Below are 130,710 nucleotides of genomic sequence, written 5' to 3'. Positions count from 1 at the left end.
AGCAAATCTACTTTACCGAATTACTTAAATCTTGATTGATTAAGTTATGAACTATATCAATAAAGTACTCTAATTTATTTATTAACCTATATTTAGATCTAACAAGTTTATTCGATTAATCTAACTTATTATATATTTGTGAATTAAAATTAGAGAACACATTAAGTACAAGTACTTGAAACATCAAAATATTCATCACAAATATAATCAAATAAATATATACTACAAGAAAACAATTGATTTGCACATGTAGAAAGATTAATAAAATCTGTTTCAAATCAATTGTTTTCTTGTAAAAAGATTGCACATATAATCAAGTGAATGTCTTTCCCCATTAACACATGTTATTTTGTCCAAGAGTTTATTCCTTACTTATCTATATCTAGCATTATCAAAAATCTCAAATCATGTAATTGGTGATCAAGTAACTACAAACATTATGTATAGAACAAAATAAAGATAATCGAAATAACCATTACAACAAAAAATTTAGTAAACTAATAAAGTTTCAATGCATAAGATCTTTAGAAATGTTAGACAATTAATTAGCCACTCATAATGAATAATATATTCCTAAAATCATTTAAGAGTTGCTACATATATAATTGAAATTCCAAATAATAAAAGAAAAACATAATTTAAAAGTTAAAACCAATTTTTTTTAATGTTGCCTTGATGACTCTCTTGATGAAGCACCAATCTTTGTTGAACCTCTAGCCTCCAAAACCTTGCTTTTGATCTATCTAAGGCTGTTGTAAAAGTTGGGAATAAGGAGACAAGTGGTTGGAACAAAAAATTCAAAAGAAGAAGAAAGAAAGCAAAACGATCTCCATGAATGAAAATCTATTTTCCCTCTCAAAAACTACCCTTTTCCCCTTCTTTTTTTAGGATTTTTTTTTATGTCCAATATTTGTTCTCTAATGTGTTTCCCACGTTTTTAAATAGATGGCTCCTTTAAGAAGTTCAAAACCAATTTGGAAACAGAGATTTCCAAACTAACAGGTCTCCTCTACAATAAGGTTGCCCACATCTAAAAAGTTTGCACTCGTTTTAGAATGCCTTCCCATCAGAAATGGGTTTCATAAAAATTATAAATAATTGTCTTAGCTTTTCTACGCATATAATTAAGAACACCCAAATCCAATATTTGTGAAAGAAGTTATGGCCGGAAAACCAAGTGGAGGTCCAAGTTGGAATTTCAGTCTTTGTGCATGTAGGATTTCAATTCGACCCATCTTCTTTTCTCATGTTAATTAAGAACTTTGACTTCCAATTAGTCATTTAATTCCTCTTCCAACTATACCACATAATAAAATAAATATTAGTGCAATATTAACTCAAAAATAAATTAATTAACACACTAATTATAAAAAATTCACAAAATTGAGCATTTAATTTGTGTAAAAATTTTAGCTCATCAATGCCAATGGAAGTTGAAGTTGAACCTCCTTACTGGATCCCATCTACAACTTAACCTACAAACCAAAGTATTAGCTGTCAAACTTCGACACCTTGAACAAAGAAAAGATTAGCAATCAAGTTAGAGGCTTGGAATCTAACTTGAACAAAAAGAAGCTATTATGGAATCTTGTAATTACGTACTGTGGGAAAATAACCTATTATGGAATTTTGTAATTACTATGGCGGTGATTATTTCGTTGACCCTAATAAGAATCACGTTAAGGATGTATTTGATTGTATTACCTAAAATTAATTTAATTCTAGATAATGATTGGCTAGAAAATAAAAATCACCCCACCCATTTAGAAAATGAATTCTATGGAAAGAAATTTTAAATACTTGTACCATACACATATTTTTCATAAAAATTTAAGAGTGTTTGATTGTTTCCATAAAAAATATATGTAATAATTACACATTTTCTATGATAAGTGTGTGTAATCAAACACACTTTAAAAGTTTGTTGGCACATGTGTTAAAATGCCAAGCAAATCCATACCAATCAACATAAACATAAAAACAATGCGAACGAGATTGAATTTTCAACCACTGGGAGATCAAGGTCATGAAGGGGAAAGGAATCCTATCATGTTAGAAATTCAATCGATAAACTATTAAGAATGTAATAACTCGTATGATCATTGTTAATGAACTACCTTTCAATTTTGTTGAGGGTTCTAGTTTTAAGCTATTTGACGTTAATTTATTGCCTGTTCTGGATTCATGCCTTCACGTATCACCATTGTATGTGATTGTTTTCAACTCTATAACAAAGAATGGACAAAGTTGAAGGAATTTTTGAAAACCTAAAGTCAAAGGGTTTGTTTACTAGTAACACTTAGAACTTCAATTCAAAGGATAAATTATGTCTCAACTGGGTGAGATTATTGACAAAATTGTTGAAGTTGCATTAATGGGCTGGGGACTTAATTGCAAGCAAGATCTTAACCATAACTGTTGACAATCTTAGTTTTAATGATGTTGCTTGTTCATATTTTTGTAGAAAAAAACTTACACCAAAGAAAGGGGAGGGGGTTGTTTAGTTTTAAAAAAAAATAAATTAATTTATTGATCGTGTACATGCAACAGTTGAATATGTAAAACAATCTTCTATTCGATTGTAAATCTTTAAGGATAACACAATAATAGAAAATATTCAAAGTGGGGTTTTGTTATCAATTGATGTGCAGACTAGATGGAATTCTAGCTACATATATAATTCAAAACATTGAAAAAAATATTTGAAAGTTTTGAGAGTTATGGGGAATAAGATCCTTACTTTGAGTTGAAATTGGAAAGCAAAGAGAATCTTGTGGTTAAAACGAGGAAGATAGTTGTTAGGGAATTGACTACTTTGTTATAAATTTTAATAAATTGACTTTGAAAATCATATGTGACATCAAATAAATTCTTTTTGAAAATTTGTTCGATTCAATCTCTCTTGTATAAATGGAAGAATAGTAAAGATTTTAATATTTTTAAATGGTTCAAATTGGAGACAAAAAAAGTAAAATAGGTCATACGAAGAAAATGAACATATTAATTTACATTGCAGTTATTCGTGACTTTAAAAGAAAGTTGAATTTTTTAAATATCGATTTTTTGAAAAATTATGAAAAAAAAAAAGAGTATTGAAAATTTCTAAACAAATGAAAAGAACTCTTTGTAGTTTATTTAAAGACCATACAAAAAGGGATTCTTCTTAAAGTGTACAAATTAAGTAATGGTAGTACAAGTGATCAAGTGACAACTAGTGCTTCTACTTCATTAGTTAGGCAGGCAATTAACTTTGGATATAGTTTTGTGGAAGATTATAAAATGCCAAGACCCAACTATCTAGTGGAAATACAACCACTAAAGAAAATTCAGACAAATATTTAAATGAAAAATTAGAAGATGAAGGATTAATATTTTATATACGTAACGTTTTAGGTGAAAAGTTAACCTCTCATTAGCAGTTAATGATGTGTTGGCTATACTTATCAACAGTTGCTTTTGTGTCTACATTCGAAACTATCCCTTTGGGAGTTTTTTAATTTATATGGTTTTTATAATATGATATTTTCTTATCTTATTATGTTTTTATATTTACACTGATAGTGTAAACTCTCCTCTATATATATATATATATATGCACTCAAAATTGGTTCGGAAGCACCTCATCCAAAGTTAATGCTATGGAAAAAGTTGAGGTTCTTATATTACTAACAATATTTATTAATTATAGTTGATTTAAAATATATATATTTTAAATTAAAGAAAGATATTATTGGATGATGATGTGATTGACGTTTGAAGAGCAAGTCTTTAACATTCAAATACCTACTTCGATCAATGTATAAGTTGATAAGTTGTTAATTATTATTATTATTATTATTATTATTATTATTATTATTATTATTATTATTTTGTATTTTATTAATATTTAATAAAATACAAATTATAAATAAAAAAAATACCAAAGTAAATAGGAGCAATCGGGTCGGGTCTTGATGCCGAAATTCTTTAAAATCTGAGTTGTAAGTGGGATCCAGAATTTGATGCCAAATTCAAATTTGTATGAGTCTTGTAATTAGGGTCTCTCTTTTGAAGTCTTCAGCTTTTAAAATATAAAAATAATAAATAATCTTTATGTTATGTTATGTCACTCCCTCCTCCATACACATGTGACGTGTTGTATTAAAAAATTACTCTTCTCGCCGTATTCCACTCTTCCCCCAAAGTAAGCCTAAAGCTATGCTTTATTGTTTTTGAAGGGATGAGAAATAAAGGATTATAAAAGAAACAAAAGGGAAGGTATATATATATATATATATATATAAGTGTTTTTTGTTTTTTGTTTGAATGCTTAATTTTAATAAAAAAAAATATTTAAAATTATGAAAATGGATTTCCTTCTTATGACTTTCTTCTCTTCTACTTAAATTTTCTTCCCCCAACCCAACCCCACCCCCTGAATCCAACAAACAATGCCCTTTGGAAGGACCTATATATATATGGCTATGGCTATGGCTATGGGTTTTGTTGATTGAAACAAACAAACAAACATGTCATTACAATTGAGAGAGAGGGTGAGAGGTTGGCTGGCTGGCAGAGACAATTATTAATTAATTAATTAATTAATATAACAACATAAAGTCTTTGCATATTTCTTTTCATTGGTACAAGAAAGGATCTATCTAACAAAGGAAGCAAGCAAGCATCCAGACTCAAAACCCATCACTTGCAAATCTTTATCTCTTGGATATGCTTGTCATGAAAACTATTTCTTTACTTTAATTTTTGGAATATTATTGCATTTTCATAGAAATTGTCTCAACGTGCATGTCCCCATTTTAACAAACATTAAGGAAAAATAATTTCTCCAATTCTAAAAATTTGCTCACTCTTATTTAATGTTTATATATATATTAAGAATGAAAATACCAAAATAATATAGCTGTCACGTTTGGACATTTATATTTTTTGTAGCCAGCTTTTTCATTCAATATGTCGTCTCATTTTAATACAAAAATTCTACTGGCAACACCTAGCTAGCAACAAAATAACAACACCACATTATGTCTCGATTAGGTCCAACTTTTTATCTTCAATCGTGTCCGTACATATTAAATTAGTGGTAGATAAGGGTGTTAATATTGAAAAGTAAAGAAAAAAAAAAAAAAAAGAGATTGAGGGGGAGATTTCTTAGAGTTACTTAATGATGATGTCTTAGTGGGATATCGATAGCCCTTAACTACATTATTATCCATCATAATATATTAATTAATATGGCACAGCTTTTCACTTTACGTCAGAGTCGCACTCTTAGTGTTGGGTTTAAAACAATTCAGTGATCATCATCAAGTCTCCAGACAAGACAAGAGCTGTTAATTAAGATATATAGAAGTAGAAAATAAAATTATCTTTTATTATTGAAAGTATTTTTCTACTTACTAAATCAAATAATTTAACTAAATATTAACCTAACATTATTATTATTATTATTGAAATGTTTTTACATAAGTGGGGGCACTTCTCAGTTTGTTAGTTAACTAATTAATTAGCTGTCTGTCCTGTCTTCGCTGCTATTCTGGGCTTGGGTTCTGAGCAGAATTTCCGGCTAACAAGCAATTCCTTCCAGCGGAGAAAAGTTAATAATAATTGAGGGAATAGCTTAATAATAATAATAGAAAGGTCCACTAATTAAGGGAAATGACACCATCAACCCCCAATTCAATTCAGCACAAATCTTGGTTTCGTGCAAGATCGTCCAAGCTTTTTATGACGGCACACCTTCGCCTTCCACGTCACCTCCTCCTCCCAGCTATTCCCCAACAACGCTCCTACCGCCAAACTACAATCCCAACCTCATAATAAGCGCGTCCAAACAACCGCCAATCATGTCCACCGAAAAAATGAAATATTTATTTATTATTTATAAAGAAGACAGTTGTAATAAAAAATTATGCGATTTTTTTTTTTGGTGTGAAAAATAATGGGATTAAATACATGAAAATAGTTGATGTTCTTGTTTTGGTTTCAGCTTTTATATATAAAAAATTCTACAAATTAAGTTAATTTCCCTTAAAACAAACTAAAAAACCCAAGTGCGATTTGGAAGACGAGGGAGCATTCGAGAAGAAAGAGAACCCTCTGGCGGTTTCGGGTGAGTGAGTCCTGAGTAGTTTCCTTTTCTTGGAGAAAACGCCATGGAAGGTGCCCTGCATCTGCAGAGCGTACTGTTAATCAATCATCACAGCACAGGATGGAGAAGAGGCGTTCAAGTTCAACCCATCGAATCAACCAATTTATATATAAATTCGAGAGCCATGTGAAAATGACGAGGAAAGAAATCAATCAAAGCCACGAAGAAGTGAAAACAGATCAGGAAATCTGTCGCTCTCTATATATATATATATATAAATAGGATGTTTATAGTTCCGATGCTCTGATTTCAGCAGGGGTTTTGATCGGGAGGATCAAAAAGCTGGGGCTCGAGCTTGGCCCTGCAAACCGGACAAACGGAGTTCTTGGAGAGCCACGTATCGGCGCATTGTAGATGGAAGCCGTGGTTGCAACCGGGCACCAGCCGAGCCGGCTGGTCGCTCTCGATCTCGTCCAGGCATACGGCGCATTCCGTCCCCATCAGCAGCTCCTTCCCCGTAATCTTGGGCAACTTCTCGAGCTCCGCCGCCGACAGCCCCTTGCCGGCCGCGGGCTTGACCGGCGGCCGGAACTCGGCGCCTTGGGGAGAAGTATTGGCGGCGTACCATAGTAAACATATGTAGACCATGAACACTGCGCTCATGCCGGCACACGGCAGAAACAGCGCAAGAAACACCGAAACCAACATTTTTCCCTTTAAGAAAACAAAGAAATGTTTTTTTTTTAATTTTTATTTTTATGGTAAAATTTGGCGGTTGTTGGCGGAGGAAGGAGGGCCGAGAAAGGGGAATGAACCCTAGGGGGGTTGATAAAGGGGCTGGAGGGTGAGAGGGTCGGGCGCAGTGCACGCCATGGCGCAGGGAAAGGGTTTCTGGGAAAGTGGGGGAAAATATGGAGGGGAGTGGAGGGGGTGGGGAGGTGTTTTAAATGAGGGGAGGGGGGGAGTGTTTGGGAAGGAGAGAATCTGGAAGGGGGTTGGGTGGAGGTGAGGTGGGTGACGTGTATTTATACCAGGAAGGTAACGGCTATATTGGGAAGACAAACAGCAGGAGCAGAGCAGGGGGAATAGGCGCGTTGGAGGCGACACGTTTCGTGTGTGACAAGGAACCGCGCTCCCAACGGTGCTGACAATGCTCCTTTCGTACCCTCTGGTACTTTTTGGGAATTCCCCTCCCCTCCCTCCCCTCCGCTCCGCTCACCAATTCACTACCATTATTATTACATTCTAAATAGTATCAAATATTATCATTATTATTTGTTCTTATTTCATAATATTATATTATATTGTAATTTTATTGCATCAACTGTTCAAAAGATTTTTGCATTAGGTTTAATTAATATATAACAACTAAATTAATGTACAAATATTTTAAAGATTTCATATTAAGTATAAAAAAAATTAATTACTCTTTCTCACCTTTGTTTGTGATTTTTTTTATTTATTGACTATTGTAAGTTTAAAGCTGCTTAATCATCTTTTCTATTTATTTATAATTTTTAATTTAAATTAACTTTGACCATTAATGCATTGTATTTGAGATCGTTCTTATGCAACTTCCGTAGTGTTTTTAATTTTGACAAAAAAAATAAATTATAAATACAAAATTTTACTTCATTGTATAGGAAGAAGATCAAATTGACGATTTATATATTATAGGTACTCGATCTATTATTATTTATTTATTAATTATTATTATTTATGTTAATTTTAAAATAAAATGGTTATTTTATCAAAATGTTAAATGATTCACTTTTTCTTCCTATGCATGTATGTTTGTTTTTTGGTTGTGGATGTGTTTGGATATATACAGCCAGTGAGCTGCAGTAAGGACAGCGGAGAGAGAGACGATATAGTGTCTGGGCATTGCTTATCCGCAACCGGGATTGGGATTGGGATTGGGATTGGCCCGCTGTGTTGTGTGATGATACTCACTCACTCCCTTCAGAATTCAGCTATTTAAATTTAATTCAACCCTTTTCTTTTTTTTGGCAATTGGACTAGAAATGGAAAATAGAATTGTTTGGCTGGCTGGCTGGCTGGTATTGGAAAAGACGTAAAATGTGAAAGCACAACACGAATTGAGAAAGTTATCACGAGCGAACGAGCTTTTCCACCAGACAAAGTGTGAAGTTATCTTGTCCGTTGCCTTTTTGTAATGGGGGCCTTCACCCTGCTCTCTCATATATATGAGTTGACGTATTTAATTTGTGCTTCTTGATGCACTACTCAACGGGTCTTAAATTAACCCAATATTGTTGCCCCAACTACTTACTTGATAGTTTATTGCTATTGCTACTGCTATTGCTGCTGTGTGGTGTACTGTACAGTTTGGTTGATTAGGTCCAGCTTTTCAGACTACTTGTCCTCGCAACCGAAGGCAAAGAAGAACGAAGTGGATCAGAATAATGTATTACGTTGGGCTTCTGCTAGGCCCAGTCCCAGGCCCGCCATGAATTCCTCAATTTTGTCTTTTCAGAGAGCGTACGTAATCTTTTACACCATCCAATTTATTACGTAAAAACACCATAAATGCCGATGGTTTCAAAATATTAATTTTATTATTATGTAGCAATGTATAGTGAAGTAAGACATATGGTTTACGAATTGTATGTAGTATATGTTATGTTGTATAATAAGTACAATATTAAATAAATAGATACGTTATTGTATATTGAGTGAGGTCTCTCTGACAACAGTATAATTTTAATGTTTTAGTTCATTTCTTAGATGCATTTTCTTGTGAGCGTTCCTCTACCGAGACCCCAATCATGTGGAGAGGAGGTAAATTCCAGCACACCCGAATAAGTGGCCGCAGAGGAATTCGAACCTGAACTTTTGGGCTTCCTGAACTTTTGGGCTTTCTCACCCCCATGGAAACTGCTCGGGCGCCCCAGAGGGCAACTTTAGTTCATTTCTTGGTTAATGGTAATGAATGGTTCATTTCCTCATAGTTGGTTTGAGTTGTATAATATCTATCTATTTGTACTGTCATTCACTCAATAGTAACAAATAGAGATTATAGAAATATGACCTAATGTAATGACCTCCCAGTCCCCACCCCCAGGAGAATTAGGGCCTATTTTTTTTTACTATTTTTAGGTCATTTTCACTTTTCAATTTTTTAAAACAATAAAAACGTGTTTACTTTATTATTTTTGAAAATGCATTTTCAGAAACAAGAAAAATTTTGTAAAGAAAACTTAAAACAACAAAAATGGTTATATTTAGCCAAAACATAGAAAAGATGAGACAATTTATTTATTTATTCATATTTTATTTTTGTAATGGAAAAAAATGTTACATGATTCACCAACTGTAAAATGTATATATTTCTTAATAATATATTAGTATTTTATAGTTCTAATTTACTGAATAATCAAATTTATTGAATAAAATGTCATTAAAAAATTACTCTCAAATTTTTAAACAAAATGTGTTTTCTAATTTTCTATTTTGAAAAACAATTTTTTAAAATGACAAACAGAACGTATTTTCTGTTTTTTGAAAATAAACTATTAAAACAGAAAATTAAAAATAAATCCAATAGAACAAAATTCCAAGCAAAAGATCCCCAGCTAGACAAGTAACTCAACAAGGTCAGAGTTCTATTCAAAGCCTTTGAATCTTTTGACATTAAGTACGTTCCAAGGGAGCAAAATTCAAGAACAAACCTGCTCTCAAAACTCGCTAGCACCAAGGCTCTAGGAAATAACCGGTTGATCATACAGGAAACTCTAAATTCACCAATTGTTGACTTAGAAGTACAAGCCATGGAAGTAGACCCCAACTTCTAGGGGGTCCCCATCATCTGGTTCCTCAAGGAATGAGTGTTACCTGACAGTTCGAAGGAAGCTAAGAAGTCAAGAAGGACGACCAGCCTTTATACCATTATCGGGGATCAACCATACAAAATAAGCTTTACCATGATGCTTCTCAAGTGTGTGGATGAAAGATTGCTTATGTGATGGCTAAAGTTCACAAGGGGGTCTGCAGAAGCCACATTGGAGGTTGGTCCTTAGCAACAAAAATACTACGAGTTTGATACTATTGACCAACCATGCACAATGAGTGCCTGGAATATGTGGAAAGATACGAGAGATGCTAGAAGTATGCAAATGCGCATTATTCCCCATCGGAAGAACTATACAACCTCGAGGTATCTTGGCCTTTCTACAAGTGGGGGGATTGATTACTTCACCAATGGATCGAAGCTGAGCCCCTAGCAACAATTATGGCATAAAAGGTTAAAAAAATTGCTTGAAAAAAATGTTATTTGCATATGCGACCTGCCTCGCTTAATGATTTCCGACAACGACACTCAATTTATCGATGCAAAGTTTTAAGAATTTTGTAAGGAGTTTGGCATTCATTAGGCCTTCACCTCAGTCGAGCATTTCCAAGCGAATGGACAAGCTGAAGCTGCCAATAAGGTCATCCTTATTGGGCTCAAGAAATAACTAGACTAGGCAAATGTGGTCTGGACGGAAAAGCTCCATTTGGTGCTATGGTTATACCATACAACAATATAGACATCAACGATGGAGACCCCTTTCAGGCTCACCTATGGGTCAAAAGCACTAATTCCAATGGAAGTCAAGGAGTCGAGCCCCCAAAAGGCATCACTTCCAAGAAGATTCCAATGGTGATGAACAAAGAGTTGATATGGATCTCATGTAGGAAGTGCGAGACTTAGCTCATATCCGAGAACAAATAGCTAAGCAAAGGGTGGCCTGGAAGTACAATTTTGGGGTCAGGCTTCAGAGCTTTCAAGAAGGAAAACTAGTCCTGAGAAAGGTAGAGATTGCAAGGTAGCAACCCGAAGAAGGAAAGCTCGGTGTCAACTAGGAAAGCCCTTACTAGGTGATCGGGTCACTCATAACCTCGACAACAGAGCTTACCACCTCGCCGAACTCTTAGGGTGACCTTTACCAAGAGTGTTGAATGCGGCTAGCATACGGAACTATTACAACTAAGTAACGGTTTCATGATCATCTAAAAAAAAATTTTATGGTTCAAAGAGTACTTGAATTAATTTGTGTTACAATCTGATTTCATATTTTTTACCTAGATTTAATCCATTTTTTCTTCGATTATGCTATTGTTGCTTTAGTTTTGTTACATGGCATACAATCCAGTTCTACATCGAGGTTTTCTTGTCAATGAAACCAGATGTTCTATTCATAACATATTATTCGGTTCTACACCGAGGTCTTCTTACCAATAAAATATGAAGTTTAGTAGTTCAGTTCTTTTACATTACCAAGTCGTACCCTGGCTCAGACAAACTCGATCAGTTCGCCCACCTACACCTAGGCTAGTCCTGGCGGGCGGACTTCGGATCATCCCAGTCTCCTCATCCGTGCCTTGCCCAATCAGGCTCGATTAGTCCACCCACCTACGTTCAGGCCAGTCCCGAATGGCGAACTGCGGGTTATTCGGGTCTCCTCAACTGTGCCCTACCCAATCAGGCTCTGTCAGTCACCCACCTACGCCCAAGTGAGTCCTGGTCGGCCTCTGCAAATCACCTTGAAACAAACACACTTTCCCGACCTAATGTTGGAAGTAAAAATGAGGCAACAACAAATATATCGTGCACAATCAAATTGACATACAAAATCAATTGTGGCTCAACACTAAACAATGTAGAAAACCAAGGAAAGATCATTACTATAATACCTCGAAAGCCCAAAGTTAGGTCCAAGAATGGACTCTAGAAAAACTAGTATATATATATCGAAGATAGTAAGTGTAACATCCCGTATCGAGCGATAGGAAGGACCAGAATAACTTACCCTAACGGGCCTACGCGAACTTCCCAGGGGGGTCACTCATCCCTGGATTACCCCAGGTCAAGCACGCTTAACTTGGGAGTTCTTTGCCAACATTCAGCCCAAAAGGTATCCAGCTAGTGTTGTTTCCTTCCTTACACTATCCTCGATATATACTAACTTCTTTGGGCTCTTGGGGTATTACATTCTCCCTCCCTTGAGCACATGACGTCCTCGTCATGCGACCTTACAACCGGTCCCAGATCTCCCCTCGATGCATGGCCGATGTGGAATTCGCCTAAGGTGCCTACACGCACCCCCCCTCGGGGACTCAGCCTCCTTGCTGAGGTTTGCCCCACCACCGCGCTCAGAGGCTCGGGGGTCGGCTCTGATACCACTTGTAACATCCCGTATCGAGCGATAGGAAGGACCGGAATAACTTACCCTAATGGGCCTATGCGAACTTCCTAGGGGGGTCACCCATCCCTGGATTACCCCAGGTCAAGCACGCTTAACTTGGGAGTTCTTTGCCAACATTCAGCCCAAAAGGTATCCAGCTGGTGTTGTTTCTTTCCTTACACTATCCTCGATATATACTAACTTCTTTAGGCTCTTGGGGTATTACAGTAAGGAAGAAAATAACACCAGCTGGATATCTTTTGGGTTGAATGTGGATAAAAAAAACTCTCAAGTTAAGCGTCCTTGAGCTAGGGTACTTCAAGGATGGGTGACCCCTGGAAAATTCGCGTAGACCCATTAGGGTAAGTTGATCCGGTCCTTCCTATCGCTCGATGCGGAATGTTACAATTACACTTCTCGACTCAAACTTGGAAAGAAAATAGAAAGCAACAAAGCAAATACAATCAACAAACAGACAAGGTAGAAGATTAAGGAAATATTCTTCATTGCATCAAAGCCAAAATTACAAAAAATGCCAACCTATACTACAAGTTTACAAAAAGAAAGAGAATAGAGGAGTTAGGCTCTAGCAGGTCTGGGGGCAAGATAGGCCACGAGCTCGACAACCACTCCCGAAGTGAAGTTAAAGGCAACTGCGAGCTTACCAGGCTGGTCGACGTCCTTCATAGGTAGATCCCCCTCGGTCCTCAGTGCCTCCGCCGAAAGCTTCGATCTGGCCAACTAGATCCGCCAAAGGCAAATCCACAAACTAACCAGCCACCATATCTTTAAAGGCACTACAAGTCGAAAAGTCGGCCTCAGGAAAAAGTACCTGAGCTTAGGACAAGGCCTTCGCAAAACCCTCCAAGAATAGGCCGACGGCCTCATCTTTCAAGCTCTCCACCTCGATTTGCATTGTGGCTACCTAAGTCTTCAACTTGGCAGCCTCAAACTTTGCTTGGTCAGCATAGAGAATGGTAGTGGCAAGGTTGGCTATCAACTTCGCCACTTTTTCGGCTTTTTCCAAAGTAGCAGCCTGAGCCTCCCCCTTTAACACCGCTAGTTCCTCCAAACTGCGCTCTCGTTGCTGAAGATACTTCTTAGAGGAGTCGTTAGCCCAGATAGCCAGTTCTTTCATATGTTCCACCTACTTCTGTAGCTCTTCCATCTCGATGACCACTATTCCCCTTGCCTACTCCATCGCCTCTTTGCAAGCTTGGCTGAGTCGCTTCAATTGGGTCCTAAACTCCAGCTCTAGTGTCCAAACGGGGCTAACAAGATGGAGGGACTGCATCTCGGTCCAATGGCACATCCTCCCAACTCCAAGCCCCAAGTGCCTCTATTTGTTGGACTTGAGGTAAAGGCATTCCTCAACAAAAGGCCCTGGGCTGGAGTTGTCTACTCTAGAGGTTATTCGGGTTGGCCTCGTTGTCATTGCATTCCCACAAGCTGGGCCTCAATAAGGTCTCCCCAGAGCCCGATAGCTGATCGATGGCCGAGCTTAAGGTCATAGAAGACCCAGATTCCTCCTTCTGAGTAGTCCTCAGCCTTTTTCACTGCAACAAGGTCTCTTCGACCTCAGCCTGCTCCTTGGAGCAACGAGAGGTCGCGCATTTCAAAGAAACAACTTGGGAAGCTGACTGAGGAGCCAACATTGGGCCTATGGACAGTCGTACACCCTTCTCCAAAACATGGGCCTTCTCGATTGCCTTGATTGCCGACCCCGAGCTCTACTTAGCCCCTTTCTACGCAGCGTGTGCTGCCTAATCTCCTTAACAGTCATCTTGGGGGCCATCTCATATGAAACAGAAAAAATTATATGAGCTATTAAAGGCCTTTAGTAACTTATTTCTCGGTAACCCATTCAAAGAGACCCATGTGCCTTTGTTGATGCCTTTCGACTAGAAAAAGGAAAAAAAGACCCCCGTGCTCGCTTCTCATCCTAAGAAGTGGATAGCACTTCGAATGCTCTCACGATGGCTTAGCTATTTGGGTGCAGCTGGGTCAAGATGACATTTAACATTGCCAGGGCTGAGTATTGAAAGTTGGTGAACGGGAGTCGAAGGCGAAGACATGTAAAAAACATCTTATACACAAAAATCAACCCCAAGTCCGCGACCATGAAAACCCGCTTTTCTTCCCCTCAACGTTGACACTCAAACAAACCCTCGTATTCTTTAACTACCAACAAATGGATCCGCAACCTTAATATGACGACGTTATCTGGGGAGTTGTACATTGAGGCAATCTTGGACATGTCCTCACTCATCCAGTTATAATCACCACTTGCGCCAGAAAGCAAATTTGAAGATGACCCAGCTATGGATGAAACACTTACACTGTCCCAGGAGAACCAGAAAAAATAGAGCTGCCAAAAGTCGTGCCCCTTTCCTATTTTGATCTATGTTTCAACTACTTCAGTCTACACATCGAATCACTCCCCTACGGTCGACCAGTAAAGCCTGATAACCAAGCGTCATATTCCTCTCCAGAAGCTTTCTATAACGATCACGGAATCACTCCCTTCCCCAGATTCACTCCCCAGACACGTCGCAATACTCGATAAACCAGCAAAAAATAAAAAAACAGAATAGTGAAAAATTGAAAGAATCGATTGTGTGAAATTTGTTGTGGAAATGAGTGAATCTATAGAAGAAGAAGCAAAATGGGAACTTGGCCCAAACACACAAGCGATTTAAGGCATGAAGAATGTGAAAACTCTTGGGAAACTAGGGTTCAAAAATTGGTCACAAACGCAAAAGTGAGAAGCAGGAAAACGGCCTACAGGTGCCTTTATATAGATATCACACGATGTATACAACGGACAGAGATTAAACGTCACTAAACACCTGCAGAGATCATGCCACCTGTCACACCTCCTTACGGGCATTAAACACCTTAGGTTAAAACATCGAGACAACTTCCTATTCGCCCACGACGTCACATCTTCAGAAATTGACTCCTCAAATTTCAAGATCACTTGCATTACTTGTTAAAACCTAGAAAATTTACCCTTGAAACCGCCGAGCACGACCACATGAAGCTCAATCCAGGATCAAGGAAAACTAGAGTGTTACCACCACCTCGGTTACATTTCTAGCTCGAATGCTCGCCCATGCGAGCATCCGACCTAAGGGGCTCTGGATTGTACCGTTCTGTTGGATCGGCCCATTACTTGGCATCTAGCCCAATCTAGGCCAGATCTTAGCCTAAAAGCTCGGATAGTATTTACATTCAAGTCGAGATTCTTACACCAGTGACAGATTCTATCAACCTTGAACAACTTGCACACTGATCCTCATCAGTTTGCAATCTTCATCAATTCCAAGATCCTCGAAGATGATCTCTATCACTACCATACAACTCAGCCCTCTATCCTCCCACGATGGCTTGCGATATGCAAGGTATCTTCACTTCTATATAAGTCAGCCTGATCACAGACCAATATATGTTTTTTTCCAAACCTTACCAACACTTTGAGATTCTAAATCTTCATTGACTTGAGCGTTGAAATGTTTGCAGGTGCCCGCCACCCCACTACGAAGATAGTCAGACCGTGACATTCTGCTGTTGTTGCAGCTAGTCTTACCAATCTCGTTGGGGCTGGAACGAACATTTATAAATTCATTATTATTAAAAATCTTATTTGTACATTTCTTTTTTTGATAAAAATAGAAAAAAGTATCTTTTTAAGATTATCAAAATATAATAAAATTTAAAATATAGTAATACCAAATATGGTATTTACTTATATAATAAAATAAATTGCGCCCACCAACTCTTTCTGCTTTTGCATTGAATAATATTTTCAACATTATTTTGGTTAATATTTTGATTTAATTATTATATTTTTAATTATAAAATGTTGCTATGATATAATTTTTTTTTGCAATACAAGAATATATAAGTCAATGTTTTTTATTTTTAAAATTTATTATATGTTAACTTTTTATTGAGTTATCAAAGATAATATGATAAAATTACTTATTTAATTCTACTTCCATTCTATTCCCCACATAAGAATTGAAATTAAAATTTATTTTAAACAAAATAGTTAGAGCTCTAACTCTAACTTTATTGAAATCAGTAATATCATGAAGTTAAATTCTGATGTTTGAAAAAAATGTCCAAATTGAATTTGTATTGAGATTTGTTATTATTATTATTATTATTATTATTTCTTTGGATGAAAGAAATAATATTTAATTTGTTTCTACTTTTGACCAGAGCCAACTCGACCGTGAAGCGATCTAGGCAGCCGTCTAAGCCTCCTCATTTACGAAGGCCCCAAAATTTTGGGAGTTATATATTTTTTATTTTTTTAATTATTAATATTTTATTAAGAAAAATTTGAACCCAAAATAAAATCCAACTTTCAGTTTAAATTTCCACGGACACCTAACTCAACAATTAATTTACAACGTGTTGTCTTTCTTATTTTTTCTTCTTAATTTTTACGTTATCTCTTTCTATTGTTCCCTATTTTTATCGTTTCTTCTTGAATATCCTTTTTGATTATAAATCTTTTAATTGCAGTCCTAAAAAAATTTTATTATTCTCAATTTTTACTTTTTTTTTTGTTTATTGTAGTAAGTTATTTGGTTTCTTCTGATTTCTCAGACATTATATTTTAGTTGAAAATTCACTATCATTAAAAGATTATCCTATTTTGTAATTGATTAAACTTTATTTTTTTAATTTAATAAAATGATGGAATTTTTCTATAAAACTGTGTATTATTTATTTTTTATAAAAAATTAGTACTCTTGCGAAAGTCTTGACAAATTTTTTTACTAACGCCTCCAAATTAGTTGAGACAGCTCTGCTTTTGACCCGATAATATATATGCCATAAGACCTGGCCCAAGTTCGTTTTGGTTTGGGCCCAATTTCAGCCAACCAGGTTTAGAGTTAGGGCTGTTTACTCAGTGGTACTATAAATACTCCAATCTCCACGGTATGGCGGTTAGGGCGTAAACGAAGAAACGAGCCGAAGAAGAGGGCTTTCCTTCGTGGAGCGTAAAATTCTATCCATATCCGAAGAAGAAGAAGAAGAAGAAGAAGAAGAAGAACAAAGGTATAATCATCAGTCCCAAGTCCTTGCCTTCTTTTCTCACTATGAATTCGTTGTTTTCGAACCCTTAGGCTTCATTCAGCTGCGTCCATTGGTGCTGTTGATTTTTTTGCCTCATTTTTGGAGTTCTCCCATTGATTTGTGTGTGCAAAAGATGGATCGGTACCAGAGAGTGGAGAAGCCAAAGGTGGATACACCAATTGACGAGAATGAGATTCGGATTACGAGCCAGGGCAGGATGCGAAGCTATATCACATATGCCATGAGCCTGCTTCAGGTACTCCTTTTGAGCTTCTTCATATTTTCCCCCCAAGTTGAATTAAATTATGTTTGTTGTCATTCCAAAATTCGTTAGCCACGTGCGTAACTGCTCACTCTGGTTGCGGCGTCGTCATATTGCTGCCAGCTATACGTGTTTACAGGTTCTCATGAACTCGTATTTTGTTTTAATGGGAAAGTTTTTAGTTTTTGGAGCATTTTGGTTTGCAACTCGCCCCTAGTGTGTTCTATCCTAAGGATTTTTGGGAGGAGCTGTCTGGGCTACTATTTTCTGGTGATTTCATTTGAAAGCGTTAAGAGCCTATTATTTGTGGAAGAACAACCCCTCTCCCTGCTGGAAAAAGAAAATAGAAATTGTTTTAGAAGTAAGACTATATGATTTAGGTATGACTAAAAGTTCTGACTGTGCGTCTTGGTGTGAGCGATAGTTTTGCCAAATAATATAGGGATGTTTTGAGTAGAATTGGATGGCACTATTGTGCAGGTATATGATTAAGAACAAACAGGATGTGGAGCAAAAAAGGGATTTTTTAGTCTCTATATCCATGTGTGAAACACAATACTATTTGTTGTTATGTTATGATATTAAAAGACTCAGGTTCCTGATGTTCATACATCAACTTGAGTGAACGAATTGGCAGGCCTCTCTTAAGGAGTTCCTACGCACCTTCTTCAACTGTTGATTTTGGTTATCATACCTGTTTTTTCCCCTCATCAAATCAAAGTAAGAAGTAAGACTTGTATTTGTTGGAATCTGTGTTTCTCTAGGTAGTTCTAGTTCATGATTGAGGGATTCACTGAAGGAGATTTGATTAGCTGAAGTAGAAAGCGGCAAGGTTTTTCTGAGGATTCACTTATATTTCAGCTGTAATGTTTGAGTTGTGTGATTACATTTTAAAGGCGTTTAATAAACACTAAGATGTAAGGGCGCGTGAGACATGTTTTGCACCTGCCTTTTAGATGTGCATCTAGACAGTGCAGTTTGGATGGCGCTGACAGCGCTGTGCCTCAATCTCGAAGAAAGCTCTGTGCACCTCATGCATAGGGGCGCGTTTGACAAATATGCTCTTGTTCCAAAATGAATATGTGGTATCTCTGTTTTGTTATGAAACTGTTCTTTGTGGGTTAGCTGACCTCACAATGGGATTAAGTCATTATATGTTATTGTTGTCGTACTGTTCGATGCTGGTGAATACTCCAGCAGTACCATTATATTACAAGTTTTTTCCTGGAGTCACTTGTAATATGTAAACCTGACACTTATTTTTTGGTTTTTAATTTGCATTCATGCTATCTTCAGTTTGTTTTGTTGCCTGGTAAATGGGCATTATATCATAAATTTTATAGAAAAATAGTTGCAGTCTGTGTTTGGACTATATTTTATGGTAGTTACTGAGGCCCAAATGGAAGAATTGAAAACTGGTGCTTGGTTTTGGAGCTTCTAAATGTGATGTTAACCATTTGCTATATGCCATTGTGTGGGAGTAATTGCTGTTTCTGGAAATATTCTAGCAAGATGGTGAATTTTGCTTATTGATATAAATATTTGCAACAAAAAAGGGGAATCTACCCTACTTTATTGTGGCTTAAAGGCATTAAAAATTTTATTGAAGATGTTGCAATTTACTATGTTGAGTATCAATATTGCCAAGCCTAGCTATCATAAATGTGATTATAAGAGTATTTGGTATCTTTTGTTTCTCTGATTGGTGCAACCTTTTGTAGGAAAAAGGTTCAAATGAAATTGTTTTCAAGGCAATGGGTAGAGCTATCAACAAAACTGTGACAATTGTGGAGTTAATCAAGGTTTTCCTTCCCATGCTTTTCTTTTCTTTGGTTACCTTTCAGTTTGCGTTTCTGTATGCTTTTCAAATTACAAGGTCTATTTGCTGAGGATTATTGAATCTGCTTAATACAACTGTAATACAGAGGAGGATTGTTGGTCTTCATCAAATTACATCAATTGGATCAACTGATATAACTGATACATGGGAGCCCCTGGAAGAAGGCCTCCTTCCGTAAGAGTTCTATACACCTTGTGCTTGACAAAATGTCATCTCGGAAGTTCATTATCAGGCTTGGACTTCCTATTGTGATGAAGTTTATATCTTTGGATTTATCTTATTATGGCCCTTGATGGTCTTTTGTTTCTTTGCAGATTAGAAACCACAAGACATGTCTCAATGATTACGATAACTCTATCAAAAGAGGAGCTGAATAGATCCTCTGTGGGGTGAGTTAGCACTAGAGGTCTCCCAGTTGTTTTTATATATATTTCTTTGCACTTTTTATTTCACAGTGATATAAATTGTTGGGTTCTGAGTGTATATGGTCCCGTAATGATTTCTTTAAGAATCTAGGTTCATGATTCTAATTCTTGGTATTGTAACTATTGTTTCATGCTTTGGACTTAAAAAACAAAATAACATACTAGACCTTTGAAATGAACAGCTTGTTGCTGATAAAGTTTTGGTTTGTTTTCTGAAATCTGTTCCCTCTCCATAGCTGGGACATTTTCTATCTTTGTTTATTCCATTTTATGAAAACAATGATTCCAAGAATTTGTGTTTGTTGATAGATTGTTGACTGATCTTTCTTGATGTTTGTAATCATTAGTCCTAGGTTTAAACTTGAATTGTGGATTCTGTTGGAAGATCTTCAAGAGAAGGTTCCATTTTTTTCTTTTAATTTTCAGGAAAATTTTTATTTGAAGTTTATGCCACAATAAGAAATTTTAATTACTGTAGATATCCAACAATTTGACTTTCCCTTAAATTTTCTTATTCTTTTGCATGAAGCTGATCCTACCTAGTGGGATTATGGCTTGATATGTTATTCTTGATATGTTATATGCAAAGTGATTGGAAGAGTATGAGTTAAGATCTAGTTTAATGGCTGTGAAAAACACTTTTTCCCAAGTTGAATTTTGTGACAAGAAGTACAGAAATTCTGTTCATTCATGTATTTACAGATTCTTGATATCACACACCGCTATCTGCTGCAGGTACCAGCCTCCACTACCAGCTGACCAGGTCAAGGCATGGAACGACTTTGACTATGAAGGAGGCAAGAAACTTAACAAGGGCGTTTATATAAATACATACGTATATTTACATTACTTGTACTGGAATTTGGTGTGACATGTTTTTTTCATGCAGAAGGATCACCTACTGGTCGGGGAAGGGGCCGTGGTGGCAGGGGAAGGGGACGGTCAAGAGGTACAGGCGGGGGATATGGTGCGTTTCGCTGATGTTTATGTATTTTAATTTATCCATGAAATATGGTTTCTGAAGCTTTGCTTGTGCTGTATTTGATGTTGGTTTTGGGTCCTGCTGCATTTGTTTAACGTCCTAGAAACAAATTATAATTCAAACAACTCTTGTGCTAATCAGTGTTTAGAACTTAATACATCCTGTAGTTGCTTGTTAACATGGCCATGACTTGTGTTAGTTTTATTTTTGAATTGGAGAAACGGAGTTATTTTTAATGGTTTTCATGATAGCTGTTGGGTTTTATGCGTGTCACAGTAGCTGTGGTTTATGTATGACATGCCATTCTTGTCATATTTTAGGTAATGGATTTGCTACTGCTGAGTATGACGATGGAGGTTGGGATGGTAATCGTGGCTATATGAGGGGAAGAGGCCGAGGAAGAGGTCGTAACTCTCGTGGTCGTGGTGGAAGAGGGTATAATGGTCCTCGGTTTGACATGCAGCAAGATGTTGGAAATTATAACCAGGAAGGTCCTGCTCGTGGCCGTGGTATGGCCTTCTTACTCTGCTTCCTATTTACCAGATGATGAAGTCATTAATAAGCCCAAGTAGGTTTATTGTTTTGTCTAGACAAGCATGCATATGATTTTTTTTCTTTCTTTTTTTTTTTTTTCCTGGTCTGGGGAGTGGGGTTGATAGCAATTATATGGTTACTCCTTGTGCTTGGAAGGTGAAGGTCTTTTTTCCGTAGTAATTTTGACTAGTGTTATTAAAGGCACGCCTAGGAGCCCACCTAGGCGCGCATGCCTAGGCTCAAGGTGCGCCTGAAATGCTTCCAGGCGAGCGTAGACCAGCAAGGCGTGTTTAGGCGTGCCTAGGCCCAAGGTGCCTTTGGCTTAGGTGCGCCTAAGCTTTTTTAATTGTTTTTTAGGGTTTTTATTTTACTATTATTATTTTATTTTATTTTTTATTTTTTAGGGTTTAAATTTATTGCTTCAACTACAAATTTGACAATGAGTAAAAGGGCTACTACTTCAAGTGTTCCAATTGAATTTGAACTAGATGAAGATGGAGAGGGAGATGATGTGTAAGAAGATATTAGAGACAATGCTTTTAATGATGAAAATATGGAAATCTTTGATTTGATGGTGAGGATGATTTTTAGATTATTTAAAATGCATAATTAGTTAATCTTGATTAAGATTTAAAACCTATAATTGTTTTAAGATTTAATTTAAGTTGATTTCAAGACTTTTAGATTGCATATTTTGACATTGTTTATTGTTCTTTTCATTATTATATGTTAAATTTTTTAATTTCTTGATAAACATACTTGTGAATATGTTGTTAAGAGTTAAGACCTATTTTATACTTTTATTCTTCAACTAGAATATATATTTTTCTTTTTTTTAGTTAGAATGCGCCTAGTTCCATCAGGTGTGCTCCTCGCCTTGTGCCTTAGGCTCCAACACCCTTTTGCACCTTAGTACACATTGGGCTTTTAATAACACTGATTTTGACTAGAAGTTCAGAGGTTTGTTTTTGTGGAAACCACCTCGTTACAGAGTAAGGGTTAGGTTATGTAAGTATGAACTTCGCAAAGTGGAAGAGGACTCTGGTTTTGCTTATTCGGACTTGATTCTGATTGTTTGGCTTTGGTTATGGGGTTTGGTATGGTGAGAACAACATTGCTTGAAGTTAAGTTTTGGTCCTAAATTTGGTTACCTAGAAATAGACCAACCCCAGAGCTGTCTCATGTTTATATTACTGTTCGAAACATGTCCTTAAAAAAGTAATCAGGTAGTCTTTTATTCAGTACGGGATGGATTATGTAGTGCCCAATACTAAGTTTCTATCATTAGTTTACATTAACTACTATTTATGGAGGCATTACATTGTGATAGATTTCTGTACTTGTATTGGAGAAAATCGTTTTTAGCTGATTTTACTTCTGTTGGAGAACAGTGACTTGTACATTCAATATGATACCAATAGCCTGAAGAAGCAAGGGAGGATTCTGTGTGGTTCTCATTTGTCCGGTTATCTCTGCCTCACCAAAATATGCTAGTGGTGCATGTGGCATGGTTGTTTAATTTGTTTCTAAAAGTGGAGACATTTACTCCTGAATTTCTATAGAAACAAATAATTAACAATGCTGATGGGGAAGGCATCTAAGAAAAAGTCTGCATGCGTTTTTTAACTCAAAATAGAACTCCTGTCTCCGATTTACAACTGGCCATTCATTCGGGACAAAAACTCTTTTTGAGCTGGCTTTCACCCCCCTAAAACTGGAATTGCTTGTGAAATTAACTGCCTGTAGACTCTGTAGGTTCATTTGTCAGAGTTTCAAGTGTGAGGTTCGATGTCGCTTACATTTTGTTCCCCATTTTTCGTTGTAGGTCGTGGCCGTGGGAGGGGATACCGTGGAAGGGGTCGTGGGTTTAGATCTAATGGACCAATTAATGCAGCTGCATGAAGGGGTTAACCGGTCTCCATTGGGCGTAATGCAGGGTTTCTGCTGCTTTATGTGTTTGGATGCCTGCTCCGTATCTATATTTGTTCTTCTTCTTGTCCTTACTGATTTTAAGTGTAGGAAGTTAATGTAGACTAATTTATGAGCTTCAAACTAGTGCCGTAGTTGGCAGAATTTTCATTTTTGTTTTGTTTTTATTTTGTTCTCTATTTTTTTTTTTTTTTTTTTTTGGGGGGGGGGGGGGGGGGGGTTTCCTAATTAGGTAGAGTTTGGATGCTTGATTAACTGTAACTGTTCTTTGTTCAGGAGCGGCACATTCTTTTCTCTTTGTCCCGTTTGGGAAATTTTTATCATTTTAATTCAGAAAATTTGTGTTTAATAAAGTAATTGTGTGCACTGGCAAGAGAGAGCCTTCAAATTTGTAGTTAAGAGGGACCGGTGGTAAAATTTTCGGTTCACACTGAAGGGCGGTTGCGAGTTCTAAATCAAAACTTTTGATGGTAGAATTAGAGCTATCTGACATCTCCTATATAACTTGCAAGTGTTCGCCTCTTTGTCATTTGGATTTTAGGTGGCCCGACAATTATTATAGTTCAGTTTTTAGAATGCACATACATACCAATGGGAAGAAAAATAAAAAGTTACATCTTAGGTTTCACGCATTTGGTTAGAAGGATTCTAAATGACGTCAATTTTAGCTTCTTTTATTTCTTGAATATCTAAATTTAAAACAGTTAAAAATAATCTCGTTCAAACACAAACTTATAAAACATTTCGAACAAGCCCAACGCGGCGTCTGGGCCATCATTTCAATAATGCTACATAATTATATAAAATTTGGTATACATATGCACATGCTCTATTGGCTTTGTTTTTGTTTTTTTTATTTCTTTTTATATTAGTTTACCCCGTCGCAAGCAAAGAAGAGCCAAGGGGGGAGGCTGGTACAATGAACCGATGGATCCATAAGATTGCATATGCGCTGATGCATTATTGCGTATGGACTAATTCATTAGGGCTGGTTTGGCTAAGCATTTTAAATTTTAACTTTTAAGCTGTCCAGCTTTTAAGTGGTGTAAAGTTTTCGAGTTAGGTAGTGTTTAAATTGATAATATATTTAAATAAATATGTTTTTAATTTATCAATTGAATAATTATGTATTTTGTTTGAAAGAGTTGATAAATTATTAAAATTTGATAAAAAGATAAAAATAGATATGTTGAATGATGTAAAATTTTATCATTAGATATTAATAAATTATACATAATTATTAAAAAATATATTAATATAATATATATGCATCTTTTTATTTTTTTAAATATATTATCATTAGATTAATATATATATATATATATACACACTGTACAAATATACGAGGAGTTGCCAAGGATAGAGTTGATGATGGAGGCGCGGGCAACGATTGAGACTGGAGGCGGCGACCGATGAGGATGGGTTTGGAGGCAGCGATTACCTGCGACGGTGACCGACAGCGACAGAGGAGCTGGAGGCGATGGTGGGGGTGATTGTGAGGCAAATGGCAACAATGAAAGTGAGAGGACAAAAATTGGTTGTAGAGAGTTGAAAAAGAATGATATAAATTAAAAATTGGTATTTTATTTAAGGATAAATAAGTAATTTACTCGATAAACATAATTTTTATTCTAGTAGCATTTTGCAAAAGCTAAGAGAGAGGAGCTTTGCAAAGCATTATTAAAATAGCGTTTAAGCTATATAATTTTTAAGTTATTTGAGTTTGTTAAACACTTGATTGAAAAAGGCTATATTAATAGGTGATCAAACCGGTTAGCCAAACAAGCCCTATTGCGGAGGCCTGAATGCACTACTTCACGGAAGGCAACTGAAATGGTCACATCAGGAAGACAACTTGAGCAGAATCCTATCTCGCTGCTGCCTATGACGCAGAGGCTGCCCTCACAATTCTCTCTGCTTGTTCCTCGATTCTCCCTCCCATTTGTGTGCCTATATACACACACACACGCAGAAGCGCGCACACACAACATCTTCTTCATCATCTTAACTTCCTTCCTACTGTAATATATCAAGAAATTCAATAGAGTGACAGAGAGGGGCGATGGAGATCACCGAAGATATTGTTATAGTTGGCGGTGGAATAGCTGGACTTACCACCTCTTTGGGTCTTCACAGGTTTGTAAAACCCCCCAAAAAATAAAAGCAACCCCCCCCCCCTCTCTCTCTCTCTCACACACACACACACCAATTCTAGTTAGCTCTATTTGGTTTGCCAAAAAGATAAGAAAAACGAAAAGAAAAGAAGCTGTAAGGGTAATGAATAATTATGCATATGTATATATAATATATGCATATGAATAATTGGTGCAGGTTAGGATTGAAGAGCTTGGTGTTGGAATCATCAGACAAGCTGAGAGTTACTGGGTTCGCTCTGACACTGTGGACTAACGCTTGGAGGGCTTTGGATGCGGTTGGGGTTGCCAATTCCCTTCGCCAACACTATCCTACCCTTCCCAGGTTATCTCTAATTCTCTATCTGCTTTATTTAATTTGTATATGGCTTTTCACTGAAAATTTATCAGTCAAAAACCATGCACTTTTTTAATTATTTAGACAGTCAATTTAAAGCTTACTTTTTTATCCGAATATAATCTCTTTGACAAACAAGATATTAAAATGGATATAAAAATGATGGTTGTTGTATTAATGATTTTATAGGTTTCAAGTGAATTCTTCACTTTCGGGTCTCAGTTCAGAGTTATCGCCGAATAGTAAAGGGGGAGAGTAAGTTGATATACTTTCACTTCTCTTAAATTAATGATCATCGTGATTCATACGCAGCGAATTTTCATTTATAATTACTTGTTTAATTTTTTATCACCGGGAAGAGAATAACAAATTGGGACATAAACGTCTAATTGCCTTTGAAAAAGTCATATTTGATCAAGTGCATCATTTCAACAACAACAATAACATATTCAGCCTTTATCCCACTATGTGGGGTCGACTACATGAATTCTAGACTTTCATGTATTTCTGTCTTTTATCATATCCTCATTTAGATCCATACATTTCATATCAAATTTTAATGTCTCTCCCAAAGTCTTCTTGAGTCTACCTCTACCTCTTTTTGTGACTAATTGTTCCATTTCATCAACTTTCCTTACAGGAGCGTCTCTTAGTCTCCTTCTCACATGACCAAACCATCTTAGTCTAGTCTCTCTCATTTTCTCTTCGATTGGCACTACTCCTACCTTATTACAAATAACTTTATTTCTAATTTTATCCTTTCTTATATGTCTGCACATCCATCTTAACATCCTCATCTCCGCTACACTCGTCTTTTGCTCATGCTGGTATTTGACTGTCCAACATTCTGAGCCATACAGTAAGACTGGTCTTATAGCTGTCATATAAAATTTTTCTTTCAATTTTAATGAGATTTTATCATCACATAACACCCCCGATGTATTTCTCCATTTTAGCCAACCTGCCTTAATTCTATGTGCGACATTCTCGTGGATTTCTCCATCTTTTTGAATCACTGATCCCAAATATCGAAAATGGTCTTTTCTTTGTAAGATTTGGTCTTCTAATTTTATTATAACATCATCCACTCTTGCATTTTTACTAAATTTGCATTCCATATATTCTGTTTTCTTTCTACTTAATTTAAATTCCTTAGATTCTAAATTGTTTCTCCACAACTCAAGCTTAGTGTTCACTCATTCTTTTGTTTCATCCACTAACACTATGTCGTCTGCAAATAGCATACACCATGGCACATCTGTCTGAATATCTTTAGTGAGTTCATCCATTACTAGGACAAATAAGTATGGACTTAGTGCAGAACCTTGATGCAGTCCTATTGTAGTTGTAAATGGTTCAGTATCCCCTCCGCATGTTCTAACCCTTGTCTCTACACCATGATACATGTCTTTAAGGGCTTGTATACAAGCTATTTTGACTCCTTTCTTCTCTAAAACCCTCCATAATACTTCTCTAGGGACCCTATCATAGGCCTTTTCTAGATCTATAAACACTATATATAGGTCCTTCTGATGATCCCGATACCTTTCCATTAGACGCCTCAGTAAATATATAGCTTCCATTGTTGACCTACCAGGCATGAAACCAAACTGATTTTCTGACACCTTTGTTTCTTTTCTGAGCCTCTGCTCTATTACTCTCTCCCAGAGTTTCATGGTATGACTCATTAATTTAATTCCTCTATAATTTTCACAGTTTTGAACATCTCCTTTGTTCTTATATATAGGAACCAAAGTACTCTTTCTCCACTCATCTGGCATCTTTTTTGATTTTAGGATGGCGTTAAATAGTTGCGTTAGCCAGGAGATGCCCTCTTCTCTCATGCATTTCCATGTTTCTATTGGTATATTATCTGGTCCCACTACCTTATGATTTTTCATCTTTTTTAATACTTGCCTTATTTCATTTGAACTTATGCGTCGATAGAATGTGTAGCTCACATTCCCTTCGGGGTTACTAAGATGTCCCAACCTAACTCTTGTGTCACCACCATCATTGAATAATTTTGTGAAATACTCCTTCCATCTCTCCTTAATCGCTCCATCATTTACTAAAACATTTTGATTGTCATCTTTTATGCATTTCACTTGATTTAAATCCCGTGTTTTTCTTTCTCTTGCTTTAGCTAATTTATATATATCCCTTTCTCCATCTTTTGTATCAAGTCGTTTATATAGATTCTTGTATGCTTTTGATCTTGCTTCACTAACAGCTCTTTTTGTTGCCTTTTTTGCTTCTTTATAATTTTTTTTGATTTTCTTCATTGTTGCATTGATATACCGCCTTATAGCAAGTTTTCTTATTTTTAATTTTCAATTGTACCTCTTCATTCCACCACCAAGACTCCTTAAGTTTAGGGGCTCTACCATTTGTCTCTCCAAGGACTACATTTGCCATGCTTCTCAGAGCATTAGCCATTTCTTTCCACATTTGGTTTGCCTGTCTTTCTCCATTCCATTCCCTTTCCTTCTACCCCTTAATTTTTCTTTGAAGATTAGTTGTTTCTTCCCTTTTAAATTCCACCACCTGATTTTTGGATTTTGTTTTATGCGATTTTTTCTCTTCCAATTTCTTACTTGGACGTCAAGTACTAGAAGTCTATGTTGAGTAGTCAAACACTCTCCCGGTATCACCTTACAATTCCTACAACATAACTGATCCTCTTGTCTCATGAGGAAGTAATCTATTTGGGTGCTTGAGGTGATATTTTTATATGTGATTAAGTGTTCGTCCTGTTTTTTGAACCTAGTATTGGTTATAATGAACCCATATGCCATAGCAAAATCTAGGATAGATTTACCCTCATTATTAATTTCCCCAAATCCATACCCTCCGTGTACCTCTCTATATCCGTTTCCGTCTCTACCCACGTGCCCATTTAAGTCACCTCCTATAATCACTTTCTCTCCTCTTGGTATCATTTGTATGAGTCCCTCTAGGTCCTCCCAGAATTTTGCTTTTATCTCATCACCTAACCCCGCTTGTGGTGCATATGTACTAAAGATATTCATAGTCATTCTTCCTAGACTAATCTTCACCATAATAATCTTATCCCCTATTCTCTTTACATCCACTACCTCATCTATTAAGCTCTTATCCATAATAATCCCCACTCCATTTTTCGCTCGATCAGTTCCTGTGTACCATATTTTATATCCAGCTTCTGATAAAGTTTTTGCTTTTTTCCCTACCCATCTCGTCTCTTGAAGGCACATAATATTAATTTTTCTCCTAATCATCACATCCACCACTTCCATAGCTTTGCTTGTTAATGTTCCTATGTTCCATGACCCAATCCTTAATCTATGATTTTGTTTTTAGCCTTAACTTTGGATTTGATTTTGTTTTTAGCCTTACTTTGAATTTGATTTTGTTTTTGATTTTGATTTTGGTTTTGGTTTTGGTTTTGATTTTGATTTTGGTTTTGATTTTGATTTTGATTTTGGACTAGCTTCTTTACCCACATCCGTCCAAGCAAATGCGGGAACCCTTGCTCATTTATCACTACATCCAGGCGCCGATGCAGCGGCCCTAGCTCATTTGTCACTACACGGGGGCAGTGTAGCACGTTGCTATGAAGGGTTACGCTCACGCCCAAACGATTTTTCATAATTTGTTTAGAGTTCATGTTTTGGATCCGACTAAATTTTACGTTGGCTGTCGACTACCTAACACAACCCTCCTCCTTTATCCGGGTTTGAGACCGGCAATGGATAACATCCCCCGGCGGAGTTCAAGTGCATCATTTCAAATGAAAAAAAAAATTGTCTAATTTTTGTTGGTTCAATTAATGTCAATATTTTCCTTTTTCCTTTCCATTTGTTTTGGTAAATAATTAATGGTGTACCTACGCCTAATTATCCAGCAACAAAGACTACGAAATTCGGTGTGTGAGAAGGAAGGAGTTACTGGAAACATTGGAGGGAGAGCTGCCCCGTGGAGCCATCCGTTATTCCTCTATGGTTGTTTCCATTGAGGATTTAGGATTCCACAAACTGTTGCGCTTAGCCGATGGTTCCACTGTCAAAACGAAGGTATGCATCTATAAATCTTTCATCTTTTCAAATGAACGATACACAGTTTTTATTCATCATTGCGGTAAAGATTAATGTTGTGTTTACTGTAAACCATAATACATAATTTGTGTTTCTCGATGAATTAATTATTAGGTGCTGATAGGCTGTGATGGAGTGAACTCACGGGTGGCGAAATGGCTAGGCTTTGAGAACCCAGTTGATTCTGGACGATCAGCCATTAGGGGGCTTGTTGAATACCCAGATGGCCACAGCTTTCAGCCAAGGTTCCACGTCTTCTTTGGCGGAGGAGTCCGCTTTGGCTTTCTTCCTTGTGGCGAGAAGTCCATTTACTGGTTTTGCACCATCCACTCATCTCTACAACGTATGCTACCATATATTTCTTCTTCTAAATCCCATCTTTTCCTTGAATTCGGAGTCATCCCTTTTCTCGAAAACCAAAGGTTTTTAAGTTTTCCTTAAGATGAGTCCATATATAGATTTTTGTATGTTTACTGACTCTGCATTTTATTTTATGGATGTGGGGTTGTCTTGTTTTCCAGATGATGTCGAGGACATGGAAGAGAACCCACTAAAGATGAAGCAGTTCGTGCTAAGGAAGATCAGCAAAATACCCAAAGAAGCAGCAGACGTAGTGGAAAGAACTAAACTAGATTGCATTTCCTGCTCTCCATTGAAGCTCAGATTGCCATGGCATGTACTTCTGGGGAACATAACCAAATCCAATGTTTGCGTGGCTGGGGACGCCTTTCATCCAATGACACCGGACATCGGCCAAGGCGGCTGCTCAGCCCTAGAAGACGGCGTTGTTCTTGCCAGGTGCCTTGGCGAAGCCCTACTGGAAAGACCCAGAGAAGAAGAAGAAGAAGAATACGAGAGGATCAAGAAGGGGTTGGAGAAGTATGCAAAGCAGAGGAGGTGGAGGAGTTTCAAACTCATTTCCACAGCCGCTTTGGTGGGTTTCATTCAAGAAAGTGATGCAAGGGTGATGACATTCTTAAGAGAGAAACTCCTTTCGGGGTTCTCAGTTGGTGCAATGTGGAAGATGGCTGATTTCGATTGTGGTGACCTATATCATTCCTAGAGGGTTAATACTGTGTCCAAGTTTATCATTGATACAATGTAATATCGATACCAAACAGTACCGCATACCTATTCAATTAAAGATTGATGGGAATAGTGTATTCTTCAAGTGATCTATTTATTGTTTGTCAAATTTGATAAATTCCATAGCATCGGTGTGTTCTTTTTGCCTCCCCTATGTATGTAAAGTTTATTATTTCGGTTAAGACCTGTTGCAATTGAAATCAATGGCATCTCTTGCTGCAGAAGTTAAAGCCTTTAACTAAGAAGCAGTTGGCCAGCTACAGAATACAAATCACTGTTTCCAACAGATTCCCATGTTCCAATGCCATATATCATTCTTGTTATAAGAAATGGCTTCCTGCGCTATGCTATGCCCCATCATGCATCTGCATGTGTTCTTGCTCCAATCATTCAAGTCTCTTCTTACGAGGTGCAAATAAATAGTCAATCGCCTTCCACTTTTCTCCCAAACAATGTTATACAAAATCAGAAAACCATAAATATAATTACTTCTGCCACTATCATTCTCTCGCCTTTGCTGATCTCCACCTCCATCCTTATTTTTTTTTAGTTGAATAAGTGGTGGAGCCAAAAAAGAATTTTAGTTCGGGTTAAGGACTAATTTTAGGTTTGGTCAAATTATAAAAATTATAATTATTCATACTAATATATATAAAAAATAAAAAAACTAGCTGGGGCCAAGGCCCAACTTGCCAAAATGTGGCTCCGCCACTGAGTTGAATGGATTAATTTAGCAAGTGTGGAGGTAAATTAATGGAGTGAGTTTTTAATATTTGGTTATTTTTTGTGATTGTGGCTTCAAAATCTTAGAACTAAAAGCATAACTTAATGCATGTCTGTTTTTGAACACACATTGCATTATATATCCTAAGGGTTTCAGTTCATCTTGCAAATGAATGATGCCCTGCAGTTGGTGGTTGGGTCTAGTTAGTTGGGCATCCATTAATTTTGTTGCTACTTGCTAGGGTTGTCTTGAGGTTTGTCCCAAATCATTTGTCTTTGAGGCTTTTGCCCGGAGTTAATTTTGATGCATAATTTGGTCTTTGTGAGGTGGCGTTAATATTATATGTGGTATTTGTGGGTGTGACTTTTCGTTATATTTAATAATAAATTAAGAATAATAATTTAACTATTACACGTAAACCAAGGGATCATTAATTAAATTTAAAAAAAATAAACTATATGTCAACCAAGCGCTATCTTTTAAAAATGAACATTCAATTAAAAATATTAAACTTTGTCATATTAAATTTAAGGCCTGAAGACGTCAAAATCGTGATGCACCATCCCCTCCCTCACAAACATGACCTTTGGCTTTGGGAATTAACCAATTAATTAGAAGAAGCTGATTCTACAAGTGCTCATAATTGACACAAAATTCCAATCATTGCCTCTTCATTTTCCAATCCAGTTCATGGTAGGCAGCAATTAATTAATTTATTTTCTTCAGATCCATGAGTTTTCTCTATGGCTTGGCTTGACGGTGCCACCCTCACCGTCACATGGCAAGTTTCAGTTCTATATTGGAAGATCCAAATGTCAATTAATATTTATTTATATGCCATTTGAATAAAATGTATGTTTATGATACATCGATGATCAGGACTGGCAAGAAAATTAGTAGCAATTAGCAATATCTATATTGTCAAAACCATGTGAATCTCACATCAGAATAATGGGATTGTACCATGACCATGTAAGGTCAAAGGATTGCCATGTGAGCTTGTATCGGTTGATTAAAAATATTCCAAGTATAAGCCAAGCCAAGCCATTGAATCGAATACGTTTTTTTTTTTTTTCCCCACCAAACCAAACACCAATAAATTAATTAATTAAAGAAATGTGAAAAAGTAAACAGTTTGGCCGGCCCCTTCTGAAAACCATTTTTTTCTAATTTAAGAATCAGACCAACTCAAAGGGATTACTTTCTATGCACAGTTATTTTCAAGTTATTGTGAAGTTTAAGATTATGAATATCCATCTATAACTATAACTATAACTATATAAAAGTAAATGAGATTTTAAAATATCATAAAAAAATTAAAATAAGCACATCGATCCCAACAAAGTGTGTGACTCGATTCATTCACGGTTCTCGTCTCGGGAAATCCATGTGGACGCGTGGAAGGAACAGTGAGTGAGTGAGAGAGAGAACGTGGGAATAATTGAAGGGTGGCCCAGAATTTCTTCAGACTTTCAGAGACGATAACCCAGAATTTTAATTTAACCCCTCTTTCTGCTCTCAGAGTTAGAGGTCACATGCTAGGTGGTTGGATACTTGGATTGGCCAAATCTGGTTCCTATTTAAGAGTCCCTCTTCATTGTAGTTGGCCAACACACAAACACTACTGAATTAGAATACATTGATCCCAACAGTCCTCCTTAATCAGCTGCCTCCCATTTGCAAGAAAGCAAGAGATCAGAAGAATTAATGGCCAACTTGGGCTTTCTTTCACTACTTCTGATCACGGTTGGAATCTGCTGTCCCTTCATCATCAACGCCAATGCTTTTGTGGCTTCTGGCTGGCAACAAGCTCATGCCACTTTCTATGGCGGCAGTGATGCCTCTGGAACAATGGGTACGTACTTATTAAACCACAGATCTAATTGGGTTTGTCAAATTAATCTTGAAAACTTTGATGCATGAACGAACGAACGATTGATTGAATGATTTAATTTGCTTGGGCGACTAACAGGAGGAGCTTGTGGATATGGGAACTTGTATGCCACTGGTTATGGGACTAGAACGACAGCTCTAAGCACTGCTTTGTTCAACGATGGCGCATCCTGCGGGCAATGCTACAAGATCATCTGTGATTACAAAACCGACCCCACTTGGTGCAAGAAAGGGTACTCGGTTACGGTCACGGCCACAAACTTTTGCCCCCCTAACTATGATCTTCCTAGCAACGCCGGCGGCTGGTGCAACCCTCCTCTCCAGCACTTCGACATGGCTCAGCCTGCTTGGGAGAAGATCGGCATTTACAGAGGTGGCATCATCCCCGTCTTGTACCAAAGGTCAGAACTTTGATCGTTTTCTGAGTAATTAAAATCACCTGAGAAGTGTTTTTATTCCAAGTAGAACCCTCTGTTAGAAACTCTATAATAGCATGAGGGACCCCCATATATCCCCGATTAAACACGGAGAAATAACCCTTTTAGTCTTAATGGCTAGCTTATATTTTTGTACGTGCGATTGTTTGGTGCAGGGTGTCATGCAAGAAACATGGTGGGGTTAGATTCACAGTGAACGGGAGGGACTACTTTGAGCTGGTGCTGATAAGCAATGTGGCCGGGGCTGGATCTATTCAATCTATGTCCATTAAGGGCTCAAAAACTGACTGGACGCCAATGTCAAGGAACTGGGGAGCAAATTGGCAGTCCAATTCTTACTTAAACGGCCAATCTCTCTCTTTCAGGGTCACCACCACCGATGGCCAGACGAGAGTGTTCCAAAACATTGTCCCGGCAAATTGGCAATTCGGCCAGACCTTTTCTAGCCCCGTTCAGTTCTCCTGAATTTCATAAGAGTTTTAGAGTTCAGGGTTTTGGGTTTTAGTGGCAGCGGCATGCTTATAATTTTGCTGGAGCAGCCCGCCAATTTTTACAGCTTATACTTTAATATTCGCGTGGGGTAAGAAGGGAAGGAAAACCCATGAACTCAAAAGGCTCCTCCGTATGTTCTTCTTGCGAGTTTCTGCACTTAAAGGTCACTGTCCTTCCACAAAAGTGGTGGCTATACGTGGAGTTGGAAATTGTTTGGATTCTGGACTACTGAAGATATTACATACCAATAAGAAGCTAGCTTGGTAACAACACAGCTTCGTAACATTAATTAATTTTCAATGTCTGTACTTCTAAATAATACTCTTGTGATGTATAGAATTAATGGTGCAATGGAACATTTTTCTATCACCCCAAGTTAATATAAGCATTCCCCCTTTCTTTTCTTATACGTTCAAGGCTGACACCTCTCATTCTCATGGCCTAAAGCCTTGGGATTTTGTTTGTCAATTGCTCTTATAACCTTTTTCTTTCTTTCTTTATACTATCAAGGCTTAACCTGATTAACTTCTCTTAATAGGATGATTCTCCTAATTTCTTTTATTATCGATCTCAACACTGAATTTGTTTACAAAACATACATAATAACTTATAGATCACGTACATTAAATATAAATAGATTGGAACCTTTACGAGGGTAGTAGGAAAATAGAATTTTTTTAATTCAAAACAGTACATACATCTTACCTAAAATGGATAAACCTATAATTATATAATATTATATATTAAGATTCTAGAAAAAAACCTATTTATAAAATGGAAAAAGTCTTAACCTATTAAAGAAAAAAGGCCCAACCAGAGACCATCGGGGGCCCGGCCTGTAAGTATTGGACCATCTAAACCAACGGGCCCCCAAGGGAGGCCCAAAGGCCGAAGCTCTAGTTATGCAGCCGCTAGGGTCCACAAGCGGCACCACTGATGAATGAATCTGTAGACACTCACGCTGCAACGAGCACTTCCCGTTAGCCGTTGGATTTTACAATTCAATGGAAGAGCGAAGTGTCGAAGAGGCGAATAGAAGTCAAATCACGGGCGAGACCTGCGATCACATCGCCCACTTTGTTTCGTGTTCCTCTTCCAGTTCAACTCAGCAACAACAAGGTTCAATCGAAGAAGTAGAAGCAGAAGCAGAAGAAAAAGAGGAATTGAAGAGCCTGTTGGTGCCAAACGTGCGCGATCTTCCTCTCACTCCTCCCTCCGCTGTTGAATCTAACTTCGTTCCCTACTTCGCCCCAGGTTTCTAGATAATTCTTCACGTGTAGAATCCAATTTCTGTAGAGAAATAGAAAAACTGGATCTTGAATGTTGTTTTTCGTTCTGTTGTATGGAAACAGCTGAAAACACCTCTGCTGTTAATATTTAACTATCAGGGAATTGTTTGAGTTGAATTTGTCCTTTTTTTTGTCATTTTTTTCTGGAAGTTCAATTGATTAACTTATTATTGCGCTAATATTTACTTGTTTTTGAATTTCCATCAGACTTCATCAAACCAGGACATGATCAGTACGTATATCGTCATGCCAACGGGTATCGCTCCATGCATATTTCTTAATATACGTATCTCTTTGGACCTGTTTATCTGTGTGTCCATATATATATATATTAGATAATGTATATGTGTATGCGCGCAATAATCCTGAAAATATCCTTTCTTCGTGTGAATTAAAAAGGTTGTGCGTGATTGGCTTGGCTCCTGCGCACCTGGCGTTCAAGGATGAAGGGGGAGTTACAGCTGTTGATTTCAATGTGGGGAAATCTGATAGAAGTGGGATTAAGGTGACTGGAAAACGGAAGAAGGTAAACTTTTGTTATCTTATTGAGATTGTCATTGGCCCGTTTTGTTCATTACCAGCTCATTTCTGCGAACCATAGGCAGATAATCTCAATCGACAAAATCATAATTTTGGCCGAACAAGATTTATTTATGAATCATGTTTGCTATTTGAATTCATAGTAGAATTGACTAGGCAGGACCTCTTGAATATGATTTTTCCTCCCTTATACATTTTAAAATTTTACTTCACTAATTTGCAGGAATGAACTAGTTATCCTTGAGATTAGACCAGAGAATATATATAGTGCATGTCTACATGTACAACCAAATAGTGTTTTTGATATGTGCATCACCTCAAGATGCAAAACTGCACTTCAATGTTGTTTTGATGACTGGCAGCATGCAGCATTGCTAGTTGGTGGTGATGATGATTAGTTATTGTTATGTGATAACTGTAAGCATGACCTTAGGTTGATATCTTCTTTCTTCTCTAATACCCAAAGTTTGTTGACCTGTGTTAAATTTAGTACAAGTGCCCTAATTTGATTTCTTATATTGTTAGCAGAAGTTGTAGTTAAATGATCAGTATGTTGTTCAGGACATGTCCAATGAGCTAGTTCATTGTTTGCTCATAGGCCCACCATAGGACAACTCATTTCTTGAAGATTCAGGAACTTAGTAGCAAGCTTCAAATTTTTGGTTAGACCCATTGTTTAAGATTCCTTATTTTAATAAATGTTCCACAAAAGTAGGAGGAAAAGAATAAAGCCAGTTGGCTAACCTATTACAGATGTTGATTACTTTCTTATTTTCCATTTTATCCCCCCCTTCCTAATGCTCTGTTTTAGGCTCTCTTTAGTCTTTAGTCCTAAACAACCTATTTGTAGGTAGTTTAGTTCCATTCATCATGTTTTTTATTTACACTAGATGGGTTACACTAGTTGGAATATATACTAAGCTGTCTGTTTGGGTGGGTGGAAGGTGACAGAATGTCTTTTGCAGTTTTAGGTAATGTTATTCACTGCTACTGAGCACGACATTTCCAGTGATATTTTTATAAGGTAGCTTAAATTGTTGGTGAATACATTTCAAGCAGCAGATGTGTGATTTTTGCTTCCCTGATGTATGGAAATTATATCTATACATTTGTTACAATTGGAGTTGTCTGCTTCTGGGAAAGTTTTTTCACATTAAAGTAAGAGATGTTCCTTTGCAGAATGCGCAACATTTTGAGTCCAACACAGCTTTGTGTAAAGTGTGCACCAAAGATGCTTCTTTCATTGTCAGGTTTTATTTTTTCCTTGTTTGCTTCTTTCATTGGGGGTCTTTTTGTGTCTAATTACTGTTAATATTGATGGCTGAACTTCTATGTGGTTCTCTCAGGTGTTGTGTGAAAGGCTCTCTGCTAGAAGTGAATGATAGGTTGATCAAGCACCCGGAATTGCTTAATTCAGCGGTAGGAATATCATTTACATTCTGATATATGTTCACAGATGTATATGTTTATTAAACACCAATAGTCTAGCTATTTCACTTCCAAAGATCACCATCTCATAGGAGTGCCATAATTCTTTTACCAGGATATATGTTCATATTTGTCCTTTGAAGGTCCTCTTTCCTTCTGTTTTCTTATAATCACAACTACATTTTGGAATTCACTTGAAAAAGGTACTTTTTTTTATTGTTTCTGAAATCAGCTGAATTCTTGAAAGCTTACTTAAGAATTTATTGTATCCGAAGGGAGATATTTATATAAGGCAAGATATCTACTCTATCTCCTAGAAAATAGGAACAAATTCAAATTTAGATAACAGTAACTAATATTCAAAACATGCTGGCATTTATCTTCTGATTTCAAGCTTGAATCTTGTCATGATCCTAGGGTTTAATCTAGGATTAGATTAGAAATCGGAAGGATCCGATAAGTTTAGAACCAAGAATTGCCTGGTTTGGGGGAGGAAATGAGAAGAATGAGGGGGGGAAATCAAAAGAAGGAGGGAGAAACAAAAGAACAGAAGAGAGGGGAAAGAAGAATGAGAGGGAGAGACGGGAGAGGGGAAGGAGAATTAAGAGAGAGAGATAGAAATAAGATTTTCATTCATTCAACAACCTCCTCCCTTCTCCTACCAACAGCCTTTTATAGGCTTCATCTAACAAAAATAACAGCATCCATGTGCTGTAACAGTATTACAAAATATCTCCTAACAACTTGCTAAGTTTATTACTATAATGCTCTTCTATGGAATCTTGGGTCATGACAATTCCCCTCCCCTTGAGAGAGTTCTTGTCCTCGAGATTCCAGCTTTCTCAATCCTTGTCATGCCTCTTTCCTTCTTTCTTCTTCTAGGCTTCTTCTTCTTCGTTTGTAGGTTCTCAAGATTAATTCCAAGACTAAGTTGGCGCAAGACTCCAACAGCAGAAACTTTATCAAGTTCAAGTCCAATGCACCCAAGTCCTGCAATGGCTGTCCAATTACACTCAATTCCCCCATCCAATACGAGGAAGGATGACATACCTACCTCCATAGCAACCTCTACTCTATTCCCATTCACCCCATGGCCTTGCTCTGTTTCAGCAATATCCACCACACCCTGTACATACAGCATTGGGAAACTATAAACTTGCCTTGGATACGCAGTCCCAGGTTTTCTGTGAGTCTTAGAATTAGGATCTGCTGCCACTTTAATCCCTGCCAATGATTTCTCAACGGCTGCCATATGTACTTCATCATTTCCATCTTTTCCCACACGATTTATAGTTTACTTATCAACTAAATCCTCCGCTTCCTCTTCCTTCAATAATCCTTCATTTTTTAACTGCCAGTTCTGACGAGGTATTAGCTCTTTCCATTGTTGCAGAGCTGGTTGCAAAGCAATTGTGGCCGAATTCATGTCCAAGTCTCCCAATTTCTTGTTGGCTCCCATCAGTACTGTTTTCTGATTGACTTCCCCAATCATTTCTTGGTTCAGACCTCCTCGATTATCACCTAGAACATCCTTAATGATGACTGCAGTTTCAGTTATGATCTCTTGATTCCCTGCAAGTAATTCAACAACTTCTTTCCCCTTTTGTTGGATGCAATTCCCCTCTATTTGGACTTCTTTTTCAGCAATATCAAATGATCCCTCTGCATTGGCTGCCCTATCAATCTGTTCATTACAGGTTCCCTTTGAAGGATGTAATCCATCACCAATATCATCTCTAATGCTACTAACATCCTTCTTGATATTGGTGCCTAATTCAAAATACCCAAGCACATACTCGGAAGTCAATGATGAATCAGTTTCCCACCTTCTTGTCTTCTCCTTCGGCTTCTCCATTTTAAGAAACCCCTCCTTGTTAAAACTTCCATGATAGTCTTCAAAGTATTCGGTGGGAAAACTGTAATGATACTCCTTAGATTGTATCATTGCAAACTCTTGCAACTTTTCACGTATCATTTGGCCGAATTATTTGCTCGATTCATGTACTACACTTCTTGTTTCCTTGTCAACTTGGCTGATCTCCTTCTCAAAATCCTTTCCCCATGTTTGATGCTGCTGGTCAACTGAAAATGCAGCCTTCTTTGGCTGCCATAGAGGCTCCATTCCAACTGAAAATGAAGCATTCTGCTTCATGTATGCATTGCCTCCCCTAGCTTCATGATTAGGATACCCCACTGAAAATGCAGCCTTCTTTGGCTTCCATTGATGCTCCATCAACTCTCTGTTATTTTTGGAATCGCCTCCTAAAAGTTCAATTAATTCGTTGCCGCTAAGGATTGCCTAACAACCGATGCATCTACCCTAAGATGGCAGGAAGGGAATTCAGCTGCAGTGATTGAGAAGTTAGAAAAAGAAATAATACCCCAAGATGCATCTACTGAAAGGCTGCAAGGAAATAATAGAGAAGCAATTGATGAAGTGATAGAGGAAGCCAAAGCTAACTCATTACCCCAGGTGGTTAGTGCATGGGCAAAAGGATTTGGTGGTGTTCCAGATCAGAAGTTTGTGGGAAATGGAATAGCATTGGGTCAGGAAAATTTGATTGAACGACCAGCAATCTATATAGATATTGGTGCTAGAATTCTTCCTCCGATTCTGGACATACCGGAAGCTAAGAGTGGGAATACCTGCAACATTTATCCTAGGCTGGGTCAAGATTGTGATGGACCACATGCAGTTAAAGAAGGCCCAAAGTATATTGCTCCTTTGTCTTTGGATCCAAAGAAGGCTGAATCATCCTTGGTTGGGGTTAAAATAGGTATCAGACAACCCCCAGTGCGGGTTTTGGCAAGAAGGCTAAGGGAGATAGCTGAAGAAGTCGAAGATTTTGCCGAAGGAAACAAAACTCTCGCTACTGTGTAGTTTTTTACTTCCACTAGCAAATCCAAGTTGCTGTCTACTGCATGGAAGGATGAATCGTTGGCTGAAATGGAAGTTGCAGCAGCTCCAAATGCTAATGCTCACAAACAGCCTTGGTATCAGTATCCAAGGAAAATTTGCAATCCTCCATTGCTACATTTCGAGAATGCTATTGATATCTTTCAATGTGTAGCTGTGGTGCAACATGGAGGTGTAGGAACAACTGCTGCTGGTATTGAACTTGAACTCTATCAAATTGCTTCTATTGAAGTTCTAGGCCAAATTACAACGGAGATTGATCTTGGATACTTAAGAATGAGGAAGAAGAAAAGGCCTAAAAGGACAAGAAAAGAAAGAAAGAAAAATCAGATAGAGAAGGCAGGAATTGGATTAACAAGAACTGCTCAACGTAATAAGTTTCTTGGGGACAAGAAACCTTTCAAGGAAAGGGGATTGTCACGACCCAAAGCTAATTAGAAGGGCAATAATGTAATTAGCTATCTTAGTTGGTTAGGAGCTATTTTTGTTATATTTTGTTACAGCACATGGGACTATTATTCTAGATATTTCTTTTAGTTGTAAAGCCTATAAATAGGCTATAATATGTAGAGAAGGATATACTTGAATTGTTAATGAAACTCTCATTTTCCTCTCTACATTTCCCTTCCATTCTTCCTCTCATTTCTCTCAACTTTCTCCCTAATTCTGTTCAATCTCCCCCTTCATTTCTTCCTTGTTCTTCCCCAAATTCCTTCCACTTCCTTCTAAAACCCTAGCTAAATCCTAGGGTCATGACAAATCTCTCCCTTGAATCTTGGAGCTTTATCCTATCTTCCACACTTCCTTATCTTTAAATCTTTATCTTATCCAACCACCTTGTCTTTCCTTTTTAAACTTGAACGCCCAATCTCATCCAACAGTTTCTATTAGCATTTGGTTGTGCTTCGAATTGCATCTACATGGGACAAAATATGTGTTATCTTGTATCCAAAATTAATTTTGGACTATATTCAGAGTGTTATATTTATCAAAGGTAATAAGTGATTATCTCAATTCCCATTAGCACTTTGATTAGGGTTGGGACTTTTCCCCTATAAAGTATTCGTATAATCAAAGTTATGCGGATTATCCTAGTTTCTCTCTACACAGTTCTTTGAGGCCAACCACTACAAGGGCTTTCAGGATTTGAGACATGGACATCCAAGGGGGGACTCCAGTAGTCCTCCTTGCAATGTCTAGCATTGTGATTCGTGGTTCTATTTGTGACTTTGTATTGTACATGACTACTTGGTCTATTGTTTAGGTTGTCAAATAAATAATTATGGCTTTGATACCATTGCCCAAAAAAACCATAGTGGATTAGCTCAAAGAGTGGGAATTTGAGAGCATGAGTGGAAAACTTGACAACCCTAACAGTAAATCACATTATACCCTCAGGTCACTCGGTCAGCAAGGCCACTCGTCACCCTCAGGTCACTCGGTCATTTTGGGCTACCAAATCATTTTGGGCCACCAGATCATCAGTCCACCAGATCATCAGCCTTATCAGACCATCAGCTCTATCGGATCTCCAAATCTGGACCAATAGCAGATCCAATTGCTAGTCAAGATTCTCATCAGTGAAAGCACGACTCCCGAGACTCTTGCGTCTGACCGCAATTAAAAATAGATTATTGTATTTTGGCAACAACAATGGCTCAACTCAAACCTTTCACCAAGTGAGTTTTTTCGGGCTTAACTCAAACCTTACAACAAGTGAGTTTTAGGCTCAACTCAAACCTTACAACCTTAACAAGATAAATAAAGTTTATCTTTTACAGCCCAATAGATTAAACGTAATGAAAGGCCTTATCAATATGGTTGTACAAATCTCTTGGTTTGAGGATAGGAGAGCTTAGATGGAAGAGACTTCAGATTCAACTTGCTTCTCCTTTTTCACACCACAATGCACATCTAGGAATGAATGAATGGATCTTCTTGAATGCTTTACAAACTGATTTTGTTCATATGTGCTTGTGAGGGTTTCTTGTGTCTCTTGTGTATGTGTTCACTTGTATGTGCTTGTTGGATCTTGTGTTTTGTATATATATCTTGTTTTTCAAAGACCTGCTATGTATATAGACAAATAAAGTGTTGGCTTAAAAATAGCCGTTAGAGACAGGATCAGAAAACAAGATTTCGAAACATACAAACTTGGTTTCGAAACATCACAAAAATACACTAAGGTTTCGAAACATACACACCATGTTTCGAAACATCCAGTCTTCCAGTTGGACTTGCACTTAGAGACATCAAAGAGGGGGGAACAGAATCTTAGGGGAATCTCATGGCCACTAAGATATAAAATTGATCTCCACTAAACCATTTTTAGTAAGAGATTGCAGGGCATGGAGAAATCATTTGAAAATGATTTGAGAAGCTCTTTAGATAAAAACAAAAATGCAGCACCCATGCTTCTTGGTTTTGAATTCTCTGATGACAGAGTGTCAAAGGTTTCGAAACAGATAGAGTAGGTTTCGAAATATAATTCAAAAACTAGATTCAAAACAAATGCATCTCAGAATTTAAAAATGCTCTGCTGACAGAGACATAGTTTTCAAAACATACAGCTTAAATTTCAAATAGGTTTCGAAATATGATATGCAGACTTAGCAAACCTTGAAACCCTTTCAAAAGACATTTCGAAACATGTATATAAACATGACAAAACAATGTTTTCAAAACATAAACACTGTGTTTCGAAACATGATACAAAAACTTAGATTTTTCAAACATTTGAACATTCGTGCCAAAGACCATTCATGCATGTTTCGAAACATGAAAGTTATATTTCGAAATTTGAGATTCACATAAATATTTTTCATTCTAAGATAGGTTTTTCATCAAATGCATTTTCTCATATATCAAAAAATATGATACAACAATTCTCCCCTTATTTTTTGATAATGATAAAAACCTTTCAAAGAATTTGAATATGAGTTTGAAAAACCTTCCTAACTCCCCCTTAATCTTATACGGGAGATAGGAAACAAAGCTTGGGGCGGCATTTCCTCTCTTGGCTTTGCTTGAGACATCACAATAGGAGTTCTTGTTGTTACCAACCGTTAGTGCTTCAAGAGTTGTTAGATTAACTAAAAAACATACCAAGTGATAACTAAACACAAACGTACTTGATGCCAATCTATAGATTTAGCCAAAATCCTTAAGAATACATAGCATACATTTTATACATTTTTCTTCCCCTTTTTTATCATAAGCAAAAAATATGATAACTAAGTTTAAATAATTTTCTCCCCCTTGAAAAGATACTATAACATCCATGAAAGCAAGCAGGATACCAAATGTAGACAAATAGGAATTCAATACCAAAGCATCCATTACAATAAGTGTTGAAAGCATACCAATAAAAGACATTAAATCCCAAAATACATTCATTTTATCTAGAGAGCTAATGAGTCGTGGCATCCGATGAGTTCTTCTTATTAAGAACTAATTCTTCTACATTCCCGATTTGTTCCTTAAGACTATCTATATACTCTGTGGTTTAGCGATGGTTGTTGTCGACCTTGTCGTTGAGAATTTGGAAAGCATCTTCAAATCGCCGAGTCATAGAAGAAAAACCTTCAGTAATGGCAGACTAAAGTGAAGTAAGCATGTCGAGTGTGACTCAAGAAGATGGTCTAGCTTCATGGTGAGAAGCGGGGCCTGCTTGAGTAGGGGTGTCGTCATCGGCTTCTTCTTCTTCTTCCTCTTGTTTTTCCGCTTTCGGTTCCATCTCATAACTATATCTTTGATGATGGTGGATTATTTTGGTGTATTTGTGATTGATGTCATCATATCGGTATCCCATTTTGAGAAAAGATGTGTGATTAAAAATAGGAAGTTTTGATTCAGAACGAATGGATGAAGAGTGGATGTTGGGAAATTTAGATTTGATAAAAATTGAGAGTAAGCAACCGTAAGGAAGTGATTGTGTGCGGTGAGCATGGGCATTTACCATTTTATTGCATATAATGGAAGGAAGATTGATTTTCTTATCATCAATAAATTTTTCTAGGAACCATAGGTCCTCGGGATAGAGTCTAGCATAATTTCCTTTCCTAGGATGCAAAACTTGACAAATTATAAGATGGAGGATACGAAAATCAACAGATAAGGCATTAATGTTCGTGAAAGGCTTTTTAAGATTAGGGTTTCCAGAAATTTTCTTGCATGCATCTAAAGATTTGAAAGTATAGGGAACATAGATATCGCCTTTGTCCGGAATTTTCAAAAAGGTAGATAGGGTTTGGGGGTTTAATTCAAGTTCGGTATTTTGAAGAAATGTTCTGAAACGATCAATATAATCATGCCCATCAAATAATGTTCGAGCATTTGAATAGAATATACGAACAAAATCTTGAAGAATAGGAACTATGAGTTCAAGAAGTTGCAACCAATTTCTATTTCATAAAGAGGTGAGATAAGAAAAAATAGCTTTTTCTAAGACATCAATATCAAAGAGGCAACTAGGGTTTACCTCTCATTTTTTGAATGACGACTTGAAGGTATTAAAGGCTTGGATGGTAGAAAAATTGTCGTTGAACTCTTGGCGAGGCGGAGAAAGTGATAGATGAGTGAGTTGATGCTTTTCGGTGGATCTTTTAGTCCTCACCATGGTTGATTTACGAGAATAGGATGAGAGATTGAGAGAGATTTCAAGTGGGTATGCAAGAGAGAGAGGTTTCGGACCTTAGGGTTTCGAAATAAGCAAGCAAACTTGGAAGAAATGAAGGGTCAAAACTGTTCGGGTATTTATAATCTCGACTTTAGGTTTTAAAACATGATACATATGTTTTGAAACATACCTCTCTGGAAATGAGGTTTCGAAATATAGACCAACTATGTTTCGAAATAAAACTCTTTGGAAAACATGTTTCAAAACATGGAATAACATGTTTCGAAATAGAACTCTCTGGAAATTGTGTTTCGAAATAGAATGATATGATCGAAACAAGGTATTCTCAGGGTAAGACATGCTTCGAAACCTGATACTGATGTTTCAAAACTTCTTTAGGTAAAAACACTTAGACTTAAATTTTGATAGAATTTTATCTAGGATTTGATTTCCAAAAAGTTAAGACATGGTCTAAAGTGTTCAAACTTTGCACTCTCCAATGGTTTGGTGAAGATATCGGCTACTTGATTATTTGTATCTACGAATTCTAGAATGATATCTTCTTTTTGGACATGATCCCTTAATAAATGATGTTTGATTTCAATATGCTTGGTTCTTGCGTGGAATACCAGATTTTTGGATAGAGCTATTGTACTCGTGTTATCACACTTGATTGGTATTCTTTCTAGATGAATGCCATAATCTTCTAGTTGATGCTTAATCCATAAAACTTGTGTGCAACATAAACTAGTTGCTACATATTCAGCTTCGGTTGAAGATAGGGCAACTGTATTTTGCTTCTTGCTAGCCCAAGTCACTAAAGAGTTTCCTAAAAAGTGGCATATTCCACTTGTACTCTTTCTATCAATTTTACATCCTCCATAATTAGCATCGGTATAGGCCTTTAGCTTTAAATCTTTTGATTTTGCATAGAATAGACCTAAATTTTCAGAACCTTTAATATATCTTAAGCTCCTTTTAGTGGCTTTCAAGTGGGATTCTTTTGGATCGACTTGATACCTAGCACACATACCCACACTAAATACAATGTTGGGTCTAGAAGCCGTTAAGTATAGCAAAGAGCTAATGATCCCTCTATATAGCTTTTGATTCACTGATTTCCCTTTTTCATCTTTATCAATGATACTTGATGTGCTCGTAGGGGTTGAGATAGGCTTACAGTCTTTCATTCCAAATTTTGCTAAGATTTCTTTTATGTACTTAGCTTGACTTAAATAGGTTCCTTGAGATGTTTGCCTAATTTGAATACCTAAGAAGTAGGTTAATTCTCCCATCATGATCATTTCAAATTCGTTTTTCATTATTAAGGAAAAATCATCACATAAAGTAAGATTTGATGATCCAAATATAATGTCATCAACATAAATTTGGACAATCAACATATCATTTCTTTTCTTTTTGATGAAAAGTCTTGTATCAACCTTACCTCTTTGAAATCCATTTTTAGTAAGAAACTTACTTAGCCTTTCATACCAAGTTCTAGGAGCTTGTTTTAGACCATATAGGGCTTTAGTTAGCTTATATACATGATTCGGATATTTTGGATCTTCAAAACCGGGTGGTTGTTTTACAAACACTTGCTCCGAAATGAAACCATTTAAGAATGCACTCTTATCGTCCATTTGATATAAAGTGAAGTTCTTGTAGCATGAGAAAGATAATAGGATACTTATAGCTTCCAATCTTGCTACCAAAGCATAGGTTTCATCATAGTCAATGCCTTCTTCTTGACTATATCCTTAAGCAACTAATCTAGCCTTATTTCTAATAATATTTCCACTCTCATCGAGCTTGTTTCTAAAGACCTACTTTTTTCCAATGATTCGGTGATTTGATGGTTCAGGTACAAGACACCAAACTTCATTATTTTCGAATTGGTTTAGCTCAACTTGCATAGCCTTAACCCATCCATAATCATTTAAGGCTTCTTGAACATTTTTGGGTTCTATTTGAGTGATTAGAGCTAGATTGCTGTTTAATCTAAGAGAAGATCTAGTTGATACCCCTTTTCTAGGATCTCCTACGATTTCATTCTCTTTGACATAATTTCTTTCTCTTGGGAATGAAATTTCTTTTTGATTTTCTGGATTTTGAATATTGCTTTGATCTTCTTCTTCATTTATTTGAATCTGATTCATCTTATTTGGAATGTCTTCTAGATCATCATCATTATTGCTTATCCTTGGTTTTTCATCAAACACTACATGAATTTGATTCTTCTATAACTAGTGTTCTTTTGTTAAATGCTCAATAAGCTTTACTTTGAGATGAGTATCCTATAAATATGCCTTCATCACTCTTAGCATCAAATTTTTCTAGTTAATCTTTTCCGTTGTTTAGAATAAAACATTTGCACCTAAACGGATGAAAATACGCAATATTGGGCTTATTGTGTTTGAATAATTCATATGGAGTTCTTTTTATGATAGGCCTTATTGATACCCTATTGAGAACATAGCGAGTTTGAGTAATAAAATAATTTCTTCCCCAATTTATTCATTGTGATTATTTTGAGATTCGATCCTACATTGGGCAAACCTTAAAGGCATCAAAGAAGATCATAGAGGTGATGGCACTTCAACAATCTATTGAAGTGTTATTGTGGGGAAGGTGATAAAACATGTGAGACAATGTGCAGGACGTGTTTGAGGATACCAGCCATCAGATGACTGGCAGACACAATCCATTATTTTGTAGAGAAATATCTACAAAGAGAGGAAATATTGGATGCTGTATTCATGTTTTCTTCTTTCTGACTAGATGTAGTGTACACCGTGTTATTGAAAGATTTAGGACCTATTATTTATAAACAGTCTTAACACATTTGTCTTGGAACTTAGAGAGAGCAGGTTAGCAATGAAAATGTTGCTGATGATTAGTGGGAATATTTATTGAAGATAAAATGAGCAATCAATTGAGATGTTTTTATATGTACAAATGTCTGAGTAAGGAAAATGGCACTATTCATGTTGAGTAATAGACTAAATAGTAGGGGAGGTGTTAAGAGGCCAAGTTCAAAATTGATTTTATAAAAGGATATAGTACTTTAATGTCATAACCAAAATCATGCCTCTTCTAGAGATAAGAGTGTAATGGGTGAAGAGGATTCACATATATTATGCATGATGTGACTGAAGGGTACTCATGTATTTGATGCTACCTGTAGTTTAGGGGTTCTAGTAGGGGTGCCCTTTTCTAAAACGTCTATGTAATTTAAGGCAAGCTTTTTGAAACCCTAGTTTCAGAGTTTTCCCTACTTATTCTTTACTAATTAGAAACGCTTAAACTTTTTTTTTTCCAGCTATTGCACTGTAAACAATGGATCCACTTACTGGATGAACTACCTTGCTTTGAGAGGAATAGTTAATAGCCATGTCACTTGGAATGAAACTGGTTGCTTAGTTACTTTTAGTAAGGAGTGGGCACCTAAATGTTTTTTGCCTCGACATATATAATTGGTGAAGTCACAACACATAGCTAAGTCACTTGTATCCACTAGGGATGGAAGTGCCTTTGTGGAACCTTACATATAACTATCATGCCAGAAAACCTCCAGAGTACCCCCTCAAGCTAGCCATAGGGACTGAAGGTGCCCCTCTTATTTGATTCTCAAGGGCCAATCAATGGTGCTTCTCATTATGTCTTTAACAATGGGCTTACAACCAAAATAAAGTTGAGAACTACTACTTTCAAGACTTTTATCCATATGATATGCACTACTCACAAAGGAATTGGTTGTGGTTTGGCTGGGGATCTACACGTCAACTTTTGTCTAAAACATGAGAAGCTTCCAGAATTTATACTTAAATGCTGAAGAGATCTGGGAACTAGACTATGCTTTTAGTCGTTTTTAACTCTTCCATCTCTCCTTCAGACTGTAAACCTCACAGCAGTTTTCACCCTTCATCCCTAGGAGCTTCTTATTACAGTGAAACTGAGGAAACATTTTCTCTATGAAGTTAACACATCAGACACATTTTACTTCCCTTTGTAGGTTTCTCTTATTTATGTTCCTTTAATTTTGTGCTGCACTGCAGGCAGATAGAGAAGGATACGTGGCAATAATCATGCCAAAACCTGATGATTGGCTCAAGGCTAGGGCTTCGTTGCTTGGCTTTGATGAGTACAAGAAATTGAGAGAACTTCTTTGATCCATCCTAAGGATTGCATTAGATTACCGATACGTAAATTATTTGATGGGGTAGCTCGATGGGTTAATGCTTCTATTGTGTCAATTTGTACTTTACCACGACATAAGTTGTAAGAGTTTTCAACAATTCAGTTCTGTACCAGCAGTTTGTTGTTGCAGATTATTGACTTAATTCTAATTGAATTTGAGGTCAATAATGTGCGGTTCAAATCATTCCTTGGTATTTATTAACAATCAAATTGCTTGAAATGTGGCACTTCTGCACATAGCTGCATATGTATATGTTGGTAGCAAAAAAATGTATATTTGGTATCAATTTGCATGTCTATCCATCTGTCCTAACAAAGTAGCTTGTACTAGTCCCTGCCAGGCAAATTGGTAATTTTTTGCTCCATTCTGATTCGTGTCGAATATTTATGATTTTTTTAACTTTTTATTTAAATATATCTTTTAAAAATTAACTCCTTTTTAAGTTAAAAAAGCTTTCTACCTCTATGTGTTGTCCGGTACAGGATTGAAAGCTATACACGTATGCTTAAAACTGAATAGCCAAATTTGTGCAAATCTTCAAAACCATTTGTATAGCAGCATCCTTTTCAAGCATAAAATAGGAAAATATTTGCTAAAGGTAGAGGCAAAAGAGAAGAGGTGTTAATTAGGATGATCTTGATTTCACAACCATATATAATTTTGAAACCTTCACAAATTTCAACAATGAAATTCACCTTTTATATTTTCTTGGTAAATTTCGAAATTGGACTTTGGTAGATATCAGGGACAGGGAAGAACCTTCTAGGCAGAGCCTGGACAAGTGAGTGCCACTGCCATTATCAACTTTGGCTGCTAGGAAGATAGAAGCAACCAATAAGCCTCTGCTCTTCTTCCTAGTACTGCTCCTCTTCGAACATGAATTGGTCTCTCATGTGAATCAGGCTCATCATGAAATAACACAATAAACGGTCCCTAATTTATGTTTCAAAATCTAATAAATATGTTATAACTTACTCCAACGCAATTTACTGAATACCTGTCTATTCGAGCATAAATTAAGTCTCCCTGACTGAAAGATTAATTCATCAGTAATGAAAAAACTTTCTCAAGACTTTGACCCAAAAGTTTTATCAGGAATCTTATCAAGAATCGTTTCAGCCCCAACCTTAAAACAACCTCAAAAGTCCTAACCTCCATTTGTCCATCAAGATCATGCTCTAGGAAAATGCTGGCTGGTCCTTCCTACATATATTAATAGATCTACAACTAAATGAAGTAACTCATGCTATATATGGCTGCACTGCATATGTATAAGGGCTAAAGCCACAAAGATATCCTCTCCTTTGCAATCCCTCAGATTTCCTCCAGTGCTTGAAGTGTTGTGTGGAGCTTCTTGCCAGTGGCTCTCTAGCTCTTAATTAATTCTGTATTTTAATATATATATATATATATATATATATAGAGAGAGAGAGAGAGAGAGAGAGAGAGATTCACATTCTTTTGGTAGCTCTAACTAGCAGGATAGTATCTAGGTTCAGTTTACTTATAAAAATAATTCATTTTTAATTTTATAATTAAGCATGCTCTTACATTTTGCATTTCAAAAAATGATTTTGTTTTTAGAAAATTTAAAAAATCTTTTTTTATATTTTCTAATTCATAGCATAAAGTTAAGAAAATAATAATAAAAAAAAAGAGTTTTCAGTTTTCTAATTAAAAATTAAATTATTCAATATAAAGCTAGAGTTGAAAATTTAAAAAAAAATACTTTTTTATAATTAAACAGACCCGTAATTTTTAATTCTACAGGGTTGAGTTGAGCTTATATGAGCTTTTGTTTCCTTTTTGTCTTTGCTCACTTTACTCGACTGAAAGAAAAAAACTAATGAATTCAAAACAATTAATTAAGAACCGGCCGTTTGGTAGAATTTTCTTTTTCAGTTTTTAATTTTCATTTGGACTATTCTTTGACAATAAAAACAAATAATAATAATAATGTTTGCATGGTTAGTTATCTTCATTTTTTTCCCCTCTCCATCTTCATGCACTGTTTCTGTTGGGAATCAAATGCCGCCAGAAAGTTGGGGAAAGCAACACCTTTACTGCTACTGCTAGAGCTTCCACCACTGAGCCACGACTCAAGTGTTGTTGGGAAGACTCCCAAATCTAATATGTGAAGTATTGTCTATTAAGAGAGAGAGATGTACTGATTCCCATATCTAAATTTAAGAGTAGCCAAAGATTGGAAAGAAGGTTAGATCAGGAGTTGTTGGCGACATCCACTCAGAGTCACCGACAACAAGAAGAACGAGAAATTAAAAAAAAATACTTTTTGTTTCGCCAAACACCCCCCCCCCCCCCCCCCAAAAAAAAAAATATGGTAAAACATCTAGAGATAAAATTTGAATTAGTGTGATAATTTAGAATACAGAATTATTATTAAAAGATGGCATTTACATAGAAAATAACAATAAGGCTGGAAGGCAAATCTAGCATGAACTATATCAAATATTCAGCTCTAAGTGTATTTAGATTGTGTTCGCATTCAAATTTATTTGAGAAGTGTATAAGAGAAGAAGGTCACCCCATCCCTAGAAATTAGTTGGGTAAAGCTGAGACACTAAAAGTGAATAAAAAAACATAAACAAAACTACATCAAATGAACGTGCGCGACATGTTAAACCAAACAAAAAGAACTAAAAACTCTATCAAATATATAAGCAGTAAAAGAAGCTAAACTAAACAGACCTCTTTGTATAACATCGAACAAATTAATATTTTTCAGTAAAGAAAAAAAAAATCAAACAAATATACAAAAACAAAATGAATGCATGGTTTCTCATCATCGATGTCCCTGTTGAAGCATCACAATCTCTTGCAAAACAAGAGCTCTGGATCTATTTATGGTGAGGAAACACAAATAGATATGCTCCTCAAGCTCTTCTAGCTGCTCCAAAAACCCTGTTTGATGCACGCTGAATTCCCTGATCACCTCCATCAGCACCTCACCCTTCCCATGCCTCACACACATCTCTGCTATGGCCTTGCTGTGTTCCATCTCATCCTGCAGCCTCCTCACAAGCCGACTCATCGTGTCGAAATCGTTGATCAGAATGAAAACCCCCTTCGCCGCAACCTCAAGCTGCGCCCCGACCCTCTCCAGCAAGCTTGTCCTTAACGCTTTCCTCACCATCTTGCTCTTCTTCCTCACCAACCCCAAACAACAGCAAGAAATAAGAAGCCCCGGAGCCGCTGCGACGCCGACCACGCTGTGAACCGCAAGGCCTAGCAATGCGATCACAAGTGCAGCGTAGGAAACCACAAGGCTGAATCCTGCCATCTTTTTGCAGTGTCTAATTACCTTTGCTCTCCTTCTAGCCTTCTGAAACTTCTTCGTCAATCTCTGGAGCAAATGGCCGTGGCGTTCGCGGAGATTGCTGAACTGGTCGGGGCTGATTATTAGCAACGGATTCTTGAGGGTCGCAAATGAGGCGAGCTCCTCAAAAACAGCGCGGGATTGAGAATCTGTGAAGGGTTTGTCATGGCGGATCATTTTGGTTACCGTTTTGATGATTCGGTAATTGGCCCGGGCTTGGAGGACGCTGCGGAGGAGTAACTCGCATGTGTTGCAGGCTTGGAAGCTGGCGTCGAAGTATTCGGCGATGAGGCTGGGGAGATTGGAGGACTCGATCATGGCCATTAGCGTTTCTTGGCTGGGTTCGAGCACGAAGTCGGAGAGATGAAGGCGCAAAGGGAGGGAAGAAGAAGAAGAGGCTAATCGATCGAGGGTGGTTCTTCCGGCGGCGAGCTGATCCTGAACTTTGTTCAATATCTCTACGTAAGATTTTGTTCTGTGGACTTTAAGATACTCTTCATTGACGCTTAGCTTGTGAACGAAGTAATCCACACGTTTCTTTTCGCGTCTACCTGAAATAATTAAGATGGGATAAAGGTTACAAATCAATGGAAAACAAGAAAAGTATCCATGGATATATATGTGTGTGTGTGTATGGATTGAACTCAATTTGCATGCTTTAATTTGGAAGAACAAAAGAGATCAAAACCCAAATCAAAAACAAGAAATGGAAAGCTAGTTATATACAAATTTTGGAAAAAGAAATTTTGGCACAGAAACAAGGTAAAATCGTAAGTTTACTTTTGTCGAATCAACTAATTAATTAAGTTGGCACCAAAATCATTTTCCAAGAACAAAACCCATTAAAAATCAGAGAGTTCATCGAGAGAAAGCTATACAACTAATGATCAAGATGATGATTTGACTACTGAGAGAGAGAGAGAGAGAGAGAGATGAAACACATTAACCTGCAGTTGTGAAGGGTGATTTGAGCATGGACCAGACCATTTTAATTTAATTATCGCAGAAGAGAGAGCTCATGAACATATGTATATATATGTGTAGCTAGGTCGTCTTCGTCATGAATGAATAGAGATAATAAGAGAGGGGTGGAAGTTATATATATATATATAAGGAAGGGTTGGGAGAGAGAGAGAAGACAGGGTGCCAGGTGCCAGTTGGCAGTTGACACCGCCACACAAAATGGGCAATGGATTTCGTCGAAGACTCACACTATGACTTCCCTCACACGTTGAGTTTCTCTTTCTCTAGCTTAGCTAGCTACCTAGCTCTAGAACAGAGTAATTGCTTGCTTGGAGACAAAGCCCTAAATGAAATTGTCTTCTTTCTAGTTAATTAGTTCTTCTTCATCATCACCATCGATCATATATATATATATATATATTATCATCCTCCTCCTCCAGTCCTGCCAATATTGTTATTTGTGCTTCAGAATTTTTGGGTTTCTTTCTTAATTTCTCCACTTCCAAATAAAGCAAATTTAGGAAAGAAGCTAATTGAAGGCATGTAAGGGGTTGGTTACCTTTGGATATTCAAGCAAGACAACCAAAAATCACTTAATTATTCTTTCTTTTAGAATATATATATATATTAATACAATAATAATAATAATAACTTGTCAAAGGAATTTATGTTTTTGAAGTTATCGTTACTACATATAATTAAGAAAAAATCTTTTTGATGGGAAATTTGGCCATGTGGTAGAAAAAAGTTTGGCGATCGATGGGAATGATGAAGTCTTATTACTTGAACTACACGTTAATATGGAAGAGTAACATCTCTCTCTCTCTCTCTCTCTCTCTCTCTCTCCCCACCACATCCACATCCACGTCCATATCCACATCCTCTTTTGGAAACTTCACGTAATTTTGCTCTTCAAAATTATTTGATTTCTAACACCCATCCCCATAAGAGAAAAGCACGTGCTGCATATATATATATATATATAGCTTCTTGTCATTCACGTTAATTTTCTTAATTTGTTTCACCAGAATTCACAAATTAAGTTAAGAAAAATTAATTTAATGCATGCTTCTTAAATTTATGCATGGTACTTTAATAAATGTTCATATTTAACCAACCATGCAACCAGCCACTGACATTGTCACTTGAGTTTAGAATATTTAACACCAATTTGTGTTTTAAATTATCATTTTAAAAGTTAATTAAATTAAGCTACTTAACAGCAAAACTATATATATATATATATATATATAAAGAATGTTAAGTTGGGGATCAACATTTATTATTTATTTTTATGATTAGTAAGTATAACATATATAGCAACTATATATAACATAAGATAACACACCAATATTAAATATCAAACTAACAGCCTCAAGTAGTCTTAAGGATTAGAAGAGATTGTTAATTAGATTATTTCGGATAAGAACTAATTCTGAGAATTAAAACTTTATCCTTGATTATGCTATAAAAAATAATAGAAAAGGTTATTAAAACTTACCTTAAAGTTATCCATAAATATAAATTGTGGTAGAAATTAGGCTTCAAAATCACTCTAAATTACGCTTTCCAAAATTTCTCTTGAAATTATATATGCTATACAAAAAAAAAAAAAAAAAGCCCAAGATTATGCCATGCATAAAGGTCTCAGAAGTCAGAACTTATCCTATACCGTGCTACAAATTTTTTTTATAAAACTTATATTGAAATATACTAAAATAATTTCAAAACTTATATACACACCCAGAAAGAGGGAAAAAAAAAGGCTTTAAATAAAAGGGAAAGGAATTTTTTTATTACAAATTAATTACTCTTTGATAAAAGTCTTTAAATTTGAAAAACATATAGTCTTTTATTATGTATTATATATGTACAAAAGGCAGAGGCAGTTGGTCCCAGAAAGTTCTTATTTTCGGTGTTTAATGAGACGAACAGAATAGCTAGCTAGGGTGGAGAAGGAGAAGGCTACCCCAGAAGATCGATCGAAGACAATTAAATTAATTTGGCATTCGTTTCCCTTAATTCCTTGCGAATATATACAAGCTTAAGTTAAGACATGCCCTGAAGCAGAAAGTTCGTTCGTCGGTACGTACGTAGCTTCCTATTAAGACTTAATTTACTAACTTCCGCTGCCTACATATATATCCTAATTGATTCTTCTAGCTATATGAATATTATTTACCCTAGCTAACTCAACTGACGTCACCTCAGAATATTTAAATCTATAATTAAATAAGAAAATCACAATGCTTTTCTTCTTTCTTGTTCTTGTTGTCTTCTTTTTTTTTTTTTTTCTTCTCAGCCCAATTGTTGGGTTGGATTTCAGATTTGAGTTTAGACACGAAGAAAGAAGAAAAAGAATAATAATATTAATTATGCAGAAGGTGACAAATCTTTTCAAGTTTTGGCAGCAAATTAATAATTGATGCAAATTAAGCACATACATACATATATATATATAGGTTGAAGGAATTAAGCAACCAAATTATGAAAATATATAGGCAACAAATTGCATCATTGCTTGTGGCCCTAAGTTGCGCAAATGAACAAAATTAAGGGGAGACGGCACATATATATATATACATCCACCCATGCATGCAGCATATATATATATATAATAATAAGCTAATTAAAGCTAGCTAGCTTCTCCTAAATAAAATATCTCTTTGATTACTTCACATCACATATATGAATTAGTTTGGAAGAAGCAGGCCCGGCCCCGTTTGGTTCTTCCCCCAATTCAATTTGTCGACGTACGTTCCACTATTATTATTAATTAATTGCTGCTTTCACTCTATTATTAACTTTTTTACCTAAAATACTCAATGTCCCACAATATATATATATCCTAAAAGCTTCTTTTAATTATAGTCGACGGGTAATTAAATTATTAGTTCTATATATATATATAATAGTGTTTAAGTTATATTTAATTATTAAACTAAAATTTACTTTTTATCTAGTACTAGTATATATAGTCCTACTATAAGAAAAATGAGAGTTTGATAAACAATTCATCATTAATTAAAAAATTTGATAACTAAGATGATCGAAAAAATTATTCAAAAATTAACTTAATTGTATAATACGTTTTTATAAATAAATTGACCAATAAATCACCCTTCGAGCCAGCCCGAGCAACTCAATGTCAATGACCCATCCCTTTTAATATATAATTATGGTTTTGGTAAAAGGGAAAAAATAAAAAAAAAAAACAAAAATCAGACAACTTGTGTGATGTAACGTAACTGGGTGGGCTGGGTTAGGCTGGCAGGCTGGGCCCAATCTGAACAGAGTATGTGTTGGGGCGTGGGGGCATAAAACTGGAGTTGCATGAATATTTATATTTCACAGTGAAAGAAAAATCATAAAGAAAAGTTGGGGGCATAATTAAACTAAAAAACCAACAAAAATTAAATAAAAAGGGCAGCAGCTTCCAAATCATGGGTGGCCACACCTTCAGAAGCAGATATAAATGCCGTCTAATTAGGGAGAGAAAGCCATCAAACTCTCAGTAACATATCATATTGACTTTTATTATTATCATTTTTAAGTGGCTGCCCAATTTGGTAGGTTGGACTTTGAGTCTCAATCGGATTCATGGTGTGGCTAGAGCTCGAAAATCGGACCCGGCGAGGCCCTCCTCTCACTTGGCCCACTCATTTTGTGGACTAGGCTTAATTTGACCTATAAGGGAGATAAGGCAAGTCAAGTGGGGTAATAAAAAATGAGGACTCGGCACGATCTTATGACTCTTAATAAACGAGTCAAGGCGGGCAGTGCAAAGCCATTTTGATGGGCCACTCCTATTTTGGTGGACTATTTTAGCGGGCCACCCTATTTTTGATGGGTTGAGCTGGGGCTGGGGATGAGGCTCGGACCACAAAGCACTCATCGGGCTGGGCTGGGTTGGGAGGCGGGCCCATGGCCCGTTTGCCAACTCTAGGTGTGGCCACAAGCAGATGGAGTTTTTGCAATTTCCACTGCCAATGTCTACTTAATGTGAATATCGATGTCTACATATCATAGTGAAGTACATTTTAGATTCAATTTCTTATCTTGTGCAATGAGGCAAAACCTCCACTTACGATTTACCTCTTCTATCAAAATCGAGAACATGAGCAATGAGGGTTGCGCAAGGACGATCATCCCAAGAAAAAAATGTAGCTATTTTCTAGCATTTGTTAAAATGAGCAACATAAGAGAGTATCAAGATAAATCTAGAATGGTTTTCGAAGCAAGATATGAAATGATCGAGATAAGGTTGAAAAGTATTTTAAGATTTTTATCAAATTATTTATTAATTTTTTTGAAATGCATTAAAGGACACATATGTCATTTTTTTCTTATATGAAGGAACTAAGATATGCTCATCTTGAGAGGAGAAGAAATATGCATATTTTGAAAAATCAAGATAAAAGGTCAAAATATAGTTTTCTCAAGAATGATCAGATAAACTTAGCAAATATATTGGAAATGATAAAAATCTAAAATGCATCTCGTATCTTGAGTTTTTTATCCCATATTTTAATTAACAAATATCCCCTAATTGAGTTGGGTTAGGTTGGTTAGGGTGTTTGGATTAGACCGAACCCAATCCATATGTACAAGAAGTCTAGTCGTGTGAGATTCGGCTCATTTTAATATCAGTTAGTCAAATCTCACTGTCACGGGTGGTTTGGGCTACATTCACAAGTCTTACCTATTATATTCCAGCTTTCATGTCCTATATTTCCTTCCAGAGGATGCTATACATACACACATGATAGAGGGATTTATTTTTGAGTTTAAAGTTGTCTTAAACTGGCTTTTCATACAAGAAAGTAAGATGAGATCCAGTTCTTTAGTAAATCTTTTAACGTTTAACTCAGTCAGCCATTATATTTGAAAATGACATAGTAATAATGTAATAAATATATCTTATATGAATTTTTGAATACTGCACCTTTTTATAGACAAATAATGCAGTCAATAAGAATTAGGATAAGATTACACTGAGAATTGAATGTAATCTTCTGGATAAGCCAGGCGAACCAATTATGGGCATGGGCATAGTCTTGAGTCCTGGCCCACCTACCTTACCCTTCGACCCTCGTGAAATGTGGAGCTTTCCGCTTCACGAGAACACACAGAAAAATAATTTTCCAGCAACAAATTTCCTTCATTAATTGATGGTGCACGTTTCAAAAATAACAACAGTTGAAGTTTTTATCTTGGTTCAAGAGGTGAACCACACCGGGCGCCCCACACCTGATTCGATAGAATTTGGGGAGAGGTTAATTATGGTAATTCAGTCGAACTCAGTGACTAAACCCGAGCTCACAGCGCACAAAGAACCCTTCTCATTTTGGAGAGAGGTACCCCACACTGCCGTTTGCGAAACTCGATTCTCGGTCTTGGTTCAAGATTTACCACGAAAGGTACTTTGTGCCCCCTTCTTGACCAACTGGACTGCCCATGCGGACTGAAGTTTTTATCTTTCTATTAGGGTTGCAACCGAGTGTAGTCAAGTTGAATTTATAAAAGATTAAATTTATTTATTAAGGTAACGTTTGTTAAAATAAGCAAGATAAGTGAGTATTAAGATAAGTTCAAAATGATTTTCAGACCAAAATATAGAATGGTCAAGATAAAGTTGAAAAATATTCCAAAATTTTTATCAAATTATTTGTTAAATTCTTTAGAATTCAGTAGAGGACACAAAAATCATTTTTTTTTCTTATATGTGGGGATCAATATATGTTTATCTTAAAGGGGAGGAGAGATATGCATATCTTGAAACATCAAGATAAGAGGTCATTAACGATTTTTTCAAGAATAATCGAATAAACTAAACAAATATGTTGTAAAAGATTAAAATTCGAGATGTATCCCCTAAGAATCTTATTAAATATGGGCAAAGCCCAAACTTAAGTTACGATTAAAAACAAGGTTTAAGTTTAAAATTTTGTTAAATTCAAGGCGGGCTCAAATATTCATTTATATTAATTGAATTTTAAATAAGTTTTAAGAGAGTTAGATAAGAATAATTAGTTATTAACGGGACAGTGTAAGTTAAAAGTTCCCATCATAAAGATACTATCTAAAAAAGAATCAGAAGGATGATTATTGGTGGAGGGGGAAGAAGAATTGAAGTCAGTCATGGGTGCGAAGATGTAAATTTCAAGGAAATAAACAAATTAATTAGTTACAAACAAGGAATCTGCGAAGCAAATCAGACATTCAATAGCCAAATGTGAAACCTTAAATGATGGTTGATTTCATGTCCACCAAACTTGACACCAACCGCATGCACCGCGTGACAATTAAATTTGTTGGAAGTTTAGTTTGATTTGGCACGAAGAAATTGCCGAGCATGCTCCAATAGGCAATGGACGGTGATGGCCTGACCCATTCTATAGCCGAAGTTAAGAATTGTGTTGTTGGGCCATCGATATTACTCTCTCTAATCTTTTATGAAATTGACGGGACACAACATATATTTTTAAAATTGTAAATAAAATAAGAGCCGCAAGAAATGTATTTTATTTAAATAATTTTATTAATTAAAAAAAAATATAATAAACACATCCGACACCAAAACAAAATATTACTTTTAACTATTACCTCAAAGAACAATTCTTATCATTACTCATAAAATAATAAAATTAAAATTTGGTGGGTTTTGCTAATGGGTGTGCATTTAATACACTTCATTTTTAATACTAAATATTTTTTTATTAATTAATAATAAATACATCATACTTTAAAAAATTTTATTAATTAATAAAAATATATCTTAATAAAGTGTTATTTATTGTGGATGTGATTAACTGTAACAGCTAATCCACCTTCATTTATGAGACCGCTACAGCTGCATTAATGAATCCTAACTAACAAGTAAGCCGTTATGTTAATTGGCCGGTAGAAAATAAACGGTTGTGAGAGCTAGCGGGGTAGCACCCAAGCAGAGCACCAGCTATTAGCTACCTAAATAGCTTATTGCGTACAGAGGGTACCTAGCGGGGCAGAGGGATTAAACTACTCGCCCCGACAGTCTTGTCGAGAGACTTATAAAAATAACAAAAATACTTTCACTCAAATTATAAATTTGTTTTCCAATTCATTTCTTGCTCACGCTCTCTCTCCTCTCTTTCCATTTTCAAGCTGTCTCTAACAATTATTGACGGTCGTTGCATTCTCTCGTTATCTTACTGTCTCGTCGACCACCACTATATCCTCTTTTTTTGTTGAGGATATGTTGGTGAAGCAACAACAACAAAACAGCAAGAGAATGCAACGACAAGTGCTGAAGATGACTATAGAAGGAGAGAGAGAAAGTGGGTAAAAAAAAAGATAAAGAAAAATAAATTTATAATTTAGATGAGAGCATTTATCATTTTTACACCCTTCACTAAGGTTGTTGGGCCGAGAAGTATGGTCCGAGTAGAGTTTATATTGTACTTGTAGGTCAGACAAATAAATTAAAAGCTTATATTGAATAATAAATAAATAAGGGGTTGTTAAGAAACTTCATTATAAACCACCAGTTTGCCCGTTACCCAGAGAATCATCCCCCCCCCCGCTCTCTCTCTCCTCTGGTATTCGATCGAATTGATGGCTCAAACAACTCCAAACCACACGCAAACAGTTTCCGGCTGGGCTGCTCATGATTCCTCCGGCAAGATTGTTCCTCACACCTTCAAACGCAGGTACCATCGTTGAGCATTTGATCGTTGTACATCTCTCTTCTGATTGCTACTCAATTAGCTTGATCTGAGACAATATTGATACAACATAGAGATGCTAATAATGGTTTGATCCCTTTGCGATGAGCAGAGAAAATGGCGTGAACGATGTGACCATAGAGATCCTGTACTGCGGCATTTGCCACACTGACATCCACCACGTCAAGAACGACTGGGGAATCACCATGTATCCCGTTGTTCCAGGGTACGTATATGTATATATATATATATGTATATACAGCTACTTAAAGCTATATATGAAAATGTTGTGCGTGTAAACACACACATATATATATATATGATTCATGGGCTGTTCTGTTTGTGATCTGGCTGCGTTTGCATTTTCTATGTTGTTCTTAGGCATGAAATTATAGGGCTGATTACGAAGGTAGGAAACAACGTGAGCAATTTCATGATAGGGGACAGAGTGGGCGTTGGGTGCTTGGCCGCAACCTGTTTGGAATGTGAGTTCTGCAAGGACTCACTGGAGAACTACTGCGACCAGGTTCAGTTCACCTACAACGGCGTTTTCTGGGACGGCAGCATCACCTATGGCGGGTATTCCACCATGCTCGTCGCCGATCACAGATACGTGGTGCACGTGCCGGAGAGTTTGGCGCCGGAAGCGGCGGCGCCACTGCTCTGCGCCGGAGTAACGGTGTTCTGCCCGCTCAAGGACAACGGCATGCTTGAGTCGCGGGGGAAGAAGCTGGGCGTCGTTGGGCTTGGCGGCCTGGGCCATATGGCCGTCAAATTCGGTAAGGCGTTTGGCCACCACGTCACCGTCATCAGCACTTCTCCCTCCAAAGAGCAGGAGGCCAAGGGCCGACTGGGCGCCGACGAATTCATAGTCAGCACCGATCCCGCACAAATGAAGGTTCGTAAATAGCTTAATCAATTTACATTAATTAACTATATATGTCGCGTATTGATTTACTATGATTTTGGAGGCGACAGGCGAAGAAGAGGTCACTGGATCTGATTCTGGACACCGTATCCGCCAACCATTCTCTTGGGGCTTACTTAGAACTGCTCAAAGTGAAGGGGGCATTGGTGATTGTGGGTGCCCCGGAGAAGCCCATGGGCCTCCCTTCATTTCCTCTCATATTCGGTAAGCTGAATATCAATCACCTCATAATTTAAAGTTTTTTTTATGTATTTATTATATATATTTGTCTAATAACCCGAGATGACAGGGAAGCGGGCGGTGAAAGGGAGCATGATAGGAAGCATAAAGGAGACGCAAGAAATGATGGATCTGTGCGGCAAGCACAATATTACCTGCGACGTTGAGGTGATAGCGCCCCACCAAATCAACGAAGCCCTGGATCGCCTCGCCAAGAGCGATGTTAGATACCGCTTTGTCATTGACATCAAGGCCGCCGCTGACGCCAACGGCAACGCCAATGCCTCTGACTCGTAAAGTCTGTCTGTCTGTCTGTCTCCAATACAAGGGTTTAATTAATTGCATTGGGAACACTAGTGCGATACTCTGTATCATTGAATTGAGCTTGAAAACCGAAGCCCATGAACAAATTAAATGGATGGTCATGTAACTCTTTTTAAGTTAATTATGTTGCTCTTCCAAATTGGGGGAAGTTGTGGAATCTATCTATAATAAAGCTAATAATATAATGTTTTGAGGAAAGGAATGGAATGGAATGGAAGGAGAGTGAGGAGGGAGTGTGTGTGACAGCTGAGATGATGAGGGGGTAGGAGCCGTATTTATGGTGCGGCGGTGGCCGGTGGGGGTTCGAGAGATCTGATTCAAAGACTTCCCCAGAGCAGAGAGGTCCTTCCATATATTAATTATATTGTTTATGAGCATTTAATTCACCGCACCCACTTCTTCCAACTAATTAAGCGAGAGGCAGAATTTGTTCCTGGCTTGGCTCTTCGTTGATTTTGCCAGGATTGATGATGAGGATGCGATTTAACAACCCGCTGATTTTCATTATATAAAAAGCCACCTAACATAATTAACACTTCACAGCGCCTGCAATATTGCAACATAAAATAAAATTTTGAACGGTTCAACAGTTTATGCATCTTTCTTTACAAGCAAATATTACTTCAATTTTTTTTATTGACACACCAATCGATCAATCATGAATTGAATTGAATTGTTACAAATGATACTAAAGTTACTGTATGACTCAAAATCTTTATTTATTTATAATTAAATTTCTTAATTTGATCGTAACTATAATTTTAAATTTGACTGTGATTATGATTTTGTTAAATTCAATTCTATATTGTTAAATTTGACTGAAGGAATATCTTCATGTATTATTTTTTGATCAAAATATGATTTTACGTGTCCATTCGTATATGATTTTAAATCTATAAATAAGTACCCAAATCATATAAAATCAAACACAAAGTGTGTGCGCGCTAATATCACTTCTTCATTATCAATATTTAGTTAATAATATTTTATTTTTTATATCCATAATTTTTTCTTATTTGAGTTTTTCACATTAAATTCTATATTCGTGTATGGTTAATTGATTTAATTGTGATTTATTATCAATCCAATTTCGTAACAGTTATAATTAAAAACTCACACTTTTAAACTTACACATTAGTCATTATAACAGATGATTTTAAATAGTAATGTTAAATTAGTTGTTGTATTTTAATTCAAAGATTAAATTGGTCATTGTACTTTTAAAAAAAAGATCATGCTAAATGTACATCATTTTTGTATATTTTGGGCTACATAAGAGGGTATTATGATCAAAATATCCCTCGTCTCACATGCACTTCTATACGCCTCATGAGATACTTTTTTATCATTGGTATACCTTTATATAGTTCAAAATGTATATAAAAATATATTAATAATATTTTTTTTATTCTATTATGAGTTAGACGAGGGAAATGAAAGTTACTATTTTAATTCTTTAAATGAAGTAAAGATAAAGTGACTAAATTTAACCTCAAATCCCAATTTGAAAAATACCACACACTTGCAATTCTCATAATGGCCCTAGCTAGGTTGCAATTTCAGTCACTTGGAATATAATTTTTGAATTAGGGTATAATTGTTAATATAGTTGACGTTATTAATAAAATTAAAAAATGTCATTTATGATATCAAAATGACATGTACCATAATAGTTAACATTTAAAAATACAATAATTTATTTAATTATTTTTAAAATGTAATGGCCAATTAGGCTCCCAAATCAAAATATAATGATGAAATTTGCATCATCATCCAACGTGTCAATCATAATGTAATGACTAATATAGTGATTTATATGATGCTTTTAAAATATATATATATATAGTAAACAATTCCACTTATATATTTCTTTTAAATCTAAAAAAACTTTGATGTTTTGAGTCAACAAAATTAGAAAGAAGAAGATTGTTAGATGATTGAAATTGCACGATCTCTCACCATTCGTATTCTCAATTTTAATAAAAAAAATAAATTATAAAAAATTTTGTTTCACTACACTACACAGGATAAGGAGTCAGACCCATAATTAATTAGTGTGAATTCTAACTTATTATAATTTGAAAAATATTATTGGTATACCTTTGTATATATTTTGAGTTATATAAAGATATACCAATAACAAAAAAGTCCCTCATAAAGTGCATAAAAGCATATATGAGATGCATGATATTTTAATCATAGTACCCCTTTATGTAATTCAAAATGTATAAAAAAATTATACATATAGCATGATTCTTATAATTTAATCAGTCACGAGACAATATTTACCCTTTCTTCTTTCAAAGTCGAAGGGTTGTAGAGTCCACGCCTTTAATAAGTAACCATCAATTAGAAAAATAAAAGAGAAAGGGAAAGAGGTGAACCATTAAGACAGTGAGCCCATCGGCATCAATGTTACAACCCAAACTAAAAAGCCCAATGACTCACTTCAAAGTTCAAACCAACCTCAAGCCCATTGGATTCCAACGCAAGTAAGAAGGAAGAACAAATGTAATAATGACTTTTTTTTTCTTATAATAAAGAAATACTTAGATGCTGTTGGATTAGCAAAATAAACCTTTTAATGGCCCTTCTGTTTTAGGATTTTTTTTTATTTTTAATTTTAATCTTATTGTTAAAGAATAAGATGAGAAATAAAAAATTCAATCACATTTAAACACAAAAACTTTTTACATGAAAAATCTTGAAAAGGAAAAACCACAATCATTAGGACGACAGAAAAAAAATATCACTATATAGTAAACTTTACAATTACAAAACTCAATATTTTCTCTCTAAACTCAAGTCTCAATTACACCTAATTCTTATCTCTCACTGTTCTAACCAATTCATATAAATGAATTACATTCAATTCATATAAGTTAGTCAACAAATCAAGGTCATATTATAAAATATTTGAAATTTTCATTTTGTTAGTTGACAAATTACTTGAACTTAGTCGATAAATCAAAACTTACCAATCTATTAGTCGGCAGATGGTTTGGGATTAGTCGACAGATCAAAAAACAAAACACTTAAAGTAGTCGACAAGAGATTGGTTTTTGCTTTAAGAAAAATCTTTCATATTACTTTCAAGATATTTGATTTAAAATAAGTTTCACTTTTTTTTTCAAACTGTTTAAACATACACTTAGTCTTATTTCATCAAGAAATTAATTTTTGATTAATTGCGAGGTACGGACATACATGAAACATTTTTCATCATCAAAACATATTTAAAATATTTTTATTATCAAAATATTTATATCTAGAGTAAGATATCACTTGTAGGTTGTATTGGCCAGTTCTTTGGCATACATATACCGTTAGCAAGTTGTATATTTATATTTGTATTTTTAGCTCATTCTTATTCAAGTAAAAGTCAAATCCAATTTTCTTGAGGGTGTTGGGGAGGGTGACTATTGTCACTTTGTTTTCTAATTTGTCGATCCTTGGTTGGAAATTGGTGATGAATTGCCTCAAAGGTTCATTAAGGTTGGACTTTACGCATAGTAATCACAAGCTACATTTCTTTGGGGGCTCAATTACCTAGAAACCTATCTATAAATTCCTCTACAAGCTGTTTGAATTTGAAGTCACTAGCCTATGAGATTCGTATTAAACCAATCTCTTCCACCTTTATGCAATGTTTGTGAAAAGTTTTGAGACATGACAACCTTAGTGGCATACATCACAATACTAGTAGAGATGTTTCTCAATTTTTTTTTTTTAAGGTAATATTAAGAAAAAAGATTTATTCTAACGTTATTGAAATTAGAATTGATTGTTCGATTTTAGAAAATTATTCTAAATCTTAATTGAGTTGAGCTTATTGCTTAACTTTGAATAAAAATTTTAGTCGAATCAGGTAGTGAAATCCTAAGCATGATCGATTTGAGAACTCTCATAAGACAATAAAATTGAGCATGACTTGACTAGTGAATACATATATCAAGCGAGTTGATTATTAGATATTATTAATTATAAAATTGAGTTTTTTTTTATCTTTTAATGAAATATTCAAATATTTAATTAAACTTTAAAATTAAAAACATAAAATATTTTGTATAATTGAACACGGCCTATGACTTTTGTATACGAAAAAAATAAAAAATAAAAGAGGACTATTTTTGTATGATTGATTATAACGGAGTAAATGGGATCACTTCGAAATAGGCATCGATTTTTACATGAAATTTCGGCCCAAAGCCACAGTCAAAGTCAAAGTCAATTTGGAATCATAATTAATTGAATTGATCATTCGCCAGAGTAAACTTACCAATTTAATTCACAAGTTTGATTAATATTAAACTTCATTTGCAATTCAACTAATCTTTTCGACTCAAAAAGGAAGCAAAAATGGAGTAACCACCACTCCCATATATAAATAATTTAGAACCTTTAATAACATTAATTAATTAATAATTTTAATGGTAATGTAATTAATGTGATTTAAATGCTCTAAGTTGAGCTTTGTATATATAATAATAGAAAGAATAGATAATAGAATATTGTCATAATTCATCCTAAGTTCAAAGAAAGAAAAATGTTACAGTAATTAGGTATGAAGAGGCCAATTACCCTCTTAACAATGGACTATATATTACTTATTTTAATTAAATAATTAAAGAGTCAAATTTTATGTAACAGTTAAGAGTTGGAGAGTTACTTTTTAATATGCTTCATGATCATTTAATATTGTAATTTAATGGCTGATGTAGAGTGAACCCATCAATCGGGTTAAATATTTAATTATTTTAGTTGGTTATAAATTAATTTAGTGATGAACAGAATTAATTAAATTTATATATAATAATATAATTAAATCATTCTAAAATTAATTAAAACAATTGAACCAATCAAAATGATCGTAATTAATTAAAATAATTGAACCTTAAAAGGGTAATGTTAGCGAGCGCTTAAAATGTAATAATTATATTTTATTTTTAGATAAAGTGTATTTATTATATTTTATTTGTTTCTTACAAAATACGGCACTTTATTTTTAGTTCCTAAACATTCTTATTGGTTAGTTAAATATTTTAGCATACAATGGATTATTATCAGCCAATAAAAGCATTTAAAGACCATAAACAAAATGTAATAAATATACGTATTTACAAAAAGAAGATGTATTTATTATATCTTAATGAATGCCTTAACATTACTCTTATTTAGAATAATTAATATTAAAAGAATTTAATATAAATTTAAACATTTAAGTAAATGCAAATTTTGTGATAGATATTAATTTAGGGGCAATTCCGCAAATAATCTAAAGAATTTATTGTTATTTCTATAAAATACCATATATCTGATTAATTAATTCAGCTTATATTCTTTTTTAACAATATATGCTAAATTGAACTGAACTAAATTTAGTAAAAAATCAACCCAAATTAATTAGAGTTTAAAATATTAGATTTTAACTAATTAATGCTCACCTCTAAACTTCACTTGTAACTATGAGTTTATGAATTTAAAGTTTTGTTTAATTTCATTATTATCTACTTAAAAGTAAAGAAAATGATGTCACAAATAAGCTTGTTATAGTTAAATGTCTCGAATTAATTAAACGCTTGATTATATATGTTATTGTTATAAAATATAATCTATAAGCATTTTAAACTATTAATTATTTTTCACAAATGCGTTCATATTAGAGATAATAATGATGAAAAAATTACAATCTAACCAATCATTATCAATAATTATAAAATAAATTTTATTGTCGAGAATAATTAATAGACAATCACGTCCCTTATCACGGTCATATTATTCGTAAAATATTAAAAAAATAAGGGTGAGAGGTATATGTATACAAATTTTATACGGATCTCGCATTTTTAATATTTCTGTGATGCTTTTCTTAAACTCAAATGAATCTCTAATTTAAGTATTTAAAGTAGATTAATATGGTCATATAACATTTAAGATCATCACAAAGGTGCCTTAAATTTAGTTACGATATGAACAATATCAGCAAGGAAGGATGATAATTTTAAAAATAATTGATAATATGATATGCATCATCATCATCAAGGGTCGGCCAGCCAATGGAAAGTTACGGTAAAGTGATAATGATTGACCACCCGAGCCTTCCCCGTTCCCCTACTAGCCAATTTTATTATTATTTAGGAAAAAGAAATTAGGAGATAATTGCCGCGGCAAGGAGGGGCAGCATGGAAGTAAAGGATAAGCAGGAGGGGTATAAGGGTAAATTGGGTGAGAAAGGCAAGAGGAAAAAAGAGGTTATTTGGGTAATTGGGAAGCATAACAGATAGCTGTGAGAGGCACCGCACCGCAGTCACTCCAAAACAACACAAACGGCAAAGAAAGAGAGAGGAAGGAAGGAAGGAAAGAAACCTGAGATTGATCGATCGATCGAACGCTTTTCAATGCCGATCCCTTCCTCCAGAAAACCCTAATTTTCCATCTCCCCTTCGCCAAATCACCTTCCTTCTTCTAGCGTATTAATCTCTTCTATCTTCGTTGGAAGCATCTGTTGCTCGCCAAAAACCTCTTCTTAGTTCTTATTCATCAACCCTAGTTTTGACGGCCATGGCGGCCGGATCTCCACCCAACACCCTCACGCCGTCGTCTCCGCCTCCCCCCGACGTCGACAGCAAGCGAGCTGCGTGGGCTCAGGTCGTGTCGGCCTCTCCGTCGCCACCGCCATCGCTGCTCCCCGCCGGGGACCAAGCTGTGTTATCCGATTCCCCTCGTTCCGCCGAGGCTCCTGCGGGGAACTCCGATAGCAATCAAAGCAATGCCGGTAATCTCAAGAAGCCAGCTTGGAACAAACCCTTAAACGGCGTCGTCGCCGGCGTAGGCCCTCTCATCGGCGGTGCTGTTTCCTGGCCCGCTCTATCAGAGTCTACTCGGACTCCTTCCAAATCAACATCGGATTCTTCTAAGCCTGTCTCCGACCCTTCCCTTTCCACCTCGCAGGTTCAGTTCTCACAAAACCAATTTGTATGCGTAACTTTGTAGTTCTAGGATTACCAATTTTTAGGACTTAAAAGGATTGATTATATGCATGCAAAATCCTATATATACTTATGCGTGAATCTGCACCTTTCTATAAATTGTATATTTGTACATCCTGGTGTAATGTCCATAAGTACATGGTTTTATAATTACTAAGCTTTAGGATGTAATATTTTGATTCATGTTCTCTGTTTGCAGCCATGATAATGCGTTTATCCCTTTCTTTTAGGGTCCTGTAATTTCGAATTCACCTCAGAATCAGAAGCACGTTGATGCTAATCCAAACCCTAGTTCGACTCCAAGCCAAACAATCCCAGTTCGGCAAAGATCAGGAAAACGTGGTGGCGGGACTGGGGTTGGATCAGCGGTGAGTGGCTTTAGTCGGGGCCCCCCGCCGCCACCACCATACGCTCTGTTTGAAATGCCTTATGGTGCATTGGTACCAGCATTGCCGGATTCTTCTCTTGGTGAACATCCTTACAAGGGCAATAGTTGGGAAGGAAGACCAATTGGAGGCTTTGTTTCTCATTCTCATCCAGTGAATGATCAGTCTTCACAGCGAAATTTTTCCCGGAGGAGCAACTTTGGGGGCCGTCATAATACGCATGGTAGCAGGCGTGATCAAGACCGTGATAGGAATGCTTCACGAAGTTCTAATCCTAGAGACGTTCATCTACCACAGCATATGGCTCCACATAGGGGTTTCATAGGGCCACCACCGCCGGGTTCTACTCCCTTCATTGTGCCCCAGTTTGGGAGACCCTTTGGAAATCCTATGGGTTTCGGTAGGTTTATTATTTATTTATCTATTTTTGCTAGGTGAGGTTTATTTTTCTTTATGCATTTGTCTTTATCTCACGATCTCAGAACTTGCTTCTGTTTTGGCTTCAGATATGACATCCCCATTTATGTATGTCCCGCCACTGCCTCCAGATTCCTTCAGGGGTGTGCCATTCATCCATACTGCACCACCACCACCACCACCACCACCACCACCACCACCACCACCGCCACCAACTCCACCACCAATGTTTTACCCATTTGCAGATGCGAGTGCTACTCTGCCTACTTTATTAGTCAATCAGATAGACTATTACTTCAGGTAACTTAATAATTTTGGCCACACTTGGCTCCGCAACTTATTTTTTTCTTTTTCTCTTATCATTCTTATATGCTTATTCCAGTGATGACAATTTGGTAAAGGACGACTTTTTAAGGTCCAAGATGGATGATGAGGGTTGGGTTCCCATTGATTTAATTTCTGGATTTCCTCGAGTGAGTCATTCATGTTTCCCATATTCACTTTTTCGGTGTTTCTTTAAATTTAGTCGTAATCGGTATTTCTAATCCATTCTAGTATTTGAAATGCGTAGTGACTAATTTTCTTCTTGCCTCCTTACTTTCTTTTCCTTTTATTAGCAACGTGGTACCTGCATTGATTATTCACCATTTATATATATGTTCCATTTTTAAGTTTACTATTTATTTTGTCACTCATGATGAGAATTCTTTGCAGTTGAACATTTTTGCTGTGAAACTGATAAATGCCACTGAGGTTGAGGCTATCTTTGAGATTTGTACCATGCCAAAATGAAATAACTGTTCGTACATGTTAATGCATATCACCTGAAAAGAATAGTACTTAATGTAATTTCCAAATTCAGCCTGTTCCTCTTTAATTAAGCTTGGAAAGTTGCCTTTACTTGGTGACAAATTATTGGCTTTAGCAGTTTGCCATTTGTTTATTAATGTGCTTTCACTGAGCAACTGTTATCTAGTAGTCTGCATTTAAAAGATTCTTGTTATGCTAACTTAATCCTGTGAGGATATTTGTCGAGTTCTGGTTACAACCTTAAAGTGTTCTCAATTTCTGTCCTGTTCTGCTTTCCAATCTTGCAAAATGCTGTCATACTTCAATAATTTTTTAAAGTTCCAATTGGGCATGCTTTCTAGTCAATAATAGTGTCTAAATTTTGATCAAGTCCTGTTTTCATTTGTAAGTATGAGCTTGTAAACAAGTGCATTCTGTTACTTCAACTAAAATAATTGTTAGTCAAAGCATGCATAGAGAGTGACTATTGCAAGAATGACTTAAAAAACCAGCTAATTTTCAGAGGAGGTATTGTGTACAGCCTCTTTTCATGTGACAGTGCTGCTGTATGAGAACTTTCACCAGAGTGACAGTTCCATATGTCATAGAAGTGTTTTTCCCTGTTGAACCGTTGGTTTAACTGACTATATTCTTGGGTAGCGTTTGTTAAAATAAGCAAGATAAGGGAGTATCAAAATAAACTTGGAATGCTTTTCAGACCAAGATATTGAATGGTCAAGATAAGGGTAGGAAACATTTCAAGATTTATATCAGACTGTTTGTTAATTTTCTTGGAATTAATTGAGAATTATACTTTTTTTTTTCCATGTTTGTTAAATGCTATGATAAGCACCAAGATAAGGACTTTTTACCAAAATATCCCTATTACCAAATTCATTCAAAACTGTATGTTAACATCAACAACAAATTTATGATTAAAATAGTGTTTTATGATTAATGTGAATTGTCAAAAAATAAAAATAAAAATAAAAATTAAAAATAGTGTTTTATTTTCTAAATCCATATTCAAAAATAGATTCTAAAAAGATTCAGCAAGTAGAAATAATTATTGGTGGAATTACTATAATTCCACAGATGATTAAAAATTACCAAAACATATTTCCATAATAGATAATAAAATATAAAATTGAATAAAATAATTTAAAAAATCAGTGAAAGGAATAATTTAACACGTTAAAAATGACAAACATCCGAAATGCTTCTCATATCTGACCTTTTTCATCCCATATCTTGGTTAACAAATTCTACCTTGACTGAAATCAAAATATATTGAATGTAAAAATATTCCCCAAATCAGAGGCAACTCAACTATTTTGATTTAGCCATTGATGGTATCCGATCTTGTCAATAATTAGAAGCTGCCAATGTTGATAATATCGGCGCACTCTGATTCTTTTCCTATAATAATATATGTGTTAATAAATAGTATTTTTGGTTATTATGTGCATAATAATTATTAATAAAAGGCACCAAGAGAGTTCCACCTGTGCACTGAATCTAAACACTGGTTCAAGTGTAGATAAACTCTTCTCGACACCCAACTCAGTAGGATAGACAAAATTTGCATGAACTTGAGAAAAGGAGCTTCTACATCATCGAAAGATCTCTTGTTATGGTTTTCCTTATCAATGACAAGAAGGCCAAATGGACCAAATCAAGTTTTTTCCCTCCCTCTTTTGCCTACTCTAGTACATCTCTGACCGATATAAGCCCTGCTGTATTACATGCCAAATGTGCATAGAGCCAAAGTCTGTAAATCTTTAGCAATCAAACAGTTAATGACTCTTTGTACAACTAGATGTGAATTTGATTTCATCATGCTTTCAATGGCTAAGATTTTACCTTGCATTGTCATGCAAACAAAGAAGCAATCTTAGATATGGCTTTCGATGCCTAAAACCATCTCCAAAGAAAAAAGAATCCCTCCAACTCATCAAAATGTCATTGAAAGATTTCAGTTCATATCTTTCATTTCTCCCTCCATCTTAACCGAGTCATCTTTTTCTTCATTGGGAATCCAAAGTCTATGACAACCTGATGAGAATGCTTGCCTTTCCAATAATTCAGTTCCCTCTTCAAGTCAATATCTCATTGAATCTGATTGATCCCCCTCTTTAAAATGGTCCACTAGCAATACACCTGTATTGATTATGATATTGCCAAGTCCTGCAATGCTACCTCCAACCTGTAATTTTTTTGTGCCTACTCCTCCATGTCTGAATTCCCATAGGCTCGCCATGAGATGTAGAGACCATCAAGTAGGTACCATTCCTCCTTGCATGCTGACATACTTTGACTTGACACCCTCCCTTTTGTTTTGTGTTTGTTTTCTTTTTGGCTGGCTAGACTGCTGGACCATTGATGGAGTGTTGAACATGTGCCCTAATCCGAATTATTGCATTTTGCTGAGTAATTTTTGGTAGCTAAACAACTTGGAGTTTGTCACAGCCCTAGGGTTTGGCTAGGGTTGTGATAGGAATTTGGAAGGATTTAGGGAAGAGAAAGCAGAAAGGGAAGGAGATTTAGAACTGAAACAAAGAGAAAAGGGGAGGAAAGAGAAGAAGAACCGAGAGAGAGAATTAAGAGAGAGAATAAAGTTTGAAATTTCAATTCATCAATTCAAGCATATCCAATAAACTCCTAACAGCAGCCTTATATAGGCATCATTGACTGACTTCTAACAGCCTAACCACTTGCTAACAATATATCCTAACAGTTATTATAAACCTATTACAAGATTACCCCCCTTTTATTATATTCCTATTACAACATTGGCCCTCCTATACTCCTAGGTACATGACAATTCCCTCCGCCTTAAAATGTTTCTTGTTCCCAAGAAACTTATTATCGTTGAGTTGCTCTTTCTTCATCCAATTCCAACCTTTTCTATTTGCTTCATTCGTCTTTCCTTCTTTCTCCTCTTAGGCCTCTTCTTCTTTGTTCTTAAGTTTGCAAGATCCATCCCAAACATAATTTGGCTTAGAGCTGCAATAGAAGCAACCTGATTGGCCTCAATGATTTCAAGTTCAAATCTGTGAGTGCTTGATGAAATAGGAGACCCAAGCTGCAGAAGGTGCTTGTCCCTAAGCAAGTTCCTCACCTGGAAGAAATTTGAAAGGGGCAGAGGAAAGGTGGATTCAATCTTGAATGGATCATTAGCTGAGTTAATTTCTACTTGAAGATGTGAATGTTGCTCAATAATCGGCTTCCTTTCAACATGACCACTCAAAATTGTCACTTCCGGCTGCTCCAATACCAAGAAATCCAGACCCTTAATGTCCTCATATGGAGGTTTTCCAACAAACAAATCATCTGCCCTTGTCGGTAATTTAGCAACATCTTCTTTCTGTTTCTCAGAATATTCCCGAAGCTCACTCTCAACATTTTTATTCTCCACTTCAGCAACACCTTCTTCTTTTTGCTCACCAGAATATTTCAGAAGCTTGCTCGCCACAGCTTCCTTCTCCAATAATCTTCTGTTACAAAAATTCAATCCAGGCTTGTTATTATCCGAAACCATAGGCAATGGAAAAGTATCATTAGAAGCTCCACCATCAATTCCATTTATGATAAAATTCTGATTTGGAACACCCTCCGATCCTTCCATCCCTGCTCTAATCACCAGAGGTAACGGATTGGCTTTAGCTTCCTCGATCAGTTCCTCAAATGCTGCCTTATTAATCTGTTCATCACAGATTCTCTTTGGATAATCCCATTCACCACCAATATCATCACTAATGTTGCATTCCTCCTTGATAATTCTGCTGGAACCGGTACACTTCTTCCACTCCACATTGGAGATAGGTAGTGAATCCGCTTCTCGACTTCTTGCTTTCTCCTTCGGCTGCTCCATTTTAAGGTAGTCTTCTTTGTTAAAACTCCCATGATAATCCTCAAAGTATTCGGTGGGAAACCTGTAATGATACTCCTTAGATAGTATCATTGCAAACTCTTGTAACATTTCACGTATCATTTGGCCGAATTCTTTGCTCGATTCATGTACCACACTTCTTGTTCCTTTGTCCAATTGGCTGATCCCCATCTCCAACTTCTTTTCCCATGCATAAGGCTTTTGGCCAAACTTCCCCTGATGTCTATCTCCAGCTAAACATGCAACATCTTTCTGCTGCAAGTTAGGCTCCCATGGTCTCATGCAAGCTTTGTTCGTCATGGCAGAAATTTCACGACTGCAGCAGCTGAAGTCTGCTGGTTCCGTCGCTACTGTGAGGCAGTCTTTGATCCCACCAATTTGGCCACGTCACCTTTAATTATCAGTCGACACACACCTCCTCTTGCGTCGGAATCAATTCCGAGATTTACTCAGAAATTTCCTTGTTGCTTCTCTGTCTCCAATGCCTAACTCTCTGGAATTGTTGGAATTGTTCCCGAAGAATAAACCGAAGGCTAAGGAATTACTCTCAGAGTCAGCTGAAACACGTTTCTGATTGGCCTCGGAGATTCGCTCGCTCCTTTTCACCTTCAAATTCAAACGAGAGGTTATCAGAAATTCGGTATCGCCAAAGCTGCCTGGCTTGTTTCGCCACCACGATCACTGGACTTTGCAACTTCTTGTGATACAATTGGCTCAACTCAACCCCTTACAAATCGCGTGCTCTGTGATACTTTCCGATTCAGAATCACCTGGGCTGTTCGTTTCCTTTGATCAATTGTGATGCAACCAACAGAATTCTCTGGAATTGAGAATCGATGGTTGCAGTAATCTATGAATTGGCTCCCAAATCTGTCGAAATTGCTTCGCCCATCCACTTCGAACAAACTTACTGCAATTCGTGGCTGAGCGTCAACCTTCTGCTCGCTTCACCCAATCACTTCTTTGAAACGCCTCTGGACCAGCAACTCGCTGATGTTCAATAGTGGCGTAGGAACTTGCTTCTCATTGTCAACTTCCTAATTTGCGTCAATTTTCGAAGTATGCTTCACCTTCACACGTCTTCAAATCTAGGCTGAGATTAGCAATGTTTCTAGCCACGAAACTACTGCTGCGCCACTCGAATTCGCCTCCAATTTCAACTCAGTATTGCTGCGGACCTCTCCTAGCTTGCATCGTCTTCACTTCCGAACCGAAGTGGCTTTGCTCGGCTTTGCTTTTCAATTCCGAGTTTGCTCTACTCGGCGACGCCTTCCAAATCCAAGTTCAATTCTGACTTCAGTTGGTGCTTCTTCCCTGAGGAGCGTTGCCTCCAATATTCAAGTCGCAGTGGATTACGGAACCTTTTCCGCCTGCTGTTCCCGACTTGCAACAGCCGCGACCCTCCCAATCACTGTCCGACCATCGGCTTGTTTATAGACTTCACCTGAATTGCTTCATATAATCGCCAAGGAAAACGCTTGGTTCCAGCAGAAAAAACTATCCGCTCACCTCCGATCACCAACTACGAATGCTCCTATGTTCGCGTCGCCTCCGTCGAAATCGCTGTTCACTCAACCGCCTGACCTAATCACCTTCAAATTTCGAACTGAAATTATAGCCAACGAATCGATCGAAATTCTCCTATTGAAATCGCCTGGGTTGCTCGCCTACTAATTCTGATTAGCTGAAATTGCTCCAAGAGTTCTTGGAAGCACCGACGGAACGGCCTAGCCAAGTCGGTTTCACACGCCTTCACAATCTGGACCGTAATCCAGATTCTCAGCCGAGAATTCCTCCGACGGAATCACTGAGGCTAATTTAACCTGCAAAATTTGAACACATACTGCTAGAATTCACAACTTGAATGGCTGGCTCTCTTCAAATCGAATCAAATCACAGCCAAGGATTGGTTGCTCTGATACCAATTGTCACAGTCCTAGGGTTTGGCTAGGGTTGTGATAGGAATTTGGAAGGATTTAGGGAAGAGAAAGCAGAAAGGAAAGGAGATTTAGAACTAAAACAAAGAGAAAAGGGGAGGAAAGAGAAGAAGAACCGAGAGAGAGAATTAAGAGAGAGAATAGAGTTTGAAATTTCAATTCATCAATTCAAGCATATCCAATAAACTCCTAACAGCAGCCTTATATAGGCATCATTGACTTCTAACAGCCTAACCACTTGCTAACAATATATCCTAACAGTTATTATAAACCTATTACAAGATTACTCCCCTTTTATTATATTCCTATTACAACATTGACCCTCCTATACTCCTAGGTACATGACAGTTTTGTCGTGATCTCGTATCCTACTTGCCAAGTATTTACAGTTCTACGCATTTGAGTGACATTTATCCACTGTTTGTAACCTATGTTACCAAGCTTTTCACTTTATTAAATAATAACTTTTTTGGCCTCTGATTCTCTGGTATTTGTTGTTTCAAGAGCACTGTTGTCAAGGCTGCCAAATAAATTCTTAAATGCTTCCTGTCTGTTGAAACTGCACCATCCCTTTTATCAATTTATCCATTAGTTCGAGTTGTATGCTAGCTTATTCTTCAAAATATGTAATTTTATGTACTTGCAAACTTCTATTCTTTGCAATATTTATTTTTGTCCGGGTGTTGAGTATTGTAGGTGTAGGTATCTAAACCTCAGGGCTCAAGCTATCACATATTCCTGTGATGTACTTGCTAGCTTCTATTGCTTGCAATATTTACTCTTGTTTGAATTTCAAGTGCTATAGGTTTTGAACCTTCATGTTTCCTACATGTACAGACATATATTTTAACATTGCCTATAATTTAGCTCTTGTTTCTCTTCCTATGATCAATTATATTGATTATTCATGCTTTTTGCTCCAATAGCCTGCACCATCTGTTTTGAGCATACAATTGCAGCTAGTACCCAGCCACTACCTATTAGGTCACATAGCAAGAAGGAATCTAGCTAAGTTCTCAGAATTGCTTTTTGTTAATTGTTTATTGTATCCCTATACTTCTTCTTGTTATCCCTGAATTTATATGGAGTGTGAAATGCGAATGACTTGCCAAAGAAACTCCATGCTTGGTGGCCTCGGGTTGCAACCGAGCCTTGGCTTGGCTTGGCTTGGCAAACCTGAGCTCAAGCTCGAGCTCGGCTTGTCAATTCAGTTGACAAGTCGAGCTCAAGCTCGCACCACTAGAAGAGGAGGTTGTGCGGCAACGGTAGCAGAGGGAGGGGTGTGCAGCGAGGGCGAGATGCGACAAAGATGGAGGATGTAACGGCGATTGGCAGCAAGAGGTGAGGCAGTGGTGAGAGGAAGGTGGCGAAGGGAAGAGGAACAAGAAAATGTAGACGGCTGGAGGAGTGAAAGAGAGGAGAGAGAGGAAGAGGAAAAGTGGGTTTATTGGCAAGAGAGAGAAACAAAGAAAAATGGTTTCTTGGGCAGAGGAAAAGTGTATTTATATTTTATATTTTATAAATACATATAATGATGATATGTATATATGTTAAATAATATATTTATAAAATATATATCTAATATATTATACATACATATATTATCTAATCACAAAATGATATATTTATAAAATTATGAATAAATTTATTAATGCATTTATAAACAAGTATGTTTTCACAAGCTAATCATGAATTTCTAATTGGACCAGTTCGCGAGCTAACGAGCCAAGCTTTACTGAGTTTAAACTTAGCTTTTTTAAAAATCGAGCTTCAAATTTAAGCTCAAGTTCGGTTCATTTACCTTAATAGGCGAATTTTTATCGAGTCAAACATTGAGCCGCTCACTATTAGCTCGGCTTATTTGCGACCCTATGATGTCCTACGTGCTCTTTATGTTATGTAGGGCCAATGAGAAAAAGGGCCAAGTTTTGGAAAGTTTGTTAGATGTCAGATTCTTGATCTGACAAGTGAGTCTCGATTGATTGAGAAAGGCGAGAGAAGGAGTGAAAGGGAGAATTGAAGGAATTAGAGAGAAAGAGGGAACGAGAATTGAAGGAATTAGAGAGAAAGGGGGAACGAGAATTGAGAGGGAAACTAATTTCCAAATTTCATTCAACATAGGGGTAGAGGCGTAAATCAGTTCCTTTTATACTGATCTATGGCCTAAATGGGCACCAAAAGCGGTTATGCCCTCCCCACTTGCTTTACAACTTGCCCGGTAACATGCTGGAACATTCCTCCAGCTATGCTTATCCGTGGCCTTTATTTACAAAGGCCTCAACCCACTAAATTGATGTCTACAGCCTATTACATTCCCAATTATTCAACTAACATAATAATCCCCTCCCCTTAATGCATTCCTTGTCCTCAAGAAATATGTAGCAGGCTGGCAGAGTTTGGAAATTGTCGGAGAAGGTCTGGGAGATACTCCCAAGTGTTGTTGTCTTCATGGAGGGATGACCACTTGACTAGGACTTGGATGAGGGTGGCTCCATTTCTGCGGACCACTCTTCTGTCTAAGATGGCTGCGGGCATGACATCCTCCTTTTCTTCTCTAGTCATGGGAGGCAGTGAGGTGTTGCATTGTTGTGTACTGGTGGCCTTCTTAAGGAGGGAGACGTGGAACACCGGGTGTATCTATGTTCTCTTCGGTAGGAGCAACTTGTAGGCTATTGTCCCAATTTTCTCTATTATTGGAAATGGCCCATAGTACCTAGGGCTGAGCTTGGATATTGGCTGTTGGGATAAGGCTTTGAGGTGCTGTGGGCTTAGCTTAAGGTAGGCTTCATCTCCCACTGAGAATACCCGTTCACTCTGTTTCTTATCAGCCATTTGCTTCATTCGATTTTGTGCTTTGGCCAATTCCGTTTTCACTAGTCTCATAGCCTCTTGTCTTTGTTACAAGTAAGTACTTACAACCGCCACTATAGAGTGTTCGGCCAAGGTTGGTAGGAGCCTTGGTTTGTAGCCATAAAAGGCCTCAAATGGTGTCATTTGGATGGAGCTGTGGAAAGTCGAGTTGTACCACCACTTGGCAACTGCCAACCATTTGTGCCATCCCCTAGGCTATAGGAAACTAAAACATCTTAAGTATAGCTCCAGTGATTGGTTCACCCTTTCTGTTTTGCCATCTGCCTCAGGGTGATAGGTCGTTGACATCAATAGTTTAGTGCCTAACAACCTCATCAATTCCTTTCAGAATAGGCTAGTGAATATTCAATCTCTGTCTGAAACTATGGACTGTGGTATGCCTTGCAACTTCACCACATTGTCCATAAATATCCTTGCTACTTCTTGAGTTGTGTATAGGTGGGATAAACCAATAAAGTGGCTGAATTTCGAAAACCTATCTACCACCACCATAATGCAATCCTTCCCTTCCAACCGAGGAAGCCCTTCTATAAAATCCATAGTGACGTTAGTCCACGCCTGATCTGGTAGTGGTAGGGGTAGGGGTTGTAAAAGGCCTGGATGGGCCACTGACTCATGCTTACACCTTCTGCACACATCACACCTCATCACATAGTCCCAAACATATTTTTTAAGTTGAGGCCAAAAGAATACCTATTGTACCCTCTGGTAGGTATTCTAAATGCCAGAATGTCCTCCGATGGGGGACTCATGGAGTGCATGTAGGATCTTGCTTTTCAATGCTTCACTGTCCCCGATAACCAGTCTTCTTTTGTACCGGACCACTCCATTGTTCAGTGAGTAACTTGGTTTGCTATTGGCATCCACACTTAGCTATTCTAATAAGCCTTTGGCCCATTCTCCTTGTTGGTAACTGTTACTCACTTCTTGTAACCAATCTGGGACTACTGCTGAAATGGCTTCACAAGCTCTCTCTTCTTGGCAGCGAGACAAGGCATCTGCTGCAATATTCTCTTTTCCTTTCCTAAATTGGATTACATAATCCAATCCCATAAGTTTGGCCATGCCTTTATTCTGTAATTGGGTGTGCGACCTTTGTTGTAGCAAGAACTTGAGGCTTTCATGGTCCGTTTTTATAACAAATTTTCTCCCTTCCAGGTAGTGTCGCCACTTTTTTACTGCCATTAGTTCCTTCTCGTATATGCTAAGGCCTTGGTGTCTAGGAGCCAAGGATTGGCTTAGGAAAGCCAAGGGTTTGCCCTCCTGGGAAAGAACTGCCCCTATTCTATGGTTGCTGACATCAGTCTCCAACACAAATGGCTTGCTAAAATCGGGTAGGCCTAGCATCGGGACTTCACTTAATGCCTTTTTTAGCTGCTCAAAAGCTTCCTTTGCTTGCGGGCTCCATTAAAAGTTGTCCTTTTTCAGCATCTTCGTTAAAGGTCTACTTATTGTCTCATAGTTCCTTACAAATTTTTTGTAGTACCCTGTAAGCCCTAAGAACCTTCTCAAGGCTCTAATGTTTGTAGGTTTTGGCCAGTCCACAATGGCTTCAATCTTCTTGGGGTCTGTTCCCACTCTAGCCCCTGAGATAATATGCCTCAGATATTCCACTTATTTTTGTACAAAAACACACTTTGACCTCTTGATGTACAATTGATTGAACCTCAAGATCTTGAATATAGCCCCAAGATAGTCTAGTTGTTGGTCAAAGGAGGGGTTGTAAACCAAAATATCATCAAAGAAAACCAGCACAAATTTTCTAAGGTACGGTTCAAAGATTTGGTTCATGATGGCTTGAAATGTGGCTGGTGCATTGGTTAGGCCGAAAGGCATGACAGTGAATTCAAAATGGCCATAGTGTGTTTTGAAGGCTGTTTTGGAAATGTCATTAGGATCCATCCTAATTTGATGGTATCCCGACCTCAGGTCCAGCTTGGAGAAAACAGAGGCATATTTAAGTTCATCCAAAAGGTCCTCAATAATAGGAATGAGAAATTTGTCTTTGATAGTAATGGCATTGAGTTGTTTGTAATCGATACAGAATCTCCATGTTCCATCCTTCTTGACTAATAAGACGGGAGAAGCAAATGGGTTATGACTAGGTCGGATCACAAATTGGGTTAGCATGTCCTTGACAAGCTTCTCAATTTCAGATTTAAGTTTTGGGGGGTATCGGTGGGATCTAATGTTCACTGGTTCAGCATTAGGTAAAAGGGGTATGGTGTGATCAAAAGATCTTTGAGGGGGAAGGGTCTTAGGCTCTATAAATAAATCTTGATATTCAATTAAAAGTGCATCAAGGAGAGCCAAATTGTGTACTTGCCAAGTGGGTGTGGTTGATGAGCCTCCTTCATTCTCCAATCCCAACTGTTTAGTGGCCTTAATTGAAAATAGTTGTGCTACTTGTGACACCTTCTTTTTGAACAGCCTTTGCAACTTTTTCCCTTTGATCATATTGCAAGCTCCCACTTCCACATTCCTTTGTAATACCACCCTCATTCCGTCTTTCTCTAGGGTAACCTCCATTTTGTTAAAATCAAAGCTGATTGGACTCACCTCCTTCATCCAATCAACCCCAAGAACAATGTCGCATCCCCCTAACTCGAGCAACCTTAGGTTAGCTTGGTAGTCTTCCCCTTGCATTTCCCAGCAAAATCCCACGCAAGTGAATTTGCTGATGACCCTGTTTCCATTGGCCACGGTTACTGAGAGTGGTTGGGTGCTAACTAACGGCCACTTTATCTTTCTAGCCGTGCCCTCATCTATGAAATTGTGGGTACTCTCATTGTCGATTAAGACCATGAGGGTACTCTCTTGGATCTTCCCGACCACCTTTATAATCTTGCTACTAGCCATTCCTTTTATAGCGTGTAAGGAAATGGCTCCTCCTCCCTCTTCTTCATCTTCTTCCTCCATAGAGATCTCTTCCTCTTCTGTTCCTTGTGCCCCTTCTAATAAGAGCAATTGTTTCTTGCATTGGTGTCCAGAGGTATACCTGTCCCCGCACCTAAAGCACAAACCCGCAATCCTTCTTTGCTCAAAGATCTTGTCTCTTGGAGGCAAGTTTGAGTCATGGGGGCTATTGGTCAAGTATTTCACCCTTGTTCCTCTAAAATTTTCTTTGTTCTACATCCTGCCTCCAGATAACATCATTCCTGGATTCACCCCCCTGCTCTGCCCCCTTTGCTTCTTCATTAAGGCCTCAATGATCAGTTCTTGTAACAGTGCATCTTCTGCGGCTTCTTGCACCGATTTGGGTCTCATCATCTTCACCATGGATCTGAGATCATCGTTCAGTCCACTGATGAAGTTCGACACAAAATCCTCTGTTAAGTAGGGGTTTTTGTGGAGCATAAGCAACTTCAGCTCTTTGAATTTGAGCTGATAATCCTGGATCATTCTCAGTTGCTTCAGTTTGTTAAATTCTTTTACAATGTCTACTATCCTCTGTTCCCCAAATCGTTCACACAGTCCCCTAACAAATTCATCCCAACTGTAGTCGTCTCTTACTCCAGACCAGCCTTGAAACCATATATCCCCTACATCATTTAGGTATGTTGTGGCCATGTTAACTTTCTGATCCTCGGCCACTTGATGTATATTGAATAGCTTCTCGCAGTGCCGGGTCCACCACCTTGGCTTAGTCTCATCAAACATTGGTAGCTCTAATTTAGGCACTGGAAAATTAGAGTGATCGAAGTTTACCACTATTCTCGGCCTCCTGTCCATTACTCCTCCTATTCCCCTCGGTTCACCCCCTAATTTCAACGATCCCATCGCCCTTTGGCTCGTGCCAATACTTGGGAGTATGGGATCCAATTGCTCACGAGGGGGAAAGTCTGGGGATATTCTCACATATGCCTGGTTTGAGAACATCAGCATGAATTGTTGCATCTGGTCTTGAACCATGTTGCTATGCTCCCACATCTCTTCTCAGATTTGGTTGCGCATATCTCCCCTCAACCGATCCACCACCACTTCCAATTTCTTGTCCATGGTTTTGATCGCATCCTCCATGTTTCCTACCCATTGTTGCACCTCGACCACTGTAGCGGTGACCTGTTGGATCTGCATCTCCATTTGTTTCATGCGAGTACCGTCAACCATTGTGTCTCAAACCTCGGAAACACTGGCTAGGAAAGCTGCTTTGATACTAATTTGTCAGATTCTTGATCTGACAAGTGAGTCTCAATCGATTGAGAAAGGCGAGAGAAGGAGGGAAAAGGAGAATTGAAGGAATTAGAGAGAAAGAGGGAATGAGAATTGAAAGGGAAACTAATTTCCAGATTTCATTCAACATAGGGGTAGAGGCGTAGATCAGTTCCTTTTATACTGACCTATGGCCTAAATGGGCGCCAAAAGCGCTTATGCCCTCCCCACTTGTTTTACAACTTGCCCGGTAATATGCTGGAACATTCCTCCAGCTATGCTTATCCGTGGCCTTTATTTACACAGGCCTCAACCCACTAAATTGATGTCTACAGCCTATTACATTGGCCCAATTATTCAACTAACATAACATCAGAGCTTTGTGTTTTGGTTGCTAGCATTTTCTGTGTTCATTTTCATAATATTTAGTGCAGTGGATGAGTTCCCATCATCATTGAGGGCATTTAATGATGAGAATTTGATGTCTTTGTCATTATATTGTCCTATGGATAGAGGATAGTAGGACCTTTTTTTCTTTTTTATAGGACTCCATATTGGTCCTGATGGCTCTTATCTTGACCTGGTCACGCCTTCCTTTTTTGGGTTCAATGCTTATCTGTCTTGCTTGTTGGATAACATCTTTTCCTTTTTACCATTGCCCTTCAACCTTGTCCTAAGGACTTTGGCATACGATATAATTGTCAGACTTGGATTCCCATCCCTTTGGGTCCTAAATTGATTTCTAGATCTTCCTGGACATGATTTGTCAGTATCTTCTTTGTCTTCCTCCATTCTTCAGTTTATTTCAGTCAGCACTATAATTTTTTCATGTGGCTGTTCCATCACCTCCTGCTTCTTAAATTCTATTCCCCAAACTTGGCTTTTTTAATAAACTTGAGTAGTTTTCTTTCTTATTTTCAATCTTTTTTTCTTTGGTTCCATTAGTTGTATTTCCATTTTCTTTCTTAATTTTGATGCAACTGGGTTTTGTTTGCCTCTACCTGGTCACTCTCTCCTTAGTTTAACAGTCATGTAGAGCGACTGCTGTCAATTTTGCTCATGAAAGTAGATTCATTGATTTTATACATTCATAGCTGAATTCAAATCTTTACCCACATTGTCTGCCATTTTGAAACATTGTTTACCTATATTTTATCCAAAAATTTGCATTGTTGCAGTTGTAGGGAAAAGAAAATTAAAATCTTGTATAATGGAAATCAAATAGATGGTATTATGGCGATCTGTGTTGAACTATCCATTGTATGCGGGCCTCTTTTTCCAGTTGTATACATATAAGAGTTCTGCTATGATAGAAACAGGTACAGAATTGAATGATGGACCATCAAAACATTCTTAACCACTCAGCTCTTCTTGTTACTATAGTGGGAATGGGGAAGTTCCTAAAGTGGATACATTTCTTTTATCTTGGAGCAGGTCTGAATATGCACAAGAGGTAGATAATTGTAATTCTTGTAAAATGATGCATTCTTTCTCCAATAGTGATTTATTATTAGTTCCTGTGCTTTCTAATCCAGGAGCCATCGAAGTTGTCTTGCAGGTTCTGCTTTTTGATGCATCTTTATCTAGGAATTCCATCATTTATTCCACTTCCGTGAAATGTTTTAGGACTCCACTTCAGTCAGGAGGATAAAATTAAGAATTGTCACTGGTTATTTTCTTTGATTACATGCTTAAAGTGGGCCTATATTTGTAGTGATTTTTTTGTTTGCACTTCATTTGTCATATCAGAACTGGAGCCATTTTCATTGGTTTTCTTTTTAAGTATTAGTGCTATCTGTGCAAAGATCAAGTTTGCTTTATGGCTATAACCTTGCAGGTTCAGCAAATGACAAACAACATCCAGTTTATATTGGATTCCCTGAGAGCGTCATCTGTTGTAGAAGTACAGGTAACCTTTGTTTTCCAATTGATATCCCTAAATAATATGCTTTTATCTTGTTTTGTGCTGGTTATTGTATCCTATGACTCATTTATGGAATTTTATAATTTGTAATTAAGAAAGCATTGTCATCTGTGCCAGCAGGCAATGAGAAATGCTGCACGGCGGCAATTTGAAATATTGGCTCAAATGTTGCCAATTCAAGTCAATTTTGTTCAGCTGATCTTATTCTACTCCATATGTTGCAGGGAAACAAGGTAAGGAGACGTAACGAGTGGAGAAAATGGATACCTGCTTCTGGTCGCTTTCCCATTGACTCAGGCTCTCAGCCCCCCGTTGGACTGACTTCCAATTTGATTAAGTCTTTTCAGAAAGTCTCCCTGGATGAAGTAAATGCTAACCAAGATTCTGCTACGACAGAGTTGGGTGCAAGTCAAAGCTCATCCGAGGAGTTGAATCGGTACTCTAAATTGGCCAATGGAGAGTGTACAAACGAAGAAGCCTCAAGCCAGATATGAAAATTCCAACTTCAAAAGATTTTTGGGTAAACTCACTGGAGCCCATTGGTTTTTTTTTTTAATTAGATGGCTCTTACATTGGAGGAGTGAAAGGAACAGCACGAGAAGTTTAGGATTGTCATGTTTTCTCCTTGGTGAAGCCCATATTTGGCAGTTAAAAGAGGAGAATTAAAATTGTAAGTATATGCAAGAAATGAAAGCTGAGAAATTGGAGTGGAATATTTGCTTGGACAAAACACGAGGTTGTTAAGTAATATGGTTGTGGTGCTGGATGATGTTTCTGCATTCCGTTAATGTCGTGGAAGGTGTTTGGTTTGCTATTAGTAGGACAAGTTTTGAGGTTACTGATTCTCCGTCACTTGGATGAGTCTGTGATAGCTTATGTTATGGGGAAAAAAAGGTCTTTAGTTGGAGTTTGAGATATAGTGCAAAAAGCACTCAGCTGGCTTGAAGTGGGTGACCGAGTGCTAGGGTTTTGGCCATTATACCTGCTCTATGCAATTTATGCTTTATTACCTTTTTTAAGTTGTGTTTTTTTTTTTCTTTTTTTTTTTTTTTTGGGGGGGGGGGGGGGGGGGCGGCAGTTTTTTAATTTCATTTATGTACCTTATGAACATATTGCCCTCTGTCTGGCATATATCTTTGACATATTTATTCTTCAAGACCTTTTTGAAGATTTTGTTACATTGAAACTTGAGCTTTATTGGGACTGTTATCTGACTCATGCATGGGACCTTTAATGTAAAGTTGCATTTATTTTATAAATTTTTCTCCTGATGCTATTTGATGTTTTAGATTGCTAAATGGGTCTTCTGATTTGTTTACATCCCCAATATAGATAGTATTTTGATTTCGATCCATGTTGCTGTGGTTTCCACCATGTTCTTATACAGTCCGTTCGATTGGTTATATTTTTTATGAAAAGTAATTATTTTTTTATTTAAATTTGAACTTTTGAGGTATTTAATTAATTTAACTTTTTAGGTAAAGTATTTTTTTTTTATCATGTGATATTTGTTGGAAAAGATTTTTTCATGGCGGTGGATCAAATTTTTTCAGAGAATTAAAAAGTAGTCCATGTCTCCGTCCCCTCTTTGTTATATACGTCGAAGACTTAATCCAATGGAGAAGAAGAAGCGTGGTCGCAGTCACAAAGAGGAGCAACGAGGCCAGTGGTCATGAGAAGGAACATCGAGGCTGGCAGTCACAAGGAGGAGTGTGGTCGGCAACCGCGAGAAGGAGAAGCGTGGCTGCAAAATTTTTGATTTTTGATTTGGGGTGAAATTAGGGACATTAATAAATATATATTATATTAATATAAAATTTTGATAAATGATATGTATAATTTATTAAGACGTAGTGATAAAATAATTATATATAATTTATTAATATATATTGCATTAATATAAAATTTAATAAATAAAAAAAAAGACAAATTTCAAGAGAAAAGATACACTTTCCATAGAAAAATAGATAATTTTTGTGAAAATAATGACAATCAAACATTAAAAGTTAGAAAAAATATTTATTTTCATGAAAAATAATGACAATCAAATATTAAAAATTAAAAAAATATAATAATTTTTTGATAAAAAATTAAATCAATTAAACACGTTTAATTGACAATTTTTATGTAAATAATTTTTAGACAATTCAATTATTTAGAATTTATTTTCTTTTCATACAAGTTTCGTGCTTACAATTAAATGCACCCTTAATTCTGTTACATTACATAAATGTTTACATAGTGAAATGATATTATGCAAAGTATGAGTATAATATAGACGAGGTTGTTGTGATGGATTTGTGGGCATAAATATAAAGATAAGACTTTAAAATGAAGTTATTCATAATAAAATTCTATTAAAGTGGGAGCAAGATGATTAGGTTGTGTAAGAAAATAATCATTAGAGGCTTCTAAGAGAAAATAGAGGAGGTTTCTAGAGAAAAGTAGATTAATGGAACTATGTCTCCAGCTAGCGGAAGAGAGAGAGAGAGGGGAAAGAGAAAAAAAAAAAGGTACATAGAAGATGAAATGTAAATAGAAATGAATGAATAGCTTGATCTCGGTTAACAGGATTAAAGTTCTTTTAAATTTCTTATCTAGTAGTGTGCTTAAATCTGTTTTGATGAAATTGTAAATTTCGTTTATTGAGTGCATTTTAAACTAAGATTTCTATACAAAAAAGAGAATCATTATTATGTTGCTCGCATCAAATAACATAGACACAACTTGAATCCTACCCGTTCACTCCCATAAAACCCAAGCTCCCTCGACAAATCTTATATTGTCGGACATAAATAACAAAAAAAAGTTTCCTCTTTTCCCATTCTGTTGTGGCAGAGGGCACAGAAAAGTTTGCTCGGTTCCTATTCTGTTCTGGTAGAGTTTATCCCCCCGTTCATGGTCTACCATTATTTGATGATACAACGTCCCATTTTGTTTGTTTGCTTGCAATATTGAAGGCGACGGCTCTGCCTCAGTTCCCTCTTCCGCTCATCCTTGCACGAGTTTGTGGTTATACTAGTGCGAAAATAGACGTGTCCATGCCTTCTTGGGGAATAGACTCTTTTTGCCTTGTAGGCTTTTCCCTGTAGCAACATGATATATATAGCTTGCTTATCTTCGGGAGGAGCCCCTGACCGCCTCCTCGATGTTTCAACTCTATGCAAAAAGCACCACTACCGACATCACCATCACCATCGTCATCCATTCCAGGCACTCCTGATGGGCCACTGGATTTTCCTGGTCCTTGCTGTGCCACGTCCCACTAAAAGTAAAAATTGTGTTAGTGGGTAATGGCTTGCTGCTTTTCTGTGTCTAAGGTTATTTCCCTTTAGAATCTATTTGTTTCGGGGTGGGGTTAGGTTAGTCAATATTTTACTTTTATTATTTGTGAAGAGGGGGAGCTCATATATATATATATATGTTGCCGAGGGCGAGGGTGGTGTGTGGGTCCATCACCTCTCGCATGGGGCCAACGTCTCTTCTCTCAAATTGTTGTTGATGTCTGGCAATTGTTATGTTACCCCTTATGGGCAACATAACAATTCTGTTGTGAGGAGAACCAACAAAGCTATTAACTTTTAAATGTGAATGCTAAGTAAATTTAAGAAAGTACATGTTATATAAGCAGCAGGTATCCAGGAGATTTGAACCTAAATTAAAAGATTCTTCGGGTTTAATAGGACATTGGATTCTCCTGGTTCGTACAACGGCTCCTCTTTGCCCCACCCCACCCCACCCCACCCCACCCATGAAAATATTCCTTTACAATAGGTTTCAATGGTATGTACCAGTCAGAAGCCTGGAGTCACTACCCTTTTACTTTGGCCCCCTTTGCCTTGCCTTTGCACAAAATTGTTGTATTACGTACGCTCGTTTGCTTTTATTATGTGCGGGTCGTCATTCATCTAATTGTTAAATTAGCGGATCATGTGTACAAGTTTAATAAAATTAGCGGATGGCTTATATTTTATTAAACCTAGACTAGACTAGACAAGACTAGATTGTACGTTAATGAGGGAGGGTTTTCCACCATTGGTATCACATTCTTTTTCATACTAAATAAAATATGTACGAGTGGGAGTGGGAGTGGGTGTAAACTACTAGTATTAACAAACAGATTATGTTCCTTGATTAATGAGATGAAAACTGGGATAATTGAAGGGGTCATTCTTTATGGTAGGAGCCTTACGTGTAAAATTTGCTATGTGATGGGAAAGTAACAGTTTTGAAAGTTAATTCAAGTAAGATGGGGAAAATTTTGTAATTATTGTTAATAAGATACAATAATGAATTTATTTGACTGGGAAATGTCGTCGTCAAGCTGCTTGACTCTGCAAGGAAGAAAACAGTCAGAAGACACGAAAGATCCCACGCGCAAACACTCTGATTCTTAAATCAGACCTTGTGAATAATAAAAATCTAAGAATAGTATTTGTATCAGTATCAGAGACGTAATTTTTTTGGAATGAGTGCCTACTTATTTATAGAATGAATATCGCAGTGGAGAGGATGCAATGGTAGTCGACGCACGAAAGACAAGGCAGCTCGAGGCGACAAGTTGAAGGCGGCCAGAGGTGGCCGCTGGAGGCGGCCATGGAAAGGGGAAAGAGAGGAGAGAGGAGGCGACCAAGGGGACGAGGAGTATTTTGGTCATTTGTGCGCGTGTGTAGTCTAAAGTGTAGCCATCTATGTACAAGAAGCATTTTTCATTCGAAAAATACTCTAACAGTGCATCTAATCTGCCTTGGTGCTACGGATCCTTTACAATTGAGGGCTACAGCCACAGTCATTTGGGGACCATTTGGACTGTAAGTATTTCGAGCATCTTCTTCTCGTTCCGTCTATTTAGGTTGATAATTTGATTTATTTTTTTCTTTTTGTACTATGGAGTATTAATTGCTCCACTATTTTTCCTAGGTTTCCTAGGGTGATGAGTTGTTTTTCTTTACTAATTTTTTCACACGTTCTCATTCGTTTCCTAGGGTGATGAGTTGTTTTTCTTTACTAATTTTTTCACACGTTCTCATTCATCTGTTGTTGGTGTCGAACTCGTCCATTATGTAGAATCCATGTTTAGTTAACTATAGCCAATTACCCTTGTGGACTTTAGGAAAAAGCTCTTAAGGCCAAATCGTTAAAGATGAACGGAGCTTAGGCGAAGCGTCTCTCAATTTTTAATTCTAGGTAGATCACCAAAGTGCATTTAAGCGATGACGTATGTGAGGTTGGGACGAAGTAGGGACCTTATGTAATGTGGCTCCCTAGTCTGTTGTGGCCAATAAGTTCCATCATAGGGCTTTCCATTGAGGGAGATTGCATCGCCTCTCCCTGGTCTTTTGGCTTTGATGAGGCATTACGCCTTCTCCCCACTCCTTCATGACTGTGGGATAATCGTTATGCTTGCTCCTCTACTCTTAAGTTCTTTGACGATGAACTTGCACTTCTACATTTTCGATCTTAATTTGGTCTCACATATTTTTCACTTTTTGACTTTATGCTTGATTGTTCTTGTGCATTCGCACTTCGATTTTAAGACTATTCTTAAGCCTTTGCTCTTTGGTTTTGGATAGTTCTCGCGCCTTTGTGCTTTGGTTTTTGGATTGTTCTTGCACTTTTGCACTTCAATTTTTGGATTGTTCTCATACATTCGCCATTCGATTTCCAGACAGTTCTTGTGCCTTTGTGCTTCAATTTTTGGACTGTTCCCACACCTTCATGCTTTGATTTTTGGATAGTTCTTGCGTTTTTTACACTTCAGTGTTCAAACAAACTGTTCTCAGACCTTCGCGCTTCAATTTAGTGCTAATATGATGAGATGTCCCTTTGCCATTTATGGAGGTGGGCAATGAAATGGTGGAGGACTTTATGCTCTAAGTCTAGAAACTCTTGTAACCCTTGGTACCTATTGGTGGTAAAGGGTTCTTTCTTGCCAATCAAAAATTCCCAAATTTCGTCATGATTGAAGGCTAGGGTTTCAATGGGGGTGTCACTAGCCATCGAAACAGATGCCCCTCTGACATTTATGGAGATTCAAGAGGTCTGTTAGGTCTTTGGAAGTAAAAATGAAGTCACAGCCATTGAATCTAAATTCTAGGGTGTTTTTGTTGTATTCCTTTTTTCTATCATCTAGGGAATTTTAGCAAATTTGCATAGAACTCTCCTAGGCAATCTAGGATAATGGGTAGGTTTAATGTAGAGAGCTTGAACCACCCCATATTTACAATCCATTTCTTAAGGTTTTTCGCAAACCCAAACTGGTCACAATTTTCCCAATCAGTATTTTCTTCCGAGCATAAAATCTCTACTAAGAACTTGATTATAAATGGTTTGGTTTCGTTCATTCACAACCCTAGGGTTTAGGTTGCTAGGGTTTTGACTATGAGATAAAGATTTCCTAGGGTTCTTAGAGGACGTTGGCAGGTTAGATGAAGACACAATAACCTTTTTTTTGATGCCATTTAGTCGAGGCCAACATAAATATGAAGATAAAAGTAGATTGATGGAGATGACAAAAAGAATGAAATGACAAATGAAATGTTGCGAAAAAAATATTGGATGTAAAGAATTACCTGGAGATGAGTTGCCGAGATGCTAGGGTTTCGAGATATATATATATATATATATATGAAAGGTACGAAATAATTGAATGATAGCCTATTTATACTCGCATGGATGGCGCTTAAAATTCTTAAGAGAAATTTGAAAGTACTCAACTAATACATATTAATAATCGAGTATGAGATTGCTTTTACTTGACTATTTTCTTCGTTTACTCAAGTGACTTTTGGCTATTGGATGGATACTAGAGTACTTAAATATTGCAATTGATTAAAAACCTTTGATTAGTCGAGTGACTCGGGCAAGTTACTCAAGTTAGGTTTACAACTTTCAGCCATAACAATTTACTCAACTATTGACTTGAGTTACTTGATTATGTTTCTACGATGGTTGATTGTAAGATTTTCTTACTCGATTAGAATTTTGCCTATCTAAAAGATTTCTATTTTACTCGATTATTGCATAACTTTTACTCAATTAAAGACTTATCTTACTCAATTAATAACTAATATACTCAATTATAAACCAAATTTACTCAATTATTTTCTCTATGTAATCGACTATTTTCTCACTCAAATTTTGATGACTCTTAATTCAGTCCTAATCTTTGAGAGCTGATTCTTCTCCAATGGATTAGTAAAAATATTAGCTAATTGGCTCTTAGTTGGCACATAGTGTGTGATTATATCTCATCTTTGCACATGATCATCTCTTATAAAATGATGCCTTGTCTTAATGTGCTTAATCCTTGAATGATGCATTGAATTCTTGGATAAATTCATAATAATGGATTATCACATTTGATAGGAACATGATTTATCTTAATTTCATAATCCTCCAATTGCTGTGTAAACTACAAAATTTGGGCACAACAATTACCAGCTAATACACCCTCAACTTCAGTAGTGGAGATGGCAACACAGTTTTGCTTCTTAGATGATCATGAGATCAACATACTCCCAAGCAATTAATAGGTGCCACTTGTGCTTTTTCTATCTACCTTACATCCAGCATAATCTGTATCGACATAAGCATGAAGTTCTAAGGGAGATGATCTAAGATATCATAGACCTAATGATGGAGATCCCTTAAGATACTTAAATATTCTTTTGACAACAGTCAAATGAGATTCCTTATGATCACTTTGGTATCTAACACATAATGTCATATTAAAAATAATCTCAGGTCTAGAGGCCGTGAGATAAAGAAGAGATCATATTATCCCTTTATACATCTTATGATTCACAGATTTACCTTCTTTCATCTTTATCCAATTTGATATATATACTCATAGGAATATCCATAGATTTTGTGTTAAACATATTAAACTTCTTTAGAATATCTTTAATATGTTTAGTTTAGCTAATAAAAACGCCATCTTTTAATTGCTTAATCTATAATCTTTAGAAGATAATTCAATTATCCTACCATGCTCTTCTCAAATTCTGCTTACATTATAGCAGAAAATTATTTGCACAACTTATCATTGGTAGACCCAAAAATGATATCATCTACATATATTTGAACTAAAAGAATATCATTTTTATCCTTCTTAATATAGAGAGTGGTGTCCACATTCCTTCTCTTAAAATCATTCTTAATGAGGAAATTATTTAATGTTTCATACCATGCCCTAGGCATTTGCTTTAGACCATATAAGGCTTTGGTTAACTTGAATACATAATTCTCATGCATTGGATCTTCAAAACCTAGGGGCTGCTTAACATATATGTTGTTGCAAAAATACAACAATTAAAATTTGTAATGTGGGGTCTACTCGAGCTCAGTGTTAGGTGAAGTTCGATTATCGTAAGAGAGATCGTCTCAAGGAAGTTTGCCGCTAGGATGCTCGCCGCAAGGGTTTCACCACTAACTCTTTCACCACAATGTTCGGCCACAAGACTTCGCCATTAGCTCTTTCACTATATTCTTTCGTTATAAGGATTCGCCACTTGCTCTCGCCACAAGGTTTTTGTCACAAGTCTTCACCACTAGCTCTTACCACAAGGTTTCGCCATTAGCTCTTCTGCCACAAGGTTTCGCCACTAGCTCTTTCGCCACAATGCTTCGCCACTAGCTCTCGCAACAAGGTTTTACCACAAGGCTTCGCCACTAGGTCGCACCACAAGAGTTTTCCTTTGCCGCTAGGTTCGCCGCAAGCTTTTGCCTTTTCCACGAGGTCTCGCCACAAGGTTTTGCCTTCGTCGCTAGGTTCGCCATGAGCTTTTGCCTCTGCCGCTAGGTTCACAGCAAGGATTTGACCCTATTGATGTTCAGAAAATGGGTTAGAAGGCTCGCGAGAATCTTCCCCTTCGAAGACCTTCCAATGCCAAAGTCAGTATTGAATCTCAATGACTATTCACAAAAACAATAAATGTGCATTCAAAGTGTCTAAATTTTACCAAAATTGGAAGTCCTTTTCAATGTCCTATAGCTGGGTATTTATAGGGCACAATTCTCAAGGATGCTTGGTACTGACACGTGTCGTTTGTTGAATGAACCATGTTCGAGGTGTGTGGCTGCAATCAAGTCTTTGCCGCAATACCTTGCCACAAGGTTTTTTTTCCATAAGCAATTTCGCCACAAGGCTTTAACTTCGCCGCTAAATCTCGCCACAAGATTTTTTGCCACAAGGTTTCGCCGCAAAGCTTTAACTTTGCCGCTAGGTCTCGCCACAAGCTTTTTTGCCACAAGATTTCGCTGCAAGGCTTTAACTTCCCCGCAAGGATTTGCCATAAGATTTTGCCTTCGTCACAAGATCTCGCCGCAAGATTTTGCTTTCGTTCTTTCGCCACAAGACTTCGCCATTAGCTCTTTCGCCATAAGGCTTCGCCATTAGCTCTTTCGCCACAAGGTTTCGCTACTAGCTCTTTCATCACAAGGCTTCACCACTAGCTCTCGCCACAAGGTTTTTCCACAAGGGTTCACCACTAGCTCTTTAGCCACAAGGCTTTACCACAAGGTTTTGCCACTAGCTCTTAAGCCACAAGGGTCCGCCACTAGCTCTCGCCACAAGACTTCGCCACTAGCTCTTCCGCCACAAGGCTTTGCCGCAAAGGAGGCTCACGGCACACTATCGCAAGGCTTTGCCACAAGGCTTGCCGCGAGGCCACTGCCACAAAAGAGGCTCGTGGCACACTGTCGTAAGGCCTTTGTGGCAAGCCCTTTGCTGTAAGTGGGCTTTTGGCACACTATCTCAAGCATTTTTATTTTTTTTTTTTAAATTCTCATTTTTCTCAACCTATTTTTTATGGCACAACAATTGCCCCCACTATTCTATTTTGTCTTTAAACAAAATTAAAGAGTAAAATGTCAGCCAAGGAACTACGTCTAGCACCTGAACTCAATCAAGAGTTCCAGGATACCCGAAGATCTTACGTCAATCGGGGGCTTAGGTACCAAATTATCTCTAGGCAACTAGGCCCTCGAGAGATAGGTTCCGCTGAGGGATTCTTGTCGGGTATCCGAGCTTACCATGAGGCCTAGGCACCAGATCAGCCAAGGAGTCAGATCTAGCTTGGGAGCATAGTATCGGACTCAACCAAGGGATCCTAGTGAGCTTACAGACACAGCCTTTGGTACACCCGGTAATCCCAGGCACATATCATAGCGCACTGGCTATTGTGTTTTTCATGTCTGTCTTTCAAGGTTAGTTTACCTCAGGGAATCTGGGTTTGGCTAGTGGTCCTGCGCGAGATTCCTACCAGACATCTGAGTTTACCGGGAGACCTAAACGCCAGATCGACCAAGGAGTTGGGTTTAGCCAAAAAGGCATAGCACCTAACTCGAGCGAGAGAGATGGGTGTGAGTCTGCATAGGCGTCGGATCCTTTGGTGATCCCAGGCCAACTCATGGTCATCGACACTAGATTGCCACTAAGCGATCTGACCTTTAAAAGCAAGCTGTGCTTAAGCCGTCGTACCTGCATGACACATACAAAAAATCTGGGCTCATGGAGATTTTACGTGGTTCAGTTTATAGTTTTGCCTACTCCATGGGAATACAGGGGGTATATTCTTTTATTTATTGAGTGATGTTATTACAATGAAAAATTAAAGACAATTCTAGCCTCCAGCCAGGTCGAGTAACGCTTTTGGTGACAGGCTCGACTCTACATCTCGAGCTTCGTCCTTTCCCCTGGGGTTAAAACTAGGAAGTACCTCTCGAGGTGCACGATGTTCCAAGCTTTTCCTGTCGCCTTGCCTTGTAATGTCAGTAGCGTGCACATGTTGGGGCCTAACATCTTCTAAATTTTGTAAGGTCCTTCGCACTTTGGGCTGGGTTTCCTTTCCTCTTCTATTATCTTTCCCTGCGTCCAAAATTTCCATTTGGATGATAAACTATTCTGCTCGGTAGAATAATTCAGTCACAAAATTTAGCTCAGAGAAGGCTAAGGATTTTCTAAGCAAGGCGTATGTAGTTCCATTTAGAAGGACTAATGCCGCCAATTTGACTGGGAGATCCCTTACTTCCTGTGTCGCAGCCCTAAACTGCTCGATGTATTACTTTAGGGATTCATTTGGCTTCTGTTATAAGCTTATTAGATATATTGCACTCTTCTTCTTCAGGAGATAGACGAAGAATGCATTTAGGAATTCTTTCTTCAACTGTTCGAATGATCGTATGTCCTGCTAGTAATTCAGTGAACCACTGCTGAGCTTGTCCTGCTAAGGAAAGTGGGAAAGCCCTACACCTAGTGACCTAATTCCATCCATGTAACACGGCCACTGCGACAAAATGTTGTAAGTGCTTCTCAAGGTCCTCCCTTCCCGAGTATACCGAAAGCTGTGGCAGTTCGAACCTTGGTTGCACTGGTTGCCTTTGGAGTTCCTTTGATAAAAGGAACCCTTTTGTGGGAGTTTTTTTTGGCACCATCATTACCTGCTTCTACTCTAGCACCTCTTCTATGAGGCGTTTGATGTCAGACACGCTGAGTGTTTCATGTTCCGCTTCATTTTGGCAAAGAGGTGGGTCATAATGGACTCTTGAGTGGGTGATTTCTGCTGTCTCTTTATACGTGAGAGTTTTTCTTGCCCTTCTGCCATATTTTCGTCTTGAGTCTGTTACTTCCGGGACTTGGCTATTCAGCTCTGGAGTTCTGATTCTTATCCTCTGCTGAGGGGCCCTTGGAGGGTTGTCTTGGGATCTTCGATGTTCTCCCCTCATATCGATTTGTCCCATGTGGTGAATGTGAATGTCCGGCATTAGTTCACGTAACAAAGTAGTGACTCCATGTAGTCTTCTCATATTCTCCTCATTGTTCATCTTGAGTTCATCATTTTGTTGTTTCAGCTCCTCAAAATTCTTCCGCAATAGTTCATAATCTGAGAGTAAGATTATGGGTGGAGCTATTCTTGAAAACCCCACGAGGTTTCCATTTGGAATTGAAGATTGCCCAAATAAGTGTTGTTCCTGACTAGCGGGCACTGCATGTGGGACCTGCTTCTCTCACCCTGTCGTATATCTCCCCCATCCAGCTACATGTGCTTCCTCTTGTTTTGAATGCTCCATGCCTCCCAGTCCGGTGGTATGGTTGCATTCGAGCATAGGAAAGTTCCCAGAACGCACTTCGATGTTAGGGTGATCTACTGAAAATTCTAGTACTATAGAGTGCACTTGATAGGGGCCTTTCGTGGCTCCAGTCCTGGTACGAGTGTTCCTTCGAGCAGGATCAGGCTGGTTCGCCTAACCGGCTGATCTTGTCCCTCTTGGCATCTTGTGTTAAGATTGACTTTTTGTTGCGTTTCCCATAGACGACGCCAAATTGTTATTGCCAAAATACAACAATTAAAATTTATGATATGGGGTCCACTCGAGCTAGGTGTCAGGTGAAGTTAGGTTGTCTTAAAAGAGGTCGCCTCAAGGGAGTTTGCCGCTAGGATGCTCGCCGCAAGGGTTTTGCTACAAACTCTTTCGCTACAAGGTTTTGCCACAAGACTTTGCCACTAGTTCTTTCGCCACAAGGCTTTGCCATTAGCTCTCGCCACAAGGTTTTTGCCACAAGGCTTAGCCACTAGATCTTGCCACAAGGTTTTGTCACAAGTTTCGCTATTAACTCTTTCGCCACAAGATTCCGCCACTAGTTCTTTCGCCACAAGGCTTTGTCACTAGCTCTTGTCACAAGGCTTCACCACTAGGTTTTGCCATAAGATTTTGTCTTCACCACTAGGTTCGCCGTGAGCTTTTTCCTTCTCCACAAGGTCTTGTCACAAGGTTCTGCCTTCGTCGCCAAGTTTGCCACAAGCTTTTGCCTCCACCGCTAGGTTCGTCGCAAGAATTTGACCCTATTGATGCTCAAAAAATGGGTTAGAAGGCTTGCGGGAATCTTCCCCTGCGAAAACCCTCCAATGCCAAAGTCAGTCTCAAATCTCAATAACTATTCACGAAAATAGTAAATGTGCATTCAAAGTGTCTAGATTTTACCAAAATTGGAAGTCATTTTCAATGTCTTATAGCTGGGTATTTATAGGGCACAATTCTCAAGGATACTTGGTACTGACACGTGTCGCTTGTTAAATGAACTATGTTCGAGGTGTATGGCTGCAATCAAGTCTTTGCAACAAGGCCATAAGACTTCGCCACAAGACTTAAGTCTTATGGCAAAATCTCGCCACAAGATTTTGCCATAAGACTTCGCCACTAAATCTTTCGCTACAAAGCTTTGCCACTAGTTCTTCCACCACAAGCCTTCGCCACTAGCTCTTTCGCCACAAGGCTTCACCACTATCTCTTCCGCAACAAGGTGCCACAAGGCTTCGCCGCAAAAGAGGCTCACGGCACACTACCGCAAGGCCTTGCCACAAGGTTTGTCGCAAGGCCACTGCCACAAAGGAGGCTCGTGGCACATTGCCGCAAGTGCGCTCGTGGCACACTGTCGTGAGCCTTTTTATTTTTTCTTTAAAAATTCTCATTTTTTCTAACCTATTTTTCATGGCACAACAATATACTTATTCCTTATTGTATCCATTCAAAAATGCACTCTTTAACATCTATTTGGTAAAGCTTGGAACCTTTGTTGCAAGCATAGGCTAGCAATAATCTGATAGCTTCGAGTCTTGCTACGGGTGCATTAGTCTTATCAAAATCTATTCCTTCTTCTTGGTGTTATCCTTGAACCACTATTCTAGCCTTATTTTTCACTATGATTCCATTCTCATCCATTTTGTTCCTAAAGACTTATTTTGTTCCAATGGCTTACTTGTCATTTGTCATTTGGCTTAGTTCTAATGGTCTACTTCTGTAGGACAAGGATCTTGATCGTTTTAGAAGTAAATTCCTAGTTGGTCTTAGGAGTGAAACCCCAAATGATCTTGTGGCGGCATCCCATATTGGCCCTGGGGATTAAAACCAGGCGATCCTAGAAGATGAAAACCATACCAATTGCTCAATCGTAAAACTTCTAGCAAGGCCTAAGGACGAATACTTAGTTGATTTTGAAGATGAGCCCTAAATTGTTTGTGGGGATGAGCTAGTTGATTCCCCTAAGAATGAGCTATCTCATGCCCTTGGGGAAGGGTCGTTGGTTGCCTCCAAGAAAAATCTCTTGACTAGTAGCGGGGGTACTTCCTCAGTTGGGGTGAAATTCTTTGTAGTTATTGTGATTGCACTTCTATTTCATCTTGCCTTTGCTATTGATTAGTGTATAATAATAAATTTATTTAACTAAAAAATATTATCGTCAAATCGTTTGAGTCGATAAAAAAAAAGAAAAGTGAGAGGATACGAGAGGTACCACAAAAATCTCTTAACATTTACAATTGAGGCCACAAGGAGGGCCGTGGCTTACGGCGGCGGGTTGTGGCCGCGGTCCGTTTGGGCCACAAGGATTTTGCACGCCTAGCCTATTTTTTTTGTTGTGTCCATTTAGGTAAATAATTTAATTTATTTTATCTTTATATATTATTACGTATCAATAATGATTTTGATGTGTTTGAAGGCATGATTGATTGACTTTCATTGCTCAATTAAGCTCATAATTGGGGTGGTTGTCTTCTATCCAAATTAGCACGTCCTGTGGAAGATATTTTTCAAATAGTTAATGAGCACATCGATTGAACCGTCCTCCTTAAGGTAATATAAATAAAGAAATAAAAAAGATTCAATTTTACTGATAAAAAACAACAAAGTTTATATTAGAGGTGGTTACAAGTTGGAGTTGATTTAATCATTAAAACAGAATTAATTAATCTAATCTAATTAAATTTGGGTTGTGTCTTACAGCTAAAGTTTTTTTTTGTTTTTTTTTATAACAAGAAATCGTTATCCTTTCCTCTTTAGGTGCTCACTAAAAAATATCTTGTAATCTTTAGATGCTCGCTAAAATATCTTGCAATCCATGGGTGCTCTCACTAAAAATATCTTTGATATACGCCATACCTACATACATTCGCAAAATTATACACACTAAATAAATTAACTAAAAATTTGAGGGGCTCAGTCTCTTACCATATATTTCAGCCTTGTAGCTATTTTGGAAGTTACTGCCTACCCACTACACTACTAGGACTTTTGAAATCTAGCCTAAATAGGTTTAGTTCTAAAATTAATCATTTATGAAACAACTAATTTACTTTTCTTTTCTTTCTTTTTTTCATCTTTCTTCTTTGTCTCTCTAATCTCTCCACTAATCTTTAGAAAAGTACAACAATATATATATATATATATGGAAACTATTGATGTCGGTGACCAAAAAAATCAAATCTAACCTAAATGCATATGGGTTTGATTTCAAACCTTGGCTCTTTTTCTGTATTCGAAATTCAACCCAAATATAGCTGTGAAATCTCAATTTAATCCTTATAATTTTATGATTTTACATGTGAGAAATTTTTAAACGGTTCAACGTTTATATAAAATTTAAATTATAATAGAATCCAAATGAATCTTGATTCAATTCAATAATATTGATAAAATCTCAAATTGGATAACAATTTTATCGATTTTAACTTTTATGCACAAAAATATTAGAAACAAAAAAAATTATGTTTCTAGTATTAATTCTTATTTGAGAGGTGTCTTTTGTCTCTACAAACCCTTATCTCTCTCAAATACTTTTGTCACACATTTTTTTTGTTCCCCTTTGTAGCATGGTTGCTTAGTGTTTAGTGTCGCCGTTGATTCACAACTTTGATTGTTTGGTATTGCCATCAATTCACAAACATAAACTATCATCTAAGCTCTCGTTGATTCACAAACAAGAATTGGCGTTTCCATGCTTGCTGCTTAGTGCCGCCGTTTCCGTGCAACACAAATCGATTCACAACTTTGATTGCTTGGTGCTGCCATCAATTCAACTTAAAAGGGTATACAACTATGTTTGTTTCTTCTTTTATAATTTCTTTGTTTGTTTCTTTTTTTGTAATTTCTTGATTTGATTCAATAATTCTTGTTCGCCATAATTTTATCCGTTTCTTCTTCATTTGTCTTAATTAATTTGATTATTATTGATTTTTTAATTTGAAAGTAAATTATTGTTAGTTTCTTAAAAATTTGAATGTTTGTTGGAATTTTTATTATAATTATTGCTCGTTTACCAATGTATATAGTTTTTATTTATATTAAATTATGACACATACGGCTTCTGATAATTTACATTATATGAACCAATATTTAAAAATTTTATTATGGATGGGAGAATGATTATAAATGGACTTAATATTTAGAAAATTTATATTATTAATATTTTTAAAATTAATAGATGAATTTATTTTGAAATAGGTAACTCATAATAAAGAATAAGATTGAAATAATATTATTAGACAATATTAATTCATTTTTTAATAAAATTATATCATTATAAACTTATATTTACATGGATTAAATAGTATTTTTAATTATGTCTACCATCTTACGATTTTGCGATTTGATTTTATGGACTCTCATTCAATCTCACTTAAAATATCAATTTTAACAACTTTGAACCTATCTATATATATGAAAATGAGAGAGTGTGTAATGAACCCTAGATTTTTATATTTTATTAGCCCTAGAATTTTTTGGGTTTCATTTGCACCTTTAGAAATTCGAGATTTACATATAAACATATTTTGGTTTATCACGTTACAAACTTAAATTTTTAGGAAAGAAGAGACAAGTGGAGATTACCCCTAACATTGCCACTATTACTTGAAAAGAGTTGTGTTCTACCGGTTTTTGTTGGAAAACGAGGGAAAATGAAAAAGAAAAACGTGAGAGAAGGAAAAAAAAAAATCTTATAATAGAGAAAAATTGCAAGAAAATATTAAAGTTCAAAGTATTTACTATATCTTCTTAAATGTGAAAGATAACTCTTATAGTTATTCTAAATCTTAAAGGTATTACGTGTATTTATTTTAGCTTAAATTCTTTTTTAGATAATTTATTTTAACATATATTGTTAAAAGAACAATAACAAGCAAAAACAAAAATTAAATTATAAACACCAAAATAAATAAATAGAATTAAAGGGACTAAAAGTGAGTTAGAAAATGAATTTTTAAAGAAATATAAGTCTTAAATTTATGAAGTCTTTTATAAGTCTAAAAAATAGAGCGGAATTAGCGGAAACCAAACTCTAATATTACAGTAGCCCTAGCCCCCTTTTACAAATATTAGGTAATTAGAAAAGGAAAAGAAACATTCAACGAAAAAAAGAGTGAGCACTACGACGCCGTTTGACTCAATTTCTTCCACGAAAATTGCCCATAAAATATCTCTTCCATGGAGCCACCAATCCTCTCAGTAACAAAGCTTCCCGCCCACTCTGCTTCTCTCTCTATGGCCCTGAGCATGTGGTCGCAGTCATCGGCTGGAGACACGAACCAGATCAGCACCGGCATGCTGCTCTCTTCTTCAACTTCACACTCTTCATCTTCCTCCGCCCGTTCATCTCCCCACGATATTCTGGCAACCAGAAAGTCTCTCGAGGAAATCTGGACTGGTATCAATCTCTCTTCTCTCCAACGCCACCCCTTCCGTGGCGGCCTCAGCCTCCAAGACCTCTTCTTCGAAGAGCCTCCTCCATCATCCAGATGTTGCCCCGCCGCCGCCCTTCGTCCCCCTCCTCCGGCCACGGTCCTGAACCCTAGCTCCGCCCCGGAGTTCCATTCTATTGAAAGCGCCGATCGCAAGAGATCGATCCCGCGATTGAAAACGCAGCCCCTGAAAAGGACTTCGGAGAACGGCGGCGATTCCGGAGATCGGGTCCACAAGCGCATGATCCAGAACAGAGAGTCCGCCGCCCGCTCTCGAGCTAGAAAGCAGGAATCTCTCTCTCTCTCTCTCGTCTAAGTTCTTGATTCTTTCCGATTTAATTCACCATTTTGTCTTGTTCTGCTTCTTCTCTGTGCCAATTGAATTTTCCGGCAGAAGTTCGCAATATCAAAGATACAATAGAATATAATCATATCTATTATTTTCATTCACCATACTCCGGCCATCTAATCTAGTGAAATTTTCTACGCAAAAATAGCGCTAAAACTTTATGTCGTCATTATATTTATATCACTTCACTAGAACCTGTCTGTTTCCCCAGCTTGATTAGGATGATGTGTAATTGACGATGAATTGAATTTTCCGGCAGGCTTATACAAACCAGTTGGAGAATGAAGTGGAACGCCTCTTGGAAGAGAATGCCAAGCTCAGAATACAACTGGAAAAAGTGAGAAAATTGATGCAGATGAATAGGAACAAAGATACCTCATCTTTGCCCGCTCTACTTTTACTTGGGTTTAAGTCCCAATTCCCAAACATGCTGGTTAATGGATCTGTTGCTTTGTTCTTGGTTTTTTTTTTTTGTCTTTCTAATACGTGTATTTTATCTGTGTGTGTTTGCAGGTTTGTTCGGTGGCTCCTGCTGGGCTTCCAAAAATGCAAACTCTGAGTAGAACCTTAACTGCCCCGTTTTGAGAAGAATTTTCATTCTCTCTTTCATTTTGGTCCTTGCTTTCTCGGTCTCTGTCTATTTGTCTACTTTGCCGTATTTGTGTGATAAAGAAGGGGCTGCTTCCAAGCTTTTGTAATCTCTATATAATATGTGTAGGAAAATAGTTTTCTTACAATTTTCACTTGAAGAGATGCATGTCATCGAAATAAGCCTGGATGACGCTTGTTTGTATAAATTTCAAAACAAAGCAATTTATTACATTTTGACGATCGAGCTGTTGTTATTCAATCAAGGCTGGCCCATCAGGGGATATTTTGGGGGGTTTATGACGCGCAACAGTCGCTTAGTCACGGCACATCTCTATCAAAAAGTTGCAGAGATTAGGTGCGGTGCCATGCCATGCCATGCCATGCTGCAGGAACAAATGGGTGGGTCATTGCCTGTCTTTTCTTTGCTTTTTGTGCATATTTGGCTTTTCTTTATTTATCTATCTAGATTCGGGGTGACATTTTTTTATTAAATAATAAAAATATATATATAGTAAATATACACTTGTAAATTTTTATAGCATAATTTTATTAAATTATAAAAATGTGTCACTCAATTTAAATAAATAGTATTTATTTTTCTCTCCTGACCCTGGAGCCTTGTAAGGTCATTTCCCGGCTGTTTTGTCCCCTTTCTAATTATATATATTATAAATAATAATTATTTATTTATTTTAATTTTACTTCAAAAATTATATGTACTTTAACGGGTCAAGTATACAAATAATTGTTTAATTTTATTCTCAATTATTATTTCGTTATTAAATTTTAAAATATTATTCATTAGTTACTCATCTTTTAAAATTATTTCTTCTCCATTACTTATTAACTCACCGTTAATTGTGATGTAGTGCTGATGTGAGCTGATATTTCTCTCCCCCCCGCCCCCTCTCCCCTCTGGTTTGTCGCCCGCGTTACCCTCCGTTCGTGTCCAGCGGCATCGTCGCCAGCGCCGCCACCGCACTCACGGCCTGGACCGCCACATCCGCCGACCTACCTCCGCCTCTGCAGATCAGCCTCTGCATCGCCGAGTACGACGCCCACCACACAGCGTTCGACGGCGCGTAGGTCAGAATCGAGAATCCGAACCCTTTGTAGAGCCCTCGCACGCCCTCGGTGGAGACGATTTTCCGGACGGCGTCGACCCCGCCGTTGTACCTGGAAATGGCGGCGCCTTGATCCATGAGGCGCTGGCGCTGGCTGACGACGTCGACGGGGGTCCAGATCAGCTGCGCCGCGGTGGCGGGGCTCAGCCCCGCGACGGCGTTGGAAATGGTGGCGGCGGAGGAGGCTGAGAACCCAAGGTTTACCGCCGCCGAGCCGGCGCGCTCTTGGTAAGCTCGAGGGCTCCCATGTAGAGAGCCCGAGCGGGGATTGTTCCGACCAACGAGGTTCCAAACCCGCGGTAGAAACCTCGGGCCCTTCGTGGCGGAGAATAGCGAAAGCAGCTTGAAAACAGGAAGCTCCGTTGGGGGAGAACGGCCGGTACCGCGGGCGACAAACCGGGGCGGTTGGGTTTCATGGGGTTAGTGACACATGTTGGCTTGTGATTGGTAGTTAATACACAATCAGCTTATATTAGCACCATGTATGTTTTTTGTTTGACATGTGCATATAATTATTAGTCACAATTAACGATGAGAAATAATTTTAAAATATGGGTGATTAATTAGTAATATTTTAAAATTTACTGAATAAATAGTAATTGAGAGCACAATTAAATAATTATTTGTGTAATTGACGTTGGCCTCAATCATATTCTTCATCCATATCTCAATTTTATCTTTATTTTATTTATTAATAAATTTTAATTTTATTTATTTTATCTTACTAATAATTTTATTTAATATTTAAATATATACATAAATAAAATATATAATTAAAATATATAAAGTAATTATATATATAAATTAATAATTAAATACATAAAATATTAATCATCTAATACAAAAATAAATATAAAATCATAACCTAGGCTAAAAATTGGTCGAAGAAGACGTCGTCATTGTTGCTATTGTTGCTTGTTATCATCGCCAGATCTAGTATTTGCAACTCGTTTGAGCGTTTGCAATGCTGGTTCTTTTTCACTGTTGATGGTCACCTAAGCCATTGAATCTAATATGTACAAGTCGTCCACATGCCTGTAACGTTTTGTTCTTCAACGATCGTATTATTTGAAATCCAGATATGCCGTTGATAACCATTGGAGAGAAAGGGAAGAGAGATGGTGAGTTTGGCAATGTGGGTTTTCATCCCCAACTATGGCTATATATCTTCTAAAGTGGGGCTATTCTTAAAAATGCAACAGCCTTATCTTTTGAAAAAGATAGACAAAGATATGGCATAAAAGATTGGGCCAATATTGGAATTAAAGGGTTGCAAAAGCTTGCTAAACAAGCAATTTTAGTTCCTAATAGGATTAGTAACTTAGAATTTTATGAAACCTGTGTCTTGGGAAAGTCTCACAAACTACAGTTTGCATCCTCAACATACAAATCGAAAGATAACTTAGAATATATTCACTCTGATCTATGGGGCTCTCCCTATGTCCCTTTCTCACTCTTAGGTGTCCAATACTCTATTTCTTTTATTGATAACTAATCTAGGGAGGCCTGGGTTTATTTTCTTAAATAGAAAAGTGAAGCTTTTAGTAAGTTTAGGAATGAAAAACCCTAGTTGAGTATCAAATTAGAAAGAAAATAAAAAATCTAAGGATATACAATGGTCTAGAATTTTGTAACCATGAATTCTTAAACTTTTGTAATCAAATTGACATCATTAGGCATAGAATGTGTAGTGAAACACCTTAGCAAAATCATGTTGTTGAGAGAATGAATAGGATTATCATTCTCTTAAATAAGGCTATATGTACGTTAAAGAATTCGGATTGTCCAAAAGATTTTGGGTTGAAGCAGTAGCAACAAATTGTTACCAAATAAATAAATCCCCTTCCTCATCCATTGAATTCAAAACTCCATAAAGTTTGTAGATAGGAGAGTCCTAAATTAGACCACTTAAAGCCCTTTGGGTGCATAGGATATGTCTATAAGAGGGAAGGGAAGTTAGACCTGAGAGCCAAAAAAGTTGTATTTCTAGGATACCCTAAGGGTGTTAAAGGAAATAAACTCTAAGTGATTGATGACAAGAAGGTGATTGTAAGTAGAGATGTGGTATTTAATGAATTAGATTTCATTAAAGCTACTCCCTTGGAATCTGAAAAGAATAATCAAGCTGATAATTTTCAGTTTGAGGTAGAAATCTCTAAGAAAACTAAAGGAACAAACTGCCAAAAGTATTAGGATTCTGAGAATGTTGTTGCTAAAAATGATGTTGATTCTCTTGATCCTTGACCAACCCTCTACTTCGACCACTCAAATGCCTTGTGATAGCCAGGATCTAAAAGACTATGTTCTAGCTCGAGATAAGGTTAGGACATATATAAGACCCCTATCTGAATATGCTTATGCTGATGTTATTGCATATGCCCTGAACATTGGAGATTTTATTAAACTAGATGAGCTTGTTAGCTTTGGTAAAACTTACAATAGTAAAGATAAGGTTCACTAGATCAAGGCAATGGAACAAGAGATGGACTCCGTCCATAAAAATGAGACTTGGATCTTAGTCCAAAGACCTATTGATCAAAGAGTTATAGGTTGCAAATGGATTTATAAAAGAAAATCGAGCATTCCAAGTGTGCAACCACCAAGGTTTAAAGGTAGGGTAGTTGCCAAGGGCTACTCCCAAATAAAAGGTATTGATTACCATAAAGTATTTTCTCTTGTGGTTAAGCATACCTCAATCAGACTAGTTTTAGCACTAGTAACTCTCTATGATTTATAATTAGAACAATTAGATATCAAAACTACATTTCTTCATGGCAAACTAGAGGAGAAAATATATATAAAACAACTTGTAGGATTTATTAAAAGGAGAAATTAGCAAAAAGTGTGTTTGTTACAGATGTTACTATATGACCTTAAACAGTTTTCAAGACAATAGTATAAGAGGTTTGATGAATTTATGCTAAGAATGCATTAAAAGAGGTGTAACTTTGACAATTGTGTATATTTTAAACAACTTCAGAACAAACAATATATATACCTATTGATTTATGTAGATGACATGCTTATAGCATGTAAAGATAAGGAAGAATTAATAGCCTAATTAGAGCCCTAAAATTAGAATTTGAGATGAAAAAATTAGGAGGAACCAAGAGAATCTTAGAATTAATTGTAACACCCAGTAATCCTAGTGTTGTGAGAATGAGAAAGGAAGTAGGAAAACTTTCAAAAATGCCCTTGAGAAGGTGTTAGATCCTTGAGAATATTGGTGCCCTATGAGAGGGGTATTTTGGTAATTTGGATAGTGAAGTCCAATAAAGTGTATTTTGGTAAATTGAAATAATTCCTATGTGGAATTAGGTGAGTAAGTGAATTAAATCTTAATTTTGTATTTATGTGGAGATATGTGATTAATAATTCATGAAAGGGTATTTTGGTAATTTGGAGTGATTCCATAAAGGAATTTAATTATGAAAAATAGGGAAAATGGTGGATATTGAATTATTTGAGAAAATAATTATGTTTTCCCTAAATTGGTGAATAAATGTGGTAATGTCACATGGATGGATGAGATAAGAACTTGGGAGCCAAGTATGGGTTTAAAAAGTGACACTTGGCAAAATCTTGTTCAAGTATAAATAGGGTGATTTAATTAAATACAAAAGAAAATGATTTTGATCTTTCAAGCGTTTAATGAGAAGCATAATAGTGTTAGATTAAAAGAAAATCTAAAAAGAAAAGTAAATGGTCACCATTAATGCTTGAAATTATGGTGATATTTATAAATGGAAAATGAGGGATTTAAGTCTTTCAAAGTGGTCTCTTATGTGATAGGGTGAAAATAGTCTCATTTAAGTAAATGAGAAATAAATGGAAAATTCAAGAGATCTAATAGGTGAGATTTATTCTTGAAAAGTGAATAAAATCCAATTGTTGAGATTTAAAGAGAAGAAGTGGCATGGATTGCCAACATATTAAAGTGTGCTTTCTTTTAATGGTGGAGATTAAGTCTTGAAAGGGCAAAATAATCGATGGTTGAGAATTAAAGAGACCATGACATAGATTGTGTTTTCTTCCAAGGGTTGAGATGGAGCCTCAAAAAGAAAGATCAAAGGCTAGGATGTGCTCTTGAGTTTTGGGATACCAAGACTTAGGAAAAATCTCTCAAATGAGGAAAGAAAGAAAGAAAGGGAGAAGATGAAAGAAATGAAGAAGAAAGAGAATAATGAAGAAGAAATCAAGGTAAGTTTCATTCTTCTTCTCTTTATTTAGTATTCTTGTATGTAAAGTAAGTGACATGTTGAAATGTCATCTTAGATGGGAGAAGATGGTGGTGGGAGCTCTCTTGATAAGAGGATTTAAAGCTTCAAAAAGAAGAATGAGGTAAGAGATAGCCCCATGGGAGGGTGGTCTTGCAATGTATTGTAAGTATGGTTCATAAATGTGTATGTTGCATTAGCATGCTCTATTGTGTTCATGAGACTTATGGCCATAGGGTAGTTTGGGAACATGGTTAAAATGGTGGGTTGATACCTCTAATCTTGGTGGGTTGTGAGGACAGAGAGATCTAGCCACACTTGCATGCATTTGGCATCATATAATCTTGTTATGTTCATATTTATTTTGCATTGCACCCTTATTGAGCTTAATAGCTTATGAGGTTTTTACCCTCACATATAGGTTGTGAAAGCATGGAAAAATCAAGACAAAGTGGAATGGCTTGTGGAAGCATGAGAATGAAGATCCAAGAGCTTTTTATGGCTTATGGAAGCTTATGTTTTTGCATTTGATTCATGTAATGCAATTTATTTTGTTGGTTAAGGTTTGTTAAGAACTAAGTCCATGGGTGTATTTTGGTTTTGGAATGTATGATTCTATTTTGAAAATGAGATTTGGCTTATGGCTTGAAGAGGCTTAAGTATGGATGTAAATATCACATTTGGCATGAGTTTTGTGGAAGCATCAAGAGTATTGTTTAAGCCTTAATTATGGAAAAATAGTGGCAAAAATTGAATGAATGTGAAGTATATTTATTTTATTTAATTTCTGAAAAATTTGGGGTAGGAAGTCCAAAAAAAAAGATAAAAAGAAAAGAAAAGTAGTAGAGGCAGTAGTAGCAGCTGTCGGGGCCCGCAGGGGGCCACAACGGGCGGTAGCAGGCGTAGGCGCGCGGGTTTCGCCGCACGCACGTGCAGCCAGCTGCCAGCCTCGCGACCAGAGCACTGCGAGGCCCCGCGCGGGCCTCGGGCACGCCAGCAGGCCTCGCCAGCCAATTTTTTTCAAAAATTTGGAATTTTTGGGGGATTTTGGGGGCATTTCTTAATTGATTTTGGGCCCCGGAGGAATTTTCAAAATAAATGGATTTTTCGGGCAATTTTGGAGATAAATGCCGAATTTTGAAAAATGAAAATTTTTGAGTTTTCCCTCCAAAATTGGTACTCAATCAATGTATGGATTGAAATGGTGAATTTTTTGAGCCTAGTGAAATTCTTGGATGGAAAAAGAATTTAATATAAATATGAGAATGGCGATTGAGCATCATAATGAGATTTCTTTTCAGTCAAGTGCGGTGTGGTTAAGCCCAATTCTGATAGTGAATTCTGGGGTTGAGGGAAGGGAAAGACGAGCCTAGTTCCCACCTAGGGCGTTTCGTCTTGAAACATGGTCCGCCCTTCATCAAAGGCCGGACAGATAGACAACTCAGGGTAATTGTTCACGAGTAACACCCATAAGTGGAAACGGGGCGTCACATTAATATTCAAAGAGACAGGAAAAGGGGTATTCTAACTCTGTCTCAGTCAAGTTTCCTTAAGAAAATGGTATATTTGTTTGAAATGAGTGACTGTAAGTCTGTTGCTACATCGATTCCTCATCATTTTAAACTATGCTCTGTTGGATAAGACTTATCTGAGGATAAAGATGCATACATGAAAAAGATTCCCTACTCAAATGTTGTTGGGAGTTTTATGTATACAATAATAGGAACAAAACCTGATATAGCTTATGGAGTAAGCATAGTTAGCAGGTTTATGAGCAAGCCTTCCAAGCATAATTAGAATGCTATTAAATGGCTACTAAGATACCTAAAAAGTACTATCAACAAAGGATTAATATATAGTTCAAACAGTGAAGATGAAATCACCATTAAAGGGTTATGTAATTCAAATTATGCTGCTGATCTTGACAAAAAAAGATCAATAATTGGCTATGCATTTACAATAAGAGATAATCTAGTCAGCTATAAATCAAATCTCCAACATATAATGGCCTTATCATCAATAGAGACTAAATATGTTGCCTTAACCGAAGCCATAAAAGAAGCTATTTGGCTGTATAAGATCGTCCAAGAGTTAGGAATAAAAGATTTAGTTCGTAAGGTGTATTGTGACTCTCAATGTTCAATTCACTTGTCCAAAAACAATGCATTCCACAAGAGAACTAAGCATATAGAAGTGCATTTACATTTTGTAAGGGATATTATAATTGAATGACAGATTAAGGTTGAGAAAATCTCAATTAAAATCAATCCAACAAATATGTTAACAAAATCAATTCCTATGGCCAAGTTTGAGCAAGCATTATCTTTGCTCAATGTGCTCTCTACATGGATAAATAGTATTTATAGAGTTCTTAGTCAAATCTAAAACTCAACCAATTTTAAATCAAGATGGAATTTGTTATGGGTGTGACTCAATATCAGTTGAGTCTGTTGATAGATAGCTTGTAGGCTGTCGATCAATAGTGTCTAAAATTGTGAAGATGTTGATTGTTAAATTGAAGCTATCGACTATCGGTATTATCTTAATCGTTAGAGACTCTATCTAATCGACTATTCTGTTTTCGCCTAATATCTATCATCGTCTAAATTTCCCTTTATATATATAGAATCATAGCGAAAAAAGAAAGCATTTATATCTAAATTTTATCTGTGTAAATTCACTAAGTTATGTGAGAAAGAAAGAAGAATTGAGTGCTGAAAATCGCTCAGGATCAAGAGCTCGTACTTTATAGTCTTCTTGAGAGATATGGTGAGAATTCTTGTTATAATTTTTCTTATAATCCTTTGTATTGTATTAGTGGTTTGATTAGGAGCAATACCCCTCTTGTGGGTAAGATTTCATTAAGAATTCGAACATGTATATGCTGGTGTTGTGTGTGTGTGAGAGTTGTATATATTGTGTTCTGGGAAATTTTCCATTTCTTGTATTGTTGAGGTCAAAGTCTTCATAAGTCGATAGTATGCATATCAAATGAACGATAGGGAGAGATCACCAACACTGTCGAGCTTTTTGAAATTTGTCAAATATTTAATAATAAAAAAAATATAAAAAACACACTGTTAGAGTTGATTTCTTTCTTCATCTTGGCAAGCAGAAATTGCTGGCGTCGAGGTGGCCTAGGGTGAAGAGCATTTGTTTGCCAGGAAAGTGAGAAAAAACTGACACTTTCTTGGCGCAGTGACAAAATGGACCTGGGTGGCAGTGCCATCATGATTCAGAATGCTATCAAACCTTATCTAATCCGTACCGTTGCACACCACCCACCCTTCTTGTCTTGTCTATTACGAGTTGACCGTTTGCTGCCCGCAAGTTCATGGCTCTCAAAGTCACCACAATGTAAAAAATTTCGATTATGAACTGTGTGAGTAAAGGGCGGGCTGGCTGGCTAGATTAAGCTATTTTTTTTTTATTAACATAATATTATGAGCGTCTCCTGCTCCTCCCATCTCAAAACTTGAGAAAAAAATTATAAATCAGATAATTTAACAGTTAATTTTTATCTTTAATCTTTCTGACACGACGGGTGATCTGACATTTTTCTAATTTTTAAGATAGCTCTCGACCAGTGAATTTTCTCTCTTATGTAGAATTCTAACACAAAATTTGAGAGTCAAAAGAACAATACCCCATTAATTCTTTCTTATCAATTTATTTATGCACTGGGGCTAGATTAAGCTCATTTTGTATGTTAGATTCTTTGACATTTGTTTAACTTTTTATTTTTATTTTTTTGGGGGAGGCTTATCCATTGTCATGTCCCATTTTTCTTCCAGTCTATATGTGGGGCTTGGACTCTTCTTTCTGGTGGGATTTGGCCCACTGCTTTTGCCCCTATGCAATCCTAAAATTACCTTTCGCTCCCCATTTTAGGCCACCGACCCTAATCGTAGCCACTCAGCCTCAGGGTGGTTTGAGTCTTTGCCCTCTTGTCTTAAAGTAAAAAGAATATGTATTCAAATATCCATCAACTTTTTAGAACAGTACCCTAAACTAGTAACTATTTTTTTATTATCACCTGTTTATTAATATATATCTAATTCTTAGAAAGTCAAAGCAGGAGCTTTGAAATTTGCTTGGATAGTTACTAATTCTGGCTAAGCAGATTAGATGATTATTTGATCATTTGTCACTATATGCTTAATTTATTAATGTTAATTGGGGGTACACTAGTACTTATATTAATGATTTAATCTATTATATCTATATCATATTCATTTATACTATACTAGTGATTACTGTTACTACTAGTTGGATGATTTGAAGTTTAAATTATAGGGATATTAGTTTATCTCTTGTGATATAGTATTTGATTTTATTTGTAATTTGTAAAATAAAAATAGAAATAGTAAAAATTTTAGGAAAATAATGCAATTTTTTTTATTTTACTTCTAATATTTTTGTGATAACAAAAGTTTATAAATTTTGAAAAACTCTCTGCTAATAAGTTTTATAAATTACAAAATAATAGTTTTAGAAATCAATTAATTAAACACTTTAGTGAAATATGTATATTAAAAAAAATAAAAAATCTCGAGTGAAATGGACAATAAATGTGCGTTTGATTGATCAAATTTTTTTATAAAAAATGCTCAATTTTCACCCAAATTCAAATTTTTAGGTGTTTGATTGCTTTTTTTTTTTTTCTAGGGAATTTGTTTTTTAGATTTTGCTCATATGACTTAATTTTCCTTCAAATACTGAAAAATATTTTCTCAAGGGGTAGTTTTTATTTTTCAGAAAACTTATACTCTTTTAGGATTATAAATGAGTCAAGTTGTTTGGGTTTGACTTGATAAAAATTCATTTGAGTTCGTTCGTTAAGGTAAACGAGTGAAACTTGAGTCTTACTTTGAGATTTAATTTGTAAATGAGTAGAATTTGAGCTTAATAAAGTTTGACTCGTTAACTCGCGACCTATCTTAATCAGAGACTTGTAAGCAGTCCCGATTAAAAGTTCGTGATTAGATATAATAATATATATAATACATTAGATATATATATTATAAATATGTTATATAATATACATACATTTACCAATACAAATAAAATTTTTACTACCTTTTTTGCCTCATATATTAAGAATAAATTAAATTATTTTCAATACACCCTCTATTAATTTAATAACAATTCTATATTTGTTTATAAAGTTTTTCTTTATTATTAAATGGTTTCACAATTAAAAAGACCTATTTGTATGATCATCAAAATAAAATAAAAATTATACTATAATATGTTTAATTATAAAATTTTTCAATTGCCGTTATTAATTTAGAAATCACATTGCCCAAAATTTAGAGCCATTTTGATCCAGTTGTGTTGTGTTGCGAACCAGTGGGCAGGCCAAGGCCCAGACATATATAAGGAAGGAAACCTAGGGTTCCTCCCCCATTCCGCCGACTGTGCTTTCCAGTGAAGCGCCGTTGGTCTCTCAGCCGAAGGCAGTTATCCCCGTCATACTCGCCGCTGCCTCGCCGTCTCAGAGAGAGAGAGAGAGAGAGGTTTCTTCTTCTTCTTCAATCCGTCCACTCTGCACATTGATAACACTTCTCTTCCCTTGATCTTCAATTTATTATGTGTAATCAACTGTTCGTCATTTGTGCAAGTGTACCTCAATCTTGTTGGGCAGTGTGTGTTTGATTCAACACAGAATTTGATCCTGCTTTGTTCCTTAGAAACCCTAAGAAAGCTGAAATCTCTTACTTTGAACTCTTCTGTTCCTTAGAGCTCGAGCCCGAGCTCGGCTCGTCAACCGAATTGACGAGTCGAGCCCGAGGGTAATTGGACTTGGATTGGTGATAGTATGAAGAAATGGGTCTGATTGACATGTCCAAATTATCTTAATCGTGATTCCCTCACCTTATACTTAATGGACCTCACTTCAACCTTATTATGTATGATATTATTTCTTACTTTGTCGTTTTTGTATGGTCGAACATTCACTGTAATCTTCTCATCTTAGCTACGTTATATTTTGCACATGTTGGCACTTAAACCATACAACAATAATGGTTTTATAGGCTTCTGCTAAAACTCAACTTTTAGCTTTAGAGGGATTTTACAGTTGCATATAATGTTGAACGCACTTCTCCATTTTAATCATTCTGCATTAGTTATACTAGTAATATCCTCCATAATCTCCATTCTTTTGAACAATTAATCCAAGATATCAAAATTGATTTTATTTATTTATTTATTTTTGGAATAACTTGATCTCCAAGCTTTACAATATTATCACACACACTTAAATTTTTACTGAACTTACATTCCACATACTCAGATCTGCTTACATGTCAGCCTGGTCACCTAGACCATAAACATCATCGAGGGTGGGAATCCATTACTTGCTTACTTGATTGGGGAAACAACGTTACTTCTGACTAACTGGTTACAAGATAGAACTTGTTCATGTTCTGTACTTAGTTGAAGGTAAACGAAAATAAAAATACTGGTCTATGTTGTGCATTTTTGTGTTGGTTAATAGGTAACCATTTTTCTCCCTTAAAACTGTAATGACTGCTGCAGAAAAGAAATTGACTATTTATTTCTCTTCTATGATTAACAAGTGAAATAGCATAGATTTGAGCCTCTGAACCCCTAGAGTGTCATGGACCGTGCTCCAGAAGACAGGACGGTCATTTATTCTTATTTATTTTTGATCTTTTCCTAGAAGTGAGACATCTTCCTGAAGTGGCAAATAATTATGTGGGAAGGTGGTTAACTGTTGATTCGATAAGTTTGTTCCTGAAAGTTTCTGTGCATAGGAATGTAAATGGATCCCAATTAACCCCATTTAAAATTAAAGCAAGTATAAAACAGTCATCATTGGGGATATAGGCGTAAGGCTTATTTGAAAATTTATTAAACAAGAATGTAAATGGAGTTAATAGGAGACCCATTTACATCCCTATTCATGCTTATCTTGCATAGAAGGTTCTATTCTATTCTAAATCAATGATAAAGACATATATATTGTCAGGAACCCTCATGTTCTATAAAGGGATTCCTTATTCATTTTTGTATAGCAATTGTACCTTCAAGCTACTGCTTGAAGTGTACCTTGTAGTTGCCTTGGCGCCAATGTCAAGTTGCAACTGGGGTTAGTATATAAACACTAACCCATCTAATGAGAGGTATCCAGAATTATCTAGAATTTCCAATTAACTCCAGATCTTTCTCTCAATTTTTCTCCCTCCCGAACCTTCTTTCTCTCTTGCTCCCTCGTGTTCTTATCTCCCTCCATTCTTCTCTCATTTCTCACCCAAATTCTGTTTCGTTTCTCATCAATTGAAGAGACTTGGTTCGTCAGGTTTAAGATACTGACAAAGTGGTATCAGAGCTAACAATTCTTGGCAGTGATTTCGACTATTCTAGTTGTTATTCCAACCGGCTTCAGCCTCTAGTAGTAGATTTCGAACCAACAAGTGACTCGGATCGAATTTAGAAGGTGAAGCAGGAGGATTGGCTCTTGATTGTGAGTGTTGGTAATGTTGTTCGGAATTGAAAGGTGATGCCGAGACAAGTAGTTCCGGTGAATTGAGGTTTCAGAATTGGAGGATTGTCGATCTATAGTGATCGCAATCAGTGGCGAATAGTTGCAATGAACGGAGAAGAAAACTTAGAGAACATCCTCGGTCTGCGATTCCTACTTGCAATCTCAACCCTGAGGGCAAACGGCATTCGGATGATGAATTTTGAGTCCCAATTGCAACAATTCCACTCAATGATCTCTGATCTACAAACCAAAGTTGATTCATTGGAGATAAGATCAAATAGGAGCCACGAGGTGATTATCTCCATGGATTGGAAGCTCGAACAGAAGTTGGACAGTGCTGCCTGTCAAATGTGCAAGGAGGTTGGAAATTAGATTCGCGAACAACTGCAGTAATTCATGGTGATGTTTACAAGGCAGAATTTGGTAAGGCTATCTCCCAAATTTCCTCCTAGGGAATGGGCTAATCCAATCTTTTTAGGATTTGGATGAGATCCTAGGACAACTGGTTCCATGGAACTGGTGGTGGAACCTACTGTGTTTGGAGAGAATTTGGAGGAGAGAGTTGTTGGAAGGTGGCAAGGAACACTAGCTACGCAAAATCAGCTGTGTTTTCCTATGTCGAAGTTGAACATTCCAATGTTAGAAGGCCAGAACCTGAGATGGTGGGTGAGAAGATGTGAGAGAATGTTTGCCTTGTACAATGTTCTGGAGTAGCAGGTGACATTGGCCTCTGCTTACCTCAATGATGTTGGGGATGCCTGGTTCTTGGGCTGGATCAAAGTTAGAGATGGCTGCCATGGGTTGAGTTTGTGGAAGGTGTGTGTGAAAGGTTCAGAGACCAAAATATGATGGATGTTATCGAAGAATTTAACAAATTAAGGCAAGAAGATTCAGTGTAGGCTGTCACGACCCTAGGGTTTGAATAGGAATTTGGAAGAAATGGAGGGAAATTAGATTGAAAGAGGGGAAGACACAACAAGAATTGGGGAAGATTTACAGAGAAAGAGATCAAAGGGAAATCAAGAGAGAATTAATGAGAGGGAAATGGTTGAATTCCATTATCATTCAAAACATACCATCCTCTAACTACTCTAACCTATTTATAGGCTTACAACTGAAGGTACTAACAACTATAACAGAAAATAAAATAAAAAAAAAACATATAATACATATTACTATTATATTCTTAGGGATTCCTTGGGGTTGTGACAATTCTCCCCTTTTTGAGAGAGTTCTTGTCCCCAAGAACTTATAGCTATTGGCCCTGCTATTCTTGCAATCCCTGCTTTCATGATCTGATGGATTCTTCTTTCTTTCTCCTTCTAGGACTCTTTCTCTTTGCTCTTATGTTCCCTTGCTTTTGCTTTCCCTGCAAACATAAACTGTAGACCTCAAGGCTCTCCACATCAACACTCCCTTCTCTAGTGTTCGAACTCCCAATTCCCAAACCATATGGCAGGAACCTCCTTTTCCATCATCTTCTGAACCATATGGATGTTCTCCAGTTTAGTTAGTTTCAATTGCTCCTTTTTTACTAGAGTCAACACCTGTAACTGGTCTACACCATTTGAAGTAACAACAAGATTGGCACTCAAAGCAGTAGCAGGATTGTGCAAGTCCTCAGCCTCTCGCTTCTTTCTTTGGTCTAAGTCCTCGTTGCATGACTGTCTTTCATCAGTGGCATGGAACCTATCTGCAACGTCATCCTCATCTTCCAATGCTACTTCATCAACTTTTTGCAAATATAAATTGTGACCCCTACTGATATCTACGTTTGATCTCTTTATATTGTTGGAGTTTTTAATTACCATTGGTCGGTCCAACTCCAATTTTTCCTCAGATTCCTACTTGACATGATTTGTAGCGTTAGAAGCTCCTTCAATTAGTTGGATGCTCTTAGTAGAACCGTTAGGTTGCATCCCATGCTTTACTAAAAAAGGCTTCCAAGGCGAGTTCTTGCAACCTTGCTTTCTCGACTGCCTATTTCACGATTGCAGGCATCATCATTGTTAAAAGTTGTCTAGAGTATAGGATAAGAAGATCAGTGAAAGCAGTGTATTTTGAGGGCCAATGAAGCATTAAATAGAAAGTTTATATCCCATGTTGTAATTAGTGATAGTTGAGGGTTAAACTGTAAATATTCAATAGTCTTCATTGGGATATCTGCCCACCGTTATAAATAGAGGGCTAGGGGTAGCAGGAAAATGGGGGTTCTCAGTTTTTCTGTTTGTAACGAGTATTGATCGCTAGAGAGAAAGGCTAGAGTTTGATAGCTTTGTAATCTTAGGGCAAATGCTTGCTGTACTCGAGAAATAGAAGGAAGAGAACCAACTGTGTAACTGATCATTTTTTGAATAAAAGAAGGCTGCTCGCGGAGGTTCAAGGCTGGATGTAGTGCCATTCACGTGGCATGAACTAGGATAAAATTTTGTCTCCTCATGTGGTTTGTGTGTTTCATTTCTTGTTCTGTTCTTGATTAATTTTGATTCTTTATTATATGTTTGTGTTGTGGTGTATTGGTCGGTGAGTTGTGAATGATTGTGAGGGGTGTTTGATCGATTTCTTGGAGGATTACAAGGTTGCTAGTGCTCCCAATTATAACAAATTGGTATCAGAGCTGAGTCTCTCATCAAGAACCATCAAGAACTTAGAATTTCATCACATACCCGCAAGAATGGCTTCTATAGCCTCTGTCGCATGGTATGATGTTGAGAAATTTGATGGCCAAAACGATTTTGGCCTATGGAAGATGAAGATGAGAGCTCTTTTGTGAAATCTTGGACTGGAGGATGCCCTAGAGGCTGAAAAGCCTATGCTCGAAATGCCTAACTGAAGTCCAAAAAAAGGAAATCAAGGATAGGAGGAAAGAGACCAACAAAAGAGCCTTTAACACCCTTATTCTAAGCCTAGGAGACAAAGTCTTGCAGGAGTTGTCAAAGATGACAACTGCAGAGGAGCTTTGGAATAGTTTAGATGCACTCTACATGATTAAAACCCTTTATAACTAGTTGTACTTTAAAACCCAATTTTTTTTCTTCAAGATGAGTGAGGGTCAAAGGTTGCGAGACCATATGGACAGTTTTAATAAACTATGTTTGGATCTTGAGAATATAAATATTAAGTATGATAATGAGGATAAGGCATTGGTCTTATTGCACTCATTACCAAAATCATATGAGACTTTTGTTGACATCTTGAAACATGGTAGGGATAAACTGTCTTTAGATGATGTAGTAGGGGCTTTGAATTCTAAAGAATTGCAGTTAAAGGTAGAGGATAATCACTCAGTTAGTAATGCTCTCTTGGTTGGGTCTAGATTGAATAGGAATGATCCTAAACAAAAGGGAAGGTCTAGATCAAAATCTAGGAATGGCAGGAGAAAAATAAAATGTTTTCATTGTCATGAGGAGGGCCACATCAAGAAAAATTGCCCAAACAGAAATACAAGAATCTCAAGAAAGAACCAGCCCCAAATGTTCAAACACTATGTGTGGTCTTGGCTATGAGAGTGCGGATGTCCTATAGTTTTTCTAGGTATGCAGAAAAGTAGCGTAGGTCCTAGGTTTAGGGTGTACTTCTCATAGGAAATGGGTGTCATGGTGAGGGGGAAATGGTTTGTCTAGGCAACAAATTAAGGTCAAGGGAATTAGAGATGGGAGAAATTAGGATGCATGGTGGAGCTGTTCCAAAATATTAGAAACTGTAAAATGAAGCCTAATGTCCTTGGCAGAATTAGATAGAAAATGGTATTCTCCTATAGAAGAGAATTGGAGTCCTAAGAAGTTGCACAAGAATCTCTTAAGAGATGGAAGCAACCTTCAAGAATGGAGGATTATGTGGTGCATGCTTGCATTTATATGTGGATAAGCTGCAGCCACTAAAGGATAGCCTATGATAAGGTTAGGCTGTGTCATTTGTTGAGGATGGCTCACAATGGTGAGCAAAGACTAAGAAAGGTATCTAAGGCTAGGGATATTAGGGGGAGGAAAATTTTGCAGGTATAAGGGAATAGGAACCATGCAGTTTGGTAAAGTTACCAAATGTAGAAGTTTCCGAAACAGACCTTGTATATGTCAAAAATCCATTAGAGATCAGTTTCTAGGATCTAGGGGGAACCTATCTAGGCCTTGTCTCATGGTGGAGCTAGGTGAGGTGAACCTAGTGGAGATGGTGTGTCCCTAAGAATTCCCAAGCATATACGAGCTTGCTGGAATTGAATATAATCTTGCTGGAATTGCTTCTGGTGTGAAGGGTTAGGTGTTGTGGAGTTGTAAAATAGGTATGCCTAGGACTTCTAGAGCTAGGGTTCTTACCTATGTGGGAAAACTCTACTGATAGAAGCATAAAATTAGCTGATGCTAAGGGCAAGGGATGGAATCTGGGATGCTGGACAAATAAAACAGCATGTATAATCCTTTGGGAATGTCCGAAACTAGCTTATGAACTAGGGAAATCTGGAAATTTTTTTGGTCATATTCATTGTGTAAACTTGGGTTGGATTGTGAGAGGGAGGAATCTAGTGTCTAAGATAGCTTTGGCTCTTGCAGTGAGGTTTCTTGTGAACAGTGAGGGGAAATGGTGTGTGCAAGTGTTATCTTGTATGGTGTAGCCGTTGTTGATCAAAGTCCAGACTAAGTAAGGAAAGGAAAATAGAATCATCAAGCTGATAATGAGCAAGGGAGTAGAAGGTTTAGAGTGTTGCCTAGGATGAGGAATAGATAGAACCACAAGAAAGTACCAGTGAGATATGGAAAGAGTTGGGTTTAAGATACTTATGCTTTGGTTTGAGTGCTAAGGAATAGGCTGAAAAATGGAATCTCTTGTATAAGAAGAGGTGATGCACTCTTGTCCAAATGAATGGCATTGAGCCATGTAAATTTGGGGAGAAATGAAACCTGGACTTAAATGGAAGATCCCTTAGGTTAAATGGGCAAGTCTATTTGTAAGTTAAGGAAATGCTGGAGATGGGAAACCCTAGGGAGAAAGGTTAGGCAAATGGCCATCAGGTATGACAGCTCATAAAGGCTTAACTTTGGATCAAATAGGTATCACGAACAGCTAATTATCCATGTGGAAACTAAGGGAAAAGTGATCTTATAGTGTAGCCAAGGGATAAGAGGCTAGAGGGAAAGGTAAGCAATGATTGGTTGCTTAGAAGGTCTCTCTAGGTATGATAGTAATTCCTTAGGTAAGATATAAGATTGGAAGAGTCCAAAAGGGTTAAAATTGAGTGCATGTGGAAGCTGTAAGTATTCCAGCGGTATGCCTAGTATATTGAGAGGCAGCTTCATTGGTATTTTCTCCAAATAGAACTCTCAAGGTGTAGCTGAGTATTTAGATCAGTGTTTGAGAGTGTGGGAGGAAGGATAAGCTGGGAAATATTAAGGCATAGAGATTAGAATAGGGTTTGGACAACTTAAGGCAGCCTAGATTACCCTTATTTTAAGCATATCTTGGTAGACTAGTAGGTAGATAGAGGAGAATTAAAAGAAAAAGATGAGCAGCTTTTAAGTTTGAAACAAACATGAGAAGGAAGGACAGTGGTAAAGCCTAAAGACCGGTTTTGGGAAGCTAGGAGTAAGTCTAGCAATGTTGAGGCCAATCCGGGTATAGTGCACAGTTGATGTGATGCTGTGTAAAAGTTTGGAACCTTTGGGATTGAGGAATAACATTGAGTATGGATTTGGTTTATGGTGGAGTGTATCTAGATGAAAAGCCAAGTATTTTTTAGGTGGTATAGATTGCGGTTTGTGCAACAGAAACCCTAAAGGTGATGCCAAGTTGGGATAGCCAATGGGCAATTCAAATTGGTTTAGAATTTAGTCCCACCATGGTAAGACCAATTATATTGATGTTAAGAATATATTCATTCGGAAAACCCCTTGGGAAGGAGGAATAATCCTAATTAAAGTTGCATCTATAGGTTATGTAGCTGGAAGTATGATCCAAGGTGTCTCAAGCATTGATTTGATATTCTTAATGTTTGTTTTTGTGTTTGAGTGATCAGGTGTAGTAGGAAGAACTTATGAGAATAGGTCAAATTCATCTATTGAAAGACCAAAACTTGGATGGATGAAGGTTGAATTATACTCAAGACAATGGTGGATAATTGTTAAAAGTTGTCTAGAGTATAGGATAAGAAGATCAGTGAAAACAATGTATTTTGAGGGTCAATGAAGCATTAAATAGAAGTTTATATCTCATGTTGTAATTAGTGATAGTTGGGGGGTTAAATTGTAAATATTCAATAGTCTTCATTGGGATATCCACCCACTGTTATAAATAGAGGGCTAGGGGTAGTAGGCAAAAGGGAGTTCTCAGTTTTTCTGTCTGTAACGAGTTCTGATCGCTAGAGAGAAATGATGGAGTTTGATAACTTTGTAATCTTGGGGCGAAGGCTTGGTGTACTCGAGAAATAGGAGGGAGATAACCAATTGTGTAACTGATCATTCTTTGAATAAAAGAAGGCTGCTCGAGGAGGTTCAAGGCTAGATGTAGTGTCATTCACGTGGCGTGAACCAGGATAAAATTCTCTCTCCTCATGTGGTTTGTGTGTTTCATTTCTTGTTCTGTTCTCAGATTAATTTTGATTCTTTATTATATGTTTGTGTCGTGGTGTGTTAGCCGGTGAGTTGTGAATGATTGTGAGGGGTGTTTGATCGGTTTCTTGGAGGATTACAAGGCTGCTAGTGCTCCCAATTATAACAATCATCTAGACCATTAACCTCAGTTCGTCCTTTAGACCAATAATAAAACTTGATACAAAATAGTGCTCTGTCAGGGTTCGTTGAGAGCTCCACATTAGGGATCTTAGCTCCTCAAATTTAACCTAATAATCCGTCACCGTTCCCTCTTGCCTTAATTTGTTGAACTTCTCAGTCACATCAATCATGTTCTTCTCCCCAAATCGATCACTTCGATCCTGCACAAACTCAGTCCAATTATCCTTAATTTCAGTTGGAATACTAACTTGATACATCCTAGCAAGTCGAATCATCAATTTGTCCATTCGGTCTAGCTTTTGCTTGTAGTTAGTGTAACTTTTCTCCCATAACTGCACAATACTTTCCCAAGTTTTCTCAGTTCCTTTGGTTGATGCCATTTCCACAGTTCATCTACTTCAAATTATCGTTTTTGATCATTGCAAGGGATCGCATATCAGCAACGCACCAGTTCTTTAATCTGCAGTGATGAAATCCACCTCAATTCACTGTTTCCCGCTCAGCGAACCTAATCAATTTGTTGCTTCCCATTTAGCAAACCTAATCCGCCAATTGATCAATTATTGTTTGCCTATAGGTGTTGCCCAAGCCACCCTGCAGTAGCTGATAATTATCGGCTCTGATTTGCCTTCAATACCGATTAGCACTTCGTTACTGTTCAGCAATCTCGCAAGAATTTGTTTCTCATAGTCACCCTCCTAATTTGCTTTAGTAGCCGAAGATTGCCTGACTTAGAAGTTGATTTGCGCCTTCCTTGTCGGAATCTCAGTTGCAGTCACTAGGGTTTCTACTCCCCCAAACCTATTTCGTTGCCTTCAAGTCCACCAAGAATTGATCGGAGGAACTCACTTGATCTGCTTTGCTTTCAAACAACAAACAAGAAGTGCCCGAACTTCTGCCGAAAGCCACCTTTGATCACCATCGAGACCAATCAGCCAATCTCGATTCTCTTTCGTTCGTTCGGCACTGTTGCAATTTAATAGTTGTCGCAAGAATCACAACCCAAAATTCTTGATCATCATCGAGACCAATAGGCTAGTCTAGATTCTCCTCCGTTCGTTCGGCTTTGTTGCACTATCAAGCTGGCCAATTCTCACATTCTTGATCGTTGCTCCTGCTCACGCCCATAAGCCCAATCCTCACCTTGAGTCGCCCATCATCGGATTCGCTGGCTCTCAGTTTCGCTCCTTGACCCATTTTCGACCCAATAACCAAGATCTAGTTGGTTGGAAATCTCGAAAATCACTTGAGAATGAACCTGATCTGAGTTCGTCACTGGAAGTAATTGTCGGTGGCCGGCATGCAAATCAACGATCCTCTCGTTCTGCGTTCGATTTGTTGCAGATTCTAGATTGCTTGGACTCTTATTGCGGTCGCTGTGGATCAACAATCGCCCCAAGCTTGTGTCCACTTCTTACCCAATCGTCAACCCATGGTAGGAGCACCACCGGCTCTGATGTTGCTCCTTGAGTTCGCTTGGATTGTCAGAATCGCTGCTTCAGATCCCGTACCTAACTGCCAAGGATTGCTGGAATCACCGTCGATGATTGTTGGAATTCACCTAGACTTGCGTTGTTGCATAGAACACTATAGTTAACTACTAGGAGAATTTGCAGGAATCACGGCCAATAATTGCGCCAAGAACTATTGGGAATTACTCCATAGAGAAGCGTCGAAAATCAGCTGAAAATGAATTTTGCCTGAATTCTTAGAGCAAGAATTGTTGGAATCACAGCCAAGATTGATCGACTCTGATACCAAATGTCATGACCCTAGGGTTTGCCTAGGGTTTGAAGAGGAATTTGGAAGAAATGGAGGGAAATTAGACTGAAAGAGGGGAAGATTTACAGGGAAAGAAAGAGAGAGATCAGAGGGAAATTGAGAGAGAATTGATGAGAGGGAAATGGCTGAATTCCATTATCGTTCAAAACATACCATCCTCCAACTACTCCAACTTATTTATAGGCTTACAACTGAAGGTACTAACAGCTATAACAGAAAATAAAATCAAAAGAAAAACATATAATACATATTACTATTATATCCTTAGGGATTCCTTGGGGTTGTGACATAGGCCTATCAATTGAAATTCGAAGAGCTGAAGTCCCTAATGTTGAACCTCAACAGACATTTCACTGAAGCCTACTTTGTCTCAAGTTTCATCAGTGGCTTCAGTGAAGAATTAAGGCCAACAGTGAAGATGTTGCAGCCACGAACCCTCAAATAGGCCTGCAGAGAGTGCTAGGTTGCAAGAACTTATAGTAGAAGCTTTAATGAGAAAGAACATAATCTCGTACAAAGGAATTGAGCTGGGGGAAGCATGGGTGTTCTCGATTGCTATAAATTCAAATTATGGAACCAATAAGGGGAAACTGTTACAAAAACCTCCCCAAGACCCATCCTCATCCTATCTACCAAATATTACAAAAGCTGATATTCCAGAACAAAGGAGAGGTAGATGGGACTTCGCTTCAAATGTGGAGAAAAGTATTCTCCTGGGCATCGCTGTAACTGCAGCTGTTACTTCTGGAAGGCAGAAATAAAGAGGGAACAGAAGAAATGGAAGCCACTGATGAGGGAGGAGGAGGAATCTTATTACATGCTTTAAAGGGGTGTCCCTCAAACAAAATCATCAAAGTGGGGGGTCAGGTAAGGGATAAAATGTTAATGATATTAATTGACAGTGGCAGTGCACACAATTTCCTCAATGAGAAAACTGCTAGGGACTTGGGTTGTGAGTTGCAAAAAAAGGTTTCCTTTGTTGGTCACAGTGGCAAATGGAAGCAAGGTGTTGACTTCAGCTGGGAAATGCAAGGGGAAGAATATAGCACTGAATTACGGCTATTAAAGTTAGATCGATGTGACATGGTGTTACCTTCGAGAAGGAAGGGAAGAAGATAACTCTCATTGGAAGCTTGGAGATGGGAACCTGCAAACTGATTCCTGGAAGGAATTTACAGAGAATTTTCAAGATTCCTCCATTCAAGCTGTGGAAGAGAAGAAATTGAAACGACTGATATTGGGAAGCTGGAAGTCTACTAATAAAGGAAGCCATTGTATTGCTTGAGGGCAAGAAATTTTAAAGGGGGGGTATTTGTCACGAACCCACATGTTCTATAAAGGGATTCCTTATTCAATTTTCCTTATTCATTTTTTTATAGCAGTTGTATGCAGTTGTACCTTCAAGCTGCTGCTTGAAGTGTACCTTGTGGTTGGCTTGGCGCCAACGTGAAGTTGCAACTGGGCTTAGTATATAAACACTAACCCCAACTAATGAGACCTATCGAGAATTATCCAGAATTTCCAATCAACCCCAGATCTCTCTCTCAATTTCTCTCTCCCTTCTGAACCTTCTCTCTCTTTTGCTCCCTCTCCCTCCATTCTTCTCTCATTTCTCACCCAAATTCTGTTCTCATCAATTGAAGAGAATTGGTCCATTAGGTTCAAGATCCTGACATATATATATATATATATGTTATTTATGCCATTTCTGCACTATGTTTAGAAATCTTAGTTGGGTTAAAACTTGTTTATGTTAATTTTCTTTTCACAATTTCTACATGGGGAGTGATCTTGCTTTATTGAATGATGGAAAGATATAATTCAGGACTGCCTTACTTTCCTTTACCGGCTTGTGAAGAAAGCAAAATTTTTGAATCTGTTTCCTAGCTGTTTAACATATTGCATGCCTCAACTTTGGGTCAAGATTTTTGTTAACAGATTCCTTTGGGTTCAACATAAAAAAATTTTGCTTATTCACTTAGTTTCTAGCAATATTACATGGATTGAAGTATGTGCTTTAGTTGCAAGTTGATTCACCTACAAACGATCCAAGATGTAGAAATCTGATTTTAGATTTTTTTCCCCTTCAAGTTGTTCTTCCATTATTCTAGTAGCAGACCCTACAGCTCGTACCTTGTAAAATTAAGGTTTGGTGGTGTTGTAGTCCTTTTATTATTCTAAGATAAAATGACTTTCTGGAACTAACACAGTATTTTTGTGTAGAATCTGAATTTTATGCATTGTTATTCTAAAAAATGTGACTATTCAGGCATACTGTTGGGTGTCTAATTGAGCATGTTGGATGCAAAATCTATTCCGCATATAATTATCATGTGCTCAACATATTTCAGTCTGGGATTTGATTAGCATATGCGACAGAGAGGTAGACTACAGTTTGAATAGCTATGTAACATAAGTTGCTGATGTGGCTAACTTATTATGCCTAAGGTCAGGAGCAGAACTAATTTTTCTTGGGGGTATTCAGAAGAAAAGTTTTATTGAATGATTAAAGACCAGTTTTTTGTATGATAATATGAAATGTTGGATAGACAACAAGAGGGGTTTGGTCATGTGAAAAGATGACCAATAGATGCTTACGTGGGGAGAGTGAATGGAAGGGAAGAAGTTAATAATAAAAGCGGGGTACAGGAAGACAATAAAAACTTTGGTAAGAAACTTTTAGACATGACATGGGTTCTAATAAGCTTATAGAAAATATGTTCATAGATAGAGATGAGATGATTGGTGAGAGCTAGAATTAATGTAGTTGACCCCATCTAGTAGGTGTAAGGCTTAGTTTATTATTGTTGTTGATCTAATTGTAGCATGTTCTTTTCCCATTATTGGCATTTTAAGTTTTATGAAATAAAAATGAATGAATATAGATGCTTGTCATTCATCTTGATAAGCATCTTTCATGCCCCTGAAAACATGAAAACTTTTTCATGTCATTGCTTGTGTAAATTATTTTCATTTTAAAAAGAGCTATTAGAAGTTCATTTTCTTCAAATTTTTTTCCCATTTACAAGCATGAAATATGATACAAAGCAATAAATTAGGAGGCATGAAGGCTTGATGTCTAAGCTAATGTTTTCAAGGTCTGTAGTTCACTTAAGCATCTTTCTGTGTGTGTGTTTGTGGGTTTGGGGGTGGGGTGGGGATTGAGAAGTGGGTAAAGTCCCTCACCTCATACCTTTATTATCCACACTAAGGCTGTGTTTGATAGCACACATTTGCCATAAAAAATGTCTAATCATGTGTAATTATTACACATATTTTCTATGGAAATAATTAAACATCCTTAATTTTTCTATAAAAAATGTGTATGGTACAAGTATTTATAGCTTCTTTCTATGGAATTCATTTTCTAAGGGGGTGGGGTAGTTTTTGTTTTCTAGGCAATCATTGCCTAGAATTAAATTCTAGGTAATGCAATCAAAGAGCCTAAGTTTTTTGATCAAAGAATGCTAGTTAAACGATCCCAAATTACTTGTTCACTGAATTAATATGCCTTACATTGCCTGCTCTAATTGGGAGTAGGTTTCTGTTCACTTAATTTGTTTTCTCCATCTGGTTTACTTGTGTTGTCAAGTGCTTGGTCATTAACTTACAGTTCGAATGTGGGACATATATTTGTCAGATAATGGCCAGAAATGCAGTAAAACATGTAGCAAAAGCAGTTGGGGAATACCAATATCCATGGCGAGAGAAGTTGGAAAAGTACGCAGATGAACTCTCTAAGGGTGTTTGGGGTTATTGGGAGCTTGGGGCATGGAAGCCACTGGGCATCAGTGCCCGCCGGCGAGCTAGACTCCGGAAAGAAGTTCTTCTTGCCGGTGAAGATTGGCCCTATGATCCGGCAAGAAAAGAGATGAAGACCAAGAGGAAAGGGCACAAGTGTGATAGGATTTCAGCTGAAAAGCGGGCCGAATACTGCTGAATTAATGCAGAGAATGCCTCAAATGTTGGCAGATTACAGGAAGAGGAGGTGGCAGAAGAAGATGAACGAAGAGGAGGCAAAGGCTGATGATTAGGTGCAATTCCACCATTCCTTCATCCAACTTTCTCCAAGGAGAAACATGCGCCATCTGGTTAGGTAATATCCTCTTCGAGGATGGATGTAGAGTACCATTGCTATTGCTGTTTTTAATTTGGTTTCGTCAAACAATCATTTAGTTTTATATTTTTGATCAGTGGGACTTTTAGCACCGAAGCTTGAGATGCTATAATTGAAAGGGAATGCCGTAATTGAGGGGCAAGTGTGGTGCGCATGTAAGTTGCTGAGCCTCTATGGGCAGGGGCCAGGAGGGCCTGATGTTTTCTTTTTAGAAGATGGTGTCTTTTAGGAATTTTGTGCGCTGTTTTTCAACCTAAAAATGAGGCATTCTAATTGATCCCCAAATTTGGGTAGAGTTGCAAATGAATCCAGTTATTTGTGAGCCGGTTGATGTTTGGTGCACAAGTTTATAATTAAGGTAAATAAACTAAGGTTGAGTCTAATAAAGCTTGACTCGATAGAATTTGTGAACGTC

The 130,710-nt window shown here is 37.1% G+C and overlaps 11 protein-coding genes across 14 annotated transcripts; 8 read left to right on the top strand and 3 right to left on the bottom strand.

Moving 5' to 3' along the window:
* Positions 1-6,275: 6,275 nt before the first annotated feature.
* Positions 6,276-7,031, bottom strand: LOC127808132 (E3 ubiquitin-protein ligase ATL23). Its single transcript, XM_052346525.1, has one exon. It carries the CDS (start codon positions 6,794-6,796, stop codon positions 6,398-6,400), a length of 399 nt encoding a protein of 132 aa, XP_052202485.1. The 5' UTR covers positions 6,797-7,031; the 3' UTR covers positions 6,276-6,397.
* Positions 7,032-17,204: 10,173 nt separating this feature from the next.
* LOC127807943 (uncharacterized) lies at positions 17,205-23,496 on the top strand. The gene is made up of 9 exons (XM_052346187.1): positions 17,205-17,352; positions 17,504-17,626; positions 19,354-19,434; positions 19,558-19,646; positions 19,787-19,861; positions 20,633-20,694; positions 20,787-20,864; positions 21,200-21,388; positions 23,239-23,496. The coding sequence occupies exons 2-9, from the start codon at positions 17,504-17,506 to the stop codon at positions 23,313-23,315; spliced, it is 774 nt and encodes a 257-aa protein (XP_052202147.1). The 5' UTR covers positions 17,205-17,352; the 3' UTR covers positions 23,316-23,496.
* Positions 23,497-25,134: 1,638 nt separating this feature from the next.
* LOC127807942 (monooxygenase 2-like) lies at positions 25,135-31,122 on the top strand. Its single transcript, XM_052346185.1, has 6 exons — positions 25,135-25,478; positions 25,674-25,820; positions 26,022-26,087; positions 29,719-29,887; positions 30,023-30,251; positions 30,430-31,122. The coding sequence occupies exons 1-6, from the start codon at positions 25,405-25,407 to the stop codon at positions 30,969-30,971; spliced, it is 1,227 nt and encodes a 408-aa protein (XP_052202145.1). The 5' UTR covers positions 25,135-25,404; the 3' UTR covers positions 30,972-31,122.
* A 2,142-nt stretch (positions 31,123-33,264) lies between these two features.
* LOC127807306 (expansin-A11) lies at positions 33,265-34,947 on the top strand. The gene is made up of 3 exons (XM_052345023.1): positions 33,265-33,573; positions 33,691-34,012; positions 34,204-34,947. The coding sequence occupies exons 1-3, from the start codon at positions 33,426-33,428 to the stop codon at positions 34,511-34,513; spliced, it is 780 nt and encodes a 259-aa protein (XP_052200983.1). The 5' UTR covers positions 33,265-33,425; the 3' UTR covers positions 34,514-34,947.
* A 531-nt stretch (positions 34,948-35,478) lies between these two features.
* LOC127808818 (uncharacterized) lies at positions 35,479-49,895 on the top strand. Of its 2 annotated transcripts, XM_052347465.1 has the most exons (7): positions 35,479-35,794; positions 36,037-36,085; positions 36,229-36,355; positions 37,549-37,619; positions 37,716-37,788; positions 37,913-38,000; positions 49,391-49,895. In XM_052347465.1, exons 1-7 carry the CDS (start codon positions 35,545-35,547, stop codon positions 49,396-49,398), a joined length of 666 nt encoding a protein of 221 aa, XP_052203425.1. In that variant the 5' UTR covers positions 35,479-35,544; the 3' UTR covers positions 49,399-49,895. The 2 variants fall into 2 exon arrangements, with proteins under 2 accessions (XP_052203425.1, XP_052203424.1); XM_052347464.1 differs by lacking the exon at positions 37,913-38,000 and having other exon boundaries at positions 35,484-35,794.
* Positions 49,896-52,179: 2,284 nt separating this feature from the next.
* LOC127808283 (UPF0496 protein At1g20180) lies at positions 52,180-53,935 on the bottom strand. The gene is made up of 2 exons (XM_052346751.1): positions 53,818-53,935; positions 52,180-53,421 (listed from the first exon to the last, which is right to left on the bottom strand). The coding sequence occupies exons 1-2, from the start codon at positions 53,855-53,857 to the stop codon at positions 52,337-52,339; spliced, it is 1,125 nt and encodes a 374-aa protein (XP_052202711.1). The 5' UTR covers positions 53,858-53,935; the 3' UTR covers positions 52,180-52,336.
* Positions 53,936-61,356: 7,421 nt separating this feature from the next.
* LOC127807213 (probable cinnamyl alcohol dehydrogenase 6) lies at positions 61,357-63,208 on the top strand. Its single transcript, XM_052344891.1, has 5 exons — positions 61,357-61,524; positions 61,652-61,765; positions 61,921-62,437; positions 62,518-62,671; positions 62,757-63,208. The coding sequence occupies exons 1-5, from the start codon at positions 61,430-61,432 to the stop codon at positions 62,981-62,983; spliced, it is 1,107 nt and encodes a 368-aa protein (XP_052200851.1). The 5' UTR covers positions 61,357-61,429; the 3' UTR covers positions 62,984-63,208.
* Positions 63,209-69,293: 6,085 nt separating this feature from the next.
* On the top strand, positions 69,294-87,634 carry LOC127807765 (la-related protein 1B-like). The gene is made up of 6 exons (XM_052345826.1): positions 69,294-69,961; positions 70,230-70,785; positions 70,892-71,102; positions 71,185-71,275; positions 86,281-86,352; positions 86,592-87,634. Exons 1-6 carry the CDS (start codon positions 69,572-69,574, stop codon positions 86,859-86,861), a joined length of 1,590 nt encoding a protein of 529 aa, XP_052201786.1. The 5' UTR covers positions 69,294-69,571; the 3' UTR covers positions 86,862-87,634.
* Positions 87,635-103,611: 15,977 nt separating this feature from the next.
* LOC127808840 (bZIP transcription factor 27-like) lies at positions 103,612-105,083 on the top strand. Of its 3 annotated transcripts, none has more exons than XM_052347497.1 (3): positions 103,612-104,170; positions 104,490-104,566; positions 104,743-105,083. In XM_052347497.1, the coding sequence occupies exons 1-3, from the start codon at positions 103,627-103,629 to the stop codon at positions 104,812-104,814; spliced, it is 693 nt and encodes a 230-aa protein (XP_052203457.1). In that variant the 5' UTR covers positions 103,612-103,626; the 3' UTR covers positions 104,815-105,083. The 3 variants fall into 3 exon arrangements, with proteins under 3 accessions (XP_052203457.1, XP_052203456.1, XP_052203455.1); XM_052347496.1 differs by having other exon boundaries at positions 104,490-104,662; XM_052347495.1 differs by having other exon boundaries at positions 104,490-105,083.
* Positions 105,084-105,752: 669 nt separating this feature from the next.
* LOC127808602 (uncharacterized) lies at positions 105,753-119,485 on the bottom strand. Its single transcript, XM_052347175.1, has 2 exons — positions 119,138-119,485; positions 105,753-106,259 (listed from the first exon to the last, which is right to left on the bottom strand). Exons 1-2 carry the CDS (start codon positions 119,483-119,485, stop codon positions 105,753-105,755), a joined length of 855 nt encoding a protein of 284 aa, XP_052203135.1.
* On the top strand, positions 116,132-130,437 carry LOC127808076 (uncharacterized). The gene is given in 3 exon segments (XM_052346425.1): positions 116,132-116,608; positions 129,819-130,103; positions 130,105-130,437. Coding segments are annotated over 2 exon segments (390 nt in total). The 5' UTR covers positions 116,132-116,608; positions 129,819-129,821; the 3' UTR covers positions 130,213-130,437.
* Positions 130,438-130,710: the final 273 nt, after the last annotated feature.

This window comes from Diospyros lotus, chromosome 8, assembly GCF_014633365.1.
Source record: "Diospyros lotus cultivar Yz01 chromosome 8, ASM1463336v1, whole genome shotgun sequence".
Lineage (NCBI taxonomy): Eukaryota > Viridiplantae > Streptophyta > Magnoliopsida > Ericales > Ebenaceae > Diospyros > Diospyros lotus.
Note: the sequence above shows the minus strand (reverse complement) of the source record. Positions and strands in the feature narration are given on the sequence as shown.

Excerpts from the sequence above, each read along its gene's own strand:
- LOC127808132 (XM_052346525.1), bottom strand. The coding sequence starts at position 6,796 with ATGTTGGTTTCGGTGTTTCTTGCGCTGTTTCTGCCGTGTGCCGGCATG.
- LOC127807943 (XM_052346187.1), top strand. The coding sequence starts at position 17,504 with ATGGATCGGTACCAGAGAGTGGAGAAGCCAAAGGTGGATACACCAATT. Across the intron at positions 19,862-20,632 it reads CTGAATAGATCCTCTGTGGG|GTACCAGCCTCCACTACCAG; the intron begins GTGAGTTAGCAC and ends TATCTGCTGCAG. Across the intron at positions 20,865-21,199 it reads AGGTACAGGCGGGGGATATG|GTAATGGATTTGCTACTGCT; the intron begins GTGCGTTTCGCT and ends GTCATATTTTAG.
- LOC127807942 (XM_052346185.1), top strand. The coding sequence starts at position 25,405 with ATGGAGATCACCGAAGATATTGTTATAGTTGGCGGTGGAATAGCTGGA. Across the intron at positions 29,888-30,022 it reads GTTCCACTGTCAAAACGAAG|GTGCTGATAGGCTGTGATGG; the intron begins GTATGCATCTAT and ends ATTAATTATTAG. Across the intron at positions 30,252-30,429 it reads CATCCACTCATCTCTACAAC|ATGATGTCGAGGACATGGAA; the intron begins GTATGCTACCAT and ends CTTGTTTTCCAG.
- LOC127807306 (XM_052345023.1), top strand. The coding sequence starts at position 33,426 with ATGGCCAACTTGGGCTTTCTTTCACTACTTCTGATCACGGTTGGAATC. Across the intron at positions 33,574-33,690 it reads TGATGCCTCTGGAACAATGG|GAGGAGCTTGTGGATATGGG; the intron begins GTACGTACTTAT and ends GGCGACTAACAG. Across the intron at positions 34,013-34,203 it reads ATCCCCGTCTTGTACCAAAG|GGTGTCATGCAAGAAACATG; the intron begins GTCAGAACTTTG and ends TGTTTGGTGCAG.
- LOC127808818 (XM_052347464.1), top strand. The coding sequence starts at position 35,545 with ATGGAAGAGCGAAGTGTCGAAGAGGCGAATAGAAGTCAAATCACGGGC. Across the intron at positions 36,356-37,548 it reads TGACTGGAAAACGGAAGAAG|AATGCGCAACATTTTGAGTC; the intron begins GTAAACTTTTGT and ends GTTCCTTTGCAG. Across the intron at positions 37,620-37,715 it reads GATGCTTCTTTCATTGTCAG|GTGTTGTGTGAAAGGCTCTC; the intron begins GTTTTATTTTTT and ends TGGTTCTCTCAG.
- LOC127808283 (XM_052346751.1), bottom strand. The coding sequence starts at position 53,857 with ATGGTCTGGTCCATGCTCAAATCACCCTTCACAACTGCAG. Across the intron at positions 53,422-53,817 it reads ATCACCCTTCACAACTGCAG|GTAGACGCGAAAAGAAACGT; the intron begins GTTAATGTGTTT and ends TAATTATTTCAG.
- LOC127807213 (XM_052344891.1), top strand. The coding sequence starts at position 61,430 with ATGGCTCAAACAACTCCAAACCACACGCAAACAGTTTCCGGCTGGGCT. Across the intron at positions 61,525-61,651 it reads CCTCACACCTTCAAACGCAG|AGAAAATGGCGTGAACGATG; the intron begins GTACCATCGTTG and ends TGCGATGAGCAG. Across the intron at positions 62,672-62,756 it reads TTCATTTCCTCTCATATTCG|GGAAGCGGGCGGTGAAAGGG; the intron begins GTAAGCTGAATA and ends CCGAGATGACAG.
- LOC127807765 (XM_052345826.1), top strand. The coding sequence starts at position 69,572 with ATGGCGGCCGGATCTCCACCCAACACCCTCACGCCGTCGTCTCCGCCT. Across the intron at positions 69,962-70,229 it reads CTTCCCTTTCCACCTCGCAG|GGTCCTGTAATTTCGAATTC; the intron begins GTTCAGTTCTCA and ends CCTTTCTTTTAG. Across the intron at positions 86,353-86,591 it reads CATCTGTTGTAGAAGTACAG|GGAAACAAGGTAAGGAGACG; the intron begins GTAACCTTTGTT and ends CATATGTTGCAG.
- LOC127808840 (XM_052347495.1), top strand. The coding sequence starts at position 103,627 with ATGGAGCCACCAATCCTCTCAGTAACAAAGCTTCCCGCCCACTCTGCT. Across the intron at positions 104,171-104,489 it reads CTCTCGAGCTAGAAAGCAGG|CTTATACAAACCAGTTGGAG; the intron begins AATCTCTCTCTC and ends TTTTCCGGCAGG.
- LOC127808602 (XM_052347175.1), bottom strand. The coding sequence starts at position 119,485 with ATGGTAATTAAAAACTCCAACAATATAAAGAGATCAAACGTAGATATC. Across the intron at positions 106,260-119,137 it reads AGAAGATGATGGAAAAGGAG|GGCCCGAGGTTTCTACCGCG; the intron begins GTTCCTGCCATA and ends TCCGCCACGAAG.